General features: G+C 45.3%; 4 protein-coding genes across 6 annotated transcripts; 2 read left to right on the top strand and 2 right to left on the bottom strand.

The window, feature by feature from the left end:
• Nucleotides 1-45,351: 45,351 nt before the first annotated feature.
• On the bottom strand, nucleotides 45,352-58,294 carry LSM3 (LSM3 homolog, U6 small nuclear RNA and mRNA degradation associated). Its single transcript, XM_034997419.1, has 4 exons — nucleotides 58,122-58,294; nucleotides 56,552-56,662; nucleotides 53,837-53,932; nucleotides 45,352-45,662 (listed from the first exon to the last, which is right to left on the bottom strand). The coding sequence occupies exons 1-4, from the start codon at nucleotides 58,140-58,142 to the stop codon at nucleotides 45,582-45,584; spliced, it is 309 nt and encodes a 102-aa protein (XP_034853310.1). The 5' UTR covers nucleotides 58,143-58,294; the 3' UTR covers nucleotides 45,352-45,581.
• A 50-nt stretch (nucleotides 58,295-58,344) lies between these two features.
• Nucleotides 58,345-94,950, top strand: XPC (XPC complex subunit, DNA damage recognition and repair factor). 2 transcript variants are annotated; one of them, XM_034997413.1, is made up of 16 exons: nucleotides 58,345-58,536; nucleotides 63,975-64,158; nucleotides 66,520-66,638; nucleotides 76,491-76,614; nucleotides 77,812-77,896; nucleotides 79,423-79,580; nucleotides 80,070-80,190; nucleotides 83,520-83,609; nucleotides 84,488-85,387; nucleotides 86,635-86,795; nucleotides 90,355-90,436; nucleotides 91,293-91,427; nucleotides 91,508-91,677; nucleotides 92,170-92,263; nucleotides 92,814-92,903; nucleotides 93,969-94,950. In XM_034997413.1, the coding sequence occupies exons 1-16, from the start codon at nucleotides 58,434-58,436 to the stop codon at nucleotides 94,182-94,184; spliced, it is 2,832 nt and encodes a 943-aa protein (XP_034853304.1). In that variant the 5' UTR covers nucleotides 58,345-58,433; the 3' UTR covers nucleotides 94,185-94,950. The 2 variants fall into 2 exon arrangements, with proteins under 2 accessions (XP_034853304.1, XP_034853306.1); XM_034997415.1 differs by having other exon boundaries at nucleotides 58,356-58,455.
• TMEM43 (transmembrane protein 43) lies at nucleotides 94,828-114,205 on the bottom strand. The gene is made up of 12 exons (XM_034997416.1): nucleotides 114,032-114,205; nucleotides 109,455-109,604; nucleotides 108,425-108,559; nucleotides 107,674-107,768; nucleotides 106,818-106,867; nucleotides 106,476-106,545; nucleotides 105,586-105,656; nucleotides 104,591-104,712; nucleotides 104,233-104,307; nucleotides 103,634-103,735; nucleotides 100,545-100,662; nucleotides 94,828-98,090 (listed from the first exon to the last, which is right to left on the bottom strand). The coding sequence occupies exons 1-12, from the start codon at nucleotides 114,041-114,043 to the stop codon at nucleotides 97,888-97,890; spliced, it is 1,203 nt and encodes a 400-aa protein (XP_034853307.1). The 5' UTR covers nucleotides 114,044-114,205; the 3' UTR covers nucleotides 94,828-97,887.
• CHCHD4 (coiled-coil-helix-coiled-coil-helix domain containing 4) lies at nucleotides 113,924-128,736 on the top strand. 2 transcript variants are annotated; one of them, XM_034997417.1, is made up of 3 exons: nucleotides 113,924-113,991; nucleotides 121,562-121,660; nucleotides 127,604-128,736. In XM_034997417.1, the coding sequence occupies exons 1-3, from the start codon at nucleotides 113,961-113,963 to the stop codon at nucleotides 127,906-127,908; spliced, it is 435 nt and encodes a 144-aa protein (XP_034853308.1). In that variant the 5' UTR covers nucleotides 113,924-113,960; the 3' UTR covers nucleotides 127,909-128,736. The 2 variants fall into 2 exon arrangements, with proteins under 2 accessions (XP_034853308.1, XP_034853309.1); XM_034997418.1 differs by lacking the exon at nucleotides 113,924-113,991 and adding an exon at nucleotides 114,409-114,615.
• Nucleotides 128,737-143,279: the final 14,543 nt, after the last annotated feature.

Raw genomic sequence — 143,279 nt, 5'->3', positions numbered from 1 at the left:
AACTGTGGAAAGAGCCAAGATGTCCATCGACAGATGAATGGATAAAGAAGATGTGATATATATACACAATGGAATATTATGCAGCCATCAAAAGGAATGAGATCTTGCCATTGGCAACGACGTGGATGGAACTGGAGGGTATTATGTTGAGCGAAATAAGTCAAAAAGAGAAAGACATGTATCATATGACCTCACTGATATGAGGAATTCTTAATCGCAGGAAACAAACTGAGGGTTGCTGGAGTGGGGGGTGGGGAGTGAGGGATGGGGTGACTGGGTGATAGACACTGGGGAGGGTATGTGCTCTGGTAAGCGCTGTGAATTGTGCAAGACTGTTGAATCTCAGATCTGTACCTCTGAAACAAATAATGCAATATATGTTAAGAAAAAAAAAAGAAGAAGAAGGTAGCAGGAGGGGAAGAATGAAGCAGGGGAAATCGGAGGGGTAGACGAACCATGAGAGACGATGGACTCTGAAAAACAAACTGAGGGTTCTGGGGGGGAGGGAGGTGGGAGGATGGGTTGGCCTGGTGGTGGGTATTGAGGAGGGCACATTCTGCATAGAGCACTGGGTGTTATGTACAAACAATGAATCATGGAACACTACATCTAAAACTAATGATGTAATGTATGGGGATTAACATAAGAATAAAAAAAACATAGCATGTAGTTGCTATGGTTCTACATGTATACAGAGGAAACATTTTAGAAAGTTATATTATAAATATTATAACTAGGTGAGGGTAAAAGGACATGAAGGACACTAAGGTTTCTATATTTCAACTGGTAAAATGATGACATCAATAGACTGATAAGTTATGTATGTACAATTCATTACTTAGAACAGACAGTCAAAAGTCTATACAGACTTATAGTGTTTCTGTACTCAGAAACACTATTGATAAATCAAAATGGAGTTCTAAAAAATGCTCAAGTAACCCACCAGCAGGTAAGAAAAAGCAAACAAATAAGTTAAAAACAGAAATAAACAAACAAAATAAAATGGCACACCAAAGCCCTATAAATCATCATTTACACTAAATTTAAATGACTTAACTATACCAATTTAATAGAGATTGACAGGATGGATTAAAAAACAGAAACCAACTCTATGCTGTCTACAAGAAACTCACTTCAAATATAATGATATACATAAAAGTCATATATGAAAAACCCACAGTGAATATCATCCTCAACAGGGAAAAACTAAGCTTTTCCCCTAAGGTCAGGAACACAACAGGGATGACCAATCTCACCACTGTTGTTCAACATAGTACTGGAAGTCCTAGCCTCAGCAGTAAGACAACAAAAAGAAATAAAATGCATCCAAATCGGCAAAGAAGTCAAACTTTCACTCTTCTCAGATGACATGACACTCTATGGAGAAAACCCCAAAGACTCCACCCTAAAACTGCTAGAACTGATACAGGAATTCAGCAAAGTCACAGGATATAAAATCAATGCACAGAAATCAGTCGCATATCTATACATTGACAATGAGGCAGAAGAAAAAGAAATCAAGAAATCAATGCCATTTACAATTGCACCAAAAACCATAAGATACCTAAGATTAAACTAAACCAAAGAGGTAAAGGATCTGTACTCTGAAAACTATAGAACACTTATGAAAGAAATTGAAGAGGACACAAAGAAATGGAAAAACATTCCATGCTCATGGATTGGAAGAACAAATATTGTTAAAATGTCTACGCTACCTAGAGCAATCTATACAGTCAATGCAATCCCTATCAAAATACCATCAACATTTTTCACAGAGCTGGAACTAACAATCCTAAAATTTGTGTGGAACCAGAAAAGACCCTGAATAGCCAAAGGAATGTTGAAAAAGAAAACCAAAGCTGGAGGCATCACAATTCTGGATTTCAAGCTCTATTACAAAGCTGTAATCATCAAGACAGTATGGTACTGACACGAAAACAGACACATAGATAATGGAACAGAACAGAGAACCCAGAAATGGACCCTCAACTCTATGGTCAACTAATTGTCAACAAAGCAGAAAAGAATAGCCAATGGAAAAAAGACAGTGTCTTCAACAAATGGTGTTGAGAAAATTGGACCGCCACATGCAGAAGAATGAAACTAGACCAGTTTCTTACACCATACACAAAAAATAAACTCAAAATGGATGAAAGACTTACATGTGAGACAGGAATCCATCAAAATTCTATAGGCGAACACAGGCAGCAACCTCTCTGACCTTGGCCACAGCAACTTCTTGCTAGACACATCTTCAAAGGTACGGGGAACAAAAGCAAAAATGAACTATTGGGACTTCATCAAGATTAAAAGCTTTTTACACAGCAAAGGAAACAGTCGACAAAACTAAAAGGCAATCTATGGAATGGGAGAAGATATTTGCAAATGTCTTATGAGTAAAGGGCTAGTATCCAAAATCTATAAAGAACTTATCAAATTCAACACCCAAAAAACAAAAAATTCAGTGAAGAAGTGAGTAGAAGACATGAACAGATATTTCTCCAAAGAGACATACAAATGGCCAACAGACACATGAAAAAATGCTCCACATCACTCGGCATCAGGGAAATATAAATCAAAACCACAATGAGATACCACCTCATACCAGTCAGAATGGCTAAAATTAACAAGTCAGGAAACAACAGATGTTGGCAAGGATGCAGAGAAAGGGGAACCCTCTTACACTGTTGGTGGGAATACAAACTGGTACAGCCACTCTGGAAAACAGAATGGAGGTTTCTCAAGAAGTTAAAAATAGAACTACCCTACGACCCAGCAATTGCACTACTCGGTATTTATCCAAAGGATACAAACATAGTGATTTGAAGGGACATATGCACCCCAGTGTTTATAGCAGCAATGTCTACAATAACCAGACTATGGAAAGAGCCTAGATGTCCATCAACAGACGAATGGGTAGAGAAGATGTGATATTTATATACAATGGAATATTACTCAGCCATCCAAAAGAATGAAATCTTGCCATTTGCAATGACGTGGATGGAACTAGAGGGTATTATGCCAAGTGAAATAAGTCAGTCAGAGAAAGACAAATATCATGATTTCACTCATATGTGGAATTTAAGAAACAAACCAGAGGATCATAGGAGAAGAGAGGAAAAAATAAAACAAGATGAAATCAGAGAGGGAGACAAACCATAAGAGACTCTTTTTTTAATTAAAGATTTTATTTATTTATTTGAGAGAGAATGAGAGAGAGCACATGAGAGGGGGGAGGGTCAGAGGGAGAAGTAGACTCCCTGCTGAGCAGGGAGCCGGATGCGGGACTCGATCCAGGGACTCCAGGATCATGACCTGAGCCGAAGGCAGTCGCTTAACCAACTGAGCCACCCAGGCACCCCTATGATTAAGAGACTCTTAATCATAGGAAACAAACTGAGGGTTACTGGAGGGGAGGTTGTGGTGGGGGATGGGGTAACTGGGTGGTGGGCATTAAGGAGGGCTCATTAAGAATGAGCACTGGGTGTTATATGCAACTGATGAATTCTCTAAATTCTACCTCTGAAACAAATAATACACTATATGTTAATTAAATTGAATTTAAATAAAAAATTTAAAAAAGCAAAGGAGAAATGGACAGAAACTAGGATGCATCTATAACTTAATTTGGATTATTTGGTAGTTAAATTTTATTATTAATCAAGAACATGTCAACAATAGAGTTTGAGAAAAAAATTAACAACATGCTTCTTATACTACTCTCCAAGTAGAGATGTGGAATCTCTATGTTGTACACCTGAAACTAATGTAATATTGTGTGTCAACTATACTCAAATAAAAAAAAATTTAAAAACCAAATATAATGATATAGACAGGTTGAAAGCAAAAGGACGGAAAAAGATACAACATGAAAACATTTCTTAAACCAAAGAGGGAGTATCTATATTAATGTCGTAGACTCCACGGGAAAGTAAATTACCAGAGACCGAATGGGACATTATATAATGATAAAAAGAATCAATCCACCCAGAAGGCAGAGCAATCCTAAATGTGTATGCACCAAACCAGAGCTGCAAAACATATAAAGCAAAAAATGATAGAGCTGAAAAGAGAAATAGACAAATCCATAATTATAGTTGGAGACTTCAACACTCCTCTTTCAACAATGGCTAGAACAACTAAACAGAAAATCAGCAAGGATGTAATAAAATGCAACACCACCAACCAACACTCTGCCACCACCAGCATAACACACATTATTTCCAAGTGCCCACAGAAATATATCAAGATAGACTATATCCTGGGCCATAAAAAAAAATCTCAACAAATTTAAAAGAACTGAAATCATACAGGATATGTTCCCTGACCACAATGGAATCAACCACAAATCCATAAGAGAAAAATAACACGAAAAGCTCCAAACGCTTGGAAACTAAAAAGCACATTTCCAAGCAATCCCTGGGTTAAAGAGGAAGTCTCAAGGGAAATACATGGAACTGAATGAAAAAACACAACTTATCAAAATTTATGGGAAAGAGCTAACATAGTGTCGAGAGGGAATTTATAGAATTAAATGCATAAGTTATAAAAGAGGAAAAGTCTCAAATCAAAAGTTTCCATATCAAGAACTTAGGGAAAAGAGAGCAAAATAAACCCAAAGCAGAACAGAAAGAATAAATTAATAAGTAGCAGACACCAAAGAGATTAAAAATAGAGAAAATCTATATCACACTTCTTGATTTCAAACTATATTACAAAATTATAGTGTCAACACAGTATGGTATAAGCATAAAAACAGACACATATGTCAGTGGAACACAATAGAGAGCCCAGAAATAAACCCATGTATATATGGTTGATTAATTTATGATATAAGAGCCAAGAGAGCCAATATACAATGGGGAAAGGATACTCTCTTCAATAAATGGTTAGGAAAACTGGACAGCCATATGTAGAAGAATGCAACTGGACCCCTTCTTTACAACATACACAAAAATCAACTCAAAATGAATAAAAGACTTGAATGTAAGACCTGAAACTATAAAACTCATAGGAAAAAAAAAAAAACATAGGGGGTAAGCTCCTTGACATCAGTTTTGGCAACGATTTTTTTGTATTTGACACCAAAAGTAAGAATAAACTAGTGGAGCTATCTCAAACTAAAAAGTTTCTGCACAGCACAGGAAATCATTAAAAATTGAAAAGGCAACCTACCAAAAGGAAAAATATCTGAAAAGGGGTTAATATCCAAAATATATAAAGAACTCATACAACTCAATAGCAAAAAAATCAATCTGATTTCAAAATGGGCAGAGGACCTGAATAGACATTTTTCCAAAGGAGACATATTTCCAAAGAAGACATACTCTTTTTAAAAAATTTTTTATTGTTATGTTAATAACCATACATTAACATCATTAGTTTTTGATATAGTGTTCCATGATTCATTGTTTGTGCATAACACCCAGTGCTCCATGCAGAGCGTGCCCTCTTTAATACCCACCACCAGGTAACCCATCCTCCCACCCCCCTCCCCTCTAGAACCCTCAGTTTGTTTTTCAGAGTCCATCGTCTCTCATGGTTTGAAGAAGACATACTTTTAACTATAGGAAGCAAACTGAGGGTTGTTGGAGGGGAGGTGTGTGGGGGATGGGGCAGTTGGGTGATGGGCATATAGAAAGGCACCTAATGTAATGAGCACTGGGTGTTAAATGCAACTGATGAATCACTAAACTCTACCTCTGAAACTAATAATACACTATATGTTAATTAATTGATTTTAAATAAAATAAAAAAAGAAGACATACAAATGACCAGCAGGTACATAAAAAGGCGCTTGACATCACCAATGATCAGGGAAATGCAAACTAAAGACACAATGAGATATCGCCTCACATCAGTTAGAATGGCTAACATCAAAAAGACAAGAAATAACAAGTGTTGGTGAGGATGTGGGGAAATAGGAAACCTCATGCACTGTGGGTGGTTGGCACAGCCACTGTGGAAAACAGTATGGAGTTTCCTCAAAAAATTAAAAATAGAATACCATATGATCCAGCAATACCCCTTCTGAGTATATATTTGAAGGAAATGAAACCACTCACAGAGATATATACACTCTCATGTTCATTACAGTATTACTTGGAAGAGCGAAGATATGGAAACAACCTAAGGGTCTGTCAATGGATGAATGGATAAAGAACATGTGATTTACAAATACACATACACATATATGTATATATGTATTAAATATGATATACACCCACATACAATGGAACATTGTTTAGCTATTAAAAAAAAAGAAATCCTGTCATTTGCAACAACATAGATGGACCTTGAGGGCACTATACTATGTGAAGTAAGCCCCAGAAAGAAATATATCATATGATTTTACTTCTATGTGGAATCTGAAATCTTAAAAAAAAACCAAACTCATAGAAACAGAGAACACATTGGTAGTTGCCCCTGTAGGGGGTAGGGAAATGGGTGAAGGGGTCAAAGGTACAAACTTCCAGTTCTAAGATCAAGAAGTTCTGGGATGTAATGTACAGCGTGGTGACTATAGTTAACAACACTGTATTGTTTAAAGTTGCTAAGAGAGTAGATCTTAAAGTTCTCATCACAAGAAAAAAAATTGTAACTATGTGAGATGATAAAAGACTTACACTTCAGCATATATCCATACACCAAGTCATTATGTTGTACACCTTAAACTAATATAATGTTATATGTCAATTATATCTCAATTAAATGGGGGAGAAAGGTATTTAAAAATAGAGAAAATCAATCAAACAGAGATCTGGTTCTTTGAACAAGATAAATAAAATTGCCAAACCTCAAGCAAGACTGGCAGAAAAAAAAAAGACACAAAGTATCAATATTAGGAATGAAATAGAGGATATTACTACGTTCCCTGCACTCATCAAAAGAATAACAAAAGAATAGTACAAACAATCTACCTACATAAATTAGACAATGGACCAATTTCTTGAAAAACACAAACGATCACAGCTCACTCAATGTGAAATAATTTCAACAGCATGGTAACTATTAAGGAAATCAAATATATAATTTTAAAAACTCTGAAAAAAGAAATCTCCAGGCTCAGATAGTTTTACTGGAGAATCTACCAAACATTCAAAGAAGAATCAACACCAATTCTACACAATCTCTTCCAGAAAATAGAAGAGGTGTGTATCAGTCAGAATTCAATCAGTGAAACAGAATCCAACAAATATATGGATTTATTGCAAGAAATTGGCCTACACTATTATGGCCAATTGTGTTTTCTCCCCCTTGATAGCCTGTAACTTAAATACCATGATGTAAAGTTAACTATTATTAATACATCTTATGTCAGATGGTAAGCGGACATGGACCAAGGGACATGGACCCATAACCAAAACAAAAATATTTGCCTAATAGATCTACACAAATATATTCATAACAAAATAAGGAAGAAATACTCATAACTATAATAGTCCTTGTTTCTGCAACTGCAACTGATCAGGTGATTGTAGCTGGTGTTTATAATGACCTACTTCTACTACCCATTCCATATTCCACATTCCATTTGCCCTCAGCTGGTCATGGTTCTTTATCAGGTGGGGTGACCCAAACCTTCACTCCTGAATGGTTGAGGCCACTAGTAGCTCCGCCTGAATTGGGTTGTTGTCGTTTTCCGTTTCCTTTAATCACAGGATATAGTAGTACTAAGAGACGTCCTAATGGATCTCTTGTATTCCAGACATACTTTTCCTCGTATTATGCAATGGCCATATTTTGCATATCTGTATTGCCACATCAAACCATGGTCTACCAGCATCCTCTTTACCACTGGAAATAGAGTCGTTGGTGTTTTTAAATATAATCACATTAGAGAACCAATTTTAGAAAACCCAGAACCAATTCAAAAAACTCTTCCTTGTGTTTGTATTCCCCCAGAGCCCCTTCTGGTTCCGAAATCTGTATCTGTTAGGATTCAACCAGAGAAACAGAACCATATGTCTACATCTGCCTGTCTGCCTGTATGTGTATTTATCACAAGGAATTGGCTTACACATCTGTGGAGGCTTTCTAGGCAAGTCTGGAATCCGTAGGGCAGGCTGTCAGGATTTGGGCACCAACTGAAGCTGCAGTGCACAGGCGGAATTTCTTCTTCAAAGAAACCTCAGTTCTGCTTTTAAGGCCTTTCAACTGATTGAAGCAGGATGTCATAGATTATCTAGGATAATCTCCTTTACTTAAAGTTATCTGATTATGAATGTTAATCAGATCTACACAATACCTTCACAGCAACACCTAGTGTTTGATCAAATAACTAGGGACTACAGCCTAGTCAAGCTGACACATAAAACTGATCATCACAAAGAGGGAACTCTTCCCAATTCATCTTTTAAAGCTAGCATGACCCTGATACCAAACCAGGCAAAGACAGTACAAAAACGTCCTGGGAAGAGCAGTAGCCCCATGGGGTTGGACTCCATCCACTAAGCGGCCTCAAGAGCAGGGTCATATTTTTCACCTGAACATTTGGCTGCCCAGTTTCTAATTCATGGGGGAAAATTCTGCACATTATGTCAGTTTCAAATTATTTGTGCCTAGTTTGGGAACTCCATGCTATGAATAAGAGGGCTCCCTTGTGTGTGTGTTCATTCATTCATTGTAGTTAACATTTATTATGCTAAACTTGTCATGCACTGGATGAAGGAATTTAATGTCATGAGGTTGTTTTATCTTCCCCATAATTTGACACAGTGGATACCCTTGACCCTATTTACAAGTGAGGAAACTGAGGCTCAGCAAAGTTATATCAACAGGCCTGAGGATACTCAGCTGTTGGGTTTAGATTCAACCCCAAAGCCTATCCTCTTTACCTCTACGGTAGGGTTTGGTTCTGGGACTGCTGACTGTCACCTGAACTTGGGCATGTAGGAGTTCTGCCAGGTCTAAGTTCCTTGAATCTCTGGGAAAGGTGCCCAGAGCTTTAAGTTGGCCAAGAAACACTGTTAATAATCTGTCTGAAGGTTCTCAGTCTTGCCCTAGGCCTTTGCTCACGATGTTTCCTCCTACTTTCCAAGGGCTGGTAACAGTGCAGGCTCAGAATCAGTCAGAATCCCAGTGTGTGGCTTGAGTCAGGTGGCTTCACTTCACTAAACCAACTACTTATCTGTCAAATGGCCTTAATAGTCTTTACCTCATTGGATGTGGTGGGGATTAAATGCCACGGTGCAAGATGCCTCAATATGAAATGTGCCTACAAGTTACCTGTCCATCTTGTTAAAATGCAGATTTGGATTCATCAGGTCTCAAGAGGAGCTGGAGATTCTACCTATCTGATATGCTCCCAGGTGATGGTCATTGCTGCTGGTCCATGGATCACACTTTGAGTAGCAAGGAGATTGTTCATGTAATGCACTTAGTGCTATGTCTTAGTACATAATAAATGCCCCATGATGGTAGGTATAATAAAGATAATAATAAAAATTCATCTCTGGAAACCCAGCCCAGGTATCTTCCCTGTCCTCAGAGGTTTCTCTGATAAAAGGAAATGTCATTAGAAGGGACAAATTTGTTTTTCTTGGCACTGACTTCTATGAGAAATTTATCACCTAGGTCCTCATAGAAGAGACTCTGATTAGAATAAAGGATCATGTCTACTAGAAACAATCCTGCTGCAGGAGCCAGCAATGTGTAAGCAAAGAAAAATTGTCAGACCCAGGTCGCAGGCGCAGCTCTGTCTGTGTGATCCCGGGGAGGGAGCTCCGCCTCTCTGATCTTCGGTTTTCCTACTGGCTAGCACAGAGTGCACATTTCATGATGGTGGCTGCACTGCCTTCTACTCTCTGGCCTGTAGCACAGGCATGACAGTACCTTCTCCGTAAGATTGTTGTGAGGGCTACAGATAGTGTATGTCAATAGTTAACACATACTCTGGGTCAAGAACTTTAGGTTGAACCACATGAAATTGCTGACAGCAATATGTTTTGACCTGTAAGAATGGCTTGAGCTAATATGTGTGATCCTTACAACAAACCTTTCAGGCAGATATAATTTTTATCAACTCCCCTGTCCTAAGGATAAGAAAAGTGAGATTCCCCCCAGGGTCCCAGGGCTTGTGAGTGGCAGAGCCAGGATTCAATGCAGGCAGCCTGGCTGCAGTCTCAGGCTTGCTCTGCCATGCTGCCCCACCTTTCTTCTAATGGTGCCACAAAGAAGACCCTGAATGTGTGTTTCCTCCCACTCAGTTGTGTCTAATGCAGACCCCTATAAAAGCCAAGGGTCCGTAGCTAATTGTCCTTTTCTGGCAGCATTTCTGTAAGGAGCTGAGCCAATTCATTCTGGGAATGTTGCTTTCTGGTGATCTGGCTGGAGCTTGAGAAGCTGAAGAGGGAAACAGGCTTGGCTGGGCCTTTACAAACAGCCCTTGTCTGAGTGGCTCCTATTCCAGGAGCTCAATATGGAAACCCAGCATCCGTCATGCATTCAGATCTGGCCTAATGACTGTCAACCTGCCAAATTACTGGCCACCCACCCACATCTTACTCATCCCTGCATCCTGGTCCTGAGATTAGCCTGGGCCCCCACATCTCGTCTCACATAAGTCCCTCCTTGGGGGTGTTGGGCATCATTTCCTGGGCCAGGCACTGTGGTGAGCACCAATTTAATCATGCCTACAGCCAGCAAGGAAGGTGCAATGAATACCCAGCTTATGGATGAAGCTCAGAGAGAGGATGGTATTTACTCAAAGTCACACAGTGAGTGACCAGCCAAGCCCATTGAACTACCATGACCTCCCATCCAAAGATCCCAAAGAGCCAGTACCTTCATATCATCAAGAGGAGCTGTGCTGGGGGACCTCAGAAAATGGGGACGAGGACTGCTCTTGGTCCATGTGGTTGGGTGAGTTTACTCAATAAGAGTCCTTCACTCATGGCTACAGGGACTGGCTCAGAGATGGGCATGTGACTCAGCCAGGCCAGAGTTAATCCTGGAACTTTTGCTGGAACTATTGGGGAAAATTGTCCTCTTCCTGTTGAGGCTACTAAGCACGTAGAAGGTTAGCCTAGAACTGCTGCTGGAGGCACCCTGGTCACTCCATGGGGAAGGACCTACTTGATATGGAGCCAAACTAGGGGAAAGTGGCGCCAAGACAAGGAGAGAGACTAATTTCTGACAATATCCTTTGAGGCTCTGGTTCCAGCCATGCCTCCATATGTTTTTACTTACACACCCCCCTTCACTCACAGCTCATCACCTTCCAAAGTAGCCCCTTTTGTTCCTAAGCTGAAACCTACCTCGCTGGAACTTACACTGATTGGTCTAATTCCACCAATCTGAGGGGCAGCAAAAGGCTCTCATGGTTTCAAGTCCTAATTTCAGCATTTATTCTTCAAATCTCAATTTAAAGTTGGAATAATGATACCCACGTGAGAGGGATGTTGTATGAATGAAAGGGCTATTACAAGTGCTTTGTTTTTTGTTATCTTGTCATACTGCCGCTGTTTTAACTTGTTACCAGACGTGAGGCCCCAGACAGCAGGGACCTCATTTTTTTTTTAAGATTTTATCTATTTGAGATAGAGTGAGAGAGAGAGAGAGAGAGAGCACAAGCAGGGGGAGCAGCAGGCAGAGGGAGAGGGAGAAGCAGGCTCCCCACTGAGCAGGGAGCCCAATGTGGGGCTTGATCCCGGGACACGGGGACCATGACCTGAGCCAAAGGCAGACGCTTAACCGACTGAGCCACTCAGGCGCCCTTGGGGGACCTTGTTTTATTCAACTCAGATTCCCCAGCACTTGGCGGTGGTTGGCGAAGTGCAGGTGCTCAGTAAATGCTTGTTGAAATAAATTTGAAGTACATTCTGCCCTCCCACCTATAGTGAGCTACTTAGGGACAGCTGTTCTGTCACCCAGAATCTTCTCTTGTCCCTGCCCTCATTTTCACCATTTCTTTATGCAACACGGATGGTTTTCCTCCTGAAAAATGCACGAACTCAATTATTCTGTGAATATTTATCAGTTACAACCAAAGGAATGAAAATAAGCTCCCATGGTACAAAGAACCCAGATGTTTGGGGTTAGTTTTTTAACACAACGCACAACTATTTCACTTATTTGATGTTTTTCTCAAGAAGCAAAACAAAACCAATCTGCCCTAAAATTTGGAAATGAGATCCCTTTCTCACAGTGTCTCTTGCTCTCTGTTGGGAGTGGTGTGGGCATGCTTGGCAGTCACCACGGGCTGCTGAAATGGGACAAGCAGGTAATGGGAAACAGCTGCTTGGCCTGCACTAAGCCCCAAATTGGTGACGAGGTGCCGCAGACAAAAGACAGGCAGTTATGGTTTGGGTGGAGGCCCCACGAGCAGCGATTAACTCCTCTTGTCAAGTTCACCAGGCGAAGCAGAGTGTGCTCGGCTGGCCACAGTATGCCAGACAGCATTGCCCGCACAGACATCATCTCTGTCTTTAGAGCCGTGTGCACTCGGAGAGATGAGCCCACCGGCCAAGCCATAGCCTCCCTCTCCCTGGTGTTGGGGAGAACATCAGCCAACAATGACTGATGCTAAGAAAAGGCCTCACCTGGGATGCTGGCTGGCTCAGTCAGTTAAGCGGCTGACTTCAGCTCAATGATATCTCAGGGTCCTGGAATTGAACCCTGCATCGGGCTTTGCGATCAGTGGGGAGTCTGCTTGAGATTCTCTCTCTCCTCCCTCTGCCCCTCCCCCTGCACTCTCTCTTTCTCTCTCAAATAAATAAATAAATATCTTTTAAAAACTGAAGTCCTCACCTTATCTGTGTCCTGCAGTACCTTGTAGCCTTATTCCATGGCCCTACCTCCTAGGGAAGCCAGAATAACCTTCTGAAAACATCAGTTAGGTCAGGGGTCAGCATGCTACTCTGTTAAGGGCCAGAGAGTAAGCATTTTAGGCTTTGTGGGCCAGGCGGTCTCTGTGCCAACTTCAGCTCTGCCTTTGTAGCATAAAAGCAGCTAGGAACAATATGGAAATGAATGGGTGAGGCTGGGTTCCAATAAAACTTTATTTACAAAAAAACAGGCAGCAGACTGGATTTGGCTCGTGGGCTGTAGCTTGTTGCTCACTGGTGCCTCTGTTCGAAAGCCTGTAATGGCTTCTCATCCCCATACAATAAAGCCCAAACTCTTGTCTTTCTTTTTTTCTTAGGTATGCTACATGCCCAGTGTGGAGCCCAACATGGGGCTTGAACTTACAACCCTGAAATCAAGACCTGATCTGAGATCAAAAGTCGGACACTTAACCTACTGAGCCACCCCTGCGCCCCCTAAAGCCCAAGCCCCTAACTGCAGGTGTCAAAGAGCTACCTGGGCTGGCCCCTGCCCACCTCTCCATGCTGTTTAGGACCCAGTCCTCACTCACCAGCCCCCAGTTACACGTCGGCCTTTGCACTGGCTGTTTCCTCTGCCTCGAACAGCCCACCCCCATCCCCACTCCACACTGTCACATGACTCACTCATTCCCATTATTTAGGTCTCAGCAAGAATGTCACTTCCTCAGAAGGGCTATCCCTTCAACCTCCTAACATGACCATCACCTCCCGCCTTAGTCATTCTTTATTGTAGCATGAGTTTTATTTTCTGCAGAGCATCTATCCCAATTTGAACTGATCTCTTTCCTTTGATTGCTAAATTTTGTTTGTTTTCCTTCTGCCCCTTGCACTCCAAGAGGGTATGGAGCCTTATCCCCAGTGCCTTCTGCCCATACAGCTGGAGTGCAGCACAGACTTGGAGAATGAATGAATCGCCTCCTCACCAGTTTCCCTCACCTGCTTGTTCCCTCCAGTCCCTTAGCCACTCTGCTGACAGAAGCATCTTTTAAAGATGAGCATCAGATCATGGCCTGTCACTGCTTTAAACTCACTAATAACTTCCCATTGCTCAAGATTCAAACTCCTCGCCATTGCCCTGTAGGCCCTACAAAAAATGGACTCCTGCCTGCCTCTGCTGGCCCACCTCTCCCCTTGTGAAAAGCAGGCTGCCCAGAGGGTCCACTGATGTGACCCCAAAGGACACCACTCGGCGCTAAAGGTATTTTTGCACTGATATCAGAAAACGGGTTATGTTCCAGGAATTTACTTTGAACAAAAGAATGAGGCCATGAACACCTGACTCATGAGAGGCTGGGAAGTCATCCAGTTTCCTCAAATCATCCCACCCAGGTCAGGCTCTCTCCTGTGACATGCTCTGGGGAGAAAGAGAGAACACGATCTTTTTAGACTGATGCCAAAGCCCAAGGGGCCTCGAGCTATTGGGCGGGGTGAGGGAAGACTATGGAACATAGAGCTTTTAGTGCTCTTTCTGGCCTTACTGAAAACTACATTTGAATCAAAGTGAACAAGATTAGGGGCGGAGCCAACAAGAGAATATGCAAGCTGAGTGGGTAGGATCAGAGTTGTGGGCTCCTTACACAACCATACAGTTTACACGCTTTCTCCACTGCTGCAGTTCAACTAGCTGAAACTCTACAGGAAAGATGAGATCACGTGGACGGCCCACAGGGGCCTGAGAGATTATTGCTTGGGCTATATTGAGATGAAAGACCGGAGAGCTGCCACTTTATGGCTTCTTCTCAAATGGGCCTAGAGAGTAACACTGAAGTGGCTAAAAGTAGTTCTGATTCTCCAACTGATGTTGTATAAAGCATGTAATTGAAGTTAGAAGAATATTCTTTTTTTTATGGGAGTTAACAGAGGTATTTTCATTTTTGTGTGTGCGTGTAGTGGGGGTGGTAGGGGGAATGACCCTTAAGCATCTCCATTTTTCTGAATGGGCCTTCCTGAGAAGGTGCTCACTGGTGCTTCTACAGTGCAGTGTTAACGGCAAGACACAATAAGCACTCACTGCTGGGCATTTTTAAAGCCAGGCTAACACACCAGGCATCCTATCCGGTCAGGCTTATAAAAGTGACTAGTTAGTATCTCTGTCCTCCAATCTTATTTGATCTTGACTTGTTGTCACTGTATCTCATCTCCCTTATTGTGAATTCATCTCTCCCTGCTCTGAATTCCTTCCTCTTTCTGATGATATCTGGATTTGGCCCCTTCCTGACACGTGGGTCCTGGCTCTCCTTCTAAGGGTTAGCCTAGCTTGCTCCCCTACCTCCTCTTTGTTTCTCTGCCTCCCATGGCCCTAACTGATGCCTGGTAGATAAGCCTTGGCCCCAAACCTCTGAGCAGGGAGGAGAGGTGCTGTGCTAGGTTATGATGACATCATGGAGAACAAGACAGACACTCTCTCCCCTTGGTGCATCTGGAACCTCTTCCATAGCCCATCCATGGCCAGGAAGCTCTCAACTTCCTAGGACTGTTCTTTTCATTTTCTGACAGCCTTATCAGAAAGCTCGAGCTGTCAACAAGCTTGAGAGCTGCCCTGAAGTCATCTGTTTCCTGCAGAGTGCTGACGGTGTGGTGTGAACTCCAAGGCAGCTGTCAACATACATTCTGCCTACCACTTACTAAGACCAGCGCTGGAGCATGCGACATAAATTAATCACTTCCACTTCTCGACAGCACAAGCGCCTTGTGCTTTTTCTGCCTCTGGTCATTCATGCTCAGCAGATAACCGATAGCCATAGCACTCTGTGGAACATGGGCATGATTCCGGGGAGCCAGATATAGCCCATTATCATTGCGGTTACAGTGTGTGGGCTCATTGAGAAGTTACGGGACACTTTATCAATGAGGGAGGTTGTCCCAAAACTCTGGTGTTGGGTTTCATGTGAGGGAATGGAGGTGAAGATGAAGGTTGCAGAGATAGCAGGGCCTCCTTATCTGACATATTTTCCCAGTGAGGTCAAATATCAGTGCCATGGCCATCTTCTCAGGCGGAAATAAACCATAGAACACCAGAACTGGAAGACCTTGGAGGCTTTGCAGAGGGAGAAAATGAGACCCAGCAAGAGGACAGGACTTGCCCAAGGTCCTACAGGGAGACGGCGTCAGAGACCCAGGTCTATAAGAAAAACAAGGGCCCCTTTGCCCTCTACAAACAAGACCAGGCTTTAAGGTGGAGCAAATCTTTGAGGATGTGAATGTTTTTGCTTTTCTGCCTTTAAAACATACAAAGGGGTGAGCAGGAAGTCAGAGATGATTTATTTCTGTAGAATCTCAGTCGAAACATGACTTTTTGTCAATATCAAATGTTTGTATTTTGAAAAATAACTTCACTCATTTTAAGTTTCAGGCTTTTTGTGTACACATGAAAAAGAAAATGACAATGATAGCTAATAGTTCCATTAGAAGAGGAACATTGTTGGGCACCTGACTGGCTCAACTGGTAGAACGTGTGACTCTCAATCTCAGGGTTGTGAGTTTGAGCCCCACACTGGGTGTAGAGGTTACTTAAAAAAAATAAAATCTTAAAAAAAAAAAAAACAAAAAACGTTGTGGACTATTAAATGATCATGGTTTTTTAAAAAATATTTATTTATTTATTTTGAGAGAGAGAGTGAGAGCGTGAGCAGGGGTGTGGGGCGGGTGTAGGGGCAGAGGGAGAGGGAGAGAATCTCCAGCAGACTCCATACTCAGTGTGGAGCTGGTGTGGGGCTCAACCTCACAACCCTGAGATCACGACCTGAGCAGAAACCAAGATTGGGACGCTCAACCTACTGAGCCACCCAGGTGCCCCAAATGATCATTGTTTTCTATAAATGGCATTACATGATTCAAATAGAAAAGTGCTTGGTTCCAATGATACTGGTTTTTAAAAATTCAATTCACTGAAGTTCGCGCAGCCAAAGGTACTATGTCTGACATTGTGAAGGCTATTGTAAATTCATTTTAAAGTTCAACTCTAAAGAAAATGTCATTTCTTTTTCAGGTGATAATACACACAAAAATTTAATTGGAGCACAGCATCATGATAAAACAATGTTTTTATTAAATAAAAATAAGTAAAATAAAAAGCCTAAGGAAGAGAGGTGCCTGGGTGGCTCAGTCAGTTAAGCATCTGCCTTCGGCTCAGGTCATGATCCTGGAGTCCTGGGATCGAGCCCTGAGTCGGGCTCCCTGCTCAGCCAGGAGCCTGCTTCTCCATCTCCCTCTGCCCCCTCCCAGTTCATGTATGCTCTCTCTCTCTCTCAAATAAATAAATAAAATCTTTAAAAAAAAAGCCTAAGGAAAAGTGTACTTAGAATTAATTGTGACACACACATACTTCATAGTTGTCCCTAAAACAAGCTATAATATTAAATATACGAAGGTGTGTATAACCCCATAGTTAGAATAACAAAACTATAAAATATTTTTTTTCTTTTTCTTTTCTCTTTTTTTTAATAAACCCTGTGTCACAGGCTGACTTTTTTTTTTTTTTAAAGATTTTATTTCTTTGACAGAGAGAGAGCACAAGCAGAGGGAGAAGCAGGCTCCCCACTGAGCAGGGACCCCGATGTGGCGCTCAATCCCAGGACCCTGGGACCATGACCTGAGCCAAAGGCAGACGCTTAACCGACTGAGCCACCCAGGCGCCCCATCGGCTGACTTTCAATAGATCACAGTAACGGAGCTGCTCTGCTACGTATGGAATACAAAATATTTTCATGACAAACAAATGATTAAAAAAAAAAAGAATCCCAGTTCAAAACTCTAATTACTAGATAAGTTCCTTAATATATTCCCAAGGTCCACATGAGAACAATGATAAATCCACTTACTCATTGATTTACTCTATAAATGTTTATTGAGTGGGCTCTGGAGGTGAACCAGACATCTAGCTTCCATTTTCATGGAACTCACATTCTAGTCCAGGGAGGAGAGGATGTGTAATAAACAAACCAGAATGTGGAATGTAGAGAATATAGAACTTAATGAATATAGAGAAAATAGAATATTGAATATAAAGAATATTAGATGGTGAGAAGTGTTTTGAAAAAAAACAAAGCAGATTAAAGGCATAGGAAGTTCTGAGGATGTGGGGTTGTCAAGGAAGGTGTAGTAGAAATTGTTCTCTTTCAAAGGGCATATTTTTTTTCTTTTCAAAGAAATCTGGCATTTGGGCAGAAATCTGAAGAAATAAAAGAACAAGCCTTGAAGTATCTGTGGGGAGTCGTGCAGGCAGGACTGTAGGTCTCCCTGTAGGACCTTGGGCAAGTCCTGTCCTCTTGCTGGGTCTCATTTTCTCCCTCTGCAAAGCCTCCAAGGTCTTCCAGTTCTGGTGTTCTATGGTTTATTTCCGCCTGAGAAGATGGCCATGGCACTGATATTTGACCTCACTGGCAAAATATGTCAGTGAGAAATTTGACATATTTCTTTTCAAAGAAATCTGGCATTTGGGCAGAAATCTGAAGAAATAAAAGAACAAGCCTTGAAGTATCTGTGCGGAGCTGGTGCGGGGCTCAAGTATCTGTGGGGAGTCCTGCAGGCAGGAAAGAAATAGCGCAAAAACTCTGAGGCAGGAGTGAGAGTAGTATATTTAAAGACCATCAGGGAAACCAGTGGGGCTGGAGTCAAGGGAGAGGAGTGAAGAGGGATAGGAGGCAAGGAGAGCAAGATGGGGCAGATCATGCAGGGCCATGTGCACTATTAGTAAGACTTTGGATTTATTCTGAGTAGATGGGAGTAGCTGGAGTTTTGTGAGCCAAGAACTGACATGACTGGACTCACCTTTTTAAAGGTCACTCAGGCTGCAGGGTTTGAGAAAGGACTATAGGAAGGCAAGAGCAGGAGAAACTCTTATAGTGCTGATGGACTGGATGTAGGGAGGACCCCAAGGTTTTTGGCGTGAGCTAGTGGACAGGTGGGGCTTCCATTTGCTGAAGTGGAGAAAATACAGGAGAAGCAGGCTGGGGTGAAGAGAGAATTGGGAGTTTGGTTTAGACATGTTAAAGTTGACAAAATCTACAATTATCTAAGTGGAGATGGCAAGCAGGCAGCTGAACATGGAGTGTGGAGCCTAGGGAGGAGGCCCAAGATAGTGATAGTGATTTGGGAGTTGTCAACTGACAAGAAGCATTTAAGACTTACAGGAGGCAGAATGAGATCACCAAGGGAATGAGTGTGGTCATCTGGAAGGGGAAGGAGTGCTTCAGGAAGCAGGGAGTCAACAGCATTGTCCACTGCTGCTGATCAATCAAGAAAGAATGAGGAGTGACCACTGACCATGGGATTTAGCAACTTGGGCAGTTTCAGTGAAGTAATGGGTATAAAAGCCTGATTTTGAGACCGGAAGGAGAGCAATTTGAGATAGGAGGTGAAAACAATTTTTTTTGCAGACTTTTTCTGTCAAGAGGAGCAGAGAAATGAGGCACTAGCTAGAGGGGGTTATAGGGTCAATACAGAAGATACCTCTCAAATTTCCTGGAAATGCTGACCCAACCCCACCTCAATGTCCCTAAAGGCCAGGCCTCAGAGCTCTGGGTGCTCCTCGCAAGGCCCCCTCCCTCCTTCTGAATACTCAGAGCCTCATCACTGCCACCCATCTGCTTTGGAGACTTTCATGGCCTATCTCAATAGTTCTGTGCATTTTGTTTAAAAGAAAGATAGTCATCAGGGGTACCTGGGTGGCTCAGTCAGTTAGGTGTCCAACTCTGGATTTCTGCTCAGGTTGTGAGATTAAGCCCCATATCAGACCTCGTGCTAGGTGTGGAGCCTGCTTAAGATTCTCTCTCTCTCCTTCTCCCTCTGCCCCTACCTCTTGCTTTCTCTCTAAAAAAAAAAGAAAAATATATATTAATCAGATAAATACACCAATAAATATACTGAGACAATATAAGCAGAAAATGGAAAAGCAAAATGCCCTTTGAAAGAGAACAATGGAGAGAAATGGTTTATATTAGAGGTTTGAAGAAGGCATTTTTTTGAAAAGTGGCTTTAAAGCTAAAATCTGAAGGATGAGTAATGATTCACCAAATGGTAAATGATGGAAAGATCATTGCAGGTGGAAGAACATGTGCAAAGGCTCTGTGGCTTTCTCAGTCAGGAGAAAGAGACTAAGCTTTCTTGCGGGAAGGAGGACAGACATGGTGTGTCTTAACCTGGGTTCTCCAAGAAGCAGATCTTGAGCCAAGGATTTGAGTGCAAGTAGTTTATTTCATGTCAGGAAGCACTTGTAGGGGAGTAGGAACTGAGATAGAGAGGGAAGGAGCCAATAAAGTAGGTAATATCACACAAGTCACCATTGTAGGCAACTAGAGCTTAATTTCACTGGGAACTCTGGGAGCCAGCACAGAGTACAGTGATAACCTGATATCTTTAGTGATATCCTATCCAGGGAGGGGAGCAGCTGAGGGCTGCTGTTGGGGTAGGGTATTTATTAATACTCTGGTACTTCCCTGCAATGCTTATGGTTAGAGCAGGCTCCAACAGCCAGAGAAAGCCCCCAGGTAGAGATGCAGGTATTAGCAGATGGAAGTCAGGGCAGCTTGGGCTAAAATGGTAAGACCTGAAGAGGTATGGGTGGGGCACTGATGTCCTACATTAAGTTCTACTCCTTGTTGATACCAATTCTTCTAGCTGGTTGTCAGTTATACTTTCTACAAAGAACACTAAAGGGTCTGTGGGACAAGCTATAGGCCCCACTGCTTCAATTGTCTCTAAGGTCATAATTGGTGTTCATCATCTCCTTGTATCACTACTCATTCCAGACAACCCTCACCCTTGAACAGCACTCCTGCATATTGAGGTTGCTAGTCTGGTGAAGTAACTGGACCCACATCCCTGGGAGGTCTGAGCCCCTGGTCACTATGCACTGGTCAAACTACAATTGCTATAATCGTCCACACTGGTAGTCTCTGGGCAGACAAACACCAAGAGGAGCCCTAATGAATCCCCTGAGTTCTGGGCATATCATTCCCTGATCCTATTATCTATGAGCAGCTGTATCTCTTCATGATAATCAGGATCTGATATCCCTCCCAGTGTAGGAACTCCTTTCTTTGCCTCCTGTTGGCATGAGGAGCCTAAAATGCCATGGGGCAGCCATAGCTTTAGGTGTCCTTGGGAGAAGTACCTCCTCCCCATTCACCACCCAGCCATGGCCAGAAACAAGACTACTAGTCTAGCAGAGCCAAAAGTTACAGGGATTCCTGAAGTGAGTCATTGGACATGATGGTGACAAGGACCCTTCAACTTTTACTCCTTGGTTCCCATGTACTTTACCTGCTGGGGCCCCAGCACCATATAATGACTGCTATTCCAAAGTACACATTGAATCTTTTTTTTTTTTTTTTAAGATTTATTTATTTATTTGAGAGAGAGAGAGAGTGTGTGTGCATGAGTGGGGGGAGGGGCAGCGGGAGAGAGAAAGGGGAAGCAGACCTCCCCCTGAGCAGGGAGCCCAATGTAGGGCTCGATCCCATGAACCTGAGATCATCACCTGAGCCGAAACCAAGAGTCAGATGCTTAACTGACTGAGCCACCCAGACACTCCTCGAAGTACACATTGACTCTTAAAAGACAGCACCCCAGAGTGAAAATGGCAGAGTAGGAAACTATAAAATCTCATTCCTACATAAAAGGAGGAAATAAAATGGCAAAAGTTGTGAGAATCAACTTTATTGGAACTTGAGAAACTAATGAAAAATTTACAGCAACCAGGAGAATGCTTAATTGAGGGGGAAAAAAAAAAACCCCAACAGAATCTTGATAGTAGAGCTTTGGGGTAATTTGAAGACAACAGCCTACATTTCTGATATAGGTGCAGAGTACATAAGGGAGCAGAATGGATCTAATTCTCAAAGAATCCTGGTTGTTTTGTCTGTCTTGTTGCTACCTGAGAGACCAATCCAAAGGACTTGTCTTTATTTCAACTACTATTAAACTCTCAGGCCTGAGGTGACTACCCAGGGGGAATTTGTCAAAAATATTTAAAGGCAAATGTATAACCTGCTGCCACTTGAGGCAAGGGATAATAGTTGGGACAAACTATAGACAAATCTAAAAGGTCTGAAGGAAAATCTGAAGATTGAGACACTTTGGAGAATAGGGTTTTGAAAAGCTCCCACATATAGCTGGGAATCTAGAAGGCCATCTGCATGCCCAGGTCTGGGTACATGTTCAGGAAATATGTGAGAAAGCCCTAAGCTCTCACCTTTGGCTGACCTTGAGGCTCTCCATAACAGAAAGTGAAGACCAAGGCACAATAGTGAAATGCCTGGCTGAGTGTTGAAGGTAGGCCCAACACAGACAGAGTCTATTTACATACACTAGGAGATTTTGTATTATTCCAGGCAAAAAATAGAAATCTGTATACTTTGTCATGTAGTCACTGAAATCTCTGTCAAATCACTAGTTTAGCACAAGCTTACAGAATAGAGATTTAAGTGGCTGTATACAAAAAGAATATAGACTTTACAAAATTAATTCAGAAAGGAGAACAAGCACACAAATAACAACTGCAACAAGCAGCAATGATAAACCCTAGAGAAGGAGGAGAATATGATTTCCAGAGTTGCCACATTATATTCAAACAAGAAAGTATGGCCCATACACAGGAAAAAAGAAATTAACAGAAATGTGCTCTGAGGAGGCCAAGACATTGTACTTACTGAAAAAAAAAAAAATCTATAAATCAACTATTTAAAATATGTTCAAAGAGTGAAAGGAAACCATGAGAATGATGGGTCAAAAATTGAGAACATAAAAAAATCCCAACAAATAGAGAATATCAACACAAAGATAGAAATTATAAGAGGAACTAAAGAGAAATTCTAAAGCTGAGAAGTACAATAACTAAAATGAAAAATTCATGAAAGAGAATAAACAGAATATTTGAGCAGGCAGAAGAAAGAATCAGCAAACTTGAAAATAGGTTGAGATTTCCCAGTCTGAGGAGCAGAAACAAAAAATAATAAACAAAAATGGACAGAGCCTAAGAGACCTGTGGTACAGCATTAAGTATACCAACATATGTACAATGGGAGTCCCAGAAGGAGAGCAGAGAGAAAAGAGTGGAAAGAATACCTGAATGATAGCCAAAAACTTTGCAAATTTGATGAAAAACATGAATATACATATCCAAGAATCTCAATAAACCTCAAGATCCTCACTGAAACACATAATCAAACCACTGAAAGCCAAAGTAGAATCCTAAAAGTAGCAAGAGAAAGATGACTTATCACATACAAGGCATCCTTAGTAATATTAACTGCTAATTTCTCCTCAGAAATCATGTAGGCCAGAAGGTAGTGACATGACATACTCAAAGAACTGAAGGAATAAAATGGTTGACCAAGAATTCTATATCCAGAAACCTAACTTTCAAAAGTGAAAGAGAAATTAAGACTTTCTCAGATAAACAAAAACAGAGTTTACTGCTAATAGACCTACTCAACAAGAAATGCTAAAGGAGACCCATCAGGCTGAAATGAGAAAACACTAAATAGCAACTTACATCAACATGAAAAAATAAAGAACACTAGTAAAGGTAATTACATGGGTAAATATAAAAGTCAGTATTAAGGTATTTGTGGTTTGTAATTCCTTTTTTTTCCCTATATAATTTAAAGAACTACATAAAACAACAATTATAAATATATCGATGGGCACACAATGTATGAAGATGTAATTTGAGACAATAACAACAGAAGTGGGGGGGGACAGAACTATGTAGGAGCAATGTTTGGTATGCTATTGAAATTAGTATTAACTTGAAATAGATTGTTATGAAATAGGATGTTAATTGTCATTCCCAGGCAACCACTAAGACAATAACTAAAAAATACATTTAGTAAGATAGACGAGAGAGAAATCAAAATGGTATATTAGAAAATATCTAACACAAAAGGCAGTAATGTAATGGAGGAATTGAGGAATAAAAAATATTGACATATAAAAAAATAGCAGAATGGCAGAAGTAAGACCATCCTTATCAGGAGTTATAATAAATGTAAGTGGTTTAAACTCTACAATTAAAAGACAGACTTCAGCAGAATGGATTTTTAAAAGTGGTCTAACTATATGCCATCTACAAAAGACTCACTTTAGACCCAAAAACATAAATAGATTGAAAGTGAAAGGATGGAAAAAGATATTCTATGTAAACAGTAACAAAAAGAGAGTTGGAGTGGCTATACTGATCAGACAAAATAGACTTTAAGACAAAAATTGTAACTAGAGACAAAGAAGGACATTATATAATTATAAAAGAGTCACTATATTAAGAAGATATAACAATTATAAGCATATATGCACCTAAAAACAGAACTCCAAAATACAGGAAATAGAAATTGACAGGATTAAAGGGAGAAGTAGACTGTTCAATAATTGGAGATTTCAACACTTCACTTTCCATAATGAATAGAATGACTAGAGAAAAGATAAAAAAGAAATAGAAGGCTTGAACAACACTATGAACCATCTAGAAAAAGAAGAGAATCTAAACCAAAACAAGCAGAAGGAAGAAAATCATGAAGAGATTAATGAAATCTAGAATAGAAAAATAGAATCAGTGAAATCAAAAGTTGGTTCCTTGAAAATTTTTTTTAAAAAAATTGACAAAGCTTTAGCAAGACTAAGGAAGGAGAGAGAGAGAGACTCAAATTACTAAAATTGAATGGAGACAACAAAGAGCATGGTGGTTAAGAGTCTGGACTGTGGAGCCAGACTGTCAAAGGCAGAAATGAAAGTAGGGACATTACAAACAATTTTAAAGAAATGAAAAAGGATGATAAGAGAAAACAACAAACATCTGCATGCCAACAAGTAGATCATCTAAGTGAAATGGACAAACTCCTAGAAACACACAAACTACCAAAACTAACTCAAGAAGAAACAGAAACTCTCCACAGACCCATAACAAACAAGAAGATTAAATCTGTAATTAAAAATTTCCAACAAAGAAAACTCAGGACCAGATAGCTTCATTGGTGAATTCTACCAAATGTTTCAAGAATTAACACTAATTTTTCTCACTCAGCTCTTCCAAACAACCAAAGAGGAAACACTTCTTAACTCATTCTATGAAGCCAGCATTACTCTGATAGCAAAGCCAGACACAGACATCAAAGAAAAGAAAACTAAAGACCTATATCCCTATGAATATAGATGCAAAAAATCCTCAACAAAATACAAATAAACAGATTTTAGCAGCATATACAGAGGATTATATACCATAACCAAGTGAGTTTATCCCAAGAATGGGAAAGTAGTTCCACATATAAAAATTAGTCAATATAATATACCATATTAATAGAATTAATAGAATGAAACAAACAAAAAAACCTGTGATCATCTCAGTTGATGCAGAGAAAGAATTTCATAAAACCCAGCACACGTTCATGATAAAAAATGCTCAGCAAACTAGGAAGAGAAGGGAAATTCCTCAACATAATAAAGGAAAAGTTAAGGACATCTATGAAAAATCCACAGTTAGCATCATACTTCATGGGGGAAGACTGAATGCTTTCTCCCTAAAATCACAAACAATGCAAGGATGTCTACTCAGTACTTGTATCCAATATTGTACTGGAAGTTCTACCCAGGGCAATTAGTCAAGAAAAAAAGGCAGCCAAACATGGCAATACTCCCCAAAGTGATCAATAGATTCAGTGAAAACTCTGTCCAAATTCCAACAACCTGATTTGTAGAAATTGATGAGATGATCCTAAAATTCATATGTAATTACAAGGGACCCTGAATAGCCAAAAAAAAACCAATCTTGAGAAAGGTACAAAGTTGGAGAATTCACACTTCTCAATTTTAAAACTTACTAAAATGCTACAGTAATCAAAATAGTATTCTACTTACCAGCATAAGGATAGACCTAACAATCAATGCAAAATAGAATTGAGAATCTAGAAATAAATCCATATATCCATGGTCAACTGATTTTCAACATGGTTTCCAAGACCCTATTCCAAGAAAGAATAGTCTTTTCATCATGACTATTGGCGATGGAACAATTAGATAACCACATGCAAAGAATGAAGTTAGATCCTTACCTCACACAATATTAAAAAATTAACTCAAAATGGATCCAAGCCCTAAACATAAGAGCTAAAACTATAAAACTCTTAGAAGGAAACACAGGGGTTAATCTTCATGACTTTGGATTTGGCAATAAATTCTTAGACATGGCACCAAAGCATGAGCAACAAAAGAAAAAAAGATAAATTGAACTTCATCAAAATGAAAACTTTTGTGTATCAAAAAGTATAATCAAGAAAGTTGAAAGGTTACTTACAGAATGGGGGAAAATATTTGCAAACCACATATAAGACATTAATATCTAGAATATATAAAGAAGTCCTATAACTCAACAACAACAACAAAACAACTCAATTTAAAAAATGGGCAAAAGACTTGAATAGACATTTCTCCAAAGAAGATACAGCAATGAAAAGATGCCCATTGTCATTAGTCATTAGAGAAATACTAGTCCAAATCACAATAAGATACCACTTCACACCCACTAGGATGGCTATAATTTAAAAAAATGAAAAATAACACATATTGGCAAAGAAATCAGGAAATTGGAGCTCTTAATATACATTGCTGGTGGGAATGTAAAATAGTGCAGCTCCTGGGAAAGAGTCTGGCTGTTCCTCTGAAAGTTAAACATAAAATTACCATGTGATCTGGCAATTCTACTCTTAGGTATATACCCAAAATAATTGAAAACGGATGTTCAAACAAAAACTTCTACAAAGATTTCTTGGCAGCACTACCCACAATAGCCAAAAGGCAGAAACAACCCAATATTCATCAGTGGGTAAATAGATAAACAAAATGTATATCCAGACAATGGAATACTATTGGGCCATAAAAAGTAATGAAATACTGACCCCATTTCAACATGGATGAACACTGAAAACATTATGCTAAGTGAAGGAAGCCAGACGCAACCCCCCCAACCATATCTTGTATTATTTCATTTATATACAATGTCCACAATAGGTGAACCCACAGAGACAGATAGCAAATTAGTTGTTAGGGGCTGGGGTGAGAGAGAGAAATGAGGACTGACTGCTGAATGTGTATGAGACTTCTTTTGGGTTACGAGAATGTTCTGGAATTAGATAGTGGTGATGGCTGCACAGTATGATGAATGTACTAAAAGCCACTGAATTGTAACTTTAAAAAGGCTAAAATGGTGAATTTTATGTTTTGTGACTTTTACCTCAATAAAAAATACAACACCCCCAATCTTACAAAATATCACTCCTAGGCTGGCATCTTAACTTTGCTTTTAAGATGCCCTTCCAACATTCTAGCAGGCCAACAGTAGCTTCTCAGGGATACATTCCATGGGAAGATCAACGGGTCCTGTGATCGTGTGCCCACTGTCATACATCCTTTGCAATTAAGTGGGTCTCTTGGTATAAGAAAGGTAATGTGGGATCTTAGGAAGGTAAGTCAGACCCTTTGTAAGTTCTCATATGGTGATGCTGGCTGAGGTGCTGTTGGCAGGAAAGGCAATGAGAAGTAGATGCTGGCTGCTGGAAGTTGCACCTAGATGCAATGAACCATCAAGGCCTGTTGAGATAAGGATAAGGAACCAAGAGTGCATCTTTCAAAAAAGAACTTCAAACCCATGAAAATCTTCCTAACCAAGATGTCATAGGCAATTCTAGCACTTTTGAGAGGGGGCCCCTGGAAAAATGGGATGACTTTCTAACTCTGTTAAAAACCAAAGCCTCCATTTGTGGCACAACATGGTCAGCACCTTATGTACACTATCTCTATTGATTCTTTTAGAAGCTCTTCAAGATAAATATCCTCACTGTGCAAATGGGCAGTTATTGTCTATAAGGCTAAGGCACTGCACTGTGATCACAGGACTAAGAGGTGAAGGTGACCATGAACAGGGCTGTTGCTCTCTGTGATTCATGCTGTTTCTTTAATGTGGCTTGGCAAATACATGGCATGTCTGCCGCAATTACCTACTTTAGTGCTCCTGGCAGACATTATTAATCAATCATGGCTTCCCTTCCCTGTGAGTCTAGACTGCATCCTCTTCAAGACAGCCACTCTTAATTGTAATTGGCAAATAAGATAAAAACTCCTCTGCCATCCTAGCATCACACACCATACTGCCTCCCTCTATCTGAATTGGTATCTCCTGAATCTACTTTTGAGCCAACAGAGAGTCCCAAGTCAATTTAGAAGACCCCTCTAGATGATGTGGCCATTTCTTACTGGGGGCCAGAATGAGGTGTGGTTGTGAAGCCTGGAAAGGTGTGGGCCAGCTGAAGATGGAGACAAGGATCAGGAAACTGAAAGAAATAGGAGGAACTAAAGGCATGTGGCCATGGTCTCAGCCCTACAATCTGCTTCATTCCAGGAGGAAGCAAGTGACTCAGGCCTGCCCAGTCAGGCCTGGTAATTGAAAGGGGCACATTACCTGGGCCAGGCCCATCATGAATCCAGGGAGTTGGGTGGAAATTTTGGGCAAGAGGCAGGATGGCTAAACTGTAGAATGTCCACTTGGTGCTGCTGTGGCCATTTTGCCACCATGAAGGGAGCACCTGTGAGAACAGAGTCAACAGCAAGTAAAGCGGAGCCAGGGATGGAGCAGGGCAGATTCCTGGTGCTCTTGCTTGAGCTCCTGGATGCAGTCATATCTACAATCAGCTCCCCCCTTGCTCATTTTTTCCCCCTAAGCCAGTTGGAGTTGTTTTTTGCCAATTGCCAATGAAAAGAATCCTGTTTAATACAATCTATTTGTCTTCTATAACTGCTCTTTGCCTCAATTATAGTTTTAAAAAAATGCCCTTAATCTTCTGTGTAGATTAAGCAACTCTTTACTTATCTTTGCCCTAATTTACTCACCCCCTTCCCCACTATGACTGCTGCATGACAGCCTATAGGTGCTTCCTGGGCTGTCTGCTCAAACTCCCCCAGGATTTATCAGAGATAGTTGCCAGGAGAGCCTCTGTGCATCTTCTGGAAAACCTCTTTATCAAAGACAGGAACTATTGTGTTTGTTACCCCATACTCCCTGTGAAGAAATCATGGCATCAAATCCTCTGAGTGCAGTGCCAGGAAGATGCAGGCCTACTATTATTTCCTTTTCACAGTGAGAAACAGGGACCCTGAGAGATTAAGTTTCTTGTCTAAGATCACACAATTAATCCATGATGGATTCAAACCCAGTGCTTGTGGCTCCCGAGCTCACTGTCACCACTGAAGTAAACTGCTACCATTCAGTAAGGGGCTATGATTGCTATTATGAACAGTAATAATCAGTCATTCCAACAAGGCTGATGATGTGATGGCTTTCTTATCCCTGATCACTGGCCCTGCCCCATCTTCCAACTACTGCGAATCTGCTTTCTGAAAAGTAATCTATAGCTGGATGAGAGGTAAAGTAGCCATGTTAGGGCCTTGTACTTACAAATGGAGAGAGTCGGTTAGGATGGACTCAAAGCTGTCTTATTCTATTGTTATCTTGTTCAATACAATAAGCTTCAGAACAAGTTTATTTGGTCCAGTAGAAGCTAGGTCAATGTACACTTTATTACCTGGCTATCTCTGTTCCAGCCATTTACGAATCTAACTTGGGCCCTGTGGCTGATAAGAATTGTGAGCCTAGGAGTGAAGAAATGTAGGGGCTCCAGGCCTAACTCTGCCATTAACTATGTATAACTGCAGGTCACTTTCCTCCCCTCTTTGACCTTACCTTCTGCATCTACAAAATTGGTAGTGTGCTAGGGGGGTGTTTGACTGAAGTGATGTTTCCCAAAGTGTTTTCCAGCAGGCATTTTTCAGAAGTTTGAAAAAAAGGAGATAACACCCCCCACCCACCCAGGTCCAATAATTTTGGGAACACTGAGTAGGACAAAGTTAAACAGAAGTATATTTACTACAGGACTTCATGGAAACTTCAGTCTGCTCTTGTGCCTAACAACTCCTTACAAATAGGGAGGTAGAGACCAGAGTTCCCAAATTTACTTGACACAGGAACTCTTTCTGGGTGTACTGTCTTATGGGGGAGTTGTTTTGTGAAACAGAATTTCAGAAAAGATTAGGGGATCCAGAGGATCCCTTTCAGCTTTGGGAAGTTTTAATTCAAAACTCATTATTTTGACTTAGGATTCTGTGAGATGCTAAACTACATCCTGAATCATGAAAGCAAAAACAATTATAGTCAGTAAAGTTTAGATGCAGTTCTGTTGTAATTTGTAGAATTCCAGTTGCTGAAAATGAGAGTTCATGGGTGGAACGGATGGTAATGATCCAATAAACTGAACATTCATGAACTTGGACCATGCTGGGCAACAGAGGGAGCTATATTAAAAACTGACCCTGCTCTGAGTTTCCCTTATGGAAATTCCAGGATACATAGATTACCCATTCTGTACCACCAGAGTCTGCGTTGAATATAAAGTCATAAACTCATGGCTGGAGGACAGTGACTTAGAGACTCTGAGTTGTAAAATCATAATGGCTTTGAACTTTTAGAGAGAGGAAAAACAAATGCCTGCTGGTGTGCATGTTGTCTGCAGGAAAGCAAACAAGCAAAAATGAACTAACAAGCAACTCACTGAACCTGCCTGGGGAAGAAATTAATTCCATAGCAGCCCTTATTACTAATTGCAAAATTGTGCACAATGCAACTGACATTCTCTTCAGGGAGCTTTCTTTATTTTCATATTTTGGTGAGTATGAAAAGTACCTATAGGAAGAGACTTCATGGACTCATTCTTGACTGAAGTCCTCCAAGTCCATTTTCACTCAAATCTGAATTTTCCTATCATGGGGGTTTTCAGGAGGAAGTGAGGTATGTGGCATTGGAGTCAGACATTGCGTCCATGAAGTGTATTGGGTGACCACTCTGTGCCAAGTGTTGGGAATACAGCAGCAAGTCCCTATCCTAATAGAGCTGTCATCCTGGTTCTGTTACTTATCAGCTGTGTGAGGTTGGGCAAGTCACTTAACTTCTCTGAGCCTTAGCTAGTTACAACATGATCACAGGATTGCACATGATTCCAGGATTGCTGGAAAATAAATGTCAGATTTTGCAAGTAGAGTGTCAAGCCTAGGGCCTGGCATTTAAGTGGCTTCTAGAAACAGCAGTCAGTATTATGGCTCTTGCAGCCAGGAGAGAAGGGAGTTCAGATAGATTCAGGGAGGCTTTGCACTACAGGCAGAGCCTTTCAAGAAGGTGCAGGATGAGCAGGGGCATCTGAGAACAATGGCTTACCTCCCCAAATAGAGTTCCACTTTTTGTTGTCTGCCCTTCACCTGATTCCCCCCAGCTCTCCCAGGTTCACCAGTATGGGCAGCTGCTGGGCTGGTGACCTTGATCCCAGGGCCCTGCCTGCTGGTTCACATCCTCACACAGGGAATCAGCTTCCCTGTCAGACATCCAGCCCCTACTACGCTAGCCTCTTGGATATCCTCGGAGGTGACAGGCCTCCATCCCAGTCTCAGGGCAGGGCATCCCTACCAGGCCCAAAGACACCCAGAGGGTGGTCAGCACAGATCTACCTGAAAGCAATTAACTCAGCACATCCCAGGAGCCTGGAGATAGGGGCTCTTTGTCCCGCCTGCCACTGCCTTGCCTCATGCCCCTGAGCTGCTCACTTCCTACCTCTGAGTCAGGTTCTCCTTCAGACTGAAGGCATGTGATCAGCCAACCCTAGGGGCAGTCACCTCCGCCCCTTCCCCCCCCCCCCGTTTTGGCATCCTGCAAAGTACAACTATTCCCCTCACAGGCCATCTGGCAGAGATTTGGAGCCAGTCGGGTTTCAGTTTGTCTGATATTACCTCCACGTTCTGAGTTGTTTTTCTATCAGCAAAAATGGAGTTAATAATTCCTACCTTTATTTTCTTTTTTAAATTTAAATTCCTACCTTTAAATGAAGGCTGGGGACACAATGGAAAGAACATGAATCTTGAGTCAGACAGGCTTGAGTCTGAATACTGGCACTGCCATTGGCAAGGCAAGGCACTTCCTCTCGCTAGATGCCTCAGTCTCCCCATCTGTCAAAAGGCAGATAGCACCTGGCTTGAAGAATTGCGCAGGTGAGGCAGACCATACATCATGCTTGCACGTGGCACATGATCAATAATCGGCAACTCTTATTGTTATTGTGGTTGTTCTTTATTTTAAAAATAAGTGCCTGATTAAAAGCTGATACTGCTCCAATTTCCACCACTGCGCTCACCCTCTCTAGGTCTTTGACACTGGGGATCCTCCTCTAATCAGTGATGGGGCTTCTATGGCTGAAAGCTCCAGAGGGAGCTCCAGAGGGAGTTCAGTGGCCACACCAAATTCCTTTTAGGCTGGAGTCCACGGTCCATGCCGCATTCCCTATTGAAAGGTGTGTCCTCAAATACACAATACCCTACTTAGCCTCTTCTCCTGGGATCCTAATTCTAGTTCATGCTTTGTAGCGGATATAAAGCCATCCTTTCTTTGAGGGATTTGAATCTCAAATTTACCCATGATCTCACCTGTCACCACTTTGTCCCCATGTGCTGCTCCACAGCTCCGTCTATTCAGAAGAGCCTGTGACACTGAAAGGGACCAAAATCCCTGAATCTCAGGGCTGGATGAGAATGAATGTTAGTTTAAGCTCTCTCCTGGTGCTTGAAATTTCTCTACCCCACCCTCTGCTGAGAGTACATCCAGGCTATTCTTACTTACCTCTAATAATGGGGAACTCACTAAATCCAAAGGTGGATCATTTCATCATCCACCCAGTGGTCAGTTAGCTGCCTGGTTCACTTAAAGAAAGGTCACTCAACAGCGACAAAAAGCTTCCCATGGGTAAGCAATCTGTGAGTCATAGTTCCAAAGAACAGTACTGTTTTCTTGTCTACCGCTCTCCCCAACTCCGAACTTTCTGGCCACAAAAAATGGAGATATGACATTTTCCTCTGGAATAACAAAACTCTGTTAATGTGTCTCTTTTATTCACCCAGCCGCTGGACATTCCTGTAAGGAATCTACTTTAGATGCCCACAGAGAATGCATTTTCAATTCTAAACACAATTAGCTAACTTCCAGAAGAAGGAGGGCATTTATGGGCATAGATAAATCATATCCTTGGCCAAATACTCTCCTCTACTTTCCAACAGGGAACCCAGAGCAACTTCAGGACACGACTCAGGGGGTCACATTGTTTTCCTTGTGTAGCTTCAGAAACCAAGGCAGAGAAGCGAAGGTCACCCAACAAATCAAGGGCAAAAGCATGCACTGAATACCAGGAATCTGAGACCTCCCAGCATAGTAATTGATCCTCTAAGATAAATATTTGTCTGCTAACCAGGGAAATTTACTATGGTCCTTACAGAGGGATTCTTGAGCCCAAGATTATAAACAGGGAACAGGGCCTGGTAATGAGTTGAGTGATTAATTGGCAAAGAAAGCTTTCAAGGAGGGAAAGGATCAATGAGCTGAAGAAAAATTAAACACCCTTCAGGAAGTTTTCCCACTCCCTTACATTGTTTTAATTCTTCATGCTCCGTCTCTTCATTAAACATTTTTTGAAGTGGGTTTTTATTTTGTTTCTTAGTTTTTGCTTTTTTGGTTATTTTTCTGGCAAGGTTATTTGATCACATCTCCAACTTATATGATTTCTCACGCTGAATGTATCTTGACCTTTGCCCAGTGAAGCAGAACAGGCTCTTGCTTATCTGAAGTAAATGGGACCAAGAGGCCATGGAATAATCAAAAACGTAATCAGCAATGGCTAAGATATAGCACGCTCTGTTTCTGTGCCGACGAAAGGGGCACAGTGAGAATTAGTGTCGCGGTCACAGGACACGGGGTGTGGCTCTGAGGGAGCCACCTGAGGAGTGGACTGACTCACAGCAGCTTCCCTCCCTTGAGGCAGCTTGTCAGAAGCAGTTGGAGAGCTTGGGCTTTGGACTGAGATTTTGGTTCCTTGTACTGTTTTGGAACTTTTCCGTTCCAGCTGTCCCTGTGATGGCTGTGTGACTACAGCAACTTGGGCAACCTTTCTGAGCCTTGGTTTTTCTCAGTCAGCTCTTGCTAATGCAGCATGTCACATGGGAGTAGGGCAGGAGACTGTTGTGTTAATCAGTGTTTTCTTTGTGCCTCGCAGACAAGTGGCACTCAGTCCACATCTGCCAAATCAATCAGTGGAACAAGGGTACCATCGCCAGTGCTGCAGGATCATTGTGGGGGTTGAGAGCTTGTCAATAAAAGTGTAGGGCATTTTCAGGGCGTGTGGCTGGCTCAGTGAGTAGAACATGCGACTCGTGATCTCGGGGTCATGAGTTCGATATGAGTTCGGTATATCTCTATACCCGTGTTGGGTATAGAGATTACGTCTAAAAAAAATCTTAAAAAATAAAAAATAAAAGCCTAGGACATTTTAGATGCTCATTAAACAGTAGTTCTTACATTGCCAGACTCTGTCAGTGTCAGGGCTGAGAAGGAGTCTGGGTTTTGAATTATAGAGCCCCCTTGTCCTGCAGATGAGATCTGTTTGCTTGTTCATTCATTTAACATAAACCCCCAAGGTGCCTCTTACATGTTAGGCACTATAGCAGGCGACGTATTAAGACAGAAAAAAAAAATATCTATACTTACGAAGTTTGCATTCTAGTGGGGGGAGGTAATAAAGGAGTGGACAAATATATAAACAAGGATAATTTTACATGCTAACAAAGTGCTATGAGAATAAGAAAGCAGGTAATGTGATGGACAGGGTCTGACAGTGGTGGTGGGGGCCTATGTTAGAGGAGGTGACCAGCCAGGGTCTCTCTGACAAGGTAACGGAGGAACAGAGACCTGAATGACCGGAAGGACAGAGTCATACTAAATTTGGAAGCAAGTGTGCTGGAACACTGCTTCTTCCTTGGTTTATTTTGGTGTTTGTTCCCATATGTCTTTTTTCGAGGGCGGGGGGCATGATTTTTATTTTGATATAATTTCAAACTTACGGAAAAGTTCCAAAACAGTACAAGGAACTCTCATCTTCTAGATTCACCAATCGTTTATGTTTGCCCCACTCTCTCTCCTCTCTTCCTCTGTATAAATATATAATATATACACATACTTTTACACATACTTTTTTGGAACTGTTTGAGAGTTCATAATGCAAACACACGGTCCTGTTACCCTATACTTCAGGATGTATTTCCTAAAATGAGAACATTCTCTTACATAACCACCATCTGTATTTAAATTTCGTTAGTTGCTCCAACAATAACCTTTTGAAATTACATACATTTTTCCAGGTCCAGGGTCACATCCTGCATGTAATTCTCATGCCTCTTTAGTCTCCTTTAATCTGGAACAATTCCTTACCTGCTGTCTTTCTTGACCTTGACATTTCTTAAGAGTGCAGGCCAGTTATTTTGTGGAATGTTCCCCCTGGGTTTCTTGATGATTCTTGAGGAGTAGATTCAGTTAATGCCTTTTTGGCAGAAGTAATGCCATGTCCTCCTCGGTGCATTGCAGCAGGAGGTATGTGGTATCAGTCTGTCCCAATATGGGTGATGTTAACTTTGACTGTTGGGTGAAGGTGGTCTCTGCTAGCTTTCTCCATATCAAGTTAGTCTTTTCCCCTCTGTAACCAAGTCATTTGTGGGGAGGTACTTTTAGAACATAAACATTCTGTTCCTCAAACTTTCATCCATTAGTTTTAGCATTCACGAATGATTGTCCTTCTCCATCTTTCCTTCTATACCTATTAGTTAGTATTCTATTGCAAGGAAGAGTTGTTCCTTCTGTCTCACTTATCTATACGATCATCTGTTTCTTTATAACATTACGAACTCATCAGTTTTTATTTTATTCAATAGGTTATAATCCACTACTATTTGTGTATAGTATCTCAGATTTGGCCAGTGAGAGCCCTTTTCAACTGACCCCTGTGTCTTTCTGACATGTTCCATCATCCTTCAAGAATTTCCTTGCTTTCTGGCACAAGATATTTCAGGCTCATCTTGCACCTTCCTGGCACTAGGCCTCAAATCAGCCTTTTCTCCAATGAGCCCAGTTGCCTTCGATATTAAAAGGTATTAGAATCTGAGATTTAGAATCTAGGCGCCAGGTGGGCTCCTGCTACCAGTGTGTCATTGTTCCTAGGTTCTCTCAGGAGAGAGAGGTAGAAAGCTTCTCAAACTTTAATGTGCCTAGGAGCCATTGGGGATAACATTAAAAGTACGGATTCTGATTCATTGGTCAGGTCATGAGCTGGGATGGTATCAGAGATTCTGCTCTTCTAACAAGCTTCCAGGTGATGCTGACACAGCTGGTCCATAAGCCACATCTTGAGCGTCAAAGATGTAGGGCAATGGTTCTCAAACCAAGGCATGCATTGGAATCACGTGGAGGGTTTGTTAAAATACATATTCCTGGGCTCTACTCCCAAAGTTTCTCATTCCCTATGTGGGGACTGAGAATTTGCACATCTAACAAATTCCCAGGTGATGCTGCTATTGCTGATCTGGGACACTTTGAGAACCACTAATCTAGACTCTGGTTCTCAAACGTGGCTACACATTGGAATTCCTGGGTTGTTTTGTTTTGTTTTTGTTCTTTTGTTTTTAAATACTGACCTTTAAGGTCCCGGAGATTATGATTTAATTGGTATAGGATGTGGCCTGGGCATTGAGAATGTTATGACCTCAATAAGGTCACAATAACCACAATAAGTGGTTCTATTGCTTAGCAAAAGTTGAGAAGATTGTTCTAGAAGAAGTAGGGGTAAATACAAAGACCTGGAAGAAGGAATAAGCTTGACATTTTCAACTGCCATCAAGGAGGCCAGTGTGGCTGAGCAGAAGGAAGTGAAGTCAGAGAGGTAGGCAGGGTTGGGATCAGGAGGGGATGAGCTGGGTCAGGCATGCAGAGGTTTCTGTGGCGGGATGGGAAGCCACTGGAGGCTTTAAGCAAGGAGGACATGACCTGAATGCCTTAATCATGACCCTCATCCAACAGTGTTGAGGCCAGCTCTCCTGCCAGGCCCTTCTACCCAAATCAGTTTGAATTGTGACAAATAAAGTATGAAATGGCTTCACACCCTTCTCTAAATGCCCCCCCCCACACACATATTTTAAGTATTGCCCATGGATTTTGTTTAGAATTACTGTCCAAGGTTTTTGAAATCCTTGAAAGGTAAGTTCAGGCACACTAATAAAGTACTATGTCATTGGAAAAGGACTTGACGGATAGGGATGTCTCTAATTATTGATAAAGACATCTAGGAGTGCTTTGCTTTAAGGAAACTAACATATATTGCACAAAAAATGTGAATATACCTAACACTACTGCTTAAAAATGGCTAAGATGGTAAATTTTATGTTATGTGTTTTTTACCACAATTAAAAAAAAATATTCATCATATAGGTGAAAGATAAATCTGCAAAGCACTGAATTCTTCAATTTATTAAATTTTCATTTGTTCTTCAGGAAACTTAGCATGGGTATTTCACTACCATATGGAAAACTATATCATACCATTAAGAATAATAAAGAAGAATTTAAGCCAAGAATGAACAAAAGAGAAAAGAAAACGTATAAAACCACGAACTTAGGAAATGGACAAAATTGGGAAAAACTACTCACTTTAACATAAAGATTCTTGATGTGAGGGTTTTTGCACCAGGTTGACCTAAGTACTAGTGTCCCTCTAGGGCACTAAAAACATGATTCACTTGACACGTAGCATCGCAGAAACATAACTAGCCTGGAGAGAGAGGATGGCGAGGGGCCTTCTGAGATGTCAAGTCCAACAAAGTGATAATAACTTTGAGATTTTGCTTATCTGCTCTATCCCCTCAAGGCCATTGCACAATATGAGTGTGCTTGGAATGGACAGGATTCCTGTGACACGATTCACGTTCTATTTTGATTCTGGCAGTTGGTAACCTTTCTTCTAGGAAATGGAAAAAAACCTGTTGGTGATACTCTGTTGTCCTGAGCATGTGAGGGCAGCAAGGCTGCCCAGGGCAAACTGAGCAGAGGCAGGTGTGGCCCCTGGGTAATTTTTAGCAACACCCCTGGACCTGATATTTGATGGTGGCCTGCAACTAGCTCTGTCAACCTGCCATGAAGATGACCTGCCCTTTCCCTCCGTCATTTGAGCCCTGGGTTTTTCCTGGGCAGGAGCTGACAGTGATGTCATCATCTCGTGATGTTGGGTGACCTTGTCCACTGAGCTGGTTCCACTCATTTCTCTTATATCCTAAAGTTGAACTGTGAAAAACACTACTGAGAACCAAGCACAGGGAGGGTTGAGACTCTGCAAAAGGGATGTCCCCTGGTCTTTCTCACCCGATTTCCAAACACTTATCATGATCAGCTTTTATCTGACCCAGTTTCTAGCAATCCTCAGCCTGGAAAAGCCATAAAGGAAAAACGATGTGAGAAGAGACCAGTGAGATTAGCTTTTAAGTGTAGTGGGCTCAGCAAGGCAGAAACTATGGACTCATAAAAACGACTTTGATCCCTGTTATAAAGACAGATAAGTATTTACGAGTGGTCTTTTTGCACTATGGACCAACCATAGAGGCCTGAAAGGCAGGAGGAGAAAGGAAGCACATTACACGGAGCCGCTGGTTTAGTGAAAGGAAACAATGATATACTGAACTCCTACTGCATGCCAGGCCCTGAGCTTGGATGTCTGTTAAACCTTGGCCCCTCTTCATGAGGTGGGCACTGCCATGATCCTCATGTCATGGAGGAGGAAAGAGGATCAGAGAGGCTGAGTCCGATATTCAACTAGTAAGTAGTGGTGTTGGAATACGAACACAGTTTCTTGACTCCAAATCTGTATTCTTTACCTAGCACACACAATGGTTGGCTTTCAGATACTATTACCAAGAGTTTATCAAGAACTCCACACTCGGGCCCTTTTCATCAGTAACAGAATTATCCCAGGCCTTCCTGCATCACACAATGTTTGACCTGAAAGGACACTGTACAGACGAAGACACCAAGGCTTCGAGCAGGTAAAGGAATTTGCTCTGCAGAGTGGCAGCATCCGGCCTCAAACCCTGACCGAAGTACCCTCCAACCACCAGTCAACTACACGCAAAGGACAGAGTGCTGACAAAAGTCATCTCATCTGGAATGTGGCCTTGTCAACAATCTCATTTTAGCTCGACAGGATGTGGGCACAATCAGAAGGGCATTTTACCTTACAACTTGCTCCCTGGGGCCTAAACAGCATGTTGTTTTCTTTCCTTCTTTGCTCCTGGCAGCAACAGATACTGTTGGGTTGGAATTCCACAAACTGTTTAGACTTAAGAAAATAAATGACACAGACTTTGCTGGCCAATATTAATATACAATGCAAACCAAGAAGAGTAGCAAGTTGAAAAGCACAGAGCACAGCGCCACCTGGTGTTGACAATCAAGACAAGTCAGTTTAGGTGCTCTCTCCTGGCTAGAAGCAGCTTGACTAGCAGAAACCCCTCAGGGGTAAAACTCTCCTCTTCATTTCCCTTCTGGTGAGGAATGGAGGCCCGAAAGGCTGAGAGGCCTGCCAAAATTCACAAAACAGGAGATGAGAGAGCCGAATCCTGTTTGGTTTTCAACTCTGTGTCTTTTCCACAGGGCCCAATTCGGGGGAAGAGAGCACAGTCATTTTGCCCTTGGTGAACATGGGCTACCAGCTCGTATGGGGTCTAAACGGCAGCTGGTACTCAGAAGGAAGATCCCTTCCTTTGAAAAGGAGAGTAACCTTGCTGGCAGTGATGACCTCCTACACGAACATGACTCCTGCAAAGATCTCTTTCATCCCTCTCCAGAAGAGAAGAAAAACACAAGCGCCAGCCCCAGTTCCTACACTTCATGGATGTAAAGAGCCCAGCATGGTATAAAATCACCACCATCTGTAGCCAGGCACAAACCATAGATGCTCCATTCTCCTCTGCCAGCCCACAGGAAGAACGGCAAGGCTTGCAGAAGGTTGCTGCCTCAGACAGAGACAGCCCTTTGAACCAAGATGAGTGGGGAAACCACCCCAATAAACACATTTTGGATAAAAAAGAAAAAGAGGGAAGTGACATAGCATGCGAGCAGAAGTTAGGGGGCCACACCGCTACACAGATTACACCTTGCACAACCCTAGGGACTACAGTGTGAGCTGTGCTTGCTGGAGTGTCACACAGTGGCCCCAGCTGAGGTTTTAGAACTAGATTAGCTTGGACTTGCTTGGGGCCGTGGGCAGACCTCTTTGAGTCTTGGCCTCTTCCTCCCCATGTGTACAACAAGGGTGCTGAATTACACCTGGACCACTGAGGTCGCTGGGATCTGGTCCCTCTCTGACCTCATCTCCTCGGCTCACTCTCCTCCTGCCCACTGGCCCCTTTGCTGACCAGGTGAAACTGTTCTTGCCTCAGAGCCTCTGCATGGGTTCCAGTTGTGTGGACCAATGCTGTTTTGCCACGTCCCAGTGGGGCCTGCTCCCTCTAGCTCTGTAGATTCTGCTCAAATGTTACCTGGTTGGACAACCTTTCTCTGAGGCCCTCTGATGTTCTGCCTTCTCTCCTGCTACTCTCATGCTCTGTTACCTTACCCTCTACGTCCTTTATAGCACTTAGCATTGTGTTCTCATTTTGTTTTGTTCAGTCCTCTATTGACAGAGCCCAGCACTTAGTGATCACAATCTTTGATTGAATTATATTATTTCACATTCATGATCCTCCTGCAAACTATCTAGGGAGAAAAAGAGTGGGGATAGTTGGAATAAGATAAATGAATGACCTTAGAAAACGGAACTGGCCTCCAATACAGTCTCCACTTCTGTGGTTTTTGCAACTGGTGCCTGTGATGTGTCAAGGGCCATTCCAGGCACTATCCTAGGCTGTTTATATAAATGCTTTCCAATCCTTACCGCTGACCTTTGGGCATATGTAATTTGCCCAGCTGGCACATGGCACAGCTGGGATTTAAAGCCAGGTTTATGACTCTACCACAATTCCAGACTCTCTGGTCAGTTTTCCAACCCACCAAGGGTAACTCTTTGGAGGTGCTGTCAATACCCAGAGCCCAGAAACCCACAGCCTTGGAGGTGGGTGGGATGGGAGCCAAGAAAAGAATTCCTCTGGAGTAATCAGTATCAGGAACTGCAGTGGGGCATGTTGCTTCCACATCCAGCAAGCTTCTAGAAGCAGCCAAGAAAATAAGAGTCTACATGCTCTGGGTATTAAAAATGAGCAATGGATCTAAAAGGAATTTAAAACACTCAGCCTTGGCTTCCTCATTTCTTGGTGTTAGTTTTCCATGTAAATTGATAACTAGTTAGGTATCTACAGTTGGCACATGCTGCTATTCTCAGGTAAATGGTAATGGAGACAAGATGGCTAGGGCAAAAAAGTGGGAAGCATTGTCCAGTTTTATGGAGGACATCACAAGTATCTGGAAAAGAGTGTGCCAAGTTCACCTTGGAAGTGTTATTTGCCATGAATGGATAAAGAAGTTGTGGTGTTTATGTATATACGTGTGTGTGTGTGTGTGTGTGTGTATTATTCAGCCATAAGAAGGAAATCCTGTCATTTGCAACATGGGTGGACCTTGAGGGAGTTAACGCTAAGTGAAATAAGCCAAAGACAAATACTACATGGTACCACTTATATGTCGAACCTAAAAGAAAGAAGTCCAACCCTTAGAGAATACAAAAATGTTTGTCAGGGGCTGGGGGTGGGGGAAATAGGGAGAGGTTGGTTAAAGGGTACAAACTTCAGCTATAAGGTGAGTAAGGTCTGAGGATCTAATGTAAAACAAGTAACTAGAGTTGATAACCCTATATTGTATAATTGCAACTTGCTCAGAGAGAACTTAAGTGCTCTCACCAAAACAAACAAAAAAACCCCCCAAAACAAAACCGACGAAAAAAACAGAACAAAAAAAAAAACTATGAGGTGATGGATGTGTCATTTAACTAGATGGTGAGAGTCCTTTCACAATGTATACATCTATCAAATCCCCACAATGCACACTTACGAATCTTGTAATTTTTTTCAATAATACCTCCATAAAGCTGGAGGGAAAAAAGTACCACTTTCCCCTTCCACCCATAGTGTTGTCACTGGTTTTCCTGTGACTCAATGACTCATTCAGCATTTATTGAGGACACACCCTTGGCCAGCCCCCATGCCAGGGGTTGTGAGTACACGGTCCCTGCTCTTAAGCAGCAACCTATCTGGTGGGGCTCAGTGTTCTTCACTCACATCCTACAAGTAACCCACCTGCCTCAGAGCTCCAAGGACCCCAGTACCTCCTCTCAGCCTAATACCCTCCTGTGTGGCAAGTCCCGAACCTAACTCCCAGAGGAGACTCCAACTACCATCAGGCCCAGTCATGGAACAAGTCTAAGCTCCTCCCACACTGACTCCCCCTCGGGATCCAGGGCCTCCTACTAGATTCCAGAGCAATGGTTTCAAATCAGGGTCTCCACTCTAAGGTGCGTTCCAAGAAATTTTACCAATTATCAAGTAAATCAAAGGAGTCTTTTGTCTATAATCAGAAGACTACAGGTCATCTCTATCTAACAGGCATTTTTTGTCTCCAGCTCCCATCCACCCTTTCCTCTGGTTCCCTTTAGAGAACTACCCCCTCCATGCGCAGACCATACGGCTCAGGTGGGGATAATCTTGCTCAGTTCCAGGATGGGCGTGTGGCTCAGGCCTCGTCAGTGAGAGCCCTACATTCTCATGACCATGATGACTGGCCGCAGACCAGCACATGAACCTACTGAGAGGGAGACCAGTGCTATCGGCAGGTAGGTTGTAAGCCTGATCTGCTACAGGGTAGAGCTTGCCCACACAGTTCATTGGAACTGAGTGACAGAAACACCAACCAAGCCTCTTGATTCTGCCAGGATGACTCCCGGAATTTTCAGTTCCCTTCCCAGTCCAACACAGATGAGCATTGATCTACAGCTGGCAATTGCTCCCAGTGGAACATTCCTCTCCTGACTATAGGCTAAAAGCATTGTGGGCAATAGGTATTTTTGTAATAAAAGGGTGTATGAAACCAGTTTCTCTTTTGGTGTACAGAAAAATACTTGAGTTTATGCAGATCTTAGAAAAATCACTATTTGAAATGTGTGAAAATTGTCCACTTGTAGCTAATGATTTAGTCTAAGTTGAGATACTCAAGTTATTTGGGTTTCAATTTGGGCACATTTCATCTCAAAGATAAATGCATGGTCCTACATTTTGTCTGTCCATCTTCCTTTGCAGGAAGCAATGACAATTCATAACAATCTCCTTCAAGAAACCACCAAGACAGGGATCTAGGTATGGCATCTGCTTGGGAGGCTTCCAAAGGAGAGATGGTCAGAAGGCTCCTCTTGAGCTCTGTGACACAATGTTGCAGAAGCCTCGTCACCAGCTCCAATGACCACAGGCCGTCCAGCTGGCCAGAGCTCAAGAGTGCTGTGCAGCCTGGGAATCCAAGGAATGGCTCCAGGGTGCCCTCATATTGCATAAACCCTCAGAGGGCAGCACCGTGCAGCCCTGTAGGGGAAGCCTTGATGAGGGCTGTGTCAGGATGCTGGGTTAGCTGCCCCTGTTGCAGAATGAGTCCCGGCACCAACCCTCCAGGTAGGTAGACTGAACCACAAAAGGGCTCCCCAAACCCACACTGCCTCCTTCTCCTCTGCTAACATGCGACTGGTTGGTTATCCTGCAGTTGACCTTTTATTGCCCCTCTCCCTGTACCTTAGCAGCCAGGAGGTGGGTGGATGTTTCTATGTTGCAGCTGAATCTTACTGGCATATGACAGTAGCTGTGTCAGATTTTAAGGCCCAAGGTTTCTAGAAACCTTGGTGTGTGAACAACAGCCCTCACTGCCGAAAGTTCTAGTATAATCTATCACTTCTAGGAGAAAAAGGAGAAAGATGACCAAGAATAGAGTAGAAGTATCCAGGCTCTAATCATGGATATCAGAAGCCACTAAAAATAAACACAACCCTGGAAAGAACTGGAGGGTGTGGCAGAGCAAGAGGACCAGATGCCAGTCATGTCATGGCTGCGGTAGGCATTAGGAGCAGTGTACTACCCAGAGCCAGGGTCTCCACAGCGTGCCCACCACCCCCCCCAAACCCCCAGGTTGGAGCCCAGCAGATTCACACCCTACTGCCCTGTGCTAGCTGTGGGACCACAGGCAAGCAACGTGAGCTCTTTAAGTTTCAGTGTCTTGTAACATTCTGCAGGAGAGTTGTTGTAAAAATTAAACAGGCATACACACACAGACTGCTTTTGCCTGGTGCACTGTGATTCAATACATACGGTAATCATCCTAGATCATCATCATCATCATCTAGTCAAGAGTTCTACTAGGAAAGGGTGATCCAAAGGATCGGCCACTTGCTACCACCAGAAGCACAGGTCCCATTTTTTTCCATATTGAACAGGCTGATGTAAACAGGTTACTTCCCGGACTACTGAAGCCTAAGGACAGAGTGTGGGGGTAAGCAGAAGCGAAGGAAGGTTCTCTCCTGTCTACTCACGTAAGATAAAACCTCTGTCAGCTTGCCCACACTTGTCTCCCCCTTTTCCATTAACTTGCAGGGACAAGTACAATAAATAATGAAAATGAAACCTTTTTACACAATGTTTACCGAGTGTCTTTCCTGCACATGGCTTAAAATATTGTGCATATGTTAACATATCAGGCTGGATAATGGATTAACAAACACACATTCAGCATATTTACAGGCAAGCCATTCACATATCAGATTTTCTACAGTACAGTAGGGTACAACCTACTCGGGAGAGGATGTCAGGTTCTAAGTCCTATATAAATAAAGTTTTAGAGACTGCAACACATACATACACTTTCCTCTTTCCCTTTCAAGTATTAAGTGCTGACTGACTGAAGCTAGAAATAAAAAGAGCTTAGCTTTTTAGCTACTTTGTTTTATTGTGCCACTCAGGTATGTTGTTGTAGACCTGTCATCATTAATGGTCTGTGATCCAAGAGTGGGAAAATGTTCTTTGAGTCATAAAATGGGCGGCAATGGTAGAGATGACCAAACTGAACCACACAGGTATATTACCACTGGAGCCTGACCTCAGAGATAAATCGAAGTAGAAGTAACAGAAATCATGCTTTGTAGCTCATGGCCACATTTACAATGGCATGGTACCACCCCCACACCCACCCACCCACTCAACCTGTTCTTTGGGTGCTCTTCTCTGTGCTCTTATGACATCCTATATGTGCATTATTCTATCAGCACTAATCTCCCTGTCCTCCAATTGTTGGTTTAAAGAACTGCCTCCCCAGAAGACTCAAAGGAAGGACACGTATTGGCAAAACTGTAGTTTTCAGTACTCCACTTGGTGCCTCAAACCTAGCAGATGCACAGATAAATGTGTACAAATAAAGTCAATGTAAGATGTGTGCTTGCTTTAAAGAAGTCACAAGACAGGAGACCACATTAAAAAAATATATCAAAAAAGGAAACATCAAATTTAATTTAAAGGGAAAAAATCAGAAATTGAGAAAACAACAGAACAAATCAATTCCTGAAAAAAAGAGTTCTGCATCTTGGTGATCACATTTATTGAAAGGGTTGGAAAAAAATTAAAATGCCCTTTAGCTTAAGAATTTTTTAGTTATCTGCAAATCAACTCGTTTCAGGAGTGGAAGAATCCTTGGTCATTTCTGAATATCAAAATTTACGCAGGTTTCTCTTCTGAATGTCTTCTACATTTAAAGAGGCAATCATACAAAAGCTCCTATATTCCATACATGATAAATTCTTTGTTTCAGCCAACTCTTAATGGAGGGGCAACTAGTACAACACCATCTCCCCGGACAAAAAGCATTGGAATATTCCGTTTTGTTGACTGGAAGAGGAAAACAAAGACAGAACACATTTATACAGATACATAGTAGTAGTATATATTTTTTGAGAAACTTGAAAACAAAATAAAAAATAACATAGATTCATCATAACACATACTGATTTAAAAACCTGACCACTTACTTACCTTTGTAGCACAAAGAACCACTGTATTAACTGTTTACTTGTTTGTCCTTGATGTCAACAACTGGGGCAAAGACTGGAGCTATCTACCAAAATCCATTCTTCTCCTCTTCCTGGCACATAGCTAGACTACATTACTAATGTTCCTCTGCAAACAGGTGCAGCCATGGGACTGGGTTTTAACCAATGGGAAGTAAACAAAAATAAGTGACTGACCCATTAACATTCTATGAATGCCCCTCTGTGGTCTTCCCCACGTAACTAGATGGGACTCAGATGATGAACTCTGGAAATGGCAGAACCATAAGACAGAGAAAGCCTGGGTCCTTGACTGAGTACCTGGAAGAAAGCTATCGTGCTGAACTCAAACTCCACTCAGGACCGTTATGTAGGTGAGAAATAAAATTCTGCTGTGCTGAGCCATTAGCTGTTGCTTCCGTGTGCCCTGCACTCAATATGTAGAATGAATACCTTGGGGCAGTAGCCTACAGGTCGAGCCTTGGGCAGTAAGGAAACAGATATGGAATATCTGAAATCCTCCTATGCCTTAGAAAATGTAGGGTACAACTGTTACCTGCAATGACTTGGAAACTAGTCTAAGGGCCTCCCAAACCCATAGGTTCTAGGGGAAGAGGTTGGAAAAAGCCAAATGTTAGTTGCTGATGCACTCAGCAAGGCAGTATAAGAGATGAACCCAGGCAAGAATGAGCTGGTTTTCAAGAAAAGATTACAAGAAACAGGATTCACAGGGTTCAAAAAGCCAACTGTTTTTGGATCCCAAACTGTAGACAATAAACAGGAACAAAAGCTTTGAGGACTAAGCCCAGTTAAACCTTCTCAGTTAAACAAACTAAGCCCTGAGGCAAGGATCAGATTAAGGGTGCTGCTTTCCCACCCAAATTTACTTTAGCAAATGGCCGAAAGGTCAACATTAATTAGACGGAGAGGGAGAGGAACAGAGGGAAGAAACCAAAGAAATAAAGGCATCGACAGGCCATGTTTAGGCAAGAACTTTGACTGAGGTTACTGGCCCATAGAATTTATTGGAAGTGAACAGATCAGACACAGATGAAGTCCTAAGCTTTTAAAGAAACTGCATTCAAAGAAACTATTTCAGTCTTCCACCATAAGCAAGAACTTGGTTGTGAAAACTCTGCAGCCCCCATTTAGGGTGGCCAGATTTAGCAAATAAAAATGTAGATTGCTCAATTAAATTTGAATTCTAGATAAACACAGAAGAATTTCTTGGTGTAAGTATGTCCCAAATATCACATAGGACACACTTAACCTAAAAGACATTACTTCTACTACCAGGACAGGAACATTTCACACATCCCCAGGGGATTCTGCTGTTTCCATTCCAAAGAGAGGGTTTTTTTGGCGGTTTTCCTGTCCCTGCTCTGCAACAGAGGATGTGGGAAGGGCAATGGTAATTAATCCATCCTTTTTAAGTTCTAGGAATCTATACCACAAGTGACCACATGTAGATCTGACAGAGTGAACTGCCTCTCTGCCAGGCAGAAAATATTAGTAATAGCTGTTGTAGAGAGCCAGATGGAGTCACTCATGTCACGCAGGGGCCTGCGTCAAGCAATGACACGAGCAGCTAAGTGGACTGCAGCTACCAGATTATTGCTGAGACCAGCACCAGCTGACGACACCCCAGGACTGACAGCAAGCAGAAGCGGAGGAGGTCTGCAGGGGCCCGAGACTGATTAAATCCCTTTAGAACGAGAGGATTTTTGCAGCCAACTGTCAGACTCCTCAGACATGGACCCCTCCGTCTGACCACTTCAAAAAGGTAGCTGCGGCTGAAGGCTCTCTGCCTGACTGATCTCCACACAGAACTGAGCTCCTTCACTGAACATCAGAAGCAGCAAGTGCCGAGAGCTGACCCGGACGAGACCGAGGCCTTATCTCCCCTGCGTGTCCACAGACTGACCTGGCGTTCGATTCGTTCACTTCCTGCCCTCTGTGTTATCTTGTCTGTCGTGTGGCTTGTCTTATGTTCTGTTTTGTGTGTCATGTAAGAAGCCAAGCTAATCACGGGGTGAAATGTCATTGAGTTTGGAATCCTGAACCTGCTTAAAATGATGTTAACCTTGCTTTGTGACTGAATAATCTGACATTGTGGAGAGACACAACTTGCGTGTCTTCAGTGTGCGCCTTTATAGTGTGCTCATGATGGCTATGTTTTCATAACTTTTTTTAAAATGTAAAAACTATGTTTTATGAGCTTCTTGGGTACTGGAACTAACATAAAATAACCCCTCACACTAAAATTCAAGTAATACTTGTAAGTTTAGTATACGAAACTCAAGTACACTTACTTGTCACTGTCACCGAAAAAGTGATCTGACTCTTCCCTATAACACACTCTCAGGGCAGTGGCTCTCAAATTATAATGTGAATAAAGAATCGCCTCTTTAATAGCTCCTAAGGTGGTTTCCTAGGCTCCAGGCCCAGAGTCTCATTTAGTAGGTCAGGTTGTGGCCCATGAGTTTGTATTTCAAACACGGGCAAGGGTGATGCCAATGCTCCCTGCTTTAAGGAACATGCTCTGAGAATCGCTCTCCAAGAAACAAGTGTCATATGACTGCTGTCAATTATGAGGCAGTTCTTCCTTCTGGTTTCCTTCGAGCTGCAAAAGATGCATCTCGTTCGAGGACAGCAAGTTTAGGGAAAGAGTCTGTGCTCATCAAAATAACTGATATATTTTACTCAAATTCCTTACTCGGTGGTCATATTTCTGAACTAAAAAGTTCCTTCTCTTCCTATGGAATCCACTTCATCTGCAATGATTCTCCATTAAGAAGAGATGATAGTTTTCTAGAGATTCAGTGAACAGAAATGAACACGGCAGCATTTTCCAAGGCAAAGTAGCTTCTACAATTGCCCTTAATGATCCCCATGCTTCCTGGTGTTCACACCCTTGTGAAGTCCCCTCGCTTTGAGTGTGGGTGAAACTTATGCCTTGCTTCTAACCAAAAGAATGCTGCAAAGGTAATGGGATATCACCATCATGATTAGGTTACATAAGAAAGTGACTTCCATCTTGCTAGCCAACTCTCTTGCTAGGTTTGATGAAGCAAGCTGCCAAGTAGTGGAGACCCATGTGGCAGGAACTGAGGCTTTCTGTTCAACAACCCTCAAGAAAATGAATCCTGCCAACAACCATGTAAGTGAGATCGGAAGCAGATTCTTCCACGGCTGAGCTTCAGATGAGACTCCAGCCCTTGTGTAGCCTCATCAAAGACTCTGAAGCAGAAGACCTAGCTAAGCTGTGTCTGGATACCTGACCTACAGAAATGGTGAGGTAATGAATGTATGTGCTTTTAAGCTTTTAAGTTTTGGGGTAATTTGTTACGTAGCCATATGTATTCTTAAGAAAAAAGTACTGTGGGGGCGCCTGAGTGGCTCAGTCAGTTAGGCATCTGCCTTCGGCTCAGGTATGATCCCGGGCTCCTGGGATCGAGTCCCACATCGGGCTCCCTGCTCTGCGGGAAGCCTGCTTCTCCCTCTCCCACTCCCCCTCCTTGTGTTCCCTCTCTCACTGTGTCTCTATCAAAAAAATAAATAAAATCTTTAAAAAAAAAAAAAAGAAAAAAGTACTGTGGTTATATAAATTTGGGAAATACTGCATACTATACACTTTTTTGGAGATAGTAATGTCAATTTGCTTTAACCTAGGCCTATTTTACTGAGCTGTTAGAATTATACATGATGTATATAAATGGATAGCATAGCACTTGACATCAGCAGGCACAAAGGTTAGTTCTCGAATCCCTCCCATTTCCACTTGTTTACTATTAGAGTAAGTTTATGTTATGATAGAATACTTTTCCGTATCTAGTGTTATCTCTCTGAACCTATTTTGCCTAATTGCTCACATTCAAGGCACCCACAATTTTTCTGTATAGTGGGCACTTTCTAAATTAGATTTTAAAGCCCACAACAGCAGGGACCACGCATGGTCTGCCAGATCCTAGAGCTTTAGACTAGGCAGTCTACCCATGTAGCTCAGCTACTGCTGAGATCTCCAGAAGAACTAGTGCTATCCTGCTACCTTCAAGATTTCACTGTCCATCAATTCCACCATCAACTACTTTGAGCCCAAGGCCCTAATACATAGAACTGAACCCACCAGGCTTTGATCCAGTTAGGCTGGCGCTGGAAATCCTTACCATATCTCTTCCTAGCTGAACTTGGGTTTCCTGGGCTAGAAAGGGGGAAATAACACCGCTGGCCTCACTGTTATTGGATTAAGTATAATAAAACCTGTAAATCTTTGGCCCACAGCAGTTATTCAACATGTATTAGTTTCCTTTCCCCCCTTTCTCTATTCTCTTCCTGGATATTTTCTCTCTTTTACCTCTTTTTTTGTTCTTCGACTTATTATTTTTTGACTTTACTGTGGTGTGAAAGCAAAAAGCATTCACAAGTAACTGTACTTTAAAATTTGAATTTTGTTCTTTTCCTGGGCTTAGTAATACACAGTACAACACTCTCCCGTGATGCTGGGGAGTGGCAGCAGCCGCAGCTCCCAGTCAGCCATGTGATCAAGAGGTTCAACAACCAATACACTTAAAACCATTCTGTTTTTTACTTTCAGTACCTTATTCAATAAACTACATGGATTATGCAACACTTTATTATAAAATAGGCTTTGTGGTAGACGATTTTGGGCAACTGTATGCTAATGTAAGTGTTCTGAGACATTTAAGGTAGGCTAGGCTAAGCTACGACATTTGGTAGGTGTATTAAATGTATTTTCAACTTATAGTGGGTTTCTAAGGCTGTAACCCTACTGTAAGTAAAGGAAAATCTATATTTTGTTATCTCTACTTCCTCCCCTCCCCCATATTCCTCTAACAACCTGCACATATACTCATCACCCATAGCTAACATGGCACTATGGGGAACAGAATGAATAATGTCCTGGGCTCTGCTATCAAATAGCTCACATGATGAAAAGGGATATAGAAATGAAGAGGCAGTAAGATCAATGTCAGCTGACAGTGCCAAAGGCTGGAAGATCCAATCAAAGGAGGAAATGACCAAAGGAAGAAAGAAGGTCCAGATGGTCAGAGAAAGTGTCACTGAGGAGTTAGGACTGAGGCAGTTCTTGAAACAGGCTTTGCAGGAAAAGAGACAAGGGCAACATTCCAGTTAGGGGATACATTATGGGAAAAGACATAGAAGCAGGACTACAGAGGGCACACTCTGAAGACAGTGAGTGGACCAACGTGGCCAGAGGAGTCATCAGAGAGGAGACTAGAAAGTTTCAATCACACTGTGGAGGTTCTTAACCTAGCCTGAACTTGTGCTTTGCTCTATAAGCCATAGAAAGCTTTAAATGTCTCTAGGCATGACTGTAACAAATGAAAGCATTATTTGAGGACAATTACTTTTGTAATTGTTGTGCATGGGCTGAAATGGAGGTGGACATAAAGTGAAGTGCCTGAGCTAGAGTCATGGCAATAGGAAAGAAAATGACACTTTAAATCAGCATGAAGGAAGAATCAACTGAATTATTTATTGATCACTGTGACTGAAAAAGAGAAGTCCAAGAAAATGCTGCAATTTACGGTCTAAATAACAGAAAATCATGAACAGAAATACGGAATAGAGAATGACTTTTTTTTTTTTTTAAGATTATTTATTTATTTGACAGAGAGAGAGACAGGGAGAGAGGGAACACAAGCAGGGGGAGTGGGAGAGGGAGCAGAGGCTTCCCACAGAGCAGGGAACCTGATGCAGGGCTTGATCCCAGGAACCTGGGATCATGACCTGAGCCAAAGGCAGACGCTTAACAACTAAGCCACCCAGGTACCCTGAGAATGACCTTGTTTTGAAGGTGAAGAACACTAGCAATTTAGCTTTAGATGCACTGAGTTCAAGATAACATCCAAAGTAAAAATATTTTCAATTAGAATACTGGATATGACAGAGTGAAGCTCAGAAAAGGAAAGAAACTGGAGACACAGATTTATCCACAATCATAATGGCCACCAATCACCACATGCCAAAGCTTTACACACACCGAATTTAGTGCATCTTGTTATAATCCTGGGAGGCAGGCACAGTTGTCATTTTACAGAAGCCCCCAAGGCTTAGGAAGTTTCTATAACTTGCCCAAGGTCATGAAACTAATCACCAGCAGCAAAAATTTGAGCCTAGATCTGTGAAGAGCTCAAGCTTTGGTGCTGTACTGATTACTGGTATGGACTCATGGCTTATCACATATGATAGTGACTAAATGACATGTCTGAGGGAAAAAAAAAATGTAGATCAAAATTTTAAAGCCCATGTTCACAGGGAGAAAGAAAGAAAATTTGCAAAGGAGTCAGCAGTGGTTGAAGACAGAAGGAAAGCCAGGATAAAGCAGAACTACAAAAACCAACAAAGGCTAACAGTTGAACACTTACTATGTGCCTGTGGCTAATCTAAAGGCTTTTCATGTAACCTCTCAATGAATCCTCAATAGCTGTATAAAGTGGGTCCTATTACCGACCCCATTTTATAGACAAGGGCACTTTTCACAGACAGGTTGGGTAGTGTGATACAATTAAATAGCTGGTACGCAAGGGAGTCAAGATTTAAATCCAGTCCTACCATCTGAGTCTACATTTTAAACCACTGTGCTCTAGGAGAGTCAGAGACTGGCTTCCCAATACTTAGAAGACTTAACTGTGATGTTCTCTTTTTATATTTAACAATGAAATATGCCAAGATTCAGAAGATCTGCATAACTCCACAAACTAATATTTTCCAAATGACCAGTGCCTGATGTTACAGAATCCTGCATTGTAAAAGATCCACTGAAAGGACAAAGGTAGACCGATGAATTTGCATATAGTAAGAGTATGAAAAGTTCACCGATAATGGTCTCAGATGCCACACTGCAACTAACCTTTTTTTTTATAAAGATTTTATTTGTTGGCACCTGGGTGGCTCAGTAGTTATGCATCTGCCTTCAGCTCAGGTCATGATCTCAGGGTCCTGGGATCGAGCCCTGCATTGGGCTCCCTGCTCCTCGGGAAGTCTGCTTCTCTCTCTCCCACTCCCCCTGCTTGTGTTCCTGCTCTCGCTCTCTGTGTCAAATAAATAAATAAAATCTTAAAAAAAAAAAAAAAGGTTTTATTTGTTTATTTGTCAGAGAGAGAGAGCATAAGCAGGGGGCGTTGCAGGCAGAGGGAGAAGCAGGATCCCCACTGAGCAAGGAGCCCGATGCGGGACTCAATCCCAGGACCCTGGGATCATGACCTGAGCCAAAGGCTTAACCAACTGAGCCACCCAGGCGTCCCACAACTAACCTTTAAGAAACTACCACCTGTTGAGTTTTAACGTAGCATCAAAGGCAAATATCCACAAAAAATACTCCTCCTTTTTCTAACTACCTCTCTGTGAGGCTGTATTTTCTTCAACTATAACATATCATGACAGATTAAATGCAGAGAAAGATGTGAGAATCTAGATGTTATCAATTAAGCCAGGCATTAAAGAAATTTGCAAAAAGGTAAAACAAAGATGCTTCTCACCATTTTGTTTTAGTAGTTATTGTTAATAAGAATGTTACTTACATTAACATGTAATAGGCTTACTATTACTTTTAAGGAGTATTTTTAGAATTTCTCAGTTTTAGTTTTTATTATTGACAGCTCAGATCCACATCAAACGTAAGAACACTGTCCAGCATTACTCATATATTAGCACACATAGGCATCTTACACTCACATGTATCCATGAATACTGGCAACCCTATGAAGTAAGTGGTAGTATTCCTGCTTAAGAATGAGGAAATTAAATCTGCCAAGTTAATTCCCTGGCCCAAGGTACCCCAGATAGGATGTGGCCACACCAGGACTGGAAACCAGGTCTGTCTGACCCCAAAGCTTTTGCTTTTGATTGCTATACTTTACTGAGTCCAATTAGGTATCAAATCATGACAGGCTTCCTGTAAGTAGTGAGAAGCTGTTGGATACTAAGAACAATTGACATTTTAAAAGTGAGGAACAGAACTGCATGACTTACTTTATATATCTCTTCGTATGTTTCCTCATCAATTTCTATAGTAGTCACAGTTTCTTCCACATCTCCCAATATCATATTTAAATGCTGATCGTAAGCCTAAAGTGGAAAGGTGAGGGACCAAAAAATTTAACAATCAAATTAAGAAACAATGAACAGGTCCTCTGCACAATACTTATACCACAAACTTTTATACAGAAGTAAAATATAATTCTGCTAGTAATACACTGTTTCTTCACAAATTATTTCCAGTGATAATTTAATTGACCTGATAAAAATGCAAAGCTGTTTATATTGGCCCAAAATGAGTTTACTCAAAATAATTTGAAATTATTTTTTTTTAAAGTGTCCACCCTACTGGTCATCCACGGCAGTCACATCATTTATAATATTTAATTATGAAAAAAAAGCAAATTCATCACTTCTCAGTAGACTTCTTTCAATTCCCTCTGTAACAAAATGACAAGAAAGAGGCAGTAAAGGAAATAAAATTCTTTAACTGCTAAGATGATGGTACTGTGGTCTCCCAAAGGCATAAGACACTGCCCTTCAACCCTCCCTTGTCCTATACTAAACACCACCATGTAAAGTAAGTAGCGCAACACCCTGCCCACTTAAAACCTAGCCAAAATAAACTGTGTTTGGCACTTGTGGGCTCAATCAATAAATGTTGCAATTCTGATATTCAGGGATGTCCTCAATCCAAACTCCAAAGCTCATATATTTTACTAAAAGGTGAAACTCCAGGGGCCTTGTTCAGAACCCACTTAAGCTTACTTCTAACAGTGTTAAATGGTTTACCAGCTCACATCAAAATAAAAGTAGCCCATCAGCCATGTGGGGAAGTGGAGCAAAGCACACTAACAAGAGCAAAAATCTATACATGAGGGCCAGAAAACAAACACACAGAAGGCTGGGGGCCATTGAGTATAGAGGCAATCAAGTTTAGCAGGGAACTGAAGAAGCCTCCGAGAGCTTAAACAACATATCCTGGGGTGTCTGTCGACATGCCACTGGCCCACATGATTAAGCAATTCTATTTTTCTTGGCAAAGTTGTCACTATTCCATTTCCTGGGGTTCCTCTTCTCGTAAAGCTAGCTGTGTATTAAGACTACTGTCTCCCTAGGTCCCTACTTCCTTTCCAAATACAAGAGGTTCTTTACCTTTAGGTTTTACGGAAGGTGGAATCAGCGTACTTAAGAGTAGGGCTGCAGTCAGACCGCCTAGGTTCATATTCTGGCCCTCCCTTTACTGGCTGTGTCACCTTAAGCAGGTAACTTCACCTTCCTGAGCCTGAGCTTCTTCAAATGCAAAACAGGACTAATGAGTATCTACCCTCATAGGATTATTATAAAGGTTAAATGAGGTATTACATACAAAACACGTATTTATTTATTTTTTAATTATTTGAAAGAGAGAGCGCGCAGGAGGAGGAGCAGAAGGAGAGGGACAAGCAGACTCTGCGCTGGGTGTGGAGCCTGAGGTGGGGCTCAATCCCACAACCCTGAGATCATGACCTGAGACAAAATCAAGAGTCAGATGCTTAACTGACTGAGCCACTCAGACACCCCCATACAAAACACTTATAATAAAAGCACTTGGCATGTAATTAATGCTCAATAAATATTAGCTATTTTAAATCACTTTAAGATAGAATGGCAGTAATAAAAACAATATACTCAAGAAAACAACAAGTTGTCAAGAAAAGGCAAAACATTCAGTGGAATAAATTATGAATTATATTCATAATTATGAATTATGAATAAATAGGACCATTTCAAAGGACCAGTCCTATAGAAATATTTGCAGACATACACAAAAAAATATATACAAAGATACATACTACAGCATTATTTATAATAGTAAGAAATAGAAAACAATCTTAAAAACCACTATTACCATATAAAGAATTCTATACAGCCATTAAAAATAAAGGAGACTTATACATACTCATGATCAATAATTTTCAAGAAAGATTAAAGAAAAAGGTGCTCAAAAAGATGTATAGTAAGATCCATTTTTATTTAGAGGTGGTGTATACAGTGCAAATATATGCATGTGATCACATATATGTATATGTGTGGAAATATACAGAAAAGATCTGAAAGATGACAGACCCATTTTTAAGTGGTTAGCAAAAGAAAAAATGGGATTTCACCTTTTACTCTATGTACTTCTGGGCTATTTAATTTTTCTCACAAGAAAACAAAAATTTATGTACATATCAGTAACTGAAAGAACACTGAAATAAGAATGGAGAGTAAATGTTATTTACAAATAAACAGAAGGGAAAAAATGAAAATGTTCTTTAATAAACACATCATTTTTGTTGAGAAAAATAGGAACAGGGGCGCCTGGGTGGCTCAGTCATTAAGTGTCTGCCTTCAGCTCAGGTCATGATCCCAGGGTCCTGGGATTGAGCCCCACATCGGGCTCCCTGCTCAGCGGGAAGCCTGCTTCTCCCTCTGCCACTCCCCCTGTTTGTGTTCCTGCTCTCGCTCTCTCTCTCTGTCAAATAAATAAATAAAATCTCTTAAAAAATATGAATAAAAGGTAGTTGTCTTTCGCTTGTACAAATACAAGTGACCTACCTTTCTCTCATCTACATTCAAAATACTCCTCTACATTGGACAGTGTTTATATTTCAAAGGAGTAGGGTTAGGAAGGGATGACAAGGAAATAATCTGATTTCAAGGTAATTTAATAAATTTACTTACATGTAATCTGCCTCGAAGCTCTCTGTCATTTCTCATTTTCACATAAATTCGCTCATCCAGGCTGAGCCTGATGAGATCCAGGGGCTCTTCTACAGTGTTGGTAGTTTGTTGCTGATAAAAGAAACAGGCTTAGTAATATAGTACTAGAGAGTGCAGTGTTCAAATCATTGCTATATTGTGTGACTGTGGGCAAGTTACTTAACCCCTCTATGCCTCAGTCTCCGAACCTGTAAAATGTGAGTAATAATAGTGCCTACCTAATACTGTTGCTATGAGGCTTCAATGACATTATGAAGGCCTAGAACAGAGTCTGGATCATAGTGCTATATACATGAAGGCTGAAACATACATATACAGGAAGGAGTTATACAGCAAAATAATCATGACTGTACTTTGTTTCCTCAAAATCCAAACTGCCTGACCCAATTTCAGTTATAGGAAGTCACTCTCTGAGCCTTTAACCTTATCTCAAATATCATTTAGTGATTTGAAAAACATTAATGATTACCACACACTAATCAGAATGCTAAGGAAAGATGAAAGTTTGAAGGAAGATTATGGGTTCAGTTTGGGTCAGGTTGAGTTTAGGGTACCAACTGGCCAGCAAGATGAATATATTGAATGATGGTTGAAGGCACTAGCTTTGAAGTCAGGCAGTATGGGTTCAACTCCTGAATCTGATACTTATGAATTCACACCAGTGAAAAGATACCAGTATCTTTTCTTCTATATAAAAGAAATATAAGTTTCTTTTATAATTAATTAATTATTATTAATTAATTTATGAGACAGCACGTGCTGTCACATACAGAGGGGCAGAGGGAGAGACAGAATCTTAAGCAAGCTCCATGCCCAGTGCAGCTTGATCTCACCACCCTGAACCGAAATCATGAGTCAGAGGCTTAACCGACTGAGCCACCCAGGTGCCCTGTGATACTTATGAATTCAGATTAAAAATCATGCCATCTCTAATTATCAGCTTCCCTGTTTGTAAAATGAGGAAGCCCTATCTTCCCTTCATGATTCTTTTGAGTATTAGATGAGCTAATATATTAAATCAACATATTTAATGTATTTAAAATAGTACCTGGCAATCTGAGAGTACCTAGAAATGGTTCTTGTTATTACCAATTAAAGAACTGTGACAGATCAGGGCTAAGATGACTTTGAATCATCCAAACGCAAGGGACGGTTGAAGCCAGGAGTTGTTAAGATTATTCAAGGAGAGCTTCTTCATTGAGTACATTAGACTAGTGGAGGTATGTGACCGAATGTTACAAGCTCTACAGCCTTAAAAAGCTAGATGGGGGGAGGGGGGTAGCCAAACCTGACCTGAACTGGTCCCCATCCCCAGTTAAACAGGTGTTTGTTAAGAACCAGCTAACTACTAGATTAGGATAGAGAGGTCAGTCCCTGCCCTCAAGCAGTTCATTCTAGTGGGGAGAGGCATATTAACAAATACACAGTAATTCTATAACATATACACCACAGAGCCCTAGTGCTCCTTTAGCGGCACCAGGACTGGTAGTGGAGAGGCCGCTTTGGAGCGAGCCCCTCAAAACTCACTCACCTGATCCACGTCGTCCGCCATGTTTCAAACCCTGCGCCCTTTCCCGCCTCTCGCGAGAGTACGCGAGCCCCTCACTATTATCTCAGGAAATGCGAAAATGCCATGCGCCGGAAGGAGAAAGAAATCCGCTACGCGCCGTCTTGCTTCGTACGGTTTGTATTGGTCATTTGATGCTGGGGCGGAGCTTCATGGGCGTAGACTAGGTCTGTAAGGAAGGGCGTGGCCGTGCCTGATCCCGCTTGGGGCGGAGTCGGCGCTCAGCTTCCCGCGGTGTTGGTGCGTCGCTCTCGAAGGGGGTCTTGCCCGGGCAATATGGTTCGGAAGCGCGCGGCCGGTAGGAAGCCGCAGGGACGCGAACCGTGCGGCCGGAAGGCCAAGGGCGAGAGCATGGCCGGGCGTGAGGAGAAGGAGGCGGGTGAGAGCGAGACCTAGCCGGGCTTAGGGGGAGCTGCTGGAAGAGGGCAGGAGGCAAGGTGTGGGGAGCGGGGAGGCCGGACTCCTGGAGGTGGGGGGCAGAGGCTGCCCCGTGCCCATCTGCCCGGAGGAGACGACGTTACGACTGCAGGGGGAGGCAGGCGGTTGTGTCGCTGGTCTGGTCCTTATCGACGTCGCTGTGCTTTAATCCTCGCGAGGAGTGATGCGCCCGGGGCGATTCCCCTGGAGCCCTACCTGCCCATTGGCTCTCCCGCGTAGCCTCTTTCCTGCTCCCTGTTGCCCACAGGATACAGTCCAGCCTCCTGCAGATGCACAGGGCTGACTAGGGAAAAAGGTATGGCAAGTTATTTTGTGGCCCCAGAAGACGGATGGATCAGAGTGCTGTAGTGTGCGGCCCCCCAGAATAATATCTTCAGTTAAATCTCACCCCAGAGTTAGAGTCGATCCAACCTGACTTCTCCACCTGGATATCAAATAGGTTTTTAAAATATTTGTCAAGGGCAAAGCAAAACTCTTGATTTTTCCCCTTTAAACCTGTCCCTTCCCCCACCTTTTCCCATTCAATAAATGATCCCTTCACCCACTTGTTAAAGTAAAGCCCTCCTTTTCCTTACACGTACCCATGTAATCCGTCTGTATCTCAAATCTCTTCACCTGTCTTTATTTCCATGGTCACAATCCCTGCCTAAAGCCATCGTCACTTTTCAGTTGAACGATGACAGATGCCTCTTTACTGATCTCCCTACTTCCCTTTATCCCCCTGCAATGGTTTTCCCACCCAGCAGCCCAAGTGATTAAAAAAAAAAAAAAATCGGATCATGCCATGTTCCTACTTCAAACCTGGGGCTTCCGATTCATTGCTCTTGGCCTAAAATCCAAATTCTTTACCAATGCTTGCAAGACCTTACATGATTTGGGTGCTGCTACTTGTTGTCTGCTATGACTCTTTTCTTTGCCAAATACCCTCCTTAGTGGTTTCCTTTCCATCCCTCAAACATGCCATGTTATTTCTCACCTTGAGCCTTTGCCTTTGATGTTCCTTCCTCCGTGGCTCTAGGGTGGCAGATTTCTTCTGTTCTTGAGAATTCACACCGCTTTCAGTGCTTTATCTAAGGTGATCTTCCCCAGGTACTCCTTATCACAGGCCCTCACAGCCTTTGTCATATAATGTAATGATCTTGTTAATTTATTTGCTTCTTTTTTGATCGCCTATCTTACCACAATTTAACTTTATGAAAACATGTTTTATTTTTTGCTGTGTCCCATATTGTTCTCTCCTTCCCTGCATTTATTAAGTGCTCAATAAATATCTTAAATAATTGCATAATGCATGCTGTAGAAGGGATTTCTGAGGTTCCTAAAATAACCTGGATAGATAGGTAACCAGCAAGGGCTCCTATGACACTAGATTCAATAATCCTGTGATTCTTTACGTAAGTTCATCATCCATTAGTAAATAGGCAAGTGGAAGTCATTTCTAAACTTAGAAAGTGATTTACCTCACAGTTAATGCTACAAGTTCCATTTTATTCATTTACTCATTCAGATAACATTTTTGGAGTACCTAATATGTGCTGCGCACAAGCTAGTTGACATGGGAGATAGAGATTACTTGGAGAAGCTTAGAGTGCTGTAGTATTGACATTTATAAAAAATAGTCAAGAAAGTGTGATATCTTGGAAGAAGGTAGCAGGCTTTGTGGCTTCTGAAGGAATAATCAAGTTTGACTGGAGAGATTGGGAAATGCTCTCTGAAGGAGTTATGTTAGATCTGTGACTTTGAGAATGGGTAACATTTCAGCAAATGGCTGTGAAAAGGGTTTTTATTCCAGTCAGAGGGAATGTATTCTGAATATGTGGCAATTCAAAAATTAAAAGTTGTGATCTGATGGAAATTCCACCTGCCTGGGTACCATTCCTTCCAGCTGAACAGTATCTGGACGCCAAGTTGGTGCAGCTCCAACACTTCGTAGTTGTTTATGTGCACTTGCATAAATTATTTTGGACAGTTTAGCCTCTCTGAAGCTCATCTCTGAAGCTCATCTCTGAAACATAATACTGTCTTTCAGGGTGGTTGTGAGTTTTCAGTGAGATAGACGCTCCTGCCATGGTCCGTGTCAGGTAATCAGATGGGCTAGCTTCTATCAGTTCAGCTTAGGTGTAGGCAAGCATGCACCCAAGCTTCACTGAAACTCAGCCAGAGGAGCTACCAGTAAGTTCCCAAGGCAGCTTCCAGGAAGAGTTACAATCTCTGCTGTGGTTGGGTGGAGGAAAAATCTGGTTGTGGTTTGGGCTACAGTTGACACTGACTCGATGACCTTCAGTGTAGTTTCTAACAGCACCTCAGTGCATGCCAAAGAAAGTGACACTTGGCTGCATTCAACATTTAGGGTCAAAGAAAACAGTCTTTCACATTATTTCCTTGTTTCTATTAGGGCATCTCTAATTTCTTCATGTTTCTTCTCTGTGTTAATGCTTTCATTGATGTGAATCATTAATTCCTTCAACAAACATTTACCGAGCACCTGCTATATCTAAGGACTATTCTAGGCACTGAAATTCTAGTAGTGAACAGGACCGGCAAGGTCCCTGCTCTCATGATGCTTACAATCCCTGGGGAGGGGTTGGTAGGGCAGACAATAAAAAGTTAAATAATTCACACGATGATGAGAGTTACGAAAAGAGTAAAAGAGGTAGTAAAACTGACGTGGTGGGGAAGAAGCAGCTAAGAGTCGGTGGTGAAGGGAGGCCTTTTTGAGGAGGTGATATTTTGAACCAATTACTGAGTGTCCCAAAGGAGCTATTCAAAGGAAGTTCTCAGGAAGAGTTCTAGGCAGAGGAATCAATAAGTTTAAAGACTTAGGAGGAAATGAAATGAGCTTGGCGGGCTGGCTGGACATAGTGAGGGGCAAATAGGAATTGAGGTGGGAAAGGTGGTCAGGACCCTTAGTTTGGAGACCCAGTTAAGGAGTTTGTATTCTAAGTGCTATGAGATACCACTGGCGGTTTTAAGCAGGTATTCTAAAATCTCAGTAGAAGGCCAGTCACACCCAAAGTGATAATTCCTGCCTTTCTGAAATTACCACATTGAGCTCAAGGAGACTGGGTAGGTAGCTCTAGATCTTGGAGAGTCCTAGGAAATAGCCTCTGGATTCTCTGGGACCCCAAAAAATGTAAAGAATTTTTTAAAAAGTAAGTATTACAACTATCCAGAAATAATGGTATATTTCCTTCTAGTCTGTTTTTCTAAGTAGTGGAAACCTTATAGTAAAAACAATTTTGCATGCTTAACATTTTATCATAGGTCATTTTCCTTTGTCTTAAAAGATGACTGATTTATATTGCAATGTATGTACATAATGATATGTCATGGTTAGGCATTCATATTTTAAAAATCTGGGGGTATTACGGTAGTCCCTCTCCTTATCCGCAGGGATGTATGTTCCAAGACCTCCCCTCCAGTGGATGCCTGAAACACGGATAGTACTGAACCCTATATATGCCGTTTTTTTCTATAGGTACATGCCTATGGTAAAGCTTTATTGACAAATTAGGCACAGTAAGAGATTAACAATAACTAGTAATACAATAGAACAGTTAAAACTGTACTGTAGTAGAAGTTACGTGAATGTGTTCTGTTTTGCTCAAAATATCTTATTGTGCTGTACTCAGCCTTCGAATTCTTACGGTGATGTGAGATGATAAAATGCCTAGTGATGGGGTGAATGGGGCATTGTGACGTAGCATTGAATGGGGCATTGACCTACAGGAGATTGTCAGAAGGAGGATCATCTGCTTCCACACTGGTTGATCCCCGGTAACTGAAACCACAGCTAAGGGAGGATGACTGTATGAAAATAATACTCTGGAAATTTTTTTGATTCACCGTTTTTTGTTTCCATTCTTGCTCCATTCTTGCCCCCCTTTTAACTCCTCTAACTCTCTTCAAAGCAAAAAGATTTACACAATTGTGCTTTTTAACCAACCAAATAAGTTTGGTGAGGAAGAAATGGTTCCTTTGAAGTATCCTCCCATGTAGTTTAGTAAAAATGAAGTGTTTCACATCTTTGTTTCACATCTGTTCATAGAGGGCTAAAAAGCGTGAAAAGATCCAGAAATCCTGATTTCAAGGACATGCTACTCAAACTGTCAAGTCATAAACCTTTAAGCAGCTTCTGGCCTTGGAATAAGAAGTATCTCCAGATTCTAAAGAATTTTGAAATTGTGTTTCTGTTAAAATGTTTAAAACATTAGAATGCATAAATTCCTTTTATAAAACATTCTAAAGAAACTGAACTGAATCAGTGATTTTATCTAGTGTTAGAACAAATGCCCCTCTACTATGAGAAATTTATTAAAATTATGATTTTATTTAGATCAAAAGGGAGAGCTTTTCCCCCATGCAAGAGTATATTCTTGGGGAATATAAGTATCTATCTGTAGAGTCGGTAGGACAAACCATAAATGAAAGGAATCAATATGATGGTAGGTTAATATTGCTGCTGCTTTTGGAACCTCAAAAAAGGCTAAAGTATTTTTGTTTTCCAAAATTAACTGAAGCAGAGTCATGCAAAGGCAAAGGAAGATGCTTTATTTCAGATTCAGAATTATTTTTATGAATATATTTGCAAAATAGAAGATATTGTCCCCTGCCATGTTATTTATTCTTTATTGAAAATTGATTTATTAATATGTTAAGAAACAGACCATACCTTTAGATACCCTAATTTAACTAAAGCCAGCAGCCTGTGCATTTTTAAATTTTCCCTTTAACAAAAACCAACAATTATTTTTAAGGAAATAAAGGTATTTTTTAAATTATTACTGTCTTTTTCCAACCCTAAGCTTGCTGAGATGGTTGGTATATGAATATACTTTAGGCTTAGATTGGAAAGGTTTCATGAAGTATGTTTTGAGCAGGGGTTTGGTTTTGAAAGATAGCAGAAACATGGATTAGTAATAGTAAAGTTGGTGATAAAACTTGGACATGTTTATGAACTCAAAACGTTTCACTTAATAGTGGGTTACTCCTAAAATAACTAGTCTTGGCAGGTAATAAATAAGCAAGGTATTACTTAGCAGATTGATGTATTTTTCCTTCCTGGCTATTAGCTGCAATTTGAGATTTGGAAGCCAGATTTTACTGGATTCATGTGGCAGTCCGTGTTACCCCACGAGGGAGTGGAATAAAACCCTGATAAAGGAAGCCAGTTTTTACTGGGAGTGCAGGGTGTAAACTGGGCTGGAGGAAGGAGGAGGCTGGAGGCTGCTTGTGGAACAAACCAGGGACGGTGCCCTGGCGATGAAGATGGGGTCTGGAGGGAGATGACAGAAGGGGGCTTTTCATCACTTGCCCGTGAAAGCACACCGCCTCCGCCTTTCCTGTGTCCCTTACCTCGTGTTCTGTGTGGTCATCTAGATGTCTTGGAAGACAAGAAACCTCTAAAGAGGAGCCTTCTCTCCAAAGTCTCACAAGGCAAGAGGAAGAGAGGCTGCAGTGATCCTGGGGGTCCAGCCAAAAAGAAAGTGTCCCAGGTGACTGTCAAATCTGAAAACCCCAAGGTCGTGAAGGATGAAGCCCTCAGCGATGGGGAGGAGTTCAGGTGAGATGGCTGAAAAGCTTCCAGCCACGTCTTGATTCTGCCCTCCGGGAGCTGTGAGTCTCTTTTAGCTCATCTCTGGGATCTGTGCAAAAGATGGGATCTTTAAACTCCTCCAGCTGGAGCTCAGACCACTAGTAAGATTCTTCTTAGCAATTACAGTAGGCCCTTGACCAACCAGGTTTGAATTGCATGGGTCCACTTCTACATGGAGTTTTTTTGATAAGTACAGTAAGCACTGTAAATGTAGTTTTTCTTGCGATTATTTAAAAAATAACGTCCTTTTCTCTAGCTTACTTTATTGGAAGGATGCGGTATGTAATACATATAACATACAAAATATGTGTTAATCAACTGCAAGTTATTGGTAAGGCTTCCAGTTAACAGTAGCCTAGTAGTAGTTAGTCGTTTTGGGGAGTCGAAAGTTCTGTGCGGAGTTCTGACTGTGAGCGGTTGGTGCCCCAACCACGCATTATTCAAGGGCCAGCTGTATATAGTTTGCCTCCCAGACTTCTCAGATGACGAGAGCTGGCAGAAAGGGATTTATCTGTGGTTACATAGCTAGACGGTGGCAAAATCCAAATGAGACTTAGGCCTTCGGACTCCTGGTCCAGTGCTCTTTCTACTGCGCAATGATAACTACATACCTAAGATACTGGCCTGCCATTCCAGCTTTCTCTTGTACTGCTCTCCTCAAGTTCACTCTGCTCCCGCCCAGCTGGACTTCTTGTCATTCACTTGCCACATGCTCAGACTTTGCTACTTCTGAATCGTGCTTGTTCTTCCTTCTACCTGGAATGCTTTCTTCCACCTTGAAGATGTGGATCAGAATCCATCCACTCGACAGTCTTCATTGGTTTCTTCCCCTTTTCCCCCTCTGATTTCTTGCACTTATTTGTGCCCAGGTCACGTACCCCTGCTTACTACCCTGCAAGCTCTCCGAGGCCTGGAACCATGCCTGGTTCATTCTTGTAGGCCCTGTGGCATCTAGGGCGGGGCCTTTTGTTTGGCAGAAACCGAGCCAGGATTTTTGCAGTTGAATGAACATGCATAGTAATACATTGGTGAACAATGACTGCAAGCCTAGTGAACACTTGACTGTCCACTTGCCAGGAAAGTTGTGTGGAGGGGAGGAAGAGGAAGAACAGAGAGGTAGTAGGTCCTTCAGAAACCACTCTTCCGTCTTAGTGCTGGCTTTCCCAGCAGCCTGCAGTCCTGGCCAAGGAAGGCAGCCCGGGGAAGGGCCAGCAGTAGACAGGAGCCATGAGAAAGCGTGGGAATTTTGCCCTCAAGGTCATCTCTTCTTTTCCCTTAGACTTTTCCTGTGAATGCACGCCTCTGAGCTTCCTGCTTCCCGGTTGCCTCTCCCCACTAGTTGAATTCTTTCTCCAGAGAAATCCACATACACATAGACCAGGATGCTGCCGGTTAAAGCTCTGGGCCCCCCTTTCCCTCTCCACTGAGTTGACTGCTGTCAAATCCATAGCGCATGGACATTCCCGCTACGTTTATTCTAAGGAGAAATTTTTGTTACTGTGGTGTTGAAAGTGGTTGCAAAGAGAATGTGTGTATTTTTAGAGCTGAAGACTGAGGCTCGCTTATTTTAAATGTCTGAGCTCAGATCTTAGATGATGTTCTCACTTGATACCACACGTCAAGACCTTACAAAAGCTAAAAGTAACTGTGCTCTAAACACGTTTTATGTATGAAATTACGAAAATGGATTACATATTAGCAACCATTGCATCTTCAGCCAATATTCAGCTAGCTGCTTATCTGTGTAGTTACCTACTTAACCAGGTAGCTATCCATACTTTTGTTGTTATTTGTGACATACCTGTGTATGGACAGATCCCCACATACCTTGAGGTTAGAATTCTACCAGCTTCCATTTCCTTACATCATAGAGGTGGGGAGAAACAGTGATCCGAGTTGGCTCATGGTATGAGTGGCAAACGTGAATTCCCGCTTCTTCAATGTGGTGTCCACCTGTGCATATATAATACACGTCACAGCTTTTACTTCTGGAACTTGCATTGTTGTTGTGGTTTCTTCTCACTTTTCCTGTACCACTTCCAGGCACGGCTGTGTTTTCCCTCACACGGCTCTAGGCTGTAAGTCCATTGCACTCTTTCTGTTTGACAGCACATCTAGTATTAGACTGATGATCAGAGCACGTCCTGAGGAGCCCTTGAGACTCACAGTGATGGAGGGAATGAGGTTCAGAGCTCACCCGTTATCTTTAAATAATTGCAACAGGTTCACAATAAATAGAAGAAAGAGTCCTTAGGATTCCATTTAGCTTAAATGTAGCATGAGGAGGTATGAGCCTTCTTCACCTTCCCTCCTGTGATCTTTACACAGGGACTTCGCCAGTGCCCGGAAGAAGTCACACCCCCCACAGAGAGAGGCTGCTGTGGACAAAGGCAGCTGTGAAGGAGACAATGAGGAAGAAAGCGAAGATGATTGGGAAGAGGTCGAAGGTAAAACATCATTGCTGTGTGATCCCGTTTTTCCATTTGAGTCTGCTTGGAGTCATGTCATTTAGTTGCAATTCCGTTGTTTCCTTTTAAAACTAAATAGGACCAAATAAGGTTCCAGTAGGGACTTGCTTTTGATGCAAGGAAGAATTCATGACCAGGTTACCAAAGAAGGCTGTATATTCTCTTCCTCTTGTGGCTGTCAGTGGAGTAGATTGTGAAATAGAGAGGCAGCATCATCTTGTAGAAAGCGCATGGGCTTCGAGAGTAGTGAGATCTGGGTTCAGAGCCCAGCCTTGCCACTTGTATAGCTGTGTGAACAAGTAAATCCACCCGTCAGAGTGGAGTTTTTTCACCGATAACAGTAAGCATTGTATGCTCACCGTGAGCTGTTCACAGGCTAGGCTGCAGGATTGTAGTGAAGGAAGAAAGGTTTGCAAATGTAATGGGCCTAAAGCATCATATGCTCACAATAAATGGCAGCTAATGTTATCATCCCTGACTCCTTCTGTCTAGCCTAACTTTATCCCAGCTTTTGATTTTGAAAATAATTTTTGAAAACCTACAAAAAGATTGAAAATATAGTACATTGGAAATGTAGTACATAGACTCTTCACTTAGATTCAGTAACTGACATTTGCCATAGTGAATGTATCTTTCTCTCTGTAAATATGTATCGTGGAACCATTTGAAAGTGAGTCGCAGACATCCTGGCACTTCACTTGTAAATACTTCATGCGTTTCCTGAGAAACGCATTCTCCTGCATGATAAAATATTTTCACACTTAAGAAAATGAAAAGCCGGGGGCGGAGCAAGATGGCGGAGGAGTGGGAGACCTGGATTTTGTTTGGTCTCAGGAATTCAGCTGGATAGGGATCAAACGATTCTGAACACCTACAAACTCAACAGGAGATCGAAGAAAAGAATAGCAACAACTCTCTGAACAGAAAAGCGACCACTTTCTGGAAGGTAGGACATGCGGAGAAGTGAATCCGAGGCGATATTCGGGAGGATAGACGGCAGGGGAGGGGGCCTCCGTCTGCCGCTTCTGGCAAGTGATAGAGCCGCGGAGCACAAAATCGGAACTTTTAGAAGTCGGCTCCGCTGAGGGACGTCGCTCCAGTGGCTCAGCAGGGGTGGAACCCTCGCAGGACAGTGTGGTCTCAGGACCCTCGGGGTCACAGAAAGACCAGGGGTGCCTGAGTGCGGCAGAGCTCCCAGGTATCGGAGCGGGAAGCCGGCTGCAGAGACGGAGCCAAGGCGCGGGCTCTCAGCTCAGAGTTGCCATAAACCATGATCCGCGGCACAGTCGGGCCACTGCTCCTCCAACAGGGACCCAACAGGCGGCAGATAAGGGGAGACTCCCCTTCTTCCCCCGGGAGGAGAGGTGTGGGAGCGCACCGCAGGAATCTGCTGGATTTGGAGACTCCACACCGAGTCGGGTGCCAGAGATAGAAACGCTCAGTCACAGGCTGGGTGAGCACGGAGTGCGGCCGGAGACCGGGGAGACGGGAGTGACTGGAGGCTTTTCTCTGTGGGCTTACTGAGGAGCGGGGCCCCGAGTTCTCAGCTCCTCCGGGGCGGAGATTGGGAGGCCGCCATTTTCACTCTCCACCTCCAAAGCTGTAGGGAAAGCTCGCAGGGAACAAAAGCTCCAGAGAGCAACCTGAGCAGATTACTCAACCCAGACCGGGCAAGGGTGGGGCAATTCCGCCTCCGGCAAAGATATTTGGGAACCACAGCAACAGGCCCCTCCCCCAGAAGATCAGCGAGAACAGCCAGCCAAGGCCAAGTTTACCGATCAATGAGAACGGCAGAACTCCAGCGCTAGGGGAGTGGCTTTTTTACCGTGATTCTTTAGTCTTTCAAAGTTAATTTTTTTTTTAACTGTCTTTTTTTCTTTTTTTCTTTTTTAATTTTTCTTTTTCCCTTTTTCAACCAACATCTTATCAATCCCTTTTTTAAAAAACATTTTTATTTTTCATTTTTGCAGTCATATTCTATCCTTCATAGTAGTTACCCTTATTTTTGGCATATATATATAAGTTGTTCTCACTTTAAAATTTTGAGATAGTTTCTTCTAACAGATCAAAATATACCCTAAATCTCTAGTGTATGGTTTTGTTCTTCTCTCCTGCCTGATCACATTCTCTGCCTTTTTTTTTCTTTTTTTTTTTTAAATCCTCTGCTTTCTTTTTTCAAACAACTTCTTATCAATTCCTTTTATAAAATTTTTTATAATTTTCATCTTTACAGTCATATTCTATCCCTTCATCATATCAATCCTTATTTTTGTACATATATAAGTTTTTCTTTCTTTAAAATTTTGGGGGGCACTTTCTTCTAACAGAGCAAAATACACCCAAAATCTAGTGTGTGGCACTGATCTATGCACCAGCCTGATCATATTTGATCATATTCTGTTTTTGTTTTTATCTTTTTTTTTTTCTTTTTTCTTTCTTTCCCTTTCTTTTCCCCCGGCTTCAGGTCTTTTCTGATTTGTTTAGAGTATATTTTCTGGGGACGTTGTTACCCTGTTAGCATTTTGTTCTCTCATTAATCTGTTCTCCTCTGGACAAAATGACAAGACGGAAAAAATCACCTCAACAAAAAACAAGAGGTAGTACCGACTGCCAGGGACCTACTCAATACGGACATTAGTACAATGTCGGATCTAGAGTTCAGAATCATGACTTTAAAGATACTAGCTGGGCTTGAGAAAAACGTGGACATTATTATAGAAACCCTTTCTGGAGAAATAAAAGAACTAAAATCTAACCAAGTCGAAATCAAAAAGGCTATTAATGAGGTGCAATAAAAAATGGGGGCACTAACTGCTAGGATAAATGAGGCAGAAGAGAAAATCAGTGATATAGAAGACCAAATGATGGAAAATAAAGAAGTTTAGAAAAAGAGAGATAAACAACTACTGGATCACGAGGGCAGAATTCGAGAGATAAGCGATACCATAAGACAAAACAACATTAGAATAATTGGGATCCCAGAAGAAGAAGAAAGAGAGAGAGGGGCAGAAGGTATATTGGAGCAAATTATAGCAGAGAACTTCCCTAATTTGGGGAAGGAAACAGGCATCAAAATCCAGGAAGCACAGAGAACCCCTCTCAAAATCAATAAAAACAGGTCAACACCCCGACATCTAATAGTAAAACTTACGAGTCTCAGAGACAAAGAGAAAATCCTGAAAGCAGCTTGGGAGAAGAGATATGTAACCTACAATGGTAGAAACATTAGATTGGCAACAGACCTATCCACAGAGAACTGGCAGGCCAGAAAGGACTGGCATGATGTATTCAGAGCACTAAACGAGAAAAATATGCAGCCAAGAATACTATGTCCAGCTAGGCTGTCATTGAAAATAGAAGGAGAGATAAAAAGCTTCCAGGACAAACAAAAACTAAAGGAATTTGCAAACACGAAACCAGCCCTACAAGAAATCTTGAAAGGAGTCCTCTAAGCAAAGAGAGAGCCTAAAAGCAACATAGACCAGAAATGAACACAGACAATATAGTGTAACAGTCACCTTACAGGCAATACAATGGCACTAAATTCCTATCTTTCAATAGTTACGCTGAATTAAATGGACTGAATGCCCCAATCAAAAGACACAGGCTATCAGATTGGATTAAAAAGCAAGACCCATCGATATGCTGTCTGCAAGAGACTCATTTTAGACCCAAAGACACCTCCAGATTGAAAACGAGGGGGTGGAAAACCATCTATCATGCTAATGGACATTAAAAGAAAGCTGGGGTGGCAATCCTTATATCAGACAAATTAAATTTTAAACCAAAGACTGTAGTAAGAGATGAGGAAGGACACTATATCCTACTTAAAAGGTCTATCCAACAAGACAATCTTAACAATTGTAAATATCTATGCCCCTAACATGGGAGCAGCCAATTATATAAGGCAATTAATAACAAAAGCAAAGAAACACATCGACAACAATACAATAATAATGGGGGACTTTAACACCCCCCTCACTGAAATGGACAGATCATCTAAGCAAAAGATCAACAAGGAAATGAAGACTTTAAATGACACACTGGACCAAATGGACTTCACAGGCATATTCAGAACATTCCATCCCAAAGCAGCGGAATACACATTCTTCTCTAGTGCCCATGGAACATTCTCCAGAATAGATCACATCCTAGGTCATAAATCAGGTCTCAACTGGTACCAAAAGATTGGGATCATTCCCTGCCCATTTTCAGACCACAATGCTTTGAAACTAGAACTCAATCACAAGAGGAAAGTCGGAAAGAACTCAAGTACATGGAGGCTAAAGAGCATCCTACTAAAGAATGAATGGATCAACCAGGAAATTAAAGAAGAATTTAAAAAATTCATGGAAACCAATGAAAATGAAAACACAGCTGTTCAAAATCTTTGGGATGCAGCAAAGGCAGTCCTAAGAGGCAAGTATATAGCAATACAAGCCTTTCTCAAGAAACAAGAAAGGTCTCAAGTACACAACCTAACCCTACACCTAAAGGAGCTGGAGAAAGAACAGCAAATAAAGCTTAAACCCAGCAGGAGAAGAGAAATAATAAAGATCAGAGCAGAAATCAATGAAATAGAAACCAAAAGCACAGTAGAACAGATCAACGAAACTAGGAGCTGGTTCTTTGAAAGAATTAACAAGACTGATAAACCCCTGGCCAGACTTATCAAAAAGAAAAGAGAAATGACCCAAATCAACAAAATCATGAATGAAAGAGGAGAGATCACAAACAACACCAAAGAAATACAAACAATTACAAGAACATATTATGAGCAACTCTGTGCCAGCAAATTAGATAACCTGGAAGAAATGGATGCATTCCTAGAGATGTATCAACTACCAAAACTGAACCAGGAAGAAATAGAAAACCTGAACAGACCTATACCCACTAAGGAAATTGACGCAGTCATCAAAAATCTCCCAACAAACAAAAGCCCAGGGCCAGATGGCTTCCCAGGGGAATTCTACAAACATTCAAAGAAGAATTAATACCTATTCTTCTGAAACTGTTCCAAAAAACAGAAATGGAAGGAAAACTTCCAAACTCGTTTTATGAGGCCACCATTACCTTGATCCCAAAACCAGACAAAGACCCCATCAGAAAGGAGAATTACAGACCAATATCCTTGATGAACATGGATGCAAAAATTCTCACCAAAATACTGGCCAGTAGGATCCAAAAGTACATTAAAAGGATTATTCACCACGACCAAGTGGGATTTATCCCTGGGCTGCAAGGTTGGTTCAACATCCGCAAATCAATCAACATGATACAATACATTAACAAAAGAAAGCACAAGAATCATATGATCCTCTCAATAGATGCAGAAAAAGCATTTGACAAAGTACAGCATCCTTTCTTGATCAAAACTCTTCAGAGTATAGGCATAGAGGGTACATACCTCAATATCATAAAAGCCATCTATGAAAAACCTACAGCAAATATCATTCTCAGTGGGGAAAAACTGAGAGCTTTCCCCCTAAGGTCAGGAACACGGCAGGGATGTCCACTATCACCACTGCTATTCAACATAGTATTAGAAGTCCTAGCCACAGCAATCAGACAACAAAAAGAAAATCAAAGGCATCCACATCGGCAAAGAAGAAGTCAAACTCTCACTCTTTGTAGATGATACGATATTTTATGTGGAAAACCCAAAAGACTCCATCCCAAAACTGCTAGAACTCATACAGGAATTCAGTAAAGTGGCAGGATATAAAATCAATGCACAGAAGTCAGTGGCATTCCTATACACCAACAACAAGACAGAAGAAAGAGAAATTAAGGAGTCGATCCCATTTACAATTGCACCCAAAACCATAAGATACCTAGGAATAAATCTAACCAAAGAGACAAAGGATCTGTACTCAGAAAACTATAAAATACTCATGAAAGAAATTGAGGAAGACACAAAGAAATGGAGAAACGTTCCATGCTCATGGATTGGAAGAACAAATATTGTGAAGATGTCAATGCTACCTAGAGCAATCTACACATTCAGTGCAATCCCCATCAAAATACCATCCACTTTTTTCAAAGAAATGGAACAAATAATCCTAAAATTTGTATGGAACCAGAAAAGACCCCGAATAGCCAGAGGAATGTTGAAAAAGAAAAGCAAAGCTGGCAGCATCACGATTCCGGACTTCCAGCTCTATTACAAAGCTGTCATCATCAAGACAGTATGGTACTGGCACAAAAACAGACCCATAGATCAGTGGAACAGAATAGAGAGCCCAGAAATGGACCCTCAACTCTATGGTCAACTAATCTTTGACAAAACAGGAAAGAATGTCCAGTGGAAAAAAGACAGTCTCTTCAACAAATGGTGTTGGGAAAATTGGACAGCCACATGCAGAAGAATGAAACTGGACCATTTCCTTACACCACACACAAAAATAGACTCGAAATGGTTGAAAGACCTCAATGTGAGACAGGAGTCCATCAGAATCCTAAAGGAGAACACAGGCAGCAACCTCTTCGACCTCAGGTGCAACAACTTCTTCCTAGAAACATCGCCAAAGGCAAAGGAAGCAAGGGCAAAAATGAACTATTGGGACTTCATCAAGATAAAAAGCTTTTGCACAGCAAAAGAAACAGTCAACAAAACCAAAAGACAACCGACAGAATGGGAGAAGATATTTGCAAATGACATATCGGATAAAGGGCTAGTATCCAAAATCTATAAAGAACTTATCAAACTGAACACCCAAAGAACAAATAATCCAATCAAGAAATGGGCAGAAGACATGAACAGACATTTTTCCAAAGAAGACATCCAAATGGCCAACAGACACATGATAAAGTGCTCAACATTGCTCGGCATCAGGGAAATCCAAATCAAAACCTCAATGAGATACCACCTCACACCAGTCAGAATGGCTAAAATTAACAAGTCAGGAAACGACAGATGTTGGTGGGGATGTGGAGAAAGGGGAACCCTCCTACACTGTTGGTGGGAATGTAAGCTGGTACAACCACTCTGGAAAACAGTATGGGGGTTCCGCAAAAAGTTGAAAATAGAGCTACCATACGATCCAGCAATTGCACTACTGGGTATTTACCCCCAAGATACAAATGTAGGGATCCGAAGGGGTACGTGCACTCTGATGTTTATAGCAGCAATGTGCACAATAGCCAAACTGGAAAGAGCCAAGATGTCCATGGACAGATGAATGGATAAAGAAGATGTGGTATATATATACAATGGAATATTATGCAGCCATCAAAAGGAATGAGATCTTGCCATTGGCAATGACGTGGATGGAACTGGAGGGTGTTATGCTGAGTGAAATAACTCAATCAGAGAAAGACATGTATCATACGACCTCACTGATATGAGGAATTCTTAATCTCAGGAAACAAACTGAGGGTTGCTGGAGTGGGGGGTGGGGTGGGAGGGATGGGGTGGCTGGGTGATAGACACTGGGAAGGGTATGTGCTATGGTGTGCGTTGTGAATTGTGCAAGATTGTTGAATCACAGATCTGTGCCTCTGAAACAAATAATGCAATATATGTTAAGAAAAAAAAAAAAGAAGATAGCAGGAGGGGAAGAATGAAGGGGGGGAATCGGAGGGGGAGACGAACCATGAGAGACGATGGACTCTGAAAAACAAACTGAGGGTTCTAGAGGGGAGGGTGGTAGGAGGATGGGTTAGCCTGGTGATGGGTATTAAAGAGGGCACGTTCTGCATGGAGCACTGGGTGTTATGCACAAACAATGAATCATGGAACACTACATCAAAAACTAATGATGTAATGTATGGTGATTAACGTAACAATAAAAAAGAATATAGAATTTAAAAAAAAAAAGAAAAGCCCCTAATTGTTACAAAAATATCCTTCATAGCTGTTGTTTGCCTGTTTCTAATCCAGGGTCTAATCAAGGTGTGAGTTACATCTCTTTAGTCTCCCTTAGCCTAGACACCCCACCTAGCATCTTTTTTTGCTTTTTGTAGCACTGCTATTTTTGAGGAGTCCTGGCCTCTTCTTTTGTGGGATGTCTCTTATTCTAGTTTTGTCTGATAAATAGGCACCTCAGGGTGGTGGTAAACGTGTTTCAGTATCCCCTGGGTTCTTATAAACTGTAAGTTAAGACTTGATTGAATTTAGGTTAAACTTTTTTTTTTTTTTTGCAAAAATACTTCATACTGCATCCATTAAGAGGCTCCTAATGTCAGTTTGTCCTACTAGTGATGCTAAGTGTGATCATATAATGTGGTTCTGGCAGATTGTGACAATATAAAGGTACATTTTTCCTCTGTAATTAACCATCTCGGGTGGTACTCTGATTCTGTGTGAATATCTTATTCTCCAGTAACTTTTTACTTCATGGTTTTTAGTATGCATTTATCTTTACTGAATCAAAGATTTTTTTTTTTTAATATTTTTGTTTATTTATTTGACAGAGAGAGACACAGCGAGAGAGGGAACACAAGCAGAGGGAGTGGGAGAGGGAGAAGCAGGCTTCCCTCTGAGCAGGGAGCCTGATGCAGGGCTCAATCCCAGGACCCTGGGACCATGACCTGAGCTGAAGGCAGATGCTTAACGACTAAGCCATCCAGGCGCCCCTGAATCAAAGATTATTTTAATGAGCATCGCAAAATGGAACTTTCTGATTCTGTCATCTCATATGCATTTATCAGATGACTTTGTAAAGAAGAGCTCTCTCTTTTAAGAATTTTATTTATTTTGAGTATCACTATGGACTTAGAGATATTTTAAATACTCATGTGTTATCAGTTATCATCATTATACTTTTTGATCTTCAGATTGTCCCAGATTTGGCTAGTAAGAGCTCCTTTAAGCCAGCTACCTTACTGTGTCCTTTTGACATGGCCTCATTCTCAAAAACGTTTTTGAGAACATTTTTGTTTTTTGGCACAAGAAGATGTTCCAGGCCCATCCTATATTCTTCTTGCTCCAGACCTATAATCAACTTTTGTTTCTCCAGGAAAGCCTGGCTCATTCACTAGTGACTGGTATGTAGAAACCATATCTTGGCATGAGGTGTGTTCATTGCCAATGGGGTGTCACTGCTTCTGGGCCCAGAGCCTCTTTAAAGGGGCCTTTGCTAATGAAGTTCACAGATCCAGTTTAGTGAATTCAGTTTATTTCAGCTAGGGTTTACAAGTGATGTAGAGGATAAAGAGATAAAAAAGATGCATTCCTTATCATTACAAGTTTGCAGTTGGGGCTGAAGACCACTAAATCATGCCTGTATATGAAGCAAATTATGATATGCATTATTTTAGTAATACAGAATAGGAAATTGTTCTTTGGGGTTTTTTTTCTCTTGGAGAAAGACTGTCTCTACTAAAACACACACATGAGCATTAGTTCCTTGATACCAGAGGTGTGGTTCTAATTCAACTCAGTATCTCTGTGCCTCAGTTTCCTCCTCTAAGGGCTGTTTCTCTGGGTTGTTCAAGTTAAATGAGAAATAAATGTAAAACAGCACAGTCTGTGGCATTTTTGAGATACTCAAAGCATTGTAGGAGTAGGGGTCTCCTATCTTGCATCTGTTCTTCACTCCCCGCAGAACCTCCATTTTGTTCAGTATGATAGCTATCATAATTATTATTATTACTAGTTTTTTAAAAAGATTTTATTTATTTATTTTGAGAGAGAAAGAGCGCAGTGAGGAGGGGCAGAGGGAGAAGAATCTCAAGCAGACTCCACGCTCAGCGTGGAGCCTGATGTGGGGCTCGATCCCATGACCCTGAGATCATGACCTGAGCTGAAAACAAGAGTTGGCCACTTAACCAACTGAGCTACCAGGTGCCCCTATGATTACTGATTTAAAAAAACATTATTGTTGATAGAACTTGGTGAACCTGTGCCAGGTGATGTGGGAGAAAATGCAGCCTTCTCTAAATCTGTCCTGCCTGTGAAACCAGTGGAGATAGAGATTGAAACACCCCAGCAGGCGAAAGCAAGGGAAAGAAGGTAAGATTATCTTACCTTGTCTGTAGATTCCTGTCACACAAAATGAGCAAGAGCTGCTACTTAACACAAGTTTGTTTTTTTTTTTTTAAAGATTTATTTATTTATTTGAGAGATCGAGAATGAGAGAGAGTACATGAGAGGGGGGAGGGTCAGAGGGAGAAGCAGGCTCCTCACCGAGCAGGGAGCCCGATGCGGGACTCGATCCCGGGACTCCAGGATCATGACCTGAGCTGAAGGCAGTTGCTTAACCAACTGAGCCACCCAGGCGCCCTAACACAAGTTTTTGAGAAACACATAGGAGACGGGGGCTGAGTACCAATGTGGTTAGGAGCCTTAGGTGAGAGAGTCCCACGTTCAAAATTCCTGGTTTATTCTCTGGCTGGGGCAGACATGGGAAGAGGAAATCCTTAGTGTTGAACATCTGGTGTGTGCCGAGGACTCTGTAGGTTGTCCATTGTCTTACTTAAACTTGAAGATAGTTTGTGGATGAGATCGTGGAGGCTCAGAGAAGTTAAGTAACATTTCAGGAGTCACTCAGCCAGGGAGCAGATGAGCCAAGATCCAAATCCCTCTCTGGCCAACTTGACACTCATGCTTTCGCACCACATTACACTGCGCGATGTGAGCCAGTGCCCCCCTATGGTAGGGAGCCCCCACTCCATCCCAGGATCGCCAGGACTAGTGCAGCCACTGGTGGCTTGGGAACGTGAGCACAACGCCCGGCAGTTAATTGGCGAATGAGTCCCACTCTGTGTGCACTCTGCACATTGATGGGCACATCATTAGGCACGAAGGAGGAGGACAGATGCATGGGACACAGGCATGAAAGAGATCGCCCAGCAGAACAGCACCATACAAATGAGTGTGCACCAATTTAGCACGGAAGTCCTGGTGCAAAGGACGGAATCAGTGGTCGGGAGGTCAGACAGGCAGGGAAGCCTCCTTGGAGGATGTGTGTTTCGAAGCACGGCTATGAGGCGTGACGGGTGGAGAATGTCCCGAGCCAAGGTGTGCAGGTGAGAAGGAGCAGAAAGCCAGCGGAAAACAGGCAGCTTGCTGGTGTGCCCGAGTAGCACAGCCTCGGGCAGGAGAACCAGGAGAGTGATTCAGGAGCTATGACGCGGGACTGGGGGCTGGGCTCAGGGCTCAGGGCTCAGTCTCCCACTTCATTCTCGGATTTTTCCATGTGCATGGCAGTGAAAGGATAAAAGTGGAGTTTGAGACCTATCTTCGGAGGATGATGAAACGTTTCGGTAAAGAAGTCCGCGAGGACACGCACAAGGTAAGGGCAAGGGCAGGGGGCGAAGGGACAGTGTCCTCTCTGTCGAGGCAGGGCAGTGTGGTGCACGCAACCTCGGTTCTCAGTCAAGCCTGGCTTTGTTTGGCTCCTCTACTCACTGTGTGGCCTTGGCGAGTTTCTTTGTCTCCCTGAGCCTTGGTTTCCTCATCTTTGAGGTGGGGGGTGATAAGTGCCTGCCTCGGAGGGGGGTTGTAGGGACGGAGCAAACATGACACGCAAGGTCCGGAGCACAGAGCCGGCACAAAGCAGGGCCGGACCCACAGGCACTCTCCCGCCATCCCTTCCTCCACCTGTTTCATAACCTCAGTTCCCACCACCGCTGAAGAGATGGTGTCTTTGACTTCAGGGGGCAGTTATTGAACCGCATCATGGACCTCACAAGGTACTTGGCTTTGTGGGGTTAGAGACTTGTATAAAGCTTCTTTCCTGCCATTAAGGAGCATCTGATCTCAGAGATGGAACAAGACAGACTTCAAAACAGGACATTCAAGACTCAGAACACGGAAGGGGACCGGTGTGGGTCAGGTGGCTGAGGAAGGCAGCTTTATTTAAGAGAAGGGCCAGCGGGTAGCGGTGGGGGGAGGGCGGAGCTGGGGAGGCTGCCCGCGCCAAGTGCAGAGGGCATGGTGGGACAGCCCGTGTGTCTGCGTCTTGGACGGTACGTGCGTTGGTGGCCTGTGAGTGAGGGAAGGGCGCTTGGATGTCCCCCTGATGGGCAGTGAGCAACCAGAGCGGGTAGAGCTTGCAGGGCTGGAAGAGACGGTGTGTCTACAGCAGCCGCAGAAATGGGGAGATGAGACGAGCACAGAGCAAGGACAGTGAGGAGACAAGACACCCGCCTCCCTGAGGCCTTGAGCACGTGAGACAGCTGTGCTGCTTGTAGCTTTGGGAAGAGGTGAAATGAGGGAAAGAGTTCATATGACTCCAAGATGGGAAGCTCAAGTGAGGGGAGAAGAGCGGAGCCATTGACTGAAATGGGGAGGTCCTCGGTGGGGAGGAAGGGAAAAGGATGTAAGGTTGTGGAGGAGGTGGTGAGGAGTCATGTGACCATCTCTGGAGCTCTGGTGGGGGGCCAGCTTGCCTTGGGGTCTGCAGCGGAAGAGGCTGGGTCCTGGCACCCAGGGAAGGGCGCAGAGAGCTGTCTGGTGAACCTGCGCTGTCCCCCAGCTTGGACAGCTATTGGCGCTTGCACAGTCTCTCCCTTCTCTCCCCCGACTCACTTTTCCTCCCGATCTTTTTGGAGCAAATCCTGCAGCATATGTTTAAAAGACAAGGCCTTTAAAAAAAAAAAAGTCTGTATTCTGCAATTTTGAGATTTGGTTATTTGAGGGAATAAGTATCTAGGGGGAAGACAGGGTGAAAAACATGATCTTGGGAAATGGCTAATGTTGGGATTTTTACTTCCTTGTGTGTAGAAATAACAGATAATTCCCGCCCACAAAACATCTCTCAGTGTGGCAGCAAAAACCCTTCTAGTTCTCGGCCTACCATCTTCCCCTTCTTTCCAGGTTCACCTGTTGTGCCTGCTGGCAAATGGTTTCTATCGAAGTAACATCTGCAGCCAGCCGGATCTGCTTGCTATTGGCCTGTCCATCATCCCAGCTCGCTTTACCAGAGTGCTACCTCAAGACGTGGATGCCTGTTACCTGTCAAACCTGGTGAAATGGTATGGCCCTCCAGCCCGTCCTGCGAAGCCCTAGTATAGGACTTGTGTCTCTCAGAGGCTGGGGGCAGGTCAGTTCCCACAGACTTTCCCTGAGGGGTTCCTATATGCCGAGCCTTGAGCACAGCCTTGAAGATAGAGACGTGTCAGGCATGCTCTCTGTCCTGGAAGAGCTCCTAGGCTGGCTGGGGAGACAGATGCACCCCAGGTAGTCAGGATAGTGTGAGGAGCACTCGGGAAGAGGTCTGCTGGGGCCTGTAGGTGCACGGAGCAGCTGGGGGGCTGGGAACCTCCCAGGGACATGAAGTCTGCTGGGGTCTTCAGTGGTGAGCCGGGGTCAGCCACACGGACTGGGAAGATGAGAACAGAGGCAGGCAAGGCTCACGATTCCCTTCTGAGACTCTCCTGTCTGATTTGCTTGGCTATAAAAGGATAGCAAGCGTTCCTCTTTGCCCTCACCTGTGACACAGGGAACGCCTGGTTTCTCTCCAGGTTCATTGGTACATTTACAGTTAATGCAGACCTCTCAACCAACGAACGCGATGGTCTACAGACGACGTTGGAAAGGAGGTTTGCTATTTACTCTGCGCGGGATGATGAAGAGTTGGTCCATGTAAGTGATTCCTCTTGGTGCCAGTATTTTCTAGGACCGTGAGCTAATGACCATGGCAGTCACGTGCCAGATGCCATTCCAGTGTTTTCCATGTTCTTCCTTATTCATTGCTTGTGAAATAAAAAATAGGTTCTGAAGCTCAGAGAGGCCAAAGAACTTTCTCAGGGTCATTCCGCTGGTAAGCACTGGAGTCAGGTTCAGGACCAGTGTGTGGGGTGGAAAGCCTGCATTCGTTCTGTTGCTTGGTGTCCTGGGGCATTAAGCACGTACTTTTTGGTCAGGTGCCCTAGAATTGTTTCCATTAACTATTCAAAAATTATGTTCAGAAGTCCCAAGGAGGGCGCCTGGGTGGCTCAGTTGGTTAAGCAACTGCCTTCGGCTCAGGTCATGATCCTGGAGTCCCGGGATCGAGTCCTGCAACGGGCTCCCTGCTCGGCAGGGAGTCTGCTTCTCCCTCTGACCCTCCCCCCTCTCATGCTCTCTGTCTCTCATTCTCTCTCTCTCAAATAAATAAATAAAATCTTAAAAAAAAAAAAAAAAAGAAGTCCCAAGGAAATGTTTTTTCAAACTGTCAGATTTCTGCTGAAATCTGTCAGAAAGCTTTTCCCTACCTTCCGATTGGAGAAGTGACATTGGCCGGCAACAGTGCAGTGAGGAGAGTTCTGTCTACCGAAAATAGAGGTAGAAATATGGCTTTATCCCCGAAAGATTCCTATTCATTACATGTACTTATATCTGAGCCCCAGCTTCTCTGTTTGTTTAGGGAAAGAGACCAGACTTCTTGGATCTTAAAAGCCCAAATGACTGGCATCTTTACCTCTCTTCTGATTCGGCTTGAAAAAGCCTAAGACACCTGACGTGGCCAGTGATATTGCCCTAATACCACCACCCAGGGAAAAGCATTAATATTAGAGACTTATCCTCCCAAACTCTGTTCCTGTGTGTATTTCCAAAATGTTTTACCCCCCCTAAAAGGCTACCATGTGCCCATTAAATAGTTACTCCCCATCCTACTCCCTCCAGCACCTGGCAGCCACAGTCTGCATTCTGTCCCTACGCATTTACTTGTTCTGGATGTTTTTCGTGGAATAAGTATCATGTAACCTTTTGTGTCTGGCTTCTTTCACTTAGCATAGTGTTTTCAAGGTTTATCCATGTTGTAGCTTGTGTCAGCACTTTGTTTCTTTTTATGGCTTTATATTATCCCATTGGATGGCTAGACCACATTTTGTGTATTTGTTAGTTCCTGGACATTTAGGTTGTTTCCACCTCTTGGCTATTGTAAAGAGTACTAATATCAACATGTGTACGTACTTGACTACTTGTTTTCAGTTCTTTTAGGTGTATACCCAGGAGTGGAGTTGCTGAGTCATTTTATGTTTAACTTTTTGAAGAATTGTCAAACTTTTCCGCGGATGCCCCATTTTATATTCCCACCAGCAATGTACAAGGGCTCCAATTTCTCCAGATCTTCTCTAACACTTGTATTTTCCTTTTTTCTTTTTTATTCTAGCCATCCTAATAAGTGTGAAGTGCTAGCTCATTGTGGGTTGGATTTACATTCCCCTGGGGACTCATGATGGTTATCGCCTTCATGTGTATGTTGGCCATTCGTGTATCTTCTTCAGAGAAACGCCTATTCAAATCCTATGCCCGTTTTTTAGTTGTGTTCTTCGTCTTTTTATTGTTCAGTTGTGAGGATTCCTTCTATATTCTAGATACTAACCCGCTCTCAGATATATGCAGATATTTTCTCCTATCCCGTAGGTTGTCTTTTCTGGAGAAAGTGTGTTGAGGCACAAAAATTTTAATTTTGATGAAGTCTGCTTTTTCTTTTCTTTTCTTTCTTTTTTTTTTTTTTAAAGATTTTATTTATTTGACAGAGAGAGACACAGCGAGAGAGGGAACACAAGCAGGGGGAGTGGCAGAGGGAGAAGCAGGCTTCCCGCGGAGCAGGGAGCCTGATGTGGGGCTCGATCCCAGGACCCTGGGATCATGACCTGAGCCGAAGGCAGCCGCTTAACTGACTGAGCCACCCAGGCGCCCCAAGTCTGCTTTTTCTATTTTTCTTTTATTCCTTATACTTTTGGTGTCATATCTAAGAATCCAGTGCCAAATCTAAGATCATGAAACTTTTCCCCCTTACGTTTTCTTCTAAGAGTTTTATAGTTTCAGCTCTTACATCCATTTTGAGTCTTCCATACATTTTGAGTTAATGTTTATATATGATGTGAGGTCTCAGTTCGACTCCATCCTTTTTGCATGTGGGTATCTAGTTGTCCCGGTGTCCTTGGTTGAGGAGACTATTCTTCCAGCTGTTTGTTGTGTTATCTTCACTACTGGTAAGAAGAGACAAGTCTTGGCACCCTCATCAAAAAGCAGTTGGCCGTCGGCATCTGGTTACTTTGAATTGCCTTTGGCCGTTGGGACTCCTTCGTCTCCTCCATCTGCCAGTTTGTGGGTCTTCCCTCATCCTTCCTGTCTTGACACTTTTCAGACTACTGCTTAGGAATTTTGTAGAGTGTCTCTCAGTTTGGGTTTCTTTGATGTTTTCTCATCCTCCCCACCAAGCCGCTTTTAACTCCAGAAGAAATAGGCAAAAGTCATTATTTTTTTCGATATAATGCAGCGTCTCACAGAAAACACGCCCTCCTGTTTGTGGCTTTCTCAGTCGGGCATTAGAGTAACTCATGAGATGCTGAGGTCTGCGTGGGAAGATCTTGCTCAGGTGCTTTATCACTGTCGCCGTTTTGGAGGTTCATTCCCCTGAGGAGGCTCCCCTCCTTACAGGTAAGCAGAAGTTGTAGAACTGCAGCCTCCAGTGGAAAGATTCGTTGTGGGGAAAATGGTAAACAGAATAGACTTTGGAGATCTGGTGATGATGATGTTTTCTACTTTTTCTTCTCAAAGTGATACTTCGTTTGTTTTATTTTATTCATAATTACAACACATGTTGAATACAGGAGGTAGGTAAGCTGAAAAAAAAGATCACCTGTAAACACCCATAACCCAAAAATGGGTCCTTTTTTTTCTAAATACACATATATGTTTATGTGGTTTTTTTTTTTTTTTTTACAAAAATTAACATTACACATTAAAAACCAAACTTCTCTTTTCATCTAATATGTAGTGAACATCTTTCCATTTTTCTACAAAGATAAATCTCTTCAGCATCATTTTTAATACCGTGTAGGGTTCCCGGCTCCTGTTGTTCAGTTGTTTCTAACTCTTCCCTGTTATAAAAAAAACTACCACAACAAACACCATGGAATTAGTTAAATCCTCGATTTTTTTCTTAGGATAAATGCATCATTCTTTTCCCCCCACAGATATTTTTACTGATCCTCCGGGCCCTGCAGGTCCAGACCCGACTGGTGCTGTCTCTCCAGCCACTTCCTCTGAAGTTACCCACAGCAAAGGTGGGGTTCTCCTAAAAGGCAGTTGGCTCAGCAGGGAGGGAGAAATTACCAGACTTCCAAGAAAAAAATTGGTCATTGGACTATTTTTACGGGTTGGCATTCATGGAGCATGGGCCCCTTGGAGCCTGCCTTGCTCACCCCTGTGTTGGGAAGACTGGACACCAGTGGGCCTCCAGCAGCCTGAGCCTGGCATGCACAGAGGGGCCCAAGGGAGGGCCTGGCTCCCTGGTGGGTTAGTTTCTGCCTTGTGATGCAGCAGATTGGCCCCGTCCTCCTGCTCCTTGGCCGTGTGGAGTGGTAAGGGGTGAGGGACTCTGCGTTCTGCTGTCATCTAAGGAGGAGGCTCAGCACTAGACTTGCCGTGCTGTCAGCACCGTCTGAAACTTAGTGGTCCAGAGGATTTAATTCCATGTTCTTAAAGCTGCAAATTTAATAAGTCCATCAGTATTTGCTCGCAAGATATGTTATGTGCGAGGCGGGTATTGCCAAGGAAACTGAGACTCAGAGGTTTACACATAAGTAATAAATATTTGAGAAAATGTAAATAAACGTATATATTGTTGACTGAAACCACATAATGAATGAGAAGCAGAACTGGAGATGGAACCCAGGTTGGTCTGTTTCCCTTGCTGCCCCCACTCCCCTCCCCGAGCCAGGCGCTAGAGTGGAAAGAGTCCACTGTGGCTTAGCTAAGATGCCACAGATTTTAGTGAATACATTCTTACATTCCTAAAGGATTGCCAGCTCGACTCTGTCTGAGCTGGGGACATCCTGTGTATGCTGGTTCTGTAGCCAGTGACTTAGCCCTGGCAGATTATAGGATCTCTGTCATATCATGAGCACAAAAAGAAAAAACAAAATTTCCTGTTCTACTTAAGGGGAAGAAAGCTGCCAAGGAGACCTCTGCAGAAGATCCTGGGGGCTCCTTGGAGACTTGCAGCCCAGTTCCAGAAAGCCAAACCAGCCCCAAGACCAGCCAAGGAACCAGGCAGGAGGCCACGTCTTCTAAGGGCCCTGGAGGTCCAAGTGCCCAAGGGAAGAGGAGCCAGGCAGCCGCGGCCAAGAAGAAACGGAGAGAGCCCTCCTCCAGCGGGGAAGAGCCCAGGGCGGGAGGGCGGCAGGAGGCCACCCAGAGACGTCGGCCTGGCCGGGAGCGGCAGGTGGCCTCCAGGGTGTCTTATAAAGAAGAGAGTGGGAGTGACAAGGGCAGCAGCGGCTCTGACTTTGAGCTCTCCAGCGGGGAAGCCCCTCATTCATCTGATGAGGATTCTGAGCCTGGCCTTCCCAGGCAGAGGAGGGCCCCAGCCCCCCAGAGGACAAAGGCAGGGTCCAAGAGTGACTCCAGGACCCAACGTGGAAGGCACCCTCAGCACCCCAAGCACCCTAGCTTTCCAGCAGCATCCACGAGCTCTTCAAGCAGTAAGAGTAAGCGAGGCAGGAAAATCTCCAGTGGTGGTGAGGGGGCAGAAAGAGAGAAAGCAGCTGGTGTAGACCAGTGGCTAGAGGTGTTCTGTGAGCAGGAGGAAAAGTGGGTGTGTGTGGACTGTGTGCATGGTGTGGTGGGCCAGGCTCTGGCCTGTTACAAGTATGCCACCAAGCCCATGACCTACGTGGTGGGCATCGACAGTGATGGCTGGGTCCGGGATGTCACCCAGAGGTACGACCCAGACTGGATGACTGTGACCCGCAAGTGCCGGGTTGATGCCAAGTGGTGGGCTGAAACCCTGAGACCGTACCAGAGCCCGTTGGTGGAGAGGGAGAAGAAGGAAGACTCAGAGGTAAGGTCTGCTGTGGGCTCAAAGGCCCATCTTGGTGCCCCTTGTATGTGCCCGGCCCCGTGTGGGGGTATCACAATACTTTAGACCCGGGATGACTATTGCCCTAATTTTACCAGTTAAAAATGGAGGATCTGAGAGATTAACTGCCTTGGTATTTGAACCCACATCTATCAGGCTTCAAAGCCGTTATACAGCATACTTTTAGTTATTGCCTAGTTGTAAATTTGGAGCTTTAAAATATGTATGCATTCATATAAATTGCACTGAGTGAAAGAAGAAAAAACTCAGGAATGCAATGGCCATCTGTCCCCCCGCCCCGCTTGAGCCCCGAGTGCACGCTCACAGAAGCACACACGGACATCCCTTCTTGGATCTAGAACACTCGTCTCCTGGGGAGAAAGGGACTCGGGAGGGCGCACAGGGAAGCAGACTGCTAAAGCAGTACAGTTTGTGCTAGGACCGCCCACTGACCCGAGCTCCTTGTGCACGGCAGTCGCGTGGGGTGGAGCTCAGCATTTGCCCGGATTTGCTCATGAATGATGCCCACTTTGTCGGGGCAGGTGAAGCATGGGTTTATTTAGCATCCCCCATAGCAGTACAGTTCCCCAGTTCCGGTGCGTTGAGAGGGGCTGTTCCTGGTTCATTTTACTTAGATGTGACTGGGTGAGTGGGAATTGTGCAGATGGTGTCACAACGGACTATTTGAGGTGGAAGCTGCCTGAGCTTGGCCAGTCTGCTCTCATCTGCTGGGGCTGTTTGAAGAGATGCCAGGAGAGCTCAGGAGACCTTGATGACTAGCATGTGACTTACCGCAGTGGAATTGTCCACTGAGAAATCAGAGTCCTGAAAGAAGTGCCGAGAGAATGAGTTTTCCTCACAGGGGACTAAGGAGAGTTACACGGCGCGAACGGCCCATTTGAGGTTCCCGAGCAGGATCAAGTAGACCCACATTGCAGAGGACGGAAGGCCTTCTTCCTGCGGAAAACCGTGTGTCCTCCCTGAGGGCTAGGTCTGAGCACCGAGAATGAGTAGGTTAGATGACTTTCCACAGTTGCCACAGGCCACAGGATCCCATGCTTTATCTAAAACCTGCCTAGTACCAGACTACAGACGCTATGTTACAGTCACTGGTGCTCGCGAAACCTCTGCTCCACTGTTCCCTGCACAAGGTGGTCGAGGGAATGGCCCGCCTCAGACCTCACCTCCTCTTCCAGACATGCTCAGCGTTGTCTCTCTGGTCTTTGCAGTTCCAGGCAAAGCACCTGGGCCAGCCTTTGCCGACTGTCATTGGCACATATAAGAACCACCCTCTGTACGCGCTGAAGAGGCATCTCCTGAAATACGAGGCCATCTACCCTGAGACAGCCGCGATTCTTGGCTATTGTCGTGGAGAAGCGGTCTACTCCAGGTGCGTGAGGCAGCCAGGTGGCCCTGTGGGCTTCCCGCTGGCCTGGGACTAGCAGCCTTCTGCGGGAGGGGCTGCTTACATCAGCCCTTTTGTCAAACGGGATGAGCTGTGTGGTGTGGGTGTGGGTGTGGGTGTGTGCGCACACCGTCCCATGGGGCGCACATGTAGAAGGGATTCTAGTTTGAAGATGAAAACCACAAGGGTTAAAAGACCAGCAGGTGCAAAAGAGTTATGGGGGAAAAATTAAAAGTATGACAAGGTTTATATGGGACAATAGAAAATACACCCCTAAGATGTAAGTTAACAAAACTACAAAAGGAGGGAATACAAGATTTGATCATGAAAATTAAAGGGAGCAGATGTCTTAATGGGGACAGGGCTTCTGTTTGGAAAGATGGAAAAGTTCTGGAGGTGCGTGGTGGGGACAGTTACTCAACAGTGTGAATATACTTAATGTCACTGAACTGCACACCTAGAAATGGTTAAGATGGTACATTCTGTGTATATTTTATCCACACTAAAGAAAATTGCCAAAGAAGAGGGGAAGGGAATAAGAGTTAGAAGAAGAATGTAAGATATATACAAAATTTAAACAAAAGAATTTTTTTTTTTTTTAAAGATTTTATTTATTTGAGACAGAGAGAGAGAGAGCACATGAGAGGGGGGAGGGTCAGAGGGAGAAGCAGGCTTCCCGAGGAGCAGGGAGCCTGATGCGGGACTCGATCCAGGGACTCCAGGATCATCACCTGAGCCGAAGGCAGTCGCTTAACCAACAGCCACCCAGGCGCCCCAAAAGAAATTTTTTTAAGATTATTTACTTATTGAGAGAGAGCGTGCACATGTGAGAACGTGCAAGCAGGGTGGGGGCAGAGGGAAAGGGTTTCAAGCAGATTCGTTGCTGAGGACAGAGCCCAAGGCGGGGCTCCATCTCACAACCCTGAGATCATGGCCTGAGCCAAAATCCAAAGAGTCAGACACTTAACTGACGGCACCACCCAGGCGCCCCTAAAACAAAAAATCTTGGGGCGCCTGGGTGGCTCAGTCATTAAGCATCTGCCTTCGGCTCAGGTCATGATCCCAGGTCCTGGGATTGAGTCCCACATCGGGCTCCCTGCTCAGCGGAGAGCCTGCTTCTCTCCCTCTCCCACTCCCCCTGCTTGTGTTCACTCTCTTGCTGTGCCTCTGTCTGTCAAATAAATAAAATCTTAAGGTGAGAGAGAAAAATAGAAGCAGAACTTTTAAGAAAAATGGCAATAGAAAGAAATTACAATGGAATACTACTCAGCCATCAAAAAAATGAAATCTTGCCACTTGCAGTGACATGGAGGGAACTAGAGGGTATTAGGCTAAGTGAAAAAGTCAATCAGAGAAAGACAGTTATCATATGATCTCACTGATATGTGGAATTTAAGAAGCAAAACAGGATCATAGGGGAAGAGAGGAAACAATAAAACAAGACAAAATCAGGGAGACAAACCATAGGAGACTCTTAATCATAGGCAACAAACTGAGGGTTGCTGGAGGGGAGGGGTGTGGAGGGATGGGGTGGCTGGGTGATGGGCATTAGGGAGGGCATGTGATGGAATGAGCACTGGCTATTATTATATAAGACTGATGAATCACTGACCTCTACCTTTGAAACTATTAATACATTATATGTTAATTAATTGAATTTAAATAAAATGTGCCTCAAAAAAACAAAACAAAATGATAACTAAAAGAAGTGGCTTTTTAAAACACTGGAATGAGAGACCAAAAAATAGAGTAGAGGGTATTCTTAATAACCAGGACAAGAGAGAGAAAACAAGGCAACAGGGAAATCACAGGAGTAGGTGGTTCAGGGGCTCTGAGTGGGTGCAGCCCACTTCCTGCGTGCAGCCCTGCAGGGACCCAGCCTACACCCTCTGTTCAGGGTCTGTGGCTGAGCTTTCTGTTCCGTGTCAGGAGGCATCAGGCCTGGTCAGGGCCTCAGCTGCCGGCAGTCAGAGGCCCCAGGGCCCAGTCCCCCTGGTCGAGGGCGTAAGGCTCAGGCGTAAGGCACAGGTGGTTGAGGCAAAGCAGGCCGGTGGGAAGGAAGCAGGTGTGGTCCACAGGGACCACCACGTCAGTCATCGGAGAACGCATCAGAGGTAGACAGTTTTTTTGGTAGTAAAATACACAAAACCAAGTGTGCCACGTAACCATTTGTAAGCATACAGTTCAGTGGTGTTAAGGACATTGACTGGATCGTACAACCATCCCCACTGTCCGTCTCCAGAACTTCTTCATCTTCCCAAGCGGAAACTCGGTCCCCATGAAACAGGATCTCCCCCCTCCCCCGCAGCCCCTGGCGGCCACCATGCCGCTGTCTGGGCATTTGACTCCTTTGGGGACCTTATGTAAATGCGATCGTGCAGTAGTCGTCCTTTGGGGACTGGCCTCCAGGGACGGGCACTCGCGGTGCTTCCCCTTTCGGCTGTGCTGAGCAGTGCTGCTGCGAACGTGGGTGCACACATACCTCTTTGAGATTCTGCTGTCGCTCCTTTTGGGTGCATATGCCCAGAAGTACAATCGCGACTCGCGTGGTAATTCTGTGTCTCACTTTTTGAAGCCTCAACCTCCTGCCTTCCGCAGTGCCTGCCTTGTTTTCCGGTCCCACCAGCAGCATGCAGGGATGCCAGTTTCCCCCACCCTCGCCCACGCTTCCTTTTGGGTTTTTGGATAATAGCCGTCCTCGTGGGTGTGAAGTGGTTAGAAGTTGAGGTTTATCCTGACGGGGCTGTGTCCACTTCCCCGCTGTGCTCCTTGGAATGTCCTGACAGTGCCCGCCTGCCTCCCCCCTGCGCCCCCACGTGAAGACCATGACCGTGACGTAATTGCTCCTCTGGGTGATCAGAGCTGTGCAGCCTGCCGGGGGTGCCAGCCCTGACAGGACAGGCTCTGCTCCAGCACCCGGGCAGCGTCTGGTCTTCCTGCAGCCCGGCAAAGCACAGAGGACAGAGCTCATTATCCCTGGCTGATAGAGGGTGCCGCTGAGGCTCAGGAAGGGACAGTGGCTTGTGCGGGGCCCCCCGCCAGGCCGTGGCACGAGGAGGTGTGCACCGCAGGCCTCCGATGGGGCCGGAGCCGGAGGGCCTGCTCTGCGCACGGGAGCCCTCTCTCTGGCCAGAGTGCAGGGCTGCAAACTGAGGAAGAGATGAGCGCGCCCTGTCGGAGAAGGCTCAGCGAGGACGGCAGGTGGAACTCTTTGGAAAGTGGTCTTGCAAGGCCGGGTACAGCTCTTAGCTGTGGAAGGAGAGCGGAGCCAGAGGCTGCCGGGAATCGTGACTGCCACGGGCGTGCATCTTCATTCCGTGGTCACTCAGTAGCTCGTGGTTACAGTGTAAGTGGACACATCCCCGAGAAGATAGGAAGTCCAGGTTAGCCGTTCGCCCACCGCAGGTCCCCTGCTTCCCTCAGGAGCCGGGCCTGAGGAGAGAATCGAGGGCCGAGCCCTTCCTTCTGGGAGGCTGCGCGCACAGCTCCTTCAGCCCGGTGTGAACTGAGTGTGTCCTGTGTCTCCCCCTGTTGGCTCCCGCAGGGATTGCGTGCATACCCTGCACTCCCGGGACACGTGGCTGAAACAGGCGAGAGTGGTGAGGCTGGGAGAAGTGCCCTACAAGGTAACCATGGCGGGCGCCCTGCAGGCAGAGGCCTGGGCACTGAGGGCTGCTGAGGGCAGGCGGGGAGAGGCATCCAGGGCTGACTTTTCTGGCTTGAGAAAGACTGGAGGAAGCGAAAAGCATTCAAATATGTCTTACTCTAGTGGGGAATTTGTAAGCTGGATCTTTCAGAGCAAGCAAGACATGTGACACCTAAGGGTTGTAAAACAGGCTGCACGGGACCCTTTCCAGAAAAATGTGCCGAGCCCTGTGCTAGAGGCGCCCGGTGCGTCTGTCCCACTCCTCCTTGGAGCACTTAGGCAGCCTTCTCGCTCGTCCTCCCCAGTGAGACTTTTGGCCACTAGACATGGTCGGGGAGTGTGCGAGGAGTCCTAAGCTGTCAGTGCCTTCCAGAATGCACGACGCAGCTAGTTCCCGGGTTTAAATCCTGGCCCTGTCACTCACCTGGCCATGGGATTTCAGTGACTTCATCTCCGAGTCCCAGTCACCCTGTCTGTGATGAAAGTAGGGAGCATGGTGTGGCGGGTAAAAGCCTGGCTCCGGTCTGCGCTGTAGGCAGATAGTTTGCAGCTCCTGGGTCGCTCATCTGGCTGTGCAGTGGAGACGGCGATGGGACCCCCTTGCCGGACACAACCTGGGGCAGGGAGCGTCTGCAGGTGTTGGCTAGCGGTGGCCGTCCCCGGGGTCGCGCTGGTACTGGGCCCGGTAAGGGGGTAAGAGGCACGTGCATTTTGGGTCCGTTGTGGAGGTGAAATGAGGCCATGGGTTTAGGAAAGCCCTCAGCACGGTGCCCAGGATACAGTAAGTGCTTCGGCAGCGGCAGTCCGTCTGTCAACTGGCTGTCCCTCCGGGGCAGATGGTGAAAGGCTACTCCAACCGGGCCCGGAAAGCCCGCCTCACTGAGCCGCAGCTGCAGGACCACAACGACCTGGGCCTGTTCGGCGAGTGGCAGACGGAGGAGTACCAGCCGCCCGTGGCTATGGACGGCAAGGTGAGGGCAGCGCCCCGAGGGCTCGGGAACGGGTCGTGTCACGCTGCCGCTGGCCACACCCGCCCTGCCACCCCCTGCAGGTCCCCCGGAATGAGTTTGGGAATGTGTACCTCTTCCTGCCCAGCATGATGCCCGTCGGCTGCGTCCAGCTCAACCTGCCCAACCTGCACCGCGTGGCCCGCAAGCTGGACATCGACTGTGTCCAGGCCATCACCGGCTTCGATTTCCATAAAGGCTACTCCCATCCCATGTGCGTGAGGGGCCTTCCCCGGCGGCCGCAGGAGGGCTGGGGCAGGAAGTCCATGTGCGGGTTGAGGCCATTTTCCAGGTTTTACTCTGCATTTGCGAAGTCAGCCATAACACTTTACCTTTTACTTCCACACTTTCACTCTGGCGACTCTGCAGAGGCAGCAAAACCAGGGAAACCGCATGCTCCTGATGCCAGATGGAAACCGTCTCCTGGGGGTGGGGGCGGGGGAGCAAGCAAGGTCAGCACGCGTCCTGGTTAGGTGGCCTCTGTCCGCCCAGGGCGGGGGGCCTGGGGAGGACGCAGTGCCAGAGTCCACAGGCCTGCCTGGTGCCCGGGCGCTGTCAGCGGCTGTGGCTGGGATCACGGCGCCTGACGCCGGAAAGCCTTCAGGGCTCCGAGCGCCTGGGAGCCGCTGGCCGGCCTCCGCAAGGGAGAGCAGAGGCCGGAGCAGGCGGCAGCCTCAAGTGAGCCGTCCGCGTTGCGTGCTTACAGAACCGACGGGTACATTGTCTGCGAGGAATACAAAGACGTGCTCCTGGCCGCCTGGGAGAACGAGCAGGCGCTCATTGAGAAGCGGGAGAAGGAGGTGAGCCGTTTGGCCAGGGCGGGGGCCTGAGGTGCGAAAGCAGAGTGGCAGGGGAACACGAGCCCCCAGGTGGGGCAGGTGCCTCATTTGATGGTGGGTTAAAACAGGAGAGGCCACGTGCCCCAAAGCTCTTTCCAGCTCTCGGACTTTGCGGAAGGCACCCTAGGGAGCCAGCCCTGGATAAACAGGGTCCTGCCTCCACCTCACCATCCAGCATCCGTGTCCACCGGGTACTGGACCCCGGCTCCGGGGGCTACGGCACCTGCCGTCCACGCCTGCTTCTGCTGAAGGGAACTGCTGTGGTCCAAGCCTCCTCCTCGAAGATGTTAGAGTCGCTACCAGTTAAAAAGAGGCTTCTGTTTTGCTGCCTTTTATGTGCATCACTTTATAAATCACATCCCTTTTAAAACAGACTCGGCATGGTTGAGGGACTCTTTTAACCAAAAAGTCTTATTTTGGATCTTTATATGTTCATAGATTCCATCTTGATACTTCTCCTGAAAGTGACAGTACTCAACATTTTGTGTTCTCCGTTTCATTTTGCCGGCAGAAAAGAGAGAAGCGGGCCCTGGGGAACTGGAAGCTGCTGGTCAGGGGACTGCTCATCCGGGAGAGGCTGAAGCTTCGCTATGGGGACAAGGTCAGTGCGGCTCTTTTGGAAAGAAGACAAGCCCAGGTGGGAGAAGGGGACCCAGAACTGTGGGCCCAGATTCTGCCCAGAGATGCCTTGTGTTTTGACACCACAGTCCTGTGTCTCTGAGACATCTGTGTCCTAACCTTGTTGGGAAAGGTGTCCCTGGAGTCCACCTCAGCTGGCTCTTCCAGCCCCCAGCCCGACCCCGACGTCCCTGTCCTGCTCCTGTCCCCACAAGCAGGGGTCTAATCTCGTGCTAAACCGATCCAGGGAGAGACAGGCTCCCTGCGCCTGTGGCCGTCCTCCAGGCCTGGGGTTGCTCACTTAAGTCATGTTTCAGGGCACCTGCCCCGGCCTGGGCCAACCTGTGCGGAGTTGACATGCAGTCCTCAAAGGGCTCCCAGAGGGGCAGAGAGGCCCCTCCACGCAGCTGTGTGGTGAGATCAGGATTGGGTCAGACACAGAAATGTGCTCTGGGAACAGCCAAAACCGCACCTGTTGTCTCCCTGTCTCCAACCCTGAACTGCTGCCAGTTTGCCTTTAAAAGTGGCAAACTATTTTTGTCAGACTCCTCCCTCACATCCCTTTGGTGACCTGTCACCAGGCTTTATGTTGACTCCGTCCCCCCACGTGCTCTCACCTCACGCAGCCAAACCCTCCAGGCCCAGCTCCCCAGCCCAGCTGGCCCCGCGTCAGGGAGCGTCCCCTCGGAGCACTTGGCAAGGAGAGCTGGTCCGGGGCAGTTAAAGACATGAGTGCACTTTTGTGCAGAAGTGAGGTAAAGAAGTGCAAAGCACCAGTCCTGGGATCTCCTAGGTCGGGTTGTATGCTCCTTGAGGGCAGTCTCCTGCGTAAACATCTCTGCGTTTCCCAGCCCTGGGCCCAGAGCAAGTTCTCCAGTACCTGCTTGGCGGAGTCCCCAGTGCGAGGCTCCCCCAGCCCCACGTGGTGCCCCCGTCCTCTCAGAGTCACTGGCTCAGGGCAGGCTGCTGCTGGGGGCTTGACTGCCCCCCGGCGTTTCCCTGCCATCTGATGGCTGACTCCCGGCTGCCGTTGTCCCTCCCTCTCCAGAGTGAGGCAGGAGCTCCCCAAGCACCTGCCGGGGATGGACTCTCTTCTGATGAAGAGGAGGGGACCAGCTCTCAAGCAGAAGCATCGAAGATCCTGGCTGCCTCCTGGCCCCAAAACCGAGAGGCTGAAGAAGAGCAGAAGCCAAGGTGCCCTAAGAAGACCAAGAGGGAGAAGGCGGCCGCGGCCTCCCACCTGTTCCCCTTTGAGAGGCTGTGATGGGGGTGGCCACCTGTCGCACCCTGTGCTACGCAGGGCCCTGGTGGTGGTGGCGTCTCCTCTGAGAAGCCCCAGAAGCTGCGTGCACCACGGATGAGGGCCAGGGGACCGGGGGGTCAAGCCGAGATGGTGTCATGGGTCTGGGCTGGCCCCGGACCTTGTCACATAGACCCAGGGTAGGGCTTTCAAAGCTGTCCGCTCCCACGCCCTATGCTTTGAGCCACAGAACACTTCCCAGGAGACTCCCTGGCCGCCTAGACGTTGCTCGGCCCACCTTCGGAAACGTGAGTCCGTTTTTTTACAGAAACCACTGGGCGATTTAGAAATGCCCCCGCCCCTTCTTCTAGGTGAGTTCTTCATCTGTCAGGCCCTCGTGCTTTTGCCTCTCCTGCAGACGTGGGACCCTTTCTCTGCGGGCCAGGCCTTTTCCCCTCAGCCAGGTGTGCTGACCTGCCTGACGCTGCCCCTTCGTGGTGTGGCGGGGAGCAGGTGGGAAGGACGGGCGTCTCAGATTAGTGCGGGGGGGGGGGGATCTCCTTTTTGGAAGTGATGCTTCAGGGTGGCAGAAGACTGGAACAAAGAGCTAAAATCAGGGAAGAAAAGGAAAAACACTGGGAGTTAAAGAAATGTTAGTCAAAGTGGATCAGTGTTCGGCTAGATTTTATTCATTATGGATAAGTTTATAAAAGCTCTATGCATTGTAGATAATTCAGGAGAAATAACTTTTGTAACATTTTGAGGAAGAAATAAAACATTTATCTAAAAAGACTCAGCTCTGCCTTTTCTTCCAGATTTATGGTCAGCTAAGAACACCTGCATGACTGAGTGATTTGTGCGCGTGTTGAGACTAAAGACCAGGTTTGGGTCTCCGGTAGACCGGGAACTCCTCATTCCACACATGGAAATTTTTCTGTGTTTAAGTGAGGAGAGCTGTTTCTTAACCTTTGACGGGAGCCATTAAAACTCTGAGCCAGTTCTCTCCAAGGGAAACAAACAGAACACTTGGGGTGTGACTCATCGGCAGCGAGAGCTTGGCCGGGAGGCTGGTGTGGAGAAACAACCGGGGTCGCCATGGAAACTGCAGGGCCTCGCGCTTCCGGCGCCAGAGCACACTCTGTCCTGGAAGTCAGCAACTTGTCCTTCGGGCAGATACCAGCTCATTGGAGGCGTGATGGAACAGAACCTCAGGTCTGAGAAGGCAGAGCCCGTTTTGGGAAGTCACCTGCTTCAAACCTTGTCACAGAAAGTACACAAATTGTCAGCTCCAGAGTGGCCCCTCAGCAGCTGCCTATTGCTTCCGAACAGGAGGTAAAAGGGAAAAGCTGCTGGGCCGTCCATCAGGCATTTCGTGGGCTTGAGCTCATCGAGTCCCTGCCGCGGCGCCGTAGGGACAAAAGCCATTTTCACTGCCATTTTCACGATGAGGAAGCTGAGACCCAGAGATCGCAGACTCGCCACGGTCACACAGCCAGGCCGTGGTCGGCTGGGCGCTGGAACTCGGGTCTGTGCCAACCTAAGGCCCGGGGTGGGGGAGGGTGTCACACGATGTCCCACTGTGGCTCCAGCCACCTCCTCTGACGCATTCTAAAGCTGGGGGACGTTTGAGTCCTTTAAATCAATCCAAAACTAAGTGGGCTTTGGTAGATAAGGCTTCTAAGTGCTAAAAATACCGAGTTGCCCTTTTAAGAAAAATTGAAACCTATTTTAACCACTAAAAGCTACTTAAGAACTGAATTCTAAAAATTCATACAGTTCTTAATTCTACGGCTGAATTGTTTAAGATAGAAATTTCAAAAAAAAGAGTAACGGCAAGGTCCTGTAAAAGCTATTTCGAAATTTATTTTGAATTTTTTCAAAAAATACAAAGATAATACAAATTTCATGGTTTCCCAAAGACTTCAAATATTTCTTAACATTCTTTTGCCCTTTAAAAACACTATTGAAATTCGTAGTAATTTAAAATCTGTACTAGGAAAAGTTACACAAACCACATCCCACAGATTTTGTATGTAGCTACCACCTAGTTGTATTTATTTCCAGAAGCATCCTTTAAGAGTTGAGATTCAGTGACAACTGCAGGAGTGAATACTATTTCAGTTCTTCAGTCCAGAGAAGTCCTCTCTGGGGCCGGCTGTTGTCGGTGTGAAGAATCTCAAGCCACACCACAGACCTCGCAGGCTAACGAGAGACTGTCAGGCTGCTAGTTTCAGGAGTTCCGATCACTTACTCAGCCACTAACTAATTTGCGAAAGTAGCCGCTCCCAGCCAGGCAGAACAAGTCCAAGTCATAAAAAGATAAAGGGTACAGGAAAGATCTTTTAAACCATCGAAGTGGCAACATACTTGCTCTTTCAGTGGGGGTGAGAGGGGACGGGGTGAAGTGCAGGTAGACTGTACGTAGGAGTGAAGCTGCAGACGCGGACGTGACAGGAGTCACTCAGAGGCAGGTGCCGGGGCCCAGCGGCTAACCCAAAAGCCCCCACCCCACACCCCTCCATGAAAGGAATGAGGCCCGAGAGCTGCACAAGCCTCAGGTCAGGCCTCCGGCTCCTGATTCAGATTGATGGGGGTCACTCTGAGGGAGCCCACTTAGGATCAGAAAGCTTCCAGCCTCTTCCTTAAAGGTTGACTAAAAACTCAAAATTCATCTTCAAGGAAATCGGTAGTTTCTGAAGCCAAAGGATGAGAGGAAATGCCTTTCTCCACCTTGTACAAATCCCATCTCCTCCCAGAGTGGAATCCCTTGGCTGACACTGGCTTCAGAAGCATCTTCAGGCCTCCCACTGGCCCCGAGTCCTGCCAGAGGTAACTTTTTTTAAGCCAGCACGTCACACCCTGGTGTAATACCTTCCTGTGCCTGAATTAACTTCAACGGACAGATTACAGGGAGTTTTTCTGTAACCGTCTGATTTGCTCATCATTCAAGCAGTGCTTTGTTTCTTTAAATCTTGAAATTTAAAGATTTTAAATTTCTTCGGGTAGCTTACCCATGAAGTGTAACAAAGGCAAACATAACCGACGGGACCTTTGGAAGTCCTACACACGAACAGGTTCTTGCCAAACCATAAAATCCATGTTAGGCCCACCAAATGTCCAGTTTTGCTCCCAGTGACCTCAGTGGTGGTGTTCTTTTTTAAGCACCAAGGCAGGTTCTGTGCCCAGGCTGGGTGTGTGGCGCCCGTGTGTGGGGGGGTGCGCGCTTAGTCCGTCCTGGTGCTCAGCACTGCTCAGGGACAGCTGAGGACGCTGGCCCCGGGGGCTCACAGAGTGGGTGGCAGCTGGGGCAGAGCCCTGGCACCTGTCTCCAAGGAGGAGGGACAGTGAGTGACCAGGCAGCAGTTCTGTGCGGAGTGTCACCAGCTCCCTGTGTGCAGACTTCAGCTAAGCGAAACATGTGAACCGGCCACACGCGGTCCCAAGAGAAGGGAAGGAAGCAAGGAGAAGGCCTGTCACACCACCAGACAGGAGCTGCCTTCTGCGCTCCAGAGCCGCCTGCTGGCAAGCAAAAGGGTGGGGAAGACATGACCCGGTGAACACCAAACCTGACCTCCATGCACACTGCCAAGTCTGGCCCCTTGAGGAGCAGAGCAGGAGCAGAACCCAAACTGACTCGAGGTCAAGAGGGGCTGGGGGGAGGGGAGGGCGGGGGAAGGAGCTGGATCCTGAGGATCATGCAGGTGTGGGGCGGGTGCCGGGGCCTGATTCACTCCAGCTTTTTGGATGGCAGCCGCGTCCGAGCAATGATGATGGGCACCAGGGCCAGAGAGCCAATGAAGAGGGCCCACAGGGGCCGGTAGAAGAGCCAGCCGGCCGCCACGGTCAGCAGGGTCAACGAGGTGGCCACGCAGAAGGCAAAGGCTTTGAGGCCGATGTTGACCAGGTCTCGGAAGACAGGGAACCAGTCCACTGTGAGGAAGAGAAAGGTGGTGAGGCTTCCGAGGCCACCACGCTCTGTGTCACAGAGGTGAGCAGATCATTCCCGTCTGTAGATGAGGATGGGCCCGTGTTGCCTGGTCCGGGACAGGAGAGGGCTCGGGGCGGAAGGCAAACAGCCTCCTGTGAGAGCTGGAGGACGCAGGTAAGGCGTGCGCCCCTCGCCCCTCGCCCTGCTCCCGGGAGCAGGCCGGTGGAAGTGCCCTGTCGCCCCTAAAACTATGGATGTTGCTATCAGTCTGAGGCCAATAGAAGACATCTGCCCGTGATGGTGGCACATTCCATTTGCTGCACACTCACAAAGGAGACTGGGCAGAACCTTCTGGGGGTGCCTGTTTGGGCTCCTCGGCCATTCCTGGAGGTGTCTGTTCACTCAAGTCATTACCAATTACCTCTGTGCCCAGCTCTGTGCAGGGCGGAGGGAAATAAGCCTGAGCCGGCCCCCACCTCAAGGATTTCACTGGCTACTGGCCCAATATGGTAAAGTCTAGGATCCAGTGAATCCATCCGGACTTACACTGTCCTTGGCCTGTCTACCCCCTCCAGGTTGGCATCCCGTAGCTGACGTCAGTCCGTGGGGGGAACCTTCCCTCAGTTCTAGGAGGCCCCAATGGTCTGCTGCCACTGGGTTTGCAGAGCAAGGCCTATTGCCCTGCCATGACTACAGGACCCTGCAGGCCACCTCTTGGCTCATCTTGGTCTGTTCCCACATATTGCCCACCTTGGCCCCCTAATAAGCAGAGTTCGTGTTTTTGTGCACTGACATGCATCGGGCACTATGTGGACCATCTCAAATGCTCGTGCCTGCCCAGGGAGGCTGGTACTGTTCTTACCCTCATTTTACCTACAAGGTCACCAAGGCCCAGGCAGTTCAACTTGCCCAATGTCCTGGAGCTAGAAAGTGCCAGAGCCAGGATTTAAACCCAAGACGGTATGAGCCCAGAGCCGAGCTCTCAGCCATGGTTCTGAGCCTTGAGAGGACAAGGACCTTGTCTGTCCTGCTCACCACATAGTCTCCAGGGCCGAGAGCAGGGTCTTGCACACAGCAGGCACTCAATAAGAACTTACTGCCCGAACAGAGGAGTGAACGCGTGCTTCTGTCTTGTAGCTTCCCCAGTCACCCCACCTGCACTTCTGACCCCTCTGCGCTCTGACATCTGTCCTGGGTCTGAGCGTCAGCGTTCCAGATGAGGAGAGAATCAGAGGGCCCTCTGAGCCGGACTCCCACGATAGGGGATGAGGCTCCGAGTGGGGAAAAGGCCTGCCCAAGGTCACACAGCCAGGAGGGGCTCAGTGCAAAGGGAAGATGGAGGATTCTGATCAGATTCTGATCTCCCAAATGGTGCGCAAGATGCGGCTGGCTGTTCTGAGCCCAACTCAGCGGCCCAGAGAAAGCCTTGGAGGGGAGGAACTGTGCTTTTCCCTCCTAGCCTGGGAGGTACTGTGGCCAGACCTCTCCCCAGCGGGAAAGGGTAAATGGGGCAGAGGTTTCTGTGGGGCCCAGCACAGGCTGGACGCAATCATCGGATGAGGTAAAGGCTTGCGTGCAAGTCCCCTGAGATGCGCCATGCAGTGTAAGTCCAGATGGATTTTGTGCATTGACATGCATCGGGCACTATGTGGACCATCTCCTCAAATGCTCGTGCCTGCTCAGGGAGGCTGGTACTGTTCTTTACCATACTGGGCCAGTAGCCAGTGAAATCCTTGAGGTGGGGGGCCGGCTCAGGCTTATTTCAACAGTGTGGGGCCAGCACTTACTCAACCACCCGGGGCCTTGGTCCAACGCCAGGTTGGGTCACTTGGCAACTGCTGGGCTCACGGGTGCCGACCAGGCCAAGTGGGCGGCCCAGCACTCTGCCTTGTGCTCCAACTTGTTGGCTGCCCCAAATCGAGCCCAGGTCTTGGGGTGGGGGAGGGAAGCATTATGGTTTGGGGGTGTTTCCTATTTGCCAAACATTCACAAAACTCTGCCCATGAGATGTGAGGAACTGAAGCTGAGACAGGAAAGGGAACGGCCCAGGTGTCCAGAGCTCTGATGTAACCGATTCTGGGTCTGGCTCAAAAGGCTGGCTAGTCTCCTCGCCGTGCCCACTCACTCGTGGAGTGAAGGGCTAGGAAGGAGCAGGAGAGCTGGGGCCAGACGGACCAGACCCTCAGATCACAAGGCCTAGATCACCCTCCTAGGAGCTGGCACCGCCACCCCCACCCCTGAAGCACCTGTCTCTCGTGTCTGCCTTCCTCGGCCCATTCATCCCAGTGCCGTGCAGTGGGACACGGACATGGCCAAATGCCCGGTCTCTGCCCCGAGGATCACTGCAGCAGGCCGGAAAGGGCTAGGGGCGGTGTGAGAAGTGGAGAAGGCACACGGGCTGCAGGAGGGTGAGCAGGACCACCCCCCCACCCACCGACCTGTCTCCGCACACCTACCCAGGGTGTAGAGGATCCGGGTCATGAGGTTGAGGCCCATGAACATGGCCATCCAGCCAGCGGCCCGCAGGCCCCATGTCTTCATGGAGTTGCTCTTTTGTTCTCTACGGAACACCTCCTGCAGGACAAGGTGGGGGGCGGGTATCACGCCTCATGTCTCTGAGGGGCCCCCAGCCTCCCCAGTTGGCGGCGCAGGTGCTGAGGGGTACATTCCACACCAAGCTAGGAGCTGTTGGCCGTTCTAAGCAGACGAGGGGAGGTAAGGGCACCTCTCCCACCCAGGCCAAAGCGTCGGCCCGAGCGGCGCAGCACAGGACGGGGCAGAAGACAGCAGTGTGCAAAGTCAGGAGTCCTTGGCCCACTGCGTCACCTGGAATGCACCCGGCCCTCCCTACGACAGTGCTTCCTTTCTGGGGTCATTCACCGCACCCCCCCCGACAATGTCATGTGTGGTGCTTCACCTCGGATGCCCTTCCCGTGACTCCGGGACACCTCGCTCTCCGCGTGCCCCCTGCTTCTTAGCGGGCTGCCCTCTGCACTTCTGCGGCGGATTCAGTCTCGCGCCTTCCCCGCCAGCTCCATCCATTTCCTTGGCGCCTCCCGGCCAGTGCCCCTCCACCCCCCGGCTTCAAGCTGCAGCCCTGGGCCTTCCACTGCCCACTGTGCCATCCAACACGGACCCTGCAGCCTCCCCCATCCCCCCGACCTGTTCCTCTCTGCTGAGCCCACCTCAGCAAATGCTACAGCCACCTCCCGCCTGCACAAGCCAAAACCGGGGTGTCACACTTGGCTCGCTCCTCCCCGCTGGGACCACCTCCCATCCAGCCCATCAGCAAGTCCTGTCAATGCCGTGTCCCCATTTCCCCAAATCGCTCACCACCGTCACCCTCTCTCACCAGGACCACTGCAGAAGCCTCTTCCCCACTGGCCTCCCTGCTTCCACCACCTTCTCCCCACAGCCACCTGCCAAGGTCCTGCCGCCTGTCCGGGAGCAGGTCAAGGGTCCTCCTCCCTCCCCCGGGCGTTTGCACATGTGCTAGCTCTGCCTGGAGCAGGTTTGCCCCCAGTCATGCCTGGCCAGCTCTTACACATTGTTCTGATGTCAGCGTGAATGCCATTTCCTTAGAGAGCCCCCCGTCATTATCTAGGACAGTAACAGTAACAGCAGCTAACACTTACTGCCTACCACCTATTAGCTGCTGTCCTCAGTGCTTTCCAGTATTGCTTTACTTAGTCCTCAAACTAACTTCACAAGGTAGACACACTTATCTCCAGTGTACAGATAAGGAAACTGAGACTCGGAATAAGCGTATGCATAATCTTTACAACAACCAAATAAGGTAGGGATCATAATTCTTATCCTCCAAGAGGATAAACAACTGGCTTAAGGTCCTGTAGCCCGCTTGAGCTGGGGCTGTCTCCAGTGTCCACACTTGTCCACGCTGAGCCCTCCTGCCTCTGGGACTAGAATCTGGGTGTGCTGACTCGCAGGGTTCGGGTTCCACCTCAGGGCCCTCGCTACCTGTTCAGCTCAGGGCCTTCGCTACCTGTTCAGCTCAGGGCCTTCTCTCCCTGCTTGGCAGAGACCCCAGACACTGTGCCGGAGGCCCACAGTGGTCAGCCCGGTCTGAGCCTTCCCTCCGGGGAAGCTTGGAGGCCACTCCTCTCTGGGGAAACAGCTGGGAGACCCAGACCTCCACCTGCAGGAGGCTGAAGTGTGGGGTGGGGCCGGAGCTGCCGGACAGAAAGGAGGCTTGGGCAGGGCCTCCTAATTTTAGAAACTCGCTGAGAGCTGCCGATGGAAAGGGTGACTCATGCCCATCCAAGTGGGAGGTGGCAGCCCTGCCCTGAGGCTGGTAACTGGGTAGGTAAGCTGCAGCCTGTCACACCCTGGTCCTGGATAAAGGAGAAGGTGGGGCCCATCACCACCTGGGGCTGGGGGCTGAAGTGAGAAGGATGGCAGCAGAGGGCCTAATAATAGGGTCATAGGGCCACAGCCATGCCCTGCCCCCTCCCCACCACCTTTCCATCTCAATGCCTTATGGATTGAAAAGTCCTGCAGTCCTGCTCCATGCGAGAATAAAATTTCCCACCGGTGACACACTGTGTTCATCAACAACACAAAACGATTTTTCCGTTAAAGAGAAGGGTTTCTGGGGTGGCTGAGTAGCTCAGTTGGTTAAGCGTCTGCCTTCGGCTCGGGTCATGATGGTCCTGGGATCGAGCCCTACATCGGGCTCCCTGCTCTGCAGGGGGTCCACCTCTCCCTCTGCCTCTCCTCCTGCTGGTGTGCGTGCACTCGCTCTCTCTCTTTCTCTCATGCTCACTCTCCCTCTCTCTCTGAAATAAATACAAATCTTTAAAAAAATAAAAAAGAGAAGGGTTTCTGCCTAGAGAAGAGAGGCTAAGTTTTAGGGCATGCAATTGAACTAACTAATCAGCACAAGAATGGGACAAGGGTGAGGCATGACCCCCCCCCAGTTTACAGAGGGGGACAGGGTGCCGGCCCTCACTCCAGTCCCAGGACTCTGGGGCTCTAACCCCCTACCCCTCACGGGGAGCCCCTGCCCACTGGGCAGCCCCGCCTCTTCTCTGGGCGGCATCCACAGGAGTAATCCTGGTGCTCCCATTCCTGCCTCAGTGACTGCCTGACCCCCCATGCTGCCGGCTCTGACCCCTTTCCCTTCACTTGTGACACAGCCAAACTGTCACTCAGGGAGGCCTGCCCTGACCACTGTCAGAGTCAATCTCCCGTACCCCTGTCTGCTTCTCAGGGCACCCGCTCCCAGTTCACAACACTCAGCACAAGGGGGTCCTCACTCTTGGGTTCTTCTGATGAGTGTCCCCCCCGGCCCCCAACCCCCCGCAGGAGACGGGAAGCCTGGGAAGGAGGAGTCTGCTGGGCCTCCCCTGCTATCCTTCGTGCCGCACAGTCCGCTGCACGACTCTTACTCCTTCCGTTTCTTCCCCCCCGCCTCTGCGCTGGCTGCGCCCTCCCGTGCGGGCACTTACTGAATAACCACGGGCAGGGAGAAGGAGGGAGGGAGACGCCTGCCCCTCGCTCACACAGATGGGCAGCAGCGACTCACCTCTGCTGAGAAGTCCCCGTGGTGCAGGAGAAGCAAGGTGTCCCCAGACTTGGTGGAGTAGGGGAGTAGCTGGTCACCCCGCTGCCGGGCGATCACAGTGACCTGGTCAGAGGCCTTAGCATCAGAGCTGAGGGCATCAGCCGGCCCGGCCCAGCACCCCTCGCGCGGTGTGCCCACTGCAGGAGTGAGGAGATCCTGCCAGCCACAAGCCTGGCGAAGCCGCTTCGTTCCACGCTCGGGGGAGGACCTGGCGCAGCAGCCTGGGGCTAGGGCTGGGACTGCAGGTGACTTGGTCAGGCACCTGAGCCAAAACTAGGGCTGGGGGAAGAAAAGCTGCATGCGATTGGCAGAACTCTCACCAGCATCATTAGGAGGTCCCTGTAAAGCCGCAGGGGGACAGCCCCGTAACCTGGGGCCCACGGATGCCCACGGACAGCTGCGGGGCACACAGGGTTCCAAAGCCGCTCAGAGGTACGGCCGCATGCAGAGCGGGGTGCGTGCACGCATAGCCTGGAGGAAGGGTCCCGAGTGCTCAGGGCACTGCACACAGGGGAAGGGTAGGAGGCCCTGCCTGGCTCCACCCCGGGAAAGCCGGTTACCACGTGAGCTGGACCCAGGTCAGGGTCATCGCCACTCAGCCCCGCGTAGGAAAAGGACACGCGCAGGTCTCCAACCTGGGAAGAGAAGTGGGCTGAGTGAGGCCGGGAGCAGCCAGCCTGGGCCTGTGTCCCTGGCACCGTCGAACCCCAAAGCTCCCACGCTCTTCCCGCCTCCACACCGTTGCCCAGGTGCTCCCATCACCTTGAGGCTTCTCCCCTCCAATCTCATTTGGCCAAGCGGATTCAACTGAACCAAATCCAAGTCCCAAGCAGGAATGTGCCACCTGTGTGTTGTCCAAGGGGCAGCACTCCCAGGGCCCTGATCTCCGCTATGTGAACAGCCCATGCCCCTGCGTACCTCTGGATACTTGGGGTTTTCACTATGGTAGAAGTAGTCTCCCCGGCGAATGATGTCCACATGTGGGTCCTCCAGCTTGGACAGGCTCAGCGGTTTGAAGTTGTCAACTTTGTCAATGAGGCCTGAGGAAAGTGCAGCGATTACAACAGTAGTGTGCAAACGAACATCGCCCCCCCCCCACACCTGCACACCCCTCAGCCTGACCTCCTTCCCACCGGGAGTGCCCTTCTCTCATCCCTCCTTCCATATTGCCGGCCCCCTCTAGCTTCCGCCTCCTCCAGGAAGCCTCCCTGTCCGCCATCCCGGCCAGCGGGAGCCACGGCAGCTCTGGGAACAGCCTGAGCCCCGCACCTGTTCTGCCTCGGATGCAGGCACCCGTCTGTGCCTGCCTCCCCGGCTGCGTGCAGTGCACTTGAGGCCGGGGCTGCCTGGCACAGCAGTCCCCAGCTGAGCGATAGGGTAGACGGCAGACAAGCTAGGCCCTGGAGCATCCTGGCGGAGCACTGGGCCTCCACCGCTCCTCCCTCACCCTGGCTACTTGGGGCCTATGTGTTTTCTCTCCCACCCCAGGTGCCGTCTTGTCCCTGGAAAGCCTCTTTGGAGTCACTTGGGTTGGGGGCGGGGGTGTCGCCTGCAATGAATTGCTAGATGCCAGGTGGGGCTCAGAGGTGGAGCCCTTGGGGGGCAGCCTTGTCTCTACCACTGGCTCTGGGGCTCTCTGCTCCGTCTGGTCAGATCAGGCAGCAGGGCCTGGCAGTTCTCCTCGGGAAGAGCCCATGTTTCAGAGGAGCCTGGCTGGGGTGGGGCTGTTCTACACAAGGCCCCACCTCCTGGGGACCTGCCTTCCCTCTGGCCCCCAGCCCAAAGTTCGATGCCGGGAAAGTGCAGGCTCATCCCACACTAGGGCAGCAGGGCCCCGAACTCCTGGGAGGCGGCCAAGTAGAAGCACAGGGCCTCTGGGTGCTGCTGGCTCATCTGAAGGGCCAGAGACTTACCTGCCGAGAGGAAGAATCTGCCAATCTGGACGAAGGGGGCCGTTGCCGTGAACGACTCCACCGCCATCGCGCTGTGGGAGAGAGAAGGAGCTATTGGCAGAGCAGGGCGCCGGCCAGGAGCTCTCTGGGTCTCTCTAGGTTATGCCCGGCAGGGTTCCCACCCAGGGGGCTCCTGCAAATCCAGACCAGCCCAGGCACTGTGGACATCTTTTCACCAGGCCTACCCCCCAGGACGTTCCTGTCCTCCTCGCCTGAGTGGAGCACCCTCCTCCCATCTCCTATCCCCCAGAGCTTCGTACCTCCTTGCCTAGACCCCTACCGGCCTGTCCCTCCCCAGCCACCCATTGTCAGATGGACCTTCTGTGGACTTCACACCCTCCCTGACCCTTCCCAGCCCCAGGGAGCTCCGAAACCCCCCTGCCCCCCGCCCCCGGGGAACAGCCCTACCACAGCTCTAGCCACGCTCCACACTAAGCCCATCTCACCACCCCCGTGTCTCTGAGATAACCGCCCTCTGCCAAAATCCTACAAAGGCCCACATCAAATTCCACTGCCTCCTGAAAGCCCTTCTTGATTGTCCTTCCCACCCCCACGGCTGTTAACAAAATGCCTCCCTGGCGCTGGACGTGCAAGTCCCTTCAGGCACTCAGTCCAGGCCTTACGTTCATGACTTGTTTGAGGGGAGCCTGTGTGGGCTCAGAAAGTTGGGTCTTGCTTCCATGTTCCTGGTGCTCCATGCAGGAACTGGCCTCAGAGCCATGTCCCAGACTTCCATCAGCTCAGGAGACAGAAGAACTTAATCCCATCACTCAGATGAGGAAGCTGAGGCTGGGGACCTGCGAGTGGCAGGCAAGACTGTGCTCAGTCAGGCCTGGGCACCCAGCTCTCACCTGGGATTCTTGTGGCCAATCTCTCGGTCGAAGTTTCTGCTGTTGACGATTTCTGACCTCCATTCGGTGTCTGTCACAGGGAGAGGGAACAACTCAGAGACCATGGTAAGAGTGGCCATGTGTCTTAGGCCCACTGGCTCTGTGTCCTGTCATCCAAGCCCGTGGCCACTCCAGGGCCAAAGGGGCGGCTCCTGAAGCCTCGCTGGAGGGATGGAAGAGCAGGACTCTGAGGCCTGGCACCCAGGGTTCCCGATGCCTTGTTCCATGCCTTCCCCAGGGCCATCAGCCTCCGCTGAGGGCAGAGACCACATGTGTGCAGGGATGGGGCGGCCCGGTACTCACTGTAGGAGTACCTTGTCTCTGTCTTCACCTGCCCATCTTCAGTGTACTCCCTGCGGGGAAAGCACAGGCAGCCCCAGAGTTAGCCTCTCACCCCAGAGGCATTCCCATCCCTAAGCATCTCCAGCTGGAAGCAACTCGGGGCGACCAGGTCAAAATCCCCAAAAGGAGCCGCCTTGTCTGCAGCAGCCGGGAGACAGGGTGCTTACCCCCCGCCACACAGCCAGCTCTATCCCTCAAAGGCCCACACTGGAGAAAAGAGCTTTTGTATTCTGAGCTGAAATGTGCCTCCACTCGGCCCACACCAAGGGCTGCAGCCCTGACCTCTGGGCTCAGGGACCTGGTTGCACGTCTGCACCAGGACAGCCCCACGGAGGCCCCCCGCCGGCTGCCCTGGCTCCCCTAGCCACCTCCCCACCCCTCACTCACAGTCCATGCCGCTCAGCTCCAAGTGACCCCTGCTTGCCTAAGGACACCTGCCCTCAGACTTGTGCTAGAATGGACAGGACGTAAGCCAGGGCCACCTCTGCTCTGGCCTGGGCAAGAACAGAGCCCACACAGAGGAAAGCACTGTTTGCGGCCTGGATCTGGGCACGTGTCGATCCTGGGCATCCCCGGATGACGTCCTCCACGAGGGGGCTAATTCATCCTCCCTCCTTCTTGGAACCACTCTCATTAGATTACTGCCACCTCCAAACAAAAGATCACTGATGAGGAATTTCGGGATAATCTGACACTTCTCCGACAAGATTTAATACTTTAAATTTCAGAAGTGTCAAAATCGAAAGCCACCTGCATCGTATCCTAACATCTGTACCTCCGTTATCCCTGCTTGAGGCTTCACTCCCCGGCACCTCACCTGGACTCCTCGGTTTCCACCCACTGGTACATCTCCACGTGCCGCCGCAGCTTCACAGCCGGGAGGTGGACCCCATAGTTTGGATCAGACAAGAGCTTTGAAAAGAATCACACAAGTCAAAAAAACAGAATACAGGCCAAGACTCACATGAGCCTAGGATGCCAGAGGAAGTGGGACTGGACAAGAGACAGGTAGAGGCCAGGGACAGGATGGAGACTACCACGGCTGCTTCAGGCAGGAGAGTCAGGTGAAGCTGCCTGGCCTAAGTCCTTCACACCCACTGCCTGGGGACCAGGAGTCTCCCAGTCCCGGCTCGGGTGGCACGGTCCGATGGCATGGTGCCAACAACAGTGTATTTAGGGTTCAAACAGGAGAGGTCCGACAACCAGAGTACCTTTCAGCCCTGCACTAGCCACACAGGCAGAGCATAATTGTTAAAGCACCTCCTCGTAAGGCTCCGGCCGTGTGCCAAGCACCATGCCAAAAGGTTAGCTATCTAATCCCACTAACTCTTAAAAGCTTCCCCCCACCCCCAAGGTTGTTACAGGTACTCTCTGCATTTTACAGATGAAGATGCTGAGACTTGGGAGTGACTGGTCCACATAGCTGTTGAGTGGTGCAGCTAGGAGTCACACCCGTGTGTCCATCGCCAGAGCCCATGTGCTCAAAATCCTCAACCAGACAACATCCAGCAATTTGCCCTGAGCATCTGGTCCCCTGAGCAATGTGCCCTGAGCATCCCCAAACCTACCTTGGACGTCCGCAGGGCCCCAATGATGTGCACCAGCCGCCCCTCATTCTCCGGGGCCACGCTGTGGATGCTGTCGGGGGACACTACAAGTGAGAGCCCCTCGGCCAGGGAGGTTGCTGTCTTCAATGCGTGGCCCTGTGAGCAAACGGGAGTGAGGATTTCAACGCAGGTGTGGTTCAACACAGGTGTGCTTACTGCAGTGCATTACAGGAAGCATGGAGACTCATCTCCCCATTTTACAGTCGGAAACCCGAGGACCAGCAAGTGGCACAGTTAGAACTGGAGCCAAGGACTCCTGCTTTCCCAGGTAGCCCTCTTCCTGCTCCACACCCCACCCCCCTAATTCTCAGCACTACTCCATGCTGGGAACAACTGGTGCTTGTCTGTTGTGTGCCCCTTCCCCCATCTTTCTCTGTCTTCTCTCCTCCCCCCTCTCAGTCCTTGTAGTTTATATGGGCCCCTCTGTACTACTGCCCCAAACATGTGACCCAGGCCTGGCCAAACAGAACATGGGTCCACTGTCCACAGGGATTTGTTCAGAGAGAGGACTGAGACAAGCCAGGACACTGAGATATCTCTCTGCAACTGCTGCTAAATTGATTTTGGAAGAGATCAGGCTGCTAAGCTGTTGGATGTGACCCTGGAGTTGCTGGGCCACCTTTACCACCACAAAAGGAAAAGCCTGTCAAAGAAAAATCCGTAAGAGAGAAAAAGAGGCAACAGATGGGAAAATGGAGACTCCTAGTGACCCAACATGAACACCTGGATCCAGCCATGCCTGAAGCTGTGGCTACCCCAGGATTTCAGGCAATGTGAACCAATTCATTCATCTTCCTATTTAGGTCAGTTATGAGATGGGTCACAAGAGAAAGAATTCTGATTAATTCAGCACCATTACCCTCCCTCCCCCCTACCCCACCTGTTGTAAAATTTAGGCCCTGTTACCACCTCTAGCCTCTGGATTCATAGCCTTTGCTTTCTAATACTGCAGGGATCCACACTCTGCACAAAGGGATGCCAGACATTTTACCTCATTGGTGAAAATTAAGTAGAAGGAGAGCAGGAAGGTCATGAGCCCCACAAACATCCCACCCGAGGTCTCGCTGAGCCGCTCCAAGAAGCCTGGCTGGGGATTGGTCGTCGTTTTGACATGTTCTCTCCTGTTAGTCGTACTGGAATACTGAGGAAAAAAATATTTTAAAAAATCAAAATGAAACTTAGTTTTTTAAAAAGTAAACTGAATTTTGCTATTTGTATATACGTTCTCATTGAGTTTCAATTATATACAGTAAAATGCACAGATATTAAGCATACTGTTTGATGGGCTTTGACAAATGCTTACCCCACTTGACTGACATCCAGATCAAGATACAGAATGTTTCTACTATCACAGCAAGTTACCTTGTGCCTCTTTCCTGCCAATGTTCCCTGCTCCCCAGCCCCTAGTGGTAACAACTATTTGAATTTGTATCATTATAGGTTAGTTTTGCCTCTTATGGAACCCGATATAAATGGGGCCATCATACAGCACCAGCTCTTTTCTGTCCAGATTCTGAGGAGGGTCATCTACACTGTGGGGTATAGTGGTAGCTCATTCCCTTATATGGCCAAGTAGTACTCCATCTAGTATACCACGTAAGTTGCCTCGGTCACCAGTGGGTGGGTATTTTGGTTGTTTCCAGTTTTTAGCTTTTACAAACAATGCTTCTATGAACATTCCTGTACAAGTCCTTATGAAGACCTGTGCTTTCATTTCCCTTGGGTATTGGGTAATGAATACCAACTTAGAGTGAAATTGCTGGATCACAGGGACGATGTGTGTGGTTTTTTTTTTTTTTTAAAGATTTTATTTATTTATTTGAGACAGAGCATGAGAGGGAGGAGGGTCAGAGGGAGAAGCAGACTCCCTGCCGAGCAGGGAGCCTGATGCGGGACTCGATCCCGGGACTCCAGGATCATGACCTGAGCTGAAGGCAGTCGCTTAACCAACTGAGCCACCCAGGCGCCCCATGATGTATGTTTTTAAGAAACTGCCAAACTGCTTTACAAAGAGGTTATTAGACATATATTATTAATTCAATTCATCAAACGGTGGCTCGGCTTCCCAAGGGCCATGCAGGGTCTTGTAGGGGTGAGGCAAGGAGACAACAGGCTGCAGGGCCATCGAGTAGCAGGCACAAACAGTACTAAGCCATGCTGAGTGCTTGGTGAGGAGCAGATCCTGTGCCAAACAGGGGACCCCTTCCGGCTGGGGGATCACAGCAGGCTCCCCAGAGGAGGCGGCATTTGATTGGGATCTCAGAGGCAGACTCTGGAGTAAGGGCATCCTTAGCAGGGGGAACTGTCTGAGCAGTGGTGAGAGAAGTGCTTCCAGGAGCAGAGCTGCCTATCTGCTCTGGCTGGGTTTGGGGAGGCCTGGGTGGAGGGAACTGAGGGCAGCTAGACACATCCAGGCAGGTTCATGAGAGGCCTCAAGCTCCAGCGTCAGGGGGTCAAGTTTTATCCAACCAATAACAGAAGCATGGTTTGAAGTGTGTCCACTGCTGATTGAGTATCACCGTTAAGGGCAGAATTCCAGAGCCAGAAGGAGTGGGTTTCAATTCAAGCTATGGGATCTTGGGTGAGCAACTGACCCCTTTATGCCGTCCATTTCCTCATCAGTAAAATGGGGATAAAAACCCAGTACACAGGGTTCTGGTGAGAACCAAAGGACTTAATTATCAGACAGTTCAGTGCCTAGGACATAGGACATAATGCACAGGCGCTAAGGGTGGGAATGTTAACAGCTTTCTTTGCAACTGACACCAAGACTGGTGCCATGGCTGGGGGTAAGCTGACAAAAGTCACAAAGGTGTAAAGCGGTTCTGAGACGTGCACTCAGAGTGAGCCAAGCCCCTGGCACAGGGGGCCAGAGGAGAGATTCAGGTTAGTCTCTGCCTGAATAAGGCTGATGCCATATTCTCTGACTGTCCCCCAATGTCCCCAGCCCAGGCCTGCCAGAGTCCAGATGTCCATTAGATTCAGAAATGGTCTTAACTTTCCATATCATTGGGAAACATTAGTAGAGCAGTTCACTGCCGGCAGGGAGGTGACCATCAACCATCGAATGATGACAACGGCAACATTCCAGTCTATCACAGGCCAATCACAGGCAAGCTATCGCTACCCCATTTCACAGATGAGAAAACAGAGGCTCATCAGTTAAGTCATCAGCCCAGATCACTCAGCCTCTAAGAGGGAGAATTAAGTTTCATATCTGGACAGAACAGAGGCCACTCTCCTACCACTTTGCTCCAAGCCTCATTCCTCACTTCTTGGGCTGTAAGGAGAGCTGAACACTGGGAGCCAGCTGCAGAGAGTGGCAGGAAAAGGAGCCCGTCCTGCTATTAGCAGCGCAGCCCCAAACTTGGAAGCCAGAAGGCATAACTTCCTTCTGGGCCTCCCCTCAGCATACATCTAGGAGCCAACGTCAAAGAGAGGAGCTCATGGAAGGCCTTGGAGGGAAGAAAGAAAGGCACAGGAGGGTATATCTCAGTCTACAGGAAGGGTAGGCTGGGTAGTGACAGGACACACTCGGCCCACATTCCAAAACAAAATCCCAGTAAACATGGAGGGTCTTGGAATGGAGGATGATGGTGATTTCCTCCACCCATATCTCACTACCGGACTATTTCCCTAGCCTGAGGGCAACCCTCCAGTGCCTCTCTTCTTCCCCTCAAGGCCATCTTTGAGCCCCTTATCTTGATGTTGGCTCCTTGATATGTGTTGAATACATACAGGTGTCCTCAGTAAGCACTCTAGGCTAAGGAGCAAAGAGCAACGAGTGATGGTACAGAGGTTGATACACAGGCCCTGAAAATTACTTGCTGTGTAACCCTGCATTAGTTGCTCTACCTCTCTGATCCAGTTTACTCACATATTAATATGGAGATGGTTCACAGTACCTCTGTCACAGGGCACTTTTGCTGTTATACCAATTAAGAAATTCTGTCACCTCCCTGCTCCACCCCACCATCTTCAGATCTTTCCTCCTCACCAGGCCTGGTGGCTCCTGTAAACATGCACCCAGCTCCTGGATGACTCAACAAAGGTTTGACTGCAGAAGATACCCACATTCATACACATTCCTTGGCAAAGGTCAGGTGCCAATATACCCAAGACAGTCTCTCCCCACCAGGGCCATCTGCGTCAGACTGTGAACATAGATTTTTTTTCATGTATTAAGCACCCTCTATGCACCAGGCACTGTGCTAAGCACAGTCTGACTCCCTTAAACTTCACACTAACAGATCCCACGAAGAAACACAAACCCAGAGTGATTAAGGCCACACAGCTTCTAAGAGGAAGAAACTGGATTTGCCCCCAGGTCTGCCTGACTCCAAAGCCTGCTGTCTTCAGCATCTTCCCATGAAGTAGCTGGCCAAGCTGGGCAAGTGCCTTCACCTACTGGGGAAATTGTCCATCTGTAAAACATGGTATGGGGGCAGACAGGAGTCTACCTCTGGGGGCAGGCTGGTCTCCTGATTGTCCTCTCCCCTGGCAGACCCTGGGTCTCGGACCACCTCTGAGGCTTTTCTAGGTGCAGCATTCACAGTTTCTAGGTCTCCCAGGCAACTCCAATTGAGGCGGAGCACGCTAGGGCTGTCAGTGATATAAATCCTCCTCTCCAAGGGTGTGGGGGGCAGAGAGGGCTCTTGGGGACAGAGGAGGGGCTGGAAGGAGAGTGTAACAGGCCAGGGGAGAGTGGCTAGGACACTCCAGCAAAGCAGGAGGGAGGGAGTGTCCTGGGGCTGGCAGGGCACCAGGGCTGGCTCCAGAAGCGCTTTCACAGAGGAGGGGAGTGGTGAGTCACCAGACTCTCCCACACCCAGCACCCTGGTGGGAGGTGCTGTTCGGTTGTTGAATGAATGTTGGGCTTAAATCTTAAGTGGAAAGGTTCCCGAGACAGGCTGGCTGCAGGGACAAACAGCCAGAAGGCTTTTGAAGGGAACCACCTTCAGCCATGGCCTCTCTAACCAAACACACCTAGGAGGACAAGGGGCCGGGCAGTGGGGAAACGCTCCCTCTCACGGTCATCCTAACTCCTCCGTTCCCAATCTCGCCCGCACCCCTTTGCAGCATCACAGCCTCGGTTTACATGCTTCCCTAGGGCGTGGAGCTCCCTGCCCGCCCGCACAGTCCTGTCTGTCAGTTGATGGGACAGCTCCACCTGAGCGGTATCGGCTTCCCCACCCTTCCCGCGGACTGGCTCCCTCGGAAGTCGCGTCCCGCTCTCACAGCCCGTAAATGAGAAGCCCAAGGGCCCAGGCGGGAACTGATAATGAAAGGAGGGGCTGCGAGAAGGCGCCTAGCACAAGGAGACCCCAATGCCGGGAACAACAGCTCCTGAGTCTCCCTCCCCGCAAACGTGCGGCCCGACGAGGAGGTCCGGACAGACCAAGAGAGGTGAACGGACGGGCTAGCTGCCAAGAAGCCGGAACAAGGGCATGCAGAGGGAGATGGGGCTGGCCGCACAGACGAGGGGCAGGCAGGCAAGATGGACCCAGGCGGCCCCTTCGGGGACATGGGTAAGTATGGGTGGGGTCCGGCAGACCAGGAGACACTCACGTTCGCGGCCATGGTGGGACCAGGCTGGGCGCTCACCCTCGCTCTGCTCAGCTATGTAAGGGCTTGACGGCCTGAGTGCAGAGCCCAGCGGTCTCTCGCCCGACGAGGAGCTGCGAAAATCCGCGTGAACCCTAGAATCAGGGAGGACGTGCAAAAGTTGCCGCCCCGTGAGCCACAGCTTTTCTGCTCATGCGCGCCGCAGGGCCTCCTGGAAAATGTAGTCCGGGATCAGGCGCTTTAGCCACTAAGTTGCAACACGCACCGTACCTCATTGATGCGCCTGCGCACTGCAAGTCATTCCGGGATATGTAGTTCCACTGCCTTGAAGAGTCACCGACCAGCGCGCGGCTTCCTGGGAAATGTAGTTCCCAGCTGACTGGAGCCGGGGTAGGGTTGAGAGGGCGCAGAGGCAGGCGCGCGGCGGGCAGGCCTGGAGGGGGCGGGTCCGCGTGGGCCTCGGAGCCGCCCGCCCTGCCTGAGAAGAGGTCACAGCGTGATCGCGCTGCCGCCCGTACCGCCGCCACCGCTATCTCTGCGAGGTCTGAGCGCCGGGGCTGCAGCCATGGCCTACTGCCGGCAGGAAGGTAGGCAGGGCGGGCTGCCATGGAGACCGGCCTACGAGGGCCTGCAGGGGCCAAGCGATTTTGCCACCCCCGCGGCCACGCAGGCCCCGGCGCCCCGCGACCCCACTGCAGGCGCGGGAGACTCGAGGCGCCACCCGGGGTCCCCTCTTCGGAATCCTTGGGAGGGCTGAGCGGTGGGGTCGCCACCTCCGTTTTGCAGATGAGAAAACCGAGATTGGGAGGAACGAGGCTGGTCCAAGGTCACTGTGAGACTCGAACCCGGACCTCAGAAGGACCAGCACGTGGGAGATTTCATAAACTAGGCCAAGGGGGTACGGGAAGTGCTGAGCACGCTTCCTTTGGCTCGTAATTGGGAATTTATTGTTTTTACTATCGCTTTTACCACCCACCACCCGTTTCCATTTGTAGGCGCCTTTTAACTGTCCCTCCTGAAAAGTTGCCACTCGGGTTAGGGGCTGTGCTGGAGTGGTAAAAGTGCCACCCACGTGGACATTTACTGAGCCCCTACTACGTACCAGACACTGTTCAAGAGTCTTTATATGGCTTTTCTCACTGATCTCGCAGCGATTTTTATAAGTTACCCACATTTTACCAAAGAGTGGACCCTAAGACACAGAGGTGACTTGGCCTAAGGCAAGTACTTGACACAGTATATCTTGGAGCTGGGGTTCAAGCTTCATCAGTCTGATCACAGAAACTGCACCATTCAGTCTGGTGTCCGCTGGATTCCAGGGAGCTCTCTGCTGGGAAGCCGCCCCCCCCCCCCCCCCTGCCCTTTCCAACAAAGTGCCCATCTCCTCTGCCTATCTCCTCTTTGCTTCATCTGTTCTTACCTCTACTGAGGAACCCAGGAGTCTCTTGGCTGGAGTCCCAGGGCCTCCCCACACACTGCTACTAACTAGCTTTTTCTCCCTGAGCTGCCACCTAACCCTTACAGGCCCCAGTTTCCAATCTTGTAAAATGAGAAGTTGGTTTTCATTCATTCAACAGATACTCACGGGCATCTTCTCTGTGCCTGGCAATTATGGTGGACACATGAGAATGTAAAACTACAAAGAGAGTTGGAACTCACTCAAATTGTTTGGTGAATAGTCAGTCTGATTCCCTCAGTTTAATTCAGGGAATCTGAAGACCAGAGAAGGGGATGACCTACCCAAGGTCATACATCCAATTAGAGAACAGCTCCATCTAAAATATCAAGCTTTTCCCCAGTACCTCATTCTCCTAATAGAACCACTCCTTTCCTGGGTCATAAAGCCATAATACTCACTGATGTCTCTCCTGGGTACTATTTTTATTGATTAATAACTGTGCCATGAACAGAAGTCCTCTGCCCTCACTACTTTGTTAGTAGGTCTCTTGTTTTTAATTTTCTTTCTCTGGGTTTCTGATTTACTTCATTTAGCAAATAATTTTGAGCTTTTTAGGTATAATGAGGCTGTGCCAGATGAATAAGACCTCTCCTTGCCTGTGAGGATATCTAGGAATCACAGGTTCTTTGGGAAGGAAAGGCATTTTCCATCTGCCACCCAAAACATGGATCTTCATCTTTCCCTGGGTCAAAGATCTCTCTCTTAGTTTGGGGATGAGAATTGAAAGCCCCTGCGTGATCTGGCTCCAGCCTGATTTCTAACTACCCCGTCACAGTTGAGCTACACTGGTGTCTTAGTTGTTCCTTTGCCTGGTACCTCTGTCCCTCAGCTCTTCCCATGGCTGGCTCTTCATTCTGGGTTCTGAGTGAGTCACTTGCCTGAGCAAATTTACTTCAGGGGTCCCTCCCACCACCCAGCTTTCAGGTTAGAAGTTTTGACATCCAAGTGTTCTACGGCGTGGACTCAGCCTCGCTCCCTGGCCGTAGACCACCCACACTTTCTGTATTAGTGCCACACTGATCCTTTCTTTAGTTCCCTCTTTTCTGTTGCTGTCTGCCTTCTCCAGTTCCTCAACAAACATTTATTGAACACCTGTGGTGTACCAGCCCCTGAGCAGGTGCTGGTGAGTGCAGGTGACGTCATCTGCTTCATGGCGTTGGGGAAGAGATGGGCTCTCCATCTGGGTTGAATCTGCTGAAGATTTTGACATGTAAAGATCCCGTGCGTGTTCCTACTCCCCTTTCTGGGGGGAAATGAGACCACTTATCCAAAGTTGTTTTGTTTTGTTTTGTTTGTAATCTACTTAATGGTAAGAACCATTCTGTCTTCCTGCTTTCTGCTGAGGTCTTCAGTTTGGTTCCTCCTTTCATTTGTTCAACAAATATTGATTACCCACCATGTTCTGGACACTGTTCTAGGTTCTGGGGATACTGCAATGAATGGAATAGACAAATCCTTGCCCTAGAAGAGCTGATACTTCAGTGGGGGAAACAGGGAGTAAGCAAATATATAATATGTTAGGTGAGGAAAAGTGCTTTGGAGAAAAGGCAGGCCAAGGGAGATGGGGAATGGTCGGAGAAGGCGGCATCTGAGTAGGAGGTATGAAAGCAGGGAGAGGGTGGCTGTGGGGATATCTGGAGGGAGCTCCCGGAAGTGAGGACAGCCTGGGCCGAGGCCTAGAGGTAGGTGTGCCCCCAGTGTGTCTAGTAAAGGCAACGAGGTGTGGGAATGGAGGGAGCAAGTGGTGGGAGATGGGGTCTTGGAGGTGAGGGATGCAGATCTTTCTGGCTGTATTTGAAGGGAGAGCCAACCAGATTTGATGATGGAGGTTGAGAGAAAGGAATCAAGGATGGCTGTACAGAGAGTAAAAATAATGAATTGGGGGTGTCTTGGTATCCAACTGTTTAATCAGACTTTCTGTTCTCAGTTTTTCCCTTAAGTCCTGCTTTCACAGTGGGCCCTGGGGCCCCTGATTCCTGACCCTTACCAGGGTACTAGGGTGAGGATGGATTTTCTTCTAGCTGACTTCCCCTCCTTGTGACTTTGGGTTCAACTTTGTGTTAAGTCAGAAAGCACTCGCTCTCAGCTTGCCCACTTCCCAAACTTTACTGACCTCTCTAGCCTGTGGTTGTCTCTTTTCTTGGCCCTTTTATCCTTGTCATTTAATGCCATTTAAAAAATTACTGTCCTTCGAGTGGGATTCCAGGTGAGAGCAGAAACTCATTTCACCTCTTTTGTTTAAGCAAAGTCTCATGATTCTTGCCCTGACCATGGGAGGAAGAGAGGCTGAGCTGCCGGGGGACAAGAAGGTGCCTGCGATCCCACAGCTGTTATGTGCTCATGCTCACATTTGAACCCCAGACCTAAACCTCTGTGATATCGATGCCACTGAACCAGACCTCCCGAAGCTGGTCTTCTCTCTCAGCCTTAGAGCTGTGCTTCTGTTCTTTCTACAGATGGTTTTTAGCCCTTAATGTTATTTGTCTGTGAAACAAAAGGAGCTCCGTCTGGATACCAAGATTGGGGATGCAAAGATACATCCCTGCTTAGAAACCACAGTCAGATCACCCAGGGGATCTTCTTCCCCCAGTTTTATGGTACGAATGTGTCCCCCCAGTTTCATAGGTTGAAATCCAAAGCTCCAAGAGTGATAGTATTAGAAGGGGCCTTTGGGAGGTGCTTAGGGAATGAGGGTGGAGCTTTCATGTTTGAGATGAATGCCCTTATAAAAGAAGCCCTGGAGAGATCTCTAGCCCCTTCCACCCTGTGAGGACACAACGAGAAGGCAGCTGCTGTGACCCAGGAAGGGGCCCTCACCAGAAGGTGACCATACTGGGGCCTTGATCTTAGACTGGCAGCCTCCAGAACTGTGAGCAGTAACTTTCTGTTGTTTATGAACTACCTCAGTGGTGATATTTTGTTATAGCAGCCTGAATGGACAAAGACACCTACCCAGGGTAGGAAAAGTGCCACTCAGGGAGGCTTGGAATCCTTACTTTCTCTGCCAGACAGCTCAGCGGGACTGTTCGCCCCACACTTCATTTCTGTCAGTGAAGCCTCTAAGACTTAGGTGAAGTCACCATAATCAACTAAAGGTATCGATAAACTTCAACCTAATTTAAAATGTGTAAGTAAACATCCACTAAGTAAAATGACTGGTAGAAGAGGCAAGGAGCAGCAGGATCCAGGACTTTGCTCTCAAGGCTCTTGGAATCCAAAGGATGGTCCAGATGAAGCTATTTTTGCTCGTGTAATGACAGAACGTGGGTGCCGACAAGGACACCAAACCTCAGTCAAGGACCCAGAGGGGCTACATCGTGCTTTGGCGCGAATAGCAGGCAGACGGGCCTTAGCTTCTTCTTGTACACTTACCAGCTGTGTGGCCTTGGCCGGACAGAGGAATTGAGGACCCCAACCGTGGGGTTCACGGTCAGGGACAGGAGTGCATTTCAGCGCATGGAGAGAGAGCTAGTTTGACAAGCAGGAAGGAGCTGGTCACAGGACGGCAGAACCACGGGTGGACTGGAGGCCCAGTCGCCGAGCATGCCAAGGGTCGGCTGTCCTTACTGTTTGTTACCCCATGTGGGAGACCCTGTGGAGGCATGAGAAGGGTGCCTTCCCTCTGTCCCCTGAACTGTCTTCTCTGGAGGTGTTGCTCTGCTTTTAGTCCCTGTATTTTCCTCAATCCTCTTCCGTAAATACTCCAGCTTGGTGTGGGCCCAAACCTTTTTCTTTGGTTTCTCTTAACAAGCCTGTGACGGAACTTTCCTAAGTGTAAAGGGAAAAGAACTGATATAATCAGAGAAAATGCCAGCAGCTCCCAGAGAGCCAAACTTCCGCAGGCCCAGCCTCTGCCCCCATTGTAACTGACTCACAGCAGGCCACTGATGAAGGCCCTGCTCAAGGGCCAATGTGGATGGGACCTGGAGAAGGCACTTCCCATGCCCTTCCAGATGAGGTCCCATTGTCCCACATCTCCTGGGTGAGAATGGGTAGTCAGTAGGGTTGTTGCATTTGTCCTTGCCCTTCACCAGGTGGGTACCCAGGAGCTTAGAAGAAAGCTCCTGTTCATTCACTCAGCAAATATTCTCTTAATTCTCAGCTTCTTGGGGCTTATTGTACAAAACGTTTATTCCTGCTCCAAGCACACAAAGCTCTCAGGACAGTGTCTGAGTCATGCTAAGTACCCAATGTTAGCTATTGTTTTTATTCTTGTGTGTCCTGGGGGTGGGGTGGGGCAGTGTGGGTCTGGGTAAAGGATCTCCACAGCGTGGCCTTTGGAAACACACAGAGCTGGGTTCAAATTCCAGCCTGGGGTGGGCTCAGGTATATCCACTTCCCGTAGCCCTAGGCTTAACCACCGTAGAATGGGGCTCCTGCTGGCTCCTCTCAGGGTAGGGATGGGATGGCAGGAGCTAGCTGACACACAGGACCCAGAGAGGGGCCGGCCTCAGTCTGCCCTCCAGGAACAGCAGGGGCAACTAATGACATGCAGTGTGTGGGGTGCTGAAGACAAAGTGCTCCCAACCGCAACAGGAATATCAGACAGACTGTGGTTAGCTGATGGCCACAGGTTCTAGCAAGGTGAGGTGTGTGGACAGCTGTGAGGTGTAGGGGAGAGAGCCGGGAGGGTGTCGGACAGCAGACATGCCTGCCTTACCCTTTCCGGCTGGTTGACTTTGAGTAACCACTCTGGGGTTGGGCTTCTATTGTATAAAAAGCCTCGGATCACACTCATACCAGTTCAGTCAACACTGATTCTCATTCCTTTGCCGGTGCAGCCTCCCACGAGGAGCTTTTCCTCACACAGCATGCATCTGGCTCCCACCAGCCTGGAGGCTCAGGACCCTCTGGCAGCCAGGCACGTACGGCCAGGGGCTCTGGCCTGATCGAGGTTCACATGAAGAGCTGGCTTCCTGACGCTGGTCCTTGCAGGGCCTCAGTCCTGACCCTAACACTCAGCCTATTATATTTAGGTTGGGTGATTGTTCTAAAACATAACGAACTGCAGATTGTTACAGAAGTTGATAACATCAGAACTTCATGAAATCCGCCCCCCCCCCCCCCCAGTCATTCCACGTGTCGGGAAATCTCCCCAGGCCTCGGGGACCATGGGGAACCTCCATAATGTTCCCTACCACCATGACCCCTTCTTTCTGGCCACGATTAGGGGCCAAGAGGCCAGAGGGAGTCTTGATTGTGGGCACTCTCAGACCACCGTGTCCCCAGCCTTTCAGAGGCAGGTGACCGGGATATTTTTGCACAGGGCATCTTCTTGGACACACTTCGGTGGCTACATCAGCTGAATGGGCTGTGGTGGGCTGCTGGCCAGGCACCCACATCCCTGCCCTCTCTTCTTGTCAAAGTTCTCAGTCTCCTCAGACTTCGTCTGCACTCTGAATGCTGTGGGTAAACCCTTACAGGGCTAGAAGCAAGTCTTTTCCTGCATGCCTTTTTCCTGTCCCTTCCACCCCTTCCCTGCGCACATGCACTCGAGCCCTAGTGGAGTGGAGCGGGGTGCCCAGCGGCAGGCACTCCGAGGCCCTAGTGAGTCTTCTTCATTCCACTAGAGTTGTCTGAAGGCTGACAGCTTGCAGCTCCCTGCTGGGCCTGGGGAGGAGGGGAGACGGCGGCAGGTTGATGAGGCCTTCATAGGTTGTTGGGACATAATGGGGACAGTCTGAGTGCCAGGGGAGTTCTGAGATGAGACTGCCCCTTTCTTGATGGGAAGAAGAATTTGTTGCACAACTCTATTATCAGCAAATCTGGGGACTAAAGCAGCTGCATTTCATTGGATCAGGCATTTTGTCTCCTACCTTGGTGCATACGGCATCTTCTTCCTTACCCATGACCTTGGTGGAGTTTTTGTTCCAGTTGCAGGCACTCAATACAAGTGGCTGCTTGACCACACACAGACTCAGTGATACAACCCAGGAAGGGCAGTTTGATGGTCACCTCGCTTTGGGGTTTTGCATAGGACAGTCTTAAAACTTGCTTTTTGTGGCTTCTTTGGGTTTGGGGCTGTTTGGCTGCTCTTGAGTGAAATGTTTCTTCCTCTGTTCTCCAAACACTAGGGAAGGATCGAATCATATTTGTGACCAAAGAAGACCATGAAACTCCAAGCAATGCAGAGCTGGTGGCTGATGATCCCAACGATCCGTATGAGGAGCATGGTAAGTGACACGGGCCTCCCAGGGACCCACGGACCCTTCCTGGGGAAAATGTCCATAATAGTTTTCCCATTTTGTCCTGGCCAAGGTTGGGTTTTCAGGTGTCCTTCCCAGCCATGGACTATCTCCAAGGACAGTGCTTTCTAGCCCTCATGCTGATGCACTCCCCTGGCTATTAGGCCAGAACCTAAGTTTCTCCTGAACTGAAGTCTTCTGTCTCTTTTTCTTCTGAAGTTTTACACAGACTGAGCTGGTTGGATGCTTCCCGATGAATTTTTACGCCAGGGTTGGGGGGTGGCCATGGATTCCAGCGTGGCAGGCGGGTTAAGGTGACAGGGATCCTCCTGCTCAGTCGAGCTGGCAGATGGAATTCTGCCACATCTACAGACCATTAGCAAGCAGGCATGGAAGAGTCCTACACCTTGTTCTGTGAGGTGGTGAGGTCTGCTCTCTCTTCGTCGGTGCTCCAGCAAGGATCCTGCACAAAAAGCTCACTCGAGATTGAGGGACAATTTTCCAGTGGCAGGATCCAGCTCACCTAGTCAGAACTGTTGCATACAACTTATTAATGGTCAGTGGTCTTTTGGGCCTAGGATGCCATTCCAGAGGCTTTAGACTGCTGGGCTCACTGGAACTTCCCTGGTGTGTGTTAAGACTGACCAGTGTGTGTGTGTGTGTGTGCGCAGGATTTATAAACAGTCCATATCATAAACAGTCCTCAGTTGACCAATCTAAAGCTATTTGACACCTGTGATGATAATTAGCAACCTTTCCAGTGCTGACTGGTGGTAAATGTGGTGGAAAGAGCTTGCAGCAGCAGCCCATGGAGTGTAGGCTCCTGATTGGAATTTTTCAGATGCTAATTGAAGCGTATGTTCTCAGGGAGAATGTCTTACTGCTCCTGGGGGTGAGTCGAGGCTGCATGTCGAGAGCACTCCGTTGGAAGTGGTGGGAGGCACAGGTCTTCTACGAGAAAGGCAGCTATGGGAATAATCTTGAATCAGCACTCTGGCGAAGAGAAACAAGTCGCCTGTCAGTTCCAGTGTTGTGCCTCTCTTGAGGTCCATATTAGTTAAGCACATTTATTGGGGCCTACAGAACAAATCAGGCCGTGTTTTGTTTGTCTCCTGGCATTTTAAAATTGAATGTGTCTCTGCTGAGCCTGTGCATTCCCCTTCAGTTCCTGCCAGGCCTTATCGTCCTTCTTGTTTTCTGTCCTACCTGCTTCTGTCGTTTATAATAGATCTGCTTGGACGTAGAGGTATTTGCCTTTGCAGCCCCTTATAGTGAATGATTGTACCAAGAAGCATATACAACAGAGAACTCTGGGACCCGGGTTCTGAGCTCTCAATGGCAGAATCACTCAGGAGACTAAGTAGGCCACCAATTCATGCTGGCCGCCTGCATCCAAGCACCCCAGCTCTATGGCTAAGATAGCACTTGGTTCGGCTTAGAGTGCCATTAGAAAGGTGGCAGAAGGAATTTTCATCCACTCAAAAAGACTGGGGGAGGGCCTTAAAGATCACCTGGTCTGGGGGAAAATTGAGGACCCAGGAGGAGGTGAGGACTGGCCAAGAAAGTGGCAGGGACTAGAACTGCAGGGTTTTGATTATATGTTCCAAACCTGCTGCATCTGGGCTTAATTTAAAATGTTGACGTCTGTGTGTGTTTACATTTTGCCCTTGAAATGCAAATTGGCTCCCAAAGCGCCCTCTGGGAGGAGCTACCTCATTCTAGCATGCCTTCCCCTGAGAAATAAGGAAGCATAGACTTCCTGCAGACCTGGGCTATTATTTTAAAAAGTTAGTATTACTATTTCATTTGGAAATTGGCTGTGCAGGTTTCCTGGTCTTGAGCCTTCTGAGGGCAGCATTTGTATACAGGCCTGGTTTTATTGCATTTTGCAGATACCACGCTTTTTACAAATTGAAGGTTTGTGGCGACCCTGTTTGAAGCAAGTCTGTTGGTGCCATTTTTTCAACAGCATTTGTTCACTTCATGTCTCTCTGTCACGTTTTGGTCATTCTTGCAGTATTTCAAACTTTTTTGTTATTGTATATGTTATGGTGATCTGTGATTGGTGATCTTTGATGTTACTATTATAACTGTTTCAGGTGCCATAAGCCATGTAAGATGAGGAATTTAATCGATAAATGTTGTGTGTTTTCTGACTGCTCCACTGACTGGCTCTCCTTGTCTCTCTCCCTCTCCTCGGGTCTCCGCATTCCCTGACATGACAATACTGAGATTAGGCCAGTTAATAACCTGACAGTGGCCTCTAAGTGTTCAAGTGAAAGGGAAAGTTTGCAGCCTCTCATGTCACATCAAAAGTTAGAAGTCATTGAGCTTAGTGAGGAAGGCCTGTCAAGAGCCAAGATGGGCTGAAAGCTAGGCCTCTTGCACCGAACAGTTAGCCAAGCTGTGAATGCAAAGGAAAAGATCTTGAAGGAAATGAAAAGTGCTACTCCAGTGAACACACAAATGATAAGAAAGTGTAACAACCTGAATGCTAATACGGAGAAGGCAGGAGAAGGTCTGGAGAGAAGAGAACACCAGCCACAACATTCCCTTAGCCAGAGCCTAATGGGGAGCAAGGCCCTAACTCCCTGTAATTCTGAGAAGGCGGAGAGAGGTGAGCAAGCTGCAGAAGAGAAGTGTGAAGCTAGCAGAGGTGGTTCTTGAGGTGAAGGAAAGAAGCCGTCTCCATAACATAAAAGAGCAAAGGGAAGAAGCAAGTGTTGATGTAGAAGCTGCAGCACGTTATCCAGGAGATCGTGCAGAGATCATTAATGAAGGTGGTTACACTAGACAACAGATTTTCAATGCAGACGAAACAGCCTTCTAGTGGAAGAAGATGCCATCTAGGACTTTCAGAGATAGAGAGAAGTCAGTGCCTTCTTTTGAAGCTTCAAAGGACAGACTGACTCTGTTATTAGAGGCTAATGCAGCTGGTGACTTGAAGTTGAAGCCGGTGCTCACTTACCATTCCAAAAATCTTAGGGCCCTGAGGATGGGCCTGGATGACAGCACATCTATTTACAGTGTGGTTTACTGAATATTTTAAGCCCACTGTTGAGACCTACTGCTCAGAAAGGAAGATTCCTTTCAAAATATTATTGCTCTTTGACAGTGCACCTGGTCATCCAAGAACATTGGTGGAGATGTACAAGATTGTTGTTTTCATGCCTGCTAACACAACATCCATTCTGCATTCCATGGATCAAGGAGTCACTTTGATTTCAAGTCTTACTGTTTAAGAAACATATTTCATAAAGCTATATAGCTGTCATGGATAGTGATTCCTGTGGTGGATCTGGGCAAAGTCAATTGAAAACCTTCTGGAAAGGATTTACCATTCTAGATGTCATTAAGAATATTTGTGATTCATGGGAAGAGGTCAAAATATCACCATGAGCAGGAATTTGGAAGAAGCAGATTCCAAGCCTTGTGGACGACTTTAAGGAGTTCAAGACTTGAGGGGAGGAAGTAACTGCAGATGTGGTGGAAATAGCAAGAAAACTAGGATTAGAAGTGGAGCCTGAAGACGTGGCTGAACTGCCTCGATCTCCTGATCAAGCTTTAACTGATGATTGCCGGGGCAGGAGTGAAACGGGTGAGAGGGATTAAGAGTACACTTACTTTGATAAGCACTGAGAAGGGTATAGAATTATATATTATACACCTGAAACTAATATAGCACTGTATGTTAATTATACTTCAGTTAAAAAAACTTTATCAGGTGCAAAGTTGCTTCTGATTGATGAGCAAAGAAAGTGGTTTCTTGAGATGGAATCTACATCTGGTGGAGATGCTGTGAAGATTGTTGAAATGACAACAAAATAATATGACATAAAGCAGTGGCAGGGTTTGAGAGGATTGATTTCAATTTGAAAGAAGTTCTGCTCGGGGTAAAATGCTATCAAACAGCATCACATGCTACAGAGAAATTATTCGTGAAAGGAAGAGTCCATTGATGCAGCAAATTTCATTGTTGTCTTTATTTTAAGAAATTGCCGCAACCACAACCTTCATCAGTCAGCAGCCATCAACATCAAGGCAAGACCTTCCGCCAGCAAAAACTTACAACTCACTGAAAGCTCAGATGATGGTTAGCATTCTTTTTTTTTTTTTAAGATTTTATTTATTCATTTGAGACAGAGAGATACAAAGAGAGAGAGAGCATGAGCAGGGGAGAGGCAGAGGGAGAGGGAGAAGCAGGCTCCCAGCTGAGCCAGGAGCCAGACATGGGGCTCGATCCCAGAACGCTGGGATCATGACCTGAGCCGAAGGCAGACGCTTAACGATCTGAGCCACCCAGGCGCCCCGATGGTTAGCATTCTTTAGCAATAAAGTATTTTCAATTACTATATGTACGTTTTTTATACATAATGCTATTATGCACTGAATTCACTGTGGTGCAAACATAGCTTTCATATGCACCGGGAAACCAAGAAAGTAATTTGATACTAGTAATTTGATACTTGTGCTTTATGTGATACTAGCTTTATTGTGGTGTCTGGAACCCAACCCACAATATCTCTGAGGTGTATCTGTAGGTATCCAGCACCATGCTGGCCTGTGTAGGGAGAGGTGGTGAGATGTGGGGGGAGACAGCTTGGGCTCTGGGAATCCTTTGGACCTTGGCTGTAGTCCTGACTTAGACCCCACTGAACCACAAAATCTCCTGTGCAAACTGGGATTTGTAGTACGATTGAAGAAGGTTGTCAAAAAGGATTATGTTTTTTACCACAGATAGTGTGGTACTTGAGAGTGTGCCCAGCAGCTATTGATGGTCTAGTGGTGAACTACCTGCTTGGGGTGCGGTATCCATTGACATCTCCACTGTTAGCCCATTTTACAAGTAAGGAACTGCAGCAGCAGATCTTTTGATCATTGAAGTTTCCTGAGCTAGAATGAAGAGATGGGGTTCAGCCTAGGCCTAGGACTTTGGACACTAACTCAGAGTGCCATGCCTGGGTACTTGGTTAGAGTGAAAAATTGTATAATTTCACTGGGCATTTTAGAGTCTTACAGAGTGCTCCCAAGTCCTATAAAAGACTCATGTAAGAAACTTCTGTATGAATCGTATTTCCCTGTCTATTACAAAGCTGGAAACGAAGCCATCATCTTGAAAGCATTTTAGAAAACCAGGAAATACTATTTAGATGTGAATAAGGTTCAGAGACAAGAAAGTGTAAAATTCAAAAGTAAGGGGGCCTATAGAATATTGCAACTGAACGTCAGTCTGTAGTTGCACCCCTCCCTGAAACACACGTGCTGTTTAGCAGTTGGGTTAGTATGGTTAACATCCCTCTAGGTTTTTTCACTGTTAAAAAACTAGAACCACACCATCTGGTATGCCACTAGCTTTTTCCTTATACAACATGTCTTGGATATCTTCCCGCCAGTGCAGAAGGCTCAGCCTCTTCTTTACCAGTCCTCACACTGAGCTGAGCTTCTGAGAGCAGTTGCAGAGCCAAAGGGGCTTAAGGGGGCAAGGTGCCTTTTTTGGAGGCAGAGGGTGGTCTGGTCCTGATCATTTGAATGGGAGCAGAGCAGAGAGCGAAAGAAGGAGATCAATACCTCAACTCCTTAAAGTGTTGGGGCTTTGAAAAAGCTTCTTGCTAACCAACCCAATAATGGTTTCTTCTTTGGATTGAATGGTTTCCAGTATTTAGCTCTTGGAGCACAGCCAGAGCCATGGGAGGTGGCTGAAAATATAGATCAGGGTAGAAAGTTGCCATTGGTGGCTTCTCTCCAGCCAAGCCAAGGGATGCTGCGTTTGCATAGGCATTTGAACCCAATCCAGATTGAGAGGTAGGCAAGGGCCTACCAGGCAGCAGTTCTGTACCTCCCACATATCTTTCAAGGACTGGACTTGGTTTTGCTTTTTCAGAAACCTTCGAGAGCCTGTCTCACATTTTCCTGCCCATTTTCCCATTCTAGGACTGATCCTGCCAAATGGAGACATTAACTGGAACTGCCCGTGCCTTGGGGGAATGGCCAGTGGCCCCTGTGGGGAACAGTTCAAGTCAGCCTTTTCTTGCTTCCATTATAGCACAGAGGATGTCAAGGGGTCAGACTGTGTAGACCAGTTCCGGGCCATGCAGGAATGCATGCAGAAATATCCCGACCTCTATCCCCAGGAGGACGAGGAGGAGGAAGAGGAAGAGAAGAAGCCGGCAGAACGTTTAGAAGAGACAGCTGCCACTGAGGCCACTGCAACCAAAGAAGAGGAGGGGTCAAGCTAATAAAGGCCACAAGGCACTGGGCTCCAGTCCTTCTGCTTCAGAGTTATATGAACCTTTTGCAAAATGCCTTTTGGTCATTCTCCGAGAAAGTGTCTTTCCTCTGTTGTTCTGTGCACTATAATGTACAAAATAACTTATTTTGATGATCAGGGATCTTGGTCCTTTGCATACACACTGGAAAAAATGTATGTGTGTCTCACATAAATCTATCAGCAAATGTAGCTGTTACTTTTGAATTCTCTTCTCAGATTACCCTGAATTTTGCCACTTTGAAATAATGTGCTGACTATGCTCAGCAAGCAAATATCATTATTTGGGAGTGTCTTATGAGTGAGCTGATTTATTCTGATTGATTATATCCCTTTTAGTAGATTTTTATACCCCTTTGGGAAATGAAGTAGAAACAAAAACAGCTTCCTTTAAAAATGCTGGAGTGGGGCCATTCCTAACACAAGAAGCCAGCTGATCAGATACTTATTTCTCAAGAACCATCTTGACCTTGAGTATATGAGGAGGTACTATATTTCATTTCTGATGCATTTTGGTTTCCATTTTTACGTTGAGCTCCAGGTTTTCTGTGTTTGGAAATTGGAGCTTTAGACCCTCTAATTCAAAATCCCTTTCTGAGTGAAGAGAAAGGCTGGTTTTGCTGTTCTTGTTATTCCAGAAGCCCTGGTTTGGGGCCTGTGTTCACACTGGCTCTGTGTCAGCCTGTTTAGATGCAATGTTCTTGAGAGGTGGGGACCTAGTTGTTACCAAAGTAGCAGCCAAGAGAAGAAATGGTGTGAATTAAGTAGTCAATTAAAGGAAAACGTGATTTTTACCTGATGTTGAGTGTGTCCTTTGTTTTTACTAATTACAAATATTTTTGATATAAGGAAATAGAAATATGAAAAATTCCCTAAAATTCCTCCTTGAAGATACTGGTAAGCTGGTTTGAGTCTTAAAATTTTCTGTTGAATTCCTAGCAAGCCAGTTGTTTTTGTCAATGAGCAGATCCTTCATACAGATACCACAGTTAATTTGTGAGGCTGGGAAGGCTCTTCCCATCTTGAAGATAAGGAACTGCAGCCCTCACAGGTTAAGTAACTAGCCCAAGGCAACTGTAAGACATTTCAGGCCAGGGTGTAGTAATACCTCGTTTGTCCCTGGTGTATTATCTATTGCCATATAAAAAATTACTTTAAAACTTAGCAGCTTGAAACAAACATTTATTATTTCACAGTTTCTGTTGGTCAGGGGTCTGGGCACAGCTTACCTGGGTCCATGGCTCAGAGTCTCATGAGGCTGTGATCGAGGTGTCAGTCAGGGTTGTGATCATCTCAAAGCTTGACAGGCCTTCCAAAATCACTCAGGTAGTTTGGGGGCAAAATTCAGTTCCTTGTGGGTGGTTGGGCTGAGGGCCTCAGTTCCTCACTGCCTATCTGCCAGAGTCCTCCCTCAGTTCCTGGTCACATAGGCCCCTGCTTAGGGCAGCTCATAACATGGCAGGTGGCTTCTGTGAGAGCAAGTGAGAGAGCAAGATGGAAGCCATGACTCAGAATCACAGTGATTTGCACCAGCTACCTACACAGTGTTTTCTGTCTGTGTTTTGTTATTTTGCGATGCAGGCCAGTGCAGCATATCAGCCAGGCTTCTAGCAGAACATTGTTCTGCTCGTTTTTGTTCTCATTAAGTTCTATGATTGTATAGATTTTAACTTAACATTTTGGTAAGCCATAAATGTTATTAAAATAATAACATTTTAATAGCCCAAACTATTAGGAAGTAGCCCTTATATAAAAATAAAAGCCTTCTCATTCACCTGGAAGAACCAAAGAAAAGTCACATGCATTAGATAATTTCACATAACTTTCAAGATCTGCTATAGGCCCAGAATAGTAATTTGTAGAAATTACTTGTTAGTGTGATATAAGTAGACAGACTTTTTCCTCTAATCAACCAATGGGGAGAAAAATAGCACATAGTTTGTCAAAATCGGGCATCAAGAAGACAGAGTAGGGCTGTTGGTGCTGGGTGCAGCCTATCAATAACCAGTGTTGTGGCTTGTCCAGCCCTTATCGTTCTTATTATATGTTTACAAGATCCCCTGTAGCAGTAACCATCAGGAAACTGGGAAAAAAAAGTTTATTACTTACAGGACCTGAAATTATATGTGCCACACAGTGAGGTTGGGGGGAAAGTTGGGGAGGAGAAGAAAGAGAGTGAGTGAGCAGGCCTGGGGTTATGCTTTTGTTGGGGTTGAGAGTGGGGCCTAGGGTTTCATGGGCTCACATTTTATTGGTGAATTTAAAACGTAAGAGTGGGAATTTAAAGTGCTGGAAGAGAAAAAACAAGTGGCCCAAGTGGTCAGTTATAGAAGCCAACTAGGATCCCTAAAACTAAGCCTGGGGCAGAGGGGAGTACAGCCTGGCTCCTTATGGTGTGGCTGGCAATATGTTTATTCGAGATTGCCATCTTTGAAGTGGATGGCTAGGCAATCAAACCAGGCACTTACCTTACAAAAAAGAAAAGAAAACCCAATATTGTCAGGGCTTATACTACAAGGGGTATCTATGAACTATTAATTGAATCACTCTAATTTCATATCTGCTTGAAATTTTCCATAATGGATAGTTAAAAACAATATGCTAAGCAAGAATGTTTAACCACTCCTCATTACCTCAAGTCAGTGGAGGCTCATAGCCAAATTACTGCTGTCCTAAATTATGGCCCTATAGATATTTCTCTAAAGATATGTAAATGGCCAACGTGGAAAGGTGCTCAACATCATTGGTCATTAGGGAAATGCAAATCAAAACCACAATGAGATAACCACTTCACACCCGTTAGGATGGCTATTATTTTTAAAAAGCCAAACATGAAAATAAGTGTTGGTAAGCATATGGAAACATAGGAACCTTGGAGTTTCTTCAAAAAGTTAAACACAGAATGAGCATATTATCCCACAATTTCCTTAGGTATATTCCCCCCAAATTGAAAATGAGTATTGAGTCACTTGTTCATTAATGTTCATAGCAGAACTCTTTACTATAATCAAAAGTGGAAACTACCTAAATATCCATCAGTAGATAAATGGATAAGCAAACTGTGATATATACATATAGTGGAATATATTCAGCCATAAGAAGGAATGCAGTACTGATACATACTACAAGTTGAATAAACTTCAACAACATGCCAAGTGAAAGAAGCCAGACACAAAAGGTCACATATTGTGTGATTCCATTTATATGAAATTTCTACAATAGCCAAATCCAAAGCAACAGAAAGCAGATCAGAAGTTGCCAAGGTTTAGGGAGGAATTGGAAGTGATTTTTTAATGGGTATGGGATATATGGGGTGATGAAAAAGTTTTGAAACTAGAGAGAGAAAGGTGGTGGTCGGACAATATTGTGAATACACTAAACACCAAGTTGTACACTTTAAGACAATGATATGTTACATGAATTTCACCTCAATTTTTTAAAAATTGAAATCCCAATTACAGGGAGAAAGGAATCAAGTACAAATGGTACAAGTACAAAATGGTATAACCATTTTGGAAGAAAGTTTGGCAGTTTTTAGGAAGTTTAAACATACACCCACCATATGACCCAGGCATGTCACACCTACCTGTTTATCCAAGAGAAATAAAAGCATATGTCCACACAAAAACTTGTGCATGAGTGTTCATAGTAGCTTTATTTGTAATAACAAAACCCAGGAAACTACTAAAAAGTCCATTAACAGGTGAATGGTTATGGTATATTCATATAATGGAATACTCAGCAATAAAAAGTGAAATGTTGATACAACATGGATGAATCTTAATTAAGGAAGCCAGATAAAAAGTACATTCTGTGTGCTTCCATGTCTATAAAAATTTTATAAAGTGCAAACATAATGATAGAAAACAGATCATGGGTGCCTGTGTGGCTCAATCAGTTGATTTTGGCTCAGATCATGATCTCAGAGTCATAAGATAGAGCCCCATGTTGGGCTCCGCACTCAGCATGGAGTCTGCTTGTCCCTCTCCCTCTGCTCCTCCTCCTCTCTCTCTCTTTCAAATAAATAAATAAAATCTTAAAAAAAAAAAAAGAAAACAGATCAGTGGTTGCCTGGGGATAGGGTTGGATCAGGAGGGAAGAGGCAATTCAGGAAACTTTTGCAGGTGATGATATATTATTTTAATTGTTGTGATGGTGTCATGGGTGCATACATATGTCAAAACTCATCCAATTGCATACTTTAAATAGGTTCACAGTGTATCAGTTATACATCAATAAAACTTTTTAAAAAAATATTTTATGCCAGGAAAGAAAAAAAACAAGCAGTGTAATATTCCATTGTAAATATATGTCCCACATCTTTATCCATTCATCAGTCGATGGACACTTGGGCTGTTTCCTTAATTTGGCTATTGTAGATAATGCTGCTATAAACGAGAGAGAGAGAGAGAGAGAGAGAGAGAGAGAGAGAGAAAGAGACAAACCAAGAAATAGACTCCTAACTATAGAGAACAAACTGATGGTCACCAGAGGGGGGCGGGGATGGGTAAAGTAGGCAAAGGGGATTAAGAGTACATTTATGATGAGCACTAATATGTAGAATTGTTGAATCACTACGTTTTACACCTGAAACTAATATTACACTGTATGCTAACAGAAATTTAAATAAAAACTTAAAAAATCAAGCAGAAATAAATACAAGTAGATATGAAAAAAAATGAACACTTAGAAATATAAAAAGGAAAAATCATTGAAAGGAAAAATTCTTCAAAAGTCAAGACCAAGTTTAAACTAGTCTCATCACCAGTGGCCAGTGGTTTAATCCATCGTGCCCACATAATGGGACCTTTGCAAAATCCCACAAATTACAGGATTTGGGGAGCTTCTTTACCAGAATGCAGCACAGACTTTTTTTTGTCCTCAGAGTTTGCACACAAGTAGAGAAGCTACCGATAAATCAAGAATAAAGAAAAAAATCTTAAATATCTACAAGAGAAAGAGACTTTTCAAAAAATCAGTAACAGTAAAAATGACAGTGGATCTCTCATCAGCAAAATAGATGAGCAACAAGACAAAGTGAGTAAATGTCTCCAAAATGCAGAGGGGTCATAGTAATTGGTAGCTCCCAATAGAATCTACATACAATTAAAACTATAGGGGGAAAAGGGCACAAGAATACTTGCAAATATATGAAATCTTAGTACTTACATAGAGCCTTGTTGAAAATTTAAAAATTCTAAAGGACACTTTTTCTTTTCTTTTTTTTTTTTTTTTTAAAGATTTTATTTATTTATTTGACAGAGAGAGACACAGCGAGAAAGGGAACACAAGCAGGGGGAGTGGGAAAGGGAGAAGCAGGCTTCCCGCCGAGCAGGGAGCCCGATGTGGGACTCGATCCCAGGACCCTGGGATCATGACCTGAGCCGAAGGCAGACGCTTAACGACTGAGCCACCCAGGCGCCCCGACACTTTTTCAATAAGAAGAAAAACTCTAGTCAGAAAGAGCTTTCCTGCTTCCATGTGAATCCGAAAATGACTTGGCTGGAGTTTAGAGTTAGCTCTTAGGTGGCAGAGCAAACCACCACTTGTGCTATTTGTCATGCGGCCCCTCCATTTCCATGCCATCCTGTGGGACCAGGTGCGTGGGGACCTGACAACATGTACCTTCACTCTGAATCCATTTGGGCTTGTTGCATCATTTCTGGTTGACTCTGTGGAAAGTGTAGCAAGCCAGACTTGTAGCTACATAAGTGATCCCTGTGGCCCTGTGAGCCACCACGCTGCTGATTAGGGACTATTTGACTGCTTGACAGTGGGTGAAGGAGAATGACCAAAGGTTATTGTAAATATAATCATGTGGTGATAATTTGGAGCTATGATTCTAAGCACCTGGGTGGGGCTCGAGTACAGGTGATGGCCAGTGGAGAGGAGGCAGCTGTGGTGCAGGGCATTTGGGGGATGGATCCAGGCATGTGCTTTATTTTCCATTCCTGCTGATAATAAAATAAGAAAAGAGCCCTAAGGTAAGGACAAAATTACTTTGACTATCTTACCCTAGTGCTATACCCATTCTCCTCCTCTGTATTATAATAAAGTCTGGGGGGAGCTTTTTCTCTTTATATGCACCAGAGCATCATGTTGGTTCATGACACCATGCTAATGGGATCTGGTGATCGGGCATTAGGAAGCACTCTAGATAACTGTCCTATTAAGACCATGAAGTGTGCCAGATGGTGGGAGATAAAATTCAGTAGCATTGTCAAATAGTTGGAGTTTCTGGTTGGATTTCTGGAGATTTTCTCAGTGGATCACATTATACCCAATTCATAAGAAGTTCAGTTCACTTGTCCCATGACCAGGTATCTTGTCTCTTGTGGTGTTCATAGAAAGTGGAAACAACTTTTAAAATGGAGAGTAGTGGACAGCAGAAAAGGAGAAAGGCACAGTCTTACTCCTTATGGTCAGCACTGATTCTACTGTAGGTTTTACCAGTGGAACCCTGCAGCCATCTGTCTGCCACCTTGGAGAAAATCTCCAAGATTCTGGAGCACATGGGGATATTCATAGGAAAGTGAAAGATAAGTTGCTGCATAGTGTACTATCCACAACAAAGAAAGAGACATAATGATGAGTGTCTCAGGATTTTGGAGGCAACAATATTTTACTTCGGGACATGCAGTGCTGATCCATTTACGAGGTAATCCATAAGGTTCCCAGTTTGGAACGGGACTCAGAACAAGAAAGGTCTCTGCAACGGGAACAAGTTGCTCTGGTTCTTGGTCCTTAAGCCCCAGCAAACCTAACTGTATCACAGGTGCTTGTGGCAGACAGATGGCTGCAGGGTTCCACTGGTAAAACCTACAGTAGAATCAGTGCTGACCATAAGGAGTAAGACTGTGCCTTTCTCCTTTTCTGCTGTCCACTACTCTCCATTTTAAAAGTTGTTCCCACTTTCTATGAACACCACAAGAGACAAGATACCTGGTCATGGGACAAGTGAACTGAACTTCTTTTTGTTTGTTTGTTTTTGTTTTAAATTTTTTATTGTTATGTTAATCACCATACATTACATCATTAGTTTTAGATGTAGTGTTCCATGATTCATTGTTTGTGCATAACACCCAGTGCTCCATGCAGAACGTGCCCTCTTTAATACCCATCACCAGGCTAACCCATCCTCCCACCCCCTCCCCTCTAGAACCCTCAGTTTGTTTTTCAGAGTCCATCGTCTCTCATGGTTCGTCTCCCCCTCCGATTTCCCCCCCTTCATTCTTCCCCTCCTGCGATCTTCTTTTTTTTTTCTTAACATATATTGCATTATTTGTTTCAGAGGTACAGATCTGAGATTCAACAGTCTTGCACAATTCACAGCACTTACCAGAGCACATACCCTCCCCAGTGTCTATCACCCAGTCACCCCATCCCTCCCACCCCACCCCTCACTCCAGCAACCCTCAGTTTGTTTCCTGAGATTAAGAATTCCTCATATCAGTGAGGTCATATGATACATGTCTTTCTCTGTTTGACTTATTTTGCTCAGCATAATACCCTCCAGTTCCATCCACATCATTGCAAATGGCAAGATCTCATTCCTTTTGATGGCTGCATAATATTCCATTGTATATATATACCACTTCTTCTTTATCCATTCATCTGTCGATGGACATCTTGGCTCTTTCCACAATTTGGCTATTGTGGACGTTGCTGCTATAAACATCGGGGTGCACGTACCCCTTCGGATCCCTACATTTGTATCTTTGGGGTAAATACCCAGTAGTGCAATTGCTGGGTTGTATGGTAGCTCTATTGTCAACTTTTTGAGGAGCCTCCATACTGTTTTCCAGAGTGGCTGCACCAGCTTGCGTTCCCACCATCAGTGTAGGAGGGTTCCCCTTTCTCCGCAGCCCCACCAACATCTGTCATTTCCTGACTTGTTAATTTTAGCCATTCTGATTGGTGTGAGGTGGTATCTCATTGAGGTTTTGATTTGGATTTCCCTAATGCCGAGCGATGTTGAGCACTTTTTCATGTGTCTGTTGGCCATTTGGATGTCTTCTTTGGAAAAATGTCTGTTCATGTCTTCTGCCCATTTCTTTATTGGATTCCTTGTTCTTTGGGTGTTGAGTTTGATAAGTTCTTTATAGATTTTGGATACTAGCCCTTTATCCGATATGTCATTTGCAAATATCTTCTCCCATTCTGTCGGTTGTCTTTTGGTTTTGTTGACCGTTTCTTTTGCTGTGCAAAAGATTTTTATCTTGATGAAGTCCCAATAGTTCATTTTTGCCCTTGCTTCCCTTGCCTTTGGCGATGTTTCTAGGAAGAAGTTGCTGCGCCTGAGGTCGAAGAGGTTGCTGCCTGTGTTCTCCTTTAGGATTTTGATGGACTCCTGTCTCACATTGAGGTCTTTCAACCATTTCGAGTCTATTTTTGTGTGTGGTGTAAGGAAATGGTCCAGTTTCATTCTTCTGCATGTGGCTGTCCAATTCTCCCAACACCATTTCTTGAAGAGACTGTCTTTTTTCCACTGGACATTCTTTCCTGTTTTGTCAAAGATTAGTTGACCATAGAGTTGAGGGTCCATTTCTGGGCTCTCTATTCTGTTCCATTGATCTATGTGTCTGTTTTTGTGCCAGTACCATACTGTCTTGATGATGACAGCTTTGTAATAGAGCTGGAAGTCCGGAATCGTGATGCCGCCAGCTTTGCTTTTCTTTTTCAACATTCCTCTGGCTATTCGGGGTCTTTTCTGGTTCCATACAAATTTTAGGATTATTTGTTCCATTTCTTTGAAAAAAAGTGGATGGTATTTTGATGGGGATTGCATTGAATGTGTAGATTGCTCTAGGTAGCATTGACATCTTCACAATATTTGTTCTTCCAATCCATGAGCATGGAACGTTTCTCCATTTCTTTGTGTCTTCCTCAATTTCTTTCATGAGTATTTTATAGTTTTCTGAGTACAGATCCTTTGCCTCTTTGGTTAGATTTATTCCTAGGTTATCTTATGGTTTTGGGTGCAATTGTAAATGGGATCGACTCCTTAATTTCTCTTTCTTCTGTCTTGTTGTTGGTGTATAGGAATGCCACTGACTTCTGTGCATTGATTTTATATCCTGCCATTTTACTGAATTCCTATATGAGTTCTAGCAGTTTTGGGGTGGAGTCTTTTGGATTTTCCACATAAAGTATTGTATCATCTGCAAAGAGTGAGAGTTTGACTTCTTCTTTGCCGATTTGGATGCCTTTGATTTCTTTTTGTTGTCTGATTGCTGTGGCTAGGACTTCCAATACTATGTTGAATAGCAGTGGTGATAGTGGACATCCCTGCCGCGTTCCTGACCTTAGGGGGAAAGCTCTCAGTTTTTCCTCATTGAGAATGATATTCGCTGTAGGTTTTTCATAGATGGCTTTTATGATATTGAGGTATGCACCCTCTATCCCTATACTCTGAAGAGTTTTGATCAAGAAAGGATGCTGTGTGAACTGAACTTCTTATGAATTGGGTATAATGTGATCCACTGAATCACAAAAATGCATGTAAAATAAATATAAGTTGATTTGGGCCAAAGCTGTTTTGAAAGACACAAGTAAAGTTCATGAACTGGGAGCTCAGACAATCATGGTTCTCTCTCCTCTACTTTACCTTCTCTCCCTCAATTCATACCTACAGTCGCACGGGGGGTTCCCTATGACCAGCCAAGAGTACAGGAAAAAATTCCAGGGCCTGATTTATGGATAGATTTCCATGATTTGCCAGCACAAGCTGGCAGCATTTCGTTGTAGTACTATGACTTCACACAGGGATGGTCTCTGAGACAGAGTGCTATAAAGAAACACTCCTAGTAGACAGAACTTGGGGTACATCTGGTTGGACACCTTGTATGGAAGAAAAGATGGCCTGAGGCATAGATCTACAGTGATTCGTGGGCAATGGCTAAGAGTTTGCCTTTGCTGATCAGGGCCTTGGAAAAAACAGTCTTGGAAAATTGGTGACCAGCAGGTCTTAGCAGTGGAGGTGGGGGGGTGGTATGAGGATCAATCCTGCAAGGTAGGCAGAATATGAAGATAGTCATCACCACACAAATGCCCACCAGAGGCAGCCACACCAGAGGGAATTCTCCATAATCATCATCCTATGGATATCACTTAGCTTCTTGCCCAGCTTCCTCCATATTCATTGTGACCATGTACAAAATGGCCATGGCAGCAGAGATGGCTCTGTGTGGAGTGAACACTGTGACATTCTGCTCACCAAGATTGATCTGGCTATCACCTCTGCTGTGCACCCAATTTTCCATCTGTAGAGGTTGATGCTGAGTCTTTGATATGGAAATATTCCATGGTGACAGGTTGACTGTATTGGACCTCTTCTCTCATGGCAGGGGATGGGGAGGGAAGGTGATACCTTATTCACTGGGGTAGACATAATCTGAGTATGGATTTGACTTCCCTGCCCACAGATCTTCTCCCTGCACAACAATTTGGATGTGAATATCCAAAACCTTGTGGGTTTGAGATGCTGCCACACACAGTGTTGTATACTCAATAAATGGAGCTGCTTACCTCAAAGCCAGAGTGCACAGATCTGGAAACTTGAGGCAAGAAGTAGGCCTTTTTATGATTACACATAGTAATCCACTTGAAGAATTTTTGTTTCCTGTTTTTGCAGCCTTGGGCTTGGTGGGTTTGGAGGTCTTGGTGCCTCTGTATTGGCTTTAGAATCAGGCTTCAGATATGGGCAGCTGGATCAACTCCTATGTCCTTGTTAGAGGTACATCTGGTAGAAAGAATAATGTCTTTTTTGGAACCTAACACAAAGTTCATTTCCCTGATAGGCTTATGATGGTTCATGTGGTTATCTATCAATCAGTCCGTGTAGATGAGATAAACTTTCTGGCTTTGACCTTTTTAGAGGTCTTCCTCATGAATTCAGTGATGGAGTCAAATCTGTGGAATTACATGGAGTGGGAAAGGGGGAAGGATGATTTTGCAGTGAATAACTGAGATACTTTTCACCTACAGGGATATACCGTACTCCCTGACTCACTTTTAATTCCTAACAAATGGCATAGCTGATGGTTCTCTCTTCAAATCATCTATTTCTAGATCCTATGTCTATCTACATGAACTACATGCTTTCTGGGACGTACATTCTACACTTCTACACATATCTCTAATCTTCATAGGCCATTGCTCAAAATTCCTATAATACCTTTGACATATTCTGTCCTTTAAATACTATATCTGTACTTCATGGCATGCACCATATTTATCATTTACTTTGTTTCTTAGCACTATTTTACATTTTACATTTATTTGTGTGAATATTTTATTAATGTCTGGCTCCCCTAATAGGCTATAAGCTTTATGAGGGCAGTGACTGCATGTGTTTTGCTCACAAATTCATCCTGGTTCCACAGGTGCATGCATATGTTCAAACCCATCAAACTGTATACATTAAATATGTGTAGTTTTTTGTGTATTAATTATACCTCAATAAAGCTGTTAAAAAATAAAAATGAAAAAAAATTACTCTTGAAAGCCTTACTCAGTAGCTGGCACATACTAAAGGGCTCAAGAATATTTTTAGATAAATAGATATATAATTGAAAAAATATGGAAGACTGAAAATGGCATATATTTAGAATGAGTAGGGAAGTAAGGAAGAAATGCAGGGAAATAGATGAATTATCAGGTTCTGCAAAATACAAGATAAGGCATGTAGCCCAGGGAAATAATCCAAAGTAAGGTGACATGGCTCAGGGCTTCTCAGACATGAATAGGCTGACTATAGCTAAGAGCAGCTCTCGAAATCTCATAATGGAACCAGAAAGGTAGAAAATCTCTTCCTTGCCTTTCTGATGTCATGAAGTAACTAGTCCAAGTCATACTGTAAATGGATAAGATTGTAATGTGGGATAATGCATATGAGAAATGATGTTCATGCCTTTGAGAACTAGGAATTTTGGAAAGTTTAGAGAAGTATTAATTCTTGGTCAATTATATGTCCTACAAATATATTCTCCTGGTTTGCAACTTGTTGTGTGTTTTTTGTTTTTTTTTTTTTACCATTTTCCAACTTTTAAACATTTCATTATAGAAAATTTGAAACATAAACAAAAGCAGAAAGAATGGTATAATATCAGAAAGAAACAAATACATAAAATTGATAAAATACAGTGAAAACCCTCAGTTCTAATTCGAATTTAAATTATCAGTGTAAACTCATATGTATTTTTTTAATAAAATATTTTTTAGCTTTTGATAAAGAATGCCTAGAAAAAATTACAAACCCAATAGCAATGAATTTCGCTAGCACCCAGATTGTGGTCTGTACAAAGCATTTTTACTAAATGGTCCCAGAACCTCTTGGTGAATGGCTGACCTCAAGTCTGGGGCAGAAAAGATAGATGAACTTGGAACTTCTTATACAAAGAAATATGGATGCTATGCTATCAAATACTATAAGGGTCATATCAAAGGACCCAGAAGCCAAAATGAATAGACTTCTATATACCAAACACAGGATAGTTTGATCATCAGTAAGGACAATAAATGTGATTTGTTGAAACACATTAAATATGTTTAAGCCCCTGAATTCATAATAATACAAAAATAACTCTTTAGTCACTTTGGATAGTGCTAAGAAACAAAGTAAATGATAAAAACCAAAACTGTCCCAGACTACTTTCTTGGGATGTATGGACACTGTTTTAAAACGCATATCAATCAATCACAATGTAGGTACTTTACTTGGACCAGATTCAAACAAACAAACTGGAAATGTACAACACAATACAGAAAATATGACCATTTGAAATTTGATGATATATCTAATTAACCTTAAATTTGGGGGTGTGATAATGATACTGTGATTATGTTTAAAAGGGAAAATTCCTCTATTTAATAGAAACATTGACTTTTTACTGATGAAGTAATTTATTAATGGTATTTGTTTCAGCATATGATGGAAGAGTAGTGGCTACAAATGAAATGAAATTGGCCATGAATTGATATTTTTGAAGCAGGGTAATCTGATATTATACTACCCTTTCTGTTTTGGTTTATATCCCATAACTGGACCACTTTCTCACACCACACACAAAAATAAACTCAAAATGGATGAAAGACCTAAATGTGAGGCAGGAAACCATCGAAATCCCAGAGGAGAACATAGGCAGCAACCTCTTGGACCTCGGCTGCAGCAACTTCTTACTATATACATCTCCGGAGGCAAGGGAAACAAAAGCAAAACTAAACTATTGGGACTTCACCAAGAATTATCTACATATACAATCTGTGAAAGGAACTACATATCTTTTTTTTTTTTAAGATTTTATTTATTTATTTGACACAGAGAGAGAGAGAGAGTACAAGCAGGGGGAGCGACAGGGAGCGGGAGAAGCAGGCTCCCGCTGAGCAGAGGGCCCGACACCAGACTCCATCCCAGGACCCTGGGATCATGACCTGAGCCGAAGGCATCTGCTTAACTGACTGAGCCACCCAGGTGCCCCAGGGACTACATATCTTAATGATATATTCATATACATATATGGCAACAACTTTAAAATGAAAAGCAAGGAAAATAATTGTAATAATCAAGATAGCAATTCATTTGGGAGAAGTTTTTTATTTTTTGTTTTGATTTTTGTTTCAATGCACTTAGAGAAAGATGCACAGGAGCTTCAAATATATGAATAAACTCCCATCTTTTAATAAGCTGAGTGGTGGTTTTAATAGGTCTTTAACATACCATTTCCCAAATTAAGAGGTAAAAACAAACAGAGATCCGTTGGAATTTTTTTGAAGCATTTGTAAGGACATCACAAAATTGGTATTTCTCATGAAACCCTATGGCCTAACAAAGAATTATATAGTTAGTCTAAAAGGTTTTTTTTCATATACGAGTAGTGGTTCTTCTGGTAATCTAATAGACTAGAAACACAGAAGAACTTTCCACTGCTAATGTGTTATAAGCCATGTATAAAGCAACCTTTTAAAAAATGTGTAACAGTTTACAAAAGTGTGGGAAATCCTCAGCAGGCTAATATGAAGAGGGATCTGAAACTGAGAAACTGGGGTTCCTCTTCAGTTATTTACTGAACCCAGAAATGGCGATCTTAACAGCTATACACAGGAGACAATGTCATGAATCCACACAAGGCAGAAAGGAGGAACAGGACTCCTACATAAAGCCTGTGTTCATAAGGATTGATGTCTTTAGCAAAAATGTGAGCTCGGAAAATTTAGTAAAGGAGTTTAACAATGAAATTACTCTGCCACTTTGTTGGCTTCTTTTGGGGAACAAAATCTTGCTTTCATGTTGGCTTGGAGTTCAAATTTATCCCCATGTGTGTAGAGTCCAGAAAAATCTAAACAAAAGATTAATCTGAAAATTCCCCAGACTTGTGCCATATAAGAGGAGGACAAATACATCTCAACTAGGATGTTCAATTTCCCAATAAATTAAAATTTGCCAAATATGAAACCATAATTTAAATTTTTAAAATGCTAAGAATAGCCCTCAAAAACTAAAGTGGAATTATATTTCTGTGGATATTAGATATTGGTTATTAAGTAGGGTAAATGTTTTTTAAGAGGCATACATACAAAAATGAAGAAAATATGTAATTATAAAATACTACCAGGCAAATTAAAAAAGACAAATGAAGCTAACTCTTGGGAACAAAAAAATAGATATATAATACACTATTACTGGATGTGTGAAATAGTTTAAACACAACTGAAGAGAGAATTAGTGAACTAGAGTATTAGACTGAAGAGATTATTCAGGATGTAGTTCATAGAACATATGGAAAATATGAAGGAAAATATGAAAAAGACTAAGGAATACAGAAAATAAAATTATAAGCTTTGACACACGCTGAATTGGAACTTCACAAATACTGGGGAAAAGGAGAACAAGTATTTGAAGCAACAAAGATAGAACTTCCCAGGAAGGATAATCACTTACATGGAGTGAGGCTTAACAAGACACATATAACAAATATAGAAAGAATATCCACATGTAGATACATTTTAGCAAAAATACAGAATACTTTAATACAGGAAATTAAAACTACGAAGAGTGGAGAGAATTTTCCTAAAAAGAAAAAGATAAAGAAACAATCTTTCCTAAAAAGAATTTTCATAAAGACAACATAATTCTCAGAAAAAGACTGCTCAAATTATCTACAATGTATTTTTTAGCCATATATATATTAAGATTACCATGTTATGACAGAAAATTTATAATGCCATATTTAATCAATTTTTTCAGAGAGAAAATTCTGTTAAACATAAGATTGCTCTAATGAGAGTGGAAACATTTTTCTCTTAAAATATTTCTATTGCTGTTTTGTTAAACAAAAATACTTT

This window comes from Mirounga leonina, unplaced genomic scaffold (genome assembly GCF_011800145.1).
Source record: "Mirounga leonina isolate KUSES-001 unplaced genomic scaffold, KU_Mleo_1.0 Mir_94, whole genome shotgun sequence".
NCBI classification, from domain to species: domain Eukaryota; kingdom Metazoa; phylum Chordata; class Mammalia; order Carnivora; family Phocidae; genus Mirounga; species Mirounga leonina.
Note: the sequence above shows the minus strand (reverse complement) of the source record. Positions and strands in the feature narration are given on the sequence as shown.

Bases quoted from the DNA above. Each gene is read 5' to 3' on its own strand.
- XPC (XM_034997413.1), top strand. From the start codon at position 58,434: ATGGTTCGGAAGCGCGCGGCCGGTAGGAAGCCGCAGGGACGCGAACCG. The intron at 83,610-84,487 runs GTGGGGTTCTCC...GTTCTACTTAAG, and splicing joins TGAAGTTACCCACAGCAAAG to GGGAAGAAAGCTGCCAAGGA. The intron at 86,796-90,354 runs GTGCGTGAGGCA...TGGCTCCCGCAG, and splicing joins GGAGAAGCGGTCTACTCCAG to GGATTGCGTGCATACCCTGC.
- TMEM43 (XM_034997416.1), bottom strand. The intron at 108,560-109,454 runs GTAAAATGTCTG...GTTTGCTCACAG, and splicing joins ACTTAATTTTCACCAATGAG to GGCCACGCATTGAAGACAGC. The intron at 100,663-103,633 runs GTGAGTCGCTGC...CTTGTCCTGCAG, and splicing joins ACGGGGACTTCTCAGCAGAG to GAGGTGTTCCGTAGAGAACA.
- LSM3 (XM_034997419.1), bottom strand. From the start codon at position 58,142: ATGGCGGACGACGTGGATCAG. The intron at 53,933-56,551 runs GTAAGTAAATTT...TTTCCACTTTAG, and splicing joins AGCTTCGAGGCAGATTACAT to GCTTACGATCAGCATTTAAA. The intron at 45,663-53,836 runs GTAAGTCATGCA...TTCCTCTTCCAG, and splicing joins CATACGAAGAGATATATAAA to TCAACAAAACGGAATATTCC.
- CHCHD4 (XM_034997417.1), top strand. From the start codon at position 113,961: ATGGACCCAGGCGGCCCCTTCGGGGACATGG. The intron at 113,992-121,561 runs GTAAGTATGGGT...TCCAAACACTAG, and splicing joins CGGCCCCTTCGGGGACATGG to GGAAGGATCGAATCATATTT. The intron at 121,661-127,603 runs GTAAGTGACACG...TTCCCATTCTAG, and splicing joins CGATCCGTATGAGGAGCATG to GACTGATCCTGCCAAATGGA.